The sequence below is a fragment of the Molossus molossus genome, unplaced genomic scaffold (assembly GCF_014108415.1).
Source record: "Molossus molossus isolate mMolMol1 unplaced genomic scaffold, mMolMol1.p scaffold_m16_p_3, whole genome shotgun sequence".
Classification (NCBI taxonomy): domain Eukaryota; kingdom Metazoa; phylum Chordata; class Mammalia; order Chiroptera; family Molossidae; genus Molossus; species Molossus molossus.
In genome coordinates, this window is record NW_023425366.1 from 93,981,961 (window position 1) to 94,109,691 (window position 127,731).

At 37.2% G+C, this 127,731-nt stretch overlaps 1 protein-coding gene and 1 pseudogene across 1 annotated transcript; one reads left to right on the forward strand and one right to left on the reverse strand.

The window, feature by feature from the left end:
* Positions 1-12,946: 12,946 nt before the first annotated feature.
* LOC118641927 lies at positions 12,947-13,304 on the reverse strand (annotated as a pseudogene).
* Positions 13,305-28,193: 14,889 nt separating this feature from the next.
* SLC12A2 (solute carrier family 12 member 2) lies at positions 28,194-121,521 on the forward strand. The gene is made up of 27 exons (XM_036279580.1): positions 28,194-29,087; positions 62,378-62,497; positions 63,953-64,028; positions 64,327-64,422; positions 71,553-71,692; positions 73,370-73,480; positions 75,248-75,356; positions 78,857-78,984; positions 79,100-79,184; positions 82,719-82,870; positions 85,737-85,844; positions 86,886-87,009; positions 88,282-88,383; positions 89,960-90,115; positions 91,677-91,776; positions 96,549-96,660; positions 98,798-98,938; positions 102,066-102,172; positions 104,620-104,699; positions 106,930-107,055; positions 109,999-110,046; positions 111,469-111,591; positions 113,120-113,231; positions 115,218-115,304; positions 117,241-117,376; positions 117,664-117,731; positions 118,932-121,521. Exons 1-27 carry the CDS (start codon positions 28,359-28,361, stop codon positions 119,065-119,067), a joined length of 3,612 nt encoding a protein of 1,203 aa, XP_036135473.1. The 5' UTR covers positions 28,194-28,358; the 3' UTR covers positions 119,068-121,521.
* Positions 121,522-127,731: the final 6,210 nt, after the last annotated feature.

A 127,731-nucleotide genomic window follows, 5' to 3' on the forward strand; every position in this document is an offset into this window, starting at 1 on the left:
CACTACATCATAGTCTTCATTACAATGGCTTTCTCATAAATCAAAATATCTATTTAAACGAGTCCTTCTACCTTGCTTCTCATGTGCATTTTGCCTATTCTTAACCTTTTGCATTTCCATATATATTTTAGAATCAGCTTGTCATTTGTGCTGTTCCCTCCCAAAGCCTCCCCTAAAACCTACTGGTGAGGATTCTTATTAGAATTATACTGAACCCTGGCCGGTTTGGCTTAGTGGTTAGAATGTTGACCCTCAGACCAAAGAATCTTGGGTTCGGTTCTGGCCAAGGGCATGTACCTCAGTTGTGGTACGTCCCCAGCCCTGGTTGGGTCCATGCAGGAGGTGACCAGTCTATGTGTCTCTCTCACATCGATGTTTCTCTCTCTCCCTCCCTCCCTCCCTTCCTCCCCTCCACTCTATCTAAAGATAACTGGAAAAAATATCCTCAGGTGAGGATTAAAAAAAAAAAAAGAATTATATTGAATCAATAGACCAATTCAGGAAGAATTATCTCTTTATAGCAGCATAGCCTTCCACACTATTAACATGGTATATACTTCTGTTTATTCAGGTCATCTTTAATGTCCCTTAAGTTAGATTTAGGCCATGAGATATATAGCTATAGCTATAGCTATAGCTATAGCTATAGATATAGATATGTATAGATATGTATATGTATATATATATATATGTTTTTAAATATGCTTTTATTGATTTTAGAGAGATAAGAAGGGTGAGGGACAGAGAGAGAAATAAGGATCAGCTGCCTCTTGCATGACCCCTACTGGGGATCAAGTCCACAATCCAGGCACGTGCCCTGACTAGGAATCAAACAGGTGACTTCTCCTTGCATGGAACGACACTCAACCAACTGAGCCACACCAGCCAGGGCCCATGTACTTTTTAATGCTATTTTAAACTGTATCATTTAAAATATATATATAGTTTCCTGATTTTTGTCAGTATTTAAATATGCAATTGATTTTTGCATTTGTGTATCTAGCAAACCTGCTTAATAATATATCTGTAGATCCTCTTGAGTTTCCTACAATTACATCCACATTGACTATGAACAATGATAGTTTTGTTGTTGTTATTGTTTTGTTTGTTTGATTTTTCTAGAAGAAGAAGAAGGGTTTGGGGTGGGGAGAGAAACATCAATTTGTTGTTCCACTTATTTATGCATTAATTTAATGACTCCTGATAAGGGATCAAATCTGCAACGTTGGCATATTGAAATGATGTTCTAACCAACTGAGCTACCTGACCAGGGCAAACAATGACAGATTTGGTTCTTGCTTTCAAATATTTACTCATTCATTCATTTAATTTATTGTTTTACTACACTGGCTAGGACTTCCAATACAATTTAAATAATAGCAGTGATATTCTTAACTTATTTCGTATTAAAAGAAAAACTTTCACTTTTTAAAGTAGGAATATAAGTATAATGTTTAATGTAGGTTTTCTACAAATGTTTTATCATGTGAAAGAAGTTCCTTCTATTCCTAGTTTACAAAGTATTCTACTCACAAATGAGTGGTAAACTTTATCAAACACCTTTTCTGCATCTCTTGAGATTATATAATTATTCTTCTTTATTCGGTTAATGTGGTTAGTTATGCTAATTGTTTCTAATATTAACTCAATGTCTAATTCATAAAATAAGCCCAAGTTGGTCATCATGCATATTCTTTTACATTAATTTTGCTATATTATGCATGTGTGAGACTAGCTTTTAATTTTTTTCTTATTATCTCCTTGTCAGGTATAAATATCAAGATTGTTCTGGCCACAGAAAACAAGTTGATGATCCCTCTTCTTCTCTTCTCTGAAAGAACTTATGTAAAATTGGTATATTACATCCTGAAATGTTTGGTAGAAACCTGGCCCTAGAGGTTTCCCTTGAAGGGTATAGTGATGTATACATGTTCATTAAGTCACTTACTAATCTTGTTCACATTTTCTACATTCTTGCTGATTCTACACATTAACATTTATTTATTTGTTTGTTTGTTTGTTTTGTTACGTGCCCCTAGCGGGAACTGAACCCGGGACTCTCAGGTCCATAGGCCAATGCGCCAACCACTGAGCCAAACCAGCCAGGGCTACACATACACATTTTTATTTATTTATTTATTTTTCCATCTTCACCTGAGGACATTTTTCCATTTTTTGTACAGATAGAGTGGGAGGGAGAGAGAGGAAGAAAGAGAGAGAGAGAGAGAGAGAGAGAGAGAGACATCAATGTGAAAGGGACACATTGAGTGGCTGCCACCCACACGACCAACCAGGGCCGGGGACAAACTGCAACCGAGGTACATGCCCTTAGCGGAAACCCAACCTGGGTCTCTCCAGACCGTAGGCCGACGCTCTTACCACTGAGCCAAACCGGCCAGGGCCACATACACATTTTTAAATCTGCTTGTGCCGTTACTGAGAGAGATGTGTTAAAATCTGCTATTATGATTTTGAATTCAATTATTTAGTTATATCAGTTTTGTTTTATATAATTTGATGCTATATAATTATACATGAATAAAAATTTGACATCTTCATGGTGGATTAAAATGTTTACTATTACGAAGCATACATTTTCTTTCTTTTTTTTTTTTGCATTTTTTGTTCAGACAGAGCGGGAGGGAGAGAGAGGAAGAGAGAGAGAGAGAAACATCGATGTGAAGGGACACATCGAGTGGTTGCCACCCGCACGACCAACCAGGGCCGGGGACAAACTGCAACCGAGGTACGTGCCCTTAGCAGGAACCGAACCCGGGTCTCTCTGTACCGCAGGCCGACGCTCTAACCGCTGAGCCAAACTGGCCAGGGCTACATTTTATTTCTAATAATGCTTTTTACTTTAAAGTTTGCTTTTCTGATATTAATATCACAACCTTAACATCCCTTTGGTGTTTGCATTTTTCTATCCTTTTACTTAGCATCTTCATATTTTAAATACAATGCTTGTAAACAGCACAACATTGAGTTTGTCTTTTAAGGAAGCATTTAGTTCTTTTCATTTGACATAATTAGTGATACATTTGTGTTTAAATCTACTTATTTTGTCTCTCAACTTTCATTTCACTGCTCTTGTCCTCGGTATTTACTTGGAGAATGCACAGCATTTACTATTCTTTTAATAATTTTTCTAAAGATTAGAACACTTACCATTGACTTATCAGTCTAATATTATTCAGTAGATTCACTCTTCCCAGACAAGACAAAGTCCTTAGAAAACCTTAACTCACTTAACACTTTTCTGATTTATATGCCATTCGTGTCAGGTATTTTATTTCTCTCTATATTTAAACCAAGGATATTATTATTATTATTATTACTTTATATTGCCAATATTCTTTTATATTATCCCCACCCCCAAATCCCCATATTTACCATTTTCATTTTTCTTTCCTTCCTACATCTTTGACTTTCTGAGACTATTTTATATTTGCCTAAAGAGCTCCCTTTAGTACTTCTTTTAGCACAGGTTTAATAGTGATGAATTCTCTTAATTTTAGTTTGTCTGAAAATGTCATTTTGAAAGGATATTTTTATTGGATATATAATTCTAGTTTGAAGTTATTTTCCTTTAGCATTTTGAAAATGGCATTCCATTGTACTCTGGCTTATTTTTATTAGAAATTCAGCTCTTGGAAAAGAGTTGAACATAGAATTACCATATGATAAATATAGAATTACCATATGACCCAGCAATTCAACTTCTTATTATATACCCACAGAATGAAAAGCAGAGGTTCAGCTCAGCCGGTGTGGCTCAGTGATTGAGTGTCGACCCATGCACCAAGGGGTCCTGGTGGTTTGATTCCCGGTCAGGACACGTGCCCAGGTTGTGGGCTCAATCCCCAGTCAGGGGTATGCAGGAGGCAGCCAATTGATGTTGATGTTTCTCTCTCATCGATGTTTCTATCTCTCCCTCTCCCTTCCTCTCTCTAAAAGTCAATAAAAATATATATATTAAAAACAAAAAAACAGAGGTTCAAACAGATCTTGCACACCAATGTTCAGAGGAACATAATTCATCCAATATTCAGAGAAGCATAATTCATAATAGTCAAAAGATAAAAACAAGCTAAGTATCCACCAAAAGATAAATGAATAAACAAAATATGGCATATACATACAATTAAATATTATTCAGCATAAAAGTAAAGTTCTGATACATGCTACAACATGAGTGGATCTTGGAAATATTATGCTAAGTAAAGTAAGCCAGTCACAAAACGACAAATATACTATGATTCCATATATAGGAAATATCTATAATAGGCAAATTCATAAAGACAGAATGTAGAATATATGTTATCAGGAATGGGGGGAGGAGACAATGGAAAGTTATTGTTTAATGAGTACAGTGTTGGTTTGGGATAATAAAGAGTTCTGGAAATATACAGTGGTGATGGTTGTGTAACCTTGTGAATGTAATTACTGCCACTGAATTGTACACTTAAAAATGGTTAAAATGGCCCTGGCCAATTTGGCTCAGCGGTTGGAGCTTTGACCTGCGGACCAGAGAGGCCCAGGTTCGGTTCCCACTAAGGGCACGTACACAGCTGCAGTTTGTCCCTGGCCCCGGTAGGGTTGTGCGAATGGCAGCCACTCACATCAATGTTTCTCTCTCTCTCTCTTTGTCCCTCTCTCCTTCCCGCTCTATCTGAAGATGAATGCAAAAATGTCCTCGGGTGAGGATTAAAAAAAAAAAGGTTAAAATGGCCAACTGTATGTTTAGGTGTATTTTACCACAATGAAAAAAATTCAGCTCTCACACTAATTGTTGCACTTTTGTGCATTACTTGTTTTTTTCTCCTGGCTGCTCTAAAACATTCTTGTTTTTGTTTTTCAGCATTTATACTTTTTAAAAAAAATTGATGTAGGCCTATTTGTTTATTTTTCCTACAGTTCTGAGGCACCTTGAAACTGGGCGTTTGTGACTTCATTAACTTTGAAAAACTCTTGGTCATTCTCTCTGCAAATGTTGCCCCGGCCCCCTCTTCCTCTCCTTGTCTTCTGGTTCTCTCCAAGGACCTTAGACCTTCTCACCAGATTTTGTAAGTCCCTTATATGTTCTATACTATTTCCCATCCTTTTATCTCTCTAAGCTTTATTTCAGATATTTTCTATTTTACCAATTTTTCCTTCAACTTTATCTGTTTTCCATGCTTCATTCTGCCTATTTTGTGTGAACTGTATTCCACTTCACAAATTCTCTCCGTGATGAATCTATTGAGCTCTTAACTTCGTTATATTTTCAATTCTATAATACCTACTAGCTTCTTTAAAATTTTTAATTTACACATTTTTAATCTTTTATCTTCCTGAAAAAATAGTAAGCACAATCTGATCAATGTAAGAGGTGCTTGGTAACTCTGATATGTAGAGCTCCCATGTGTCTGTTGCTACTGTTTTCATCACGTTTTTGTAATTCACATATATTGTTTTGGTCCATGTTGCCTTGCCTCCTCGTGCAACATTGTTTGTAGAAATAATTAGAGGCCCAGGGTGCTACTATTTCCTCAAGAGGGGATTAATCGCATTATTCCAAATTCCTGAAAGCACAAGCAGTCCAGGATCACCTTGAAACAATCAGACAAATCATTTCACGCTGTCAGTAGTCCCTAAAAATGCTTGTCTCCTCCTGCATCTCCTTTTCTTACCTTGTTGGACAAAGAGTTCACTGTGACCCATGGACGGTGGGCTCTGGATTCTCACACTGCCCCTCTAACTGCTTCTGCTAGGCCTAAAATCCATGTGCCAGACTTCATTTCTGCCCCCGGGGGAAAAGCAGCCCCAATGCCTAGCTATTTCCCTAGGTCTCTACTCTCCTCTCGATCCTGGCCTGGTAAATCTTTCTTATTTTGTTAACCTTGAGATGCCCTCGTGCTTTTTATTTATTTATTTTTAACAGCTTTTTAAGTTGTTCCAGACAGAAAGTTCATTAAAATTATCTAACATATCAATACTAATGACCAATCTAGACCCAATGTTTAATATTCTATGAGAATTTCGGTTCACACATAACTTAGAAAATCCTCATGAGTAAAAGTATGACTCATGAGTAAAATTATGACTATTTTTGGTGGAATAGAGATTTATGATAAATCCTCCCTAAAAACTCAATGTACATTCTTATTTATTTATTTGTTTGTTTGTTTATTTATTTTTAAATGTTTTTATTGCTTTTTTAGAGAGAGAGGAAGGGAGAGAGAGAAATATCCGTGAGAGAGAAACACAGATTGGCTGTCTCCTGCATGCCCCTCACCAGGGACCAAGTCCACAACCTGGGCATGTGTCCTGACCAGGAATCAAACTGGGACCTCACAGTTCATGGGATGACACTCAATCCACTGAGCCACACCAGCCGGGTTCAATGTAAATTTTTATTGTGAGCAGTGTTTTATAGAAGGGACAGGTTGCCTGTCACCAGCTGTTAGTATTGAATGAACCAGAGTTATCTGGCTCACAGATCAACTGATTTCCATGAGGATGAAAATTTTCCAGAAAAACCCCTCAGGAAGACACTACTTTTCCTTTGTATTAGCTCATTCATCTTGCAGGTAGTCACATTTTCTTTCCAAGCAGATGTGCTGCAGCACATGCTTCAGTCTATTAACAGCCACGAGAAAAGCATATGTGAAAAGCAGACAAAATAATTTTAAGAAAAGTTCTGGGGCCCTGGCCAGTTTGGCTCAGCAGTTAGAGCGTCAGCCCACGGACCATTGAGTCGCAGATTAGATTCCAGTCAAGGGCATGTACCTCAGTTGCGGTTCATCCCTGGCCCTGGTCGGGTTGTGAGGGAGGCAACCAGTCGATGTGTCTCTCTCACGTTGATGTTTCTCTCTCTCCCACTCTCTCTCTCTCCCTCTCTCCCACTCTATCTGATGATAAATGGAAAAATATCCTCGGGTGAGGATTAAAAAAAAAAAACAGAAAAGTTCTGGGGAAGCTGCTGGTGAAGCAAAATAGCCATTTTGTCCCATGCTCTACATCAGGGGCCTGTCAGGCTCTACCCCAGCAACCTATGGCCTGTGGGTCAGATGGAGCCCAAAGACTGTTTGGGTGTGGCCTGTAAGCTAAGAAAGGTTTTTATATTTTTTTAAGGGTCACCAAAGCCTTGGCTAGTGTTTTTCAGTGGTTAAAGCATCAGCCACATACCTAAGGGTAGTGGGTTTGATTCCTGGTCAAGGGCACATACCTGGGTTGAAAGTTCTATTTTCGTCCCTGTCTGGGTGCTTGTGGGAGGCAACCAATCGATGTGTCTCTCACACTGAGGTTTCTCTCTTTGTCTGTGCCCCCCCTCCACTCTCTCTAAAAATCAATGGAAAAAATATCCTCCGATGAGGATTAACAAACAAATAAATAAATAGCCCCCCCCCCCAAATCAAAGAAGTATACATAACAGAGATCATATATTGTCTATCTAGCTCTTCATGGATCCCTATTCTGTATCATCTTCTCAAGACTTGTGACAGTTCTAAGAATTTTACCCTACTTACAAGCTAACCAGGTAGCTTGCTATAGTTTCATAGATGTTGGCAGAAGACACGGGACTCCAGGGTCAGAAACAAAAGACTTAACAGCAATAACAGCAGAATGTTAGAATTAGCAACAGTTCCCTAAACCCCAGTTCCCACAGGGCAATGTGAGGGAGCCAGGTAACACCTGCACAACAGAAGAGTTTAGGGAACCTGAGCTTAGGGAACCTGAACCTTCTACAATGGGCAGTGAGCATAACTGTTCTTTGCTTCCAGAGAGAAGAGACATCTTCATCTTTCAAGGCTGTTTGCTGTACATTCAAGAAAAGATATTCTGGACCAAAGGCAGTCAATGTCTCTGCTTGAAAGACATGCACAAACACGAAAGACCCATGGGTAATTGTCTCCCAGTAAATCTAAACTGGTTTCTACAGCTACCACCTTTTAGCATGTTATAATAGCTATATCATTCCAAAAGCTGATCTGAACCAAGAAAGTATTGAAGCATTTTCAGTATTCTCTAAAAGAGTAAAGAATATAGCTATAGTGCCTCATAAATATTTCTAAAGGCAGTCTAAAATCCTAGCATTAAAAAAACAATTTTTCGCCCTGGCTGGTTTGGCTCAGCGGTTGGAGCGTCGGCCTGCGGTACAGAGAGACCCGGGTTCAGTTTCCGCTAAGGGCACGTACCTCAGTTGCAGTTTGTCCCCGGCCCTGGTTGGTCGTGAGGGTGGCAGCCACTCGATGTGTCCCTTCACATCGATGTTTCTCTCTCTCTCTCTTCCTCCCACTCTATCTGAACAAAAAAATGGAAAAATGTCCTCGGGTGAGGATAAAAAAACAACAACAAAAAAACAATTTTTCATCTATTTTGAAATTCCTATTATTCAGAAGGGTTTATTTTGATAGGGTCTAGGGAAACTATTAATTTATTCTATATTCATCTTCTAATTAGCTTTTTAAATGACTTTACATTTTCTTCAGTGGAGATACAACAGTATACCATGTTCAGTTCAACTTTTAATTCTACAATTAAAATGTTGTTTTTACATTATCCTAGAATTTAATGAGAAATACACATTTTAGAGAACAAATTTAAACCTTTCAAGAACATCTTTTAATGCATGATTTAACTGGTATTATAGTTTTATTTCATTTCTATAGAACTAGCTAAGCAGTTTTTTCACAGCATTGTGTGACAGTGTTTGAGTGAATATTAAGGCAGTTGATAGTTATTTTTTTAAACTCAGAAGACAAAGCTTTACAAGGCTACAAACTAAATATCATATAGTTAAATATTTAGAAGTTTTTACTGCAAACAATAAACTTTGTGAAATTGGGAATCTTTTAGAAAATCTGGATCCTTTTTAAACATCAAATATGAGGTAATAAATAGAATTCTCTTAGTCTAATATAAAACCTTCTTAATCCTGAAAACCAAAAGCATGAGGTCCAGTCTAAACTGGACTGATGCTGCTATCATATAGGCCTGCGTTGAACTCTGGAGATAATAAGATAGTTGGGGGACAATGTGAAATCTCATGTTTCCAACTGTTACTGGAAAGGGGACCTGGTCCCGAGCGGGTCTGCCTAGGACCAGCTAGTAGTGTGTGGGCTCTTGACCTTGTATAAGAAAAAGATCACAACAGGAGTTTGGGTGAATTTTAGAGGATGTTTAACAAAGCTGGGGACAATAAAACAAGAAAGGGCTGGGGAAAGGGGCCTAGGCTGGGCTGCTTTGGCTCACTAAGAGGTCAGAGAAAAGGGGGCCTTGAGGTTAGGTTCAGGGGGTTTGTCTGGGACAAACTGCTGCTGCCCATTGCTGCCCTGGTCGCAAGTCTCATGGAGTCCCATAGAGTTTAGAAGATGCCTGCCTGTGGGATGAGAAGGGGGAGGTGGGGGGAGTAGCTTGAGGGGTGATGGCACAGGCATGCTCCTGGGAGGAAGATCAAGCACTTGGGACCTTTTTTTTGAGGGGTTTTAAAAGGCTGGGCGTTTAGGAAAAGTCTTAGGGGAGGATCTCAATAGAATATTCATCAGTTTTATGCTGATGTACCAAAATGAGATTTATTCTCTTAACTTCATCTGACCTTGGGTTTAGCTGGCAAATGGCACTAATTGAATTCCTGCTATCTGTCTCCCTGATTAAGGTGATTTAAGCTATTTACCCTCTGGTTGGGGAGAAGTGCAAACCATTTACTCTTAATTGTCCCTGGTTTTGGGAAGATAGGATTTACTAGATGGCTGCAAACTGCTTGGCATCTAGATTTTCTAGATGGCTGCAAAGTGCTGTTTAACTGTGTGTCTGTTTCCTTCTTCAGCTGGTTCTGGCTTACTGGAACTAGGCATTATCTGGTGGCTTCCTGTTCCTAGCCTACTGAACACAAGTTAAAGATTAGATTTAATGTTACACTAGCTAATTTTACTTAATAATCTGTAAATAGCTTTAAAACATACAAGAAACAAAAATATCAACTAAAAAAATCTTGCATGATTGTTTGTTCTCCACTATTGATAAATGTTCGTATTTAGACGTATCCAGGCTATTAAAATTTGGGTTAAAGAAGTCATTTTAGCCCTGGCTGGTTTGGTTCAGTGGTTAGAGTGTCGGCCTGCGGTCCAGAGAGGCCCGGGTTCAGTTCCCGCTAAGGGCACGTACCTCGGTTGCAGTTTGTCCCCAGCCCTTGTTGGGTCATGTGGGTGGCAACCACTCAGTGTGTCCCTTTCACGTTAATGTTTCTCTCTCTCCCTCCCTCCCACTCGATCTGAACAAAAAACATAAAAATGTCCTTAGAAGAGGATTAAAAAAAAAAGTCATTTTAGCTGAGAAATAAGTATGAGCTATGTTCACATGGATTAATATTATTATTGTTTTTATTGATTTTTAGGGAGGGGGACAGATAGATGGAAACATCAATGAGAGAAACATTGACTGGTTGCCTCCTGCACGCCTCCTACTGGGGATCAAGCCCACAACCTAGGCATGTGCCCTGACCAGGAATCGAACCAGCGACCTCTCAGCACACAGGTCCCATGTTCAACCACTGACCCATACCAGCCGGCCCACATGGATTATTTGTATATATTCAAATACTAACTCATTTTGATATCCCTAAGTGTTTTGATAATCTTTGTATATTTATCATATTTTAATTATTCTATTAAAATATCTATTATAGATTTTTCTAGGGCAAACTTAGACTATAGAAAAAGCCCATATAAATCAATTTCATTTCATTTATTACAAGCCAAAATTTAACAATGGATAAATTGTTGTAAGAGATGTAACTTATGACAGCTTTTGATAGTATTTCAGGTGAAGTGAGAACCTGTAGTTTGAAGGAAGGTTGGAGAGAAAGTATTTTCTAACTTCTTAGAGAACATACTTTTGTTTGGTAAGATAATGTTCTTTCCCACCCATTGACTTTTAGAATGACTAAAGGAAGAAGGAAGTAGTAGTTATTTAAATGTACTTTTTTTTGACAACCAAAACTCATTAGATTTACCATATTCACCTAACTGCAGTCCTTCCTTCTAGGAATCTTCTCACAGACTTTTTTGCAAAAAAAAAAAAAAAAAAAAAAAAAATGGAGGTTGAGCCATATGTGAACTAAATTTAGCTATCTTTATAAATTTACAAAACAAATGGCAACAGAAAGAGTCTTCTAAACAATTTGAAAGTTACTTACAACCCAAAAATCATAAAAAAGATTAAAACTCATGCACAAAAGTTATAAAGTGTAAATAGGCAAAATATTTGCAGCACATAACTGACAAAATGTTAATTTCTTTAATTTATAATGAGTTTTCACATCACTATGAAAAAAATTCAATTACCCAAAAGAAAATAGGCAAAAGATATTAATAGAAAAGGCATTTGGCAGAAGAAGAAAAACAAATGGAATCATGCTTAACTTGACTCATAATTAAATACATGCAAACCAAAACAAATTATATTTTTCAACTATCAGAATGGAAAACATAAAATACTCTGATAATACACAATGTTGACAAACAGTTGATGGAAATATAAACTGATACAACTTTTTGGAGGGCAATTTTGCAATATATATCAGAACTTAAATGCTTGTACACTCTGAACTAAAATTTTACAGATAAGAATCTATCAAATGAATAAACTCTCAAAAAATATAAGATATAATGTTCCAATATATTTACTGATCCATCATTGTAATAACAAAAACCTGGAGATGACCAAAATATCTATCAATTAATATGACTGGTTAAGCCCTGGCTGGTTTGGCTCAGCAGTTAGAGCATCGGCCTGTGGACCAGAGAGACCCAGGTTCAGTTCCAGCTAAGGGCACGTACCTTGGTTGTGGTTCGTCCCCGACCCGTGTTGAGGTCGTGTGGGTGGCAACCAGTTGATGTGTCTCTCTCACGTTGATGCAAAAAAAAAAGTCCTCAGGTGAGGATTAAAAAAAAAAAAAAAGGACTGGTTAAATAAATTATTATATACTCAATCAAGTCAATATTTTTAGCCTTACAAAGAAAGAATTATATATGCTTTTAAAAGAATGGAATCAGCCCCAGCCAGTTTGACTCAGCAGTTAGAGTGTCGGCCCGAGGACTGAAGGGTTTCAGGTTTGATTCCTGGTCAATGTACCTGGGTTCAAGGTTCGATCCCAGCCCGTCAGTGTCATGTGGCAAGAAGCCAATCGATGTGTCTCTCTCACATCGATGTTCTTCTCTCTCTTTCTCTCTCTCTCCTTCCATCCTTGTCTCCCTTCCTTCCATTCTATCTAAAATATCAATGGAAAAACATCCTTGGGTGAAGATTAACAAACAAAAAAATGGAATCATACATGCTGCTAAAAAGTGAAAAAATACCATGTGCATTCTGATCTATTTATATATAGATAAACTTTTACAAGAAGCATACAAAAACTGTTAATTAGGCCATATTTAAGGCAGAACTTTAGGGAGAGAAATTAATTGAGACTTCATTTTTCACTTTATACCTTTTTGCCTGATATAAAATTTTACTTTACCATATATATTTATCAATTTATTATATATTTATAATATATTATGTATCTATTTTTTATTTATTTGTTTGATTAGGGCATCAGAAAAATAGCAATTCATTTTACACATAATAACTGAAAAGTATTTTTCTGTCTGATTGTTTAAGTGTTACAAATCCTGAGAATATTATATACTGAACAGACTACCTTATAATTAACTCTTGCTTGGAAATCATCCTTTAAAAAAAATGCTTTGAGGTATAAATCACCTATGTATTAAACATGAGTCTTTTACATTTAACAAAGAATTTAAACAAACATATCAAAGTTCAGTGGCTCTTAAAACAGCTATCAGGTTCAAGGACACACTGTTCCACGATTTCCCGTAAGTTGGCGTTCTCCATTGCAGCTGCCACTCGCTCTTTGTCACTCATCTGCTTGTTGTCTTTCTCTGCTGGGTGGGTTCCTTTAGAAATGTAGATTTCCAACTTATGTTTAAATGGTAAACACCGCTGAAGTTTTACTCTTAAGCACAGCCCAATAAGAGTCGCCAAAGAGCAATGAGGTACTGTTGGCATGAACCTGATAATAACCAAATAGTCCTCTTCATTTATCTCCTGAACCTCCACACAACTTTCTGTTACCACTGCAAGTTGTTCCAAAGTATTGGGCTTCTCTGGGTCCTGGATAGTTCGAATCAAATCATAAACCCCTAGCACTTTCTCTTCCATGATCGGGGCTGCTGGGCAGCTCCCTGCTCAAAGAGGCCCGAGAGCCACAGGACCCTGCTGAGCCTCCAGGAGAGCAACCCCGACACCCGCTCCATCCTCATACTCCGCCATCCCTGGTGACCCTATGTATCTATTATATTACATATTTGATGTATATTTATCTCTATATATCATATATAAATATATATCTATATCTATATTATATAAGTATATAATAAATTATCTATATATTACAATATAGTATATATTGTATAGTATATATTGTATAGCATATATTATATATAGCAATATAGTATATGTTATATGTTATAATATAGCCTAGCCGGTGTGGCTCAATGGATTGAGCGTTGTTCCATGGACTGAGAGGTACCTGTTCGATTCCCATGCCCAGGTTGGGGGTTCAATCCCTAGTAGGGGGCATGCAGGAGGCAGCTGATGGATGTATCTCTCTAACTTCGATGTTTCTATCTCTCTCTTCCTTCCTCTCTAAAAAAACACACACATTATAATATAGTATGTACTATATAGTATGTATATATTATCTATATATTATAATATAGTATATGTTGGATATTACATAATTTATAATATATAATTATTGTAAATATTAGTTATATGTAATATATTTCATATATTATATATATTAAATGTTATTCACACTGAGATACCTTTTTAAACCAATGACTGGAAAAGAATGGGTTTTTATCCTTTCTAGACAATATTTTAAAATTTAATTTGTAATAAAATACAATACGATAGTATGCCAAGTTTGTTTTACTCTCTCAGGAGACTTTTAGCAAATATTTGAGGACATGGTAAAGAACCTTAAAAATAACACCATTCTGATACAACGACTTGTAAAACAGTTTGTCATCTGTAGTTTGTCACTTTCTATTGACGATTTGTCACCATCTACTCAAAGTGAAGAACATATCCTATGAACCAGCAATGCCGTCCTAAATTTAGACCCTACAGAAACTTACACATATCCTATGACGTGTACTAAAATGTTCATAGCAGCCATGTTCACAACAGCAAAAATAAAAAGTAAACTGGAAAACCACTAAAATATTCATTAATAGTAGAATGGCCACATTAATGGTCGTATAACCACACAAGGTAATACTATGTAAAATGTAACAATAAATGTACTACAGCACATACAACATGGATCAAATGCACAAACATATGCTGAAAAGAAGTAGGACATAAACATGTCATGTGAATCCATTGATATTTTTTTTAGGATTATATATACAAAGAGTAAAACCAAAGAAATGACTAACAAACTATCTGGGAGTAGGATAAAAGGGGTGTTAGCTGAAAGGGGCACACTTGGGGGCTATTAAGGGGCTGGCAATGTTATGTTTTGTGACCTAGAAACTGATTTACAAATATTTGCTTTGTAGTTTTCATCAAAATGTAGATTTTAAACACTTCGATGTATGTATGTTATGCATAATAACAAAAACTACAAAAATAAAACAAAGCACCTGCTACCATTCTGCACCAAAAACGTGGTTCGCACAGACCAGTATTTTTTATTCTGAAGGATATCTTATGAGAGCTTCCAAGGAGTCATCTTTAGGCTTGCAGGTAAATTTTAAGATTTAGAGCCCCAAAAGAATGTACAGAGAGACTGGACCTGTGTCCAAACCATTACAATAAAAATTAGTATCAGAAATGAAAGTATATTCTGTATTTAGACGAGAAGACAGAACTTTGATTCTTCATTATTAGATATCTCATTTTCATTCCTGAATCAGATATAGGCAATTCCTCTTCAAGAATATTGTATTTCCTGATTAATTTAGTTCATAAATTACAAATCCTTTTAAACAATCATATTAACATATCCTTCTTATAATCATTGCTCACATTCACCTAGCTTACACAGAAAGAATCCGAGAGCTGAACAAAAGAAGTACATAAAGCATGTCCAGAGTCTTAAAATCATCTAGTTAAAAGAAAAATCTATTCTCAACTCATCTCCACATCCGAATATATGGTGGTGGTGATGGGGAAAGGAGAAAGAGGAGCTTTGAATTGCTATGGTATACACACATACCACTTTGTAAGGGAAAACGCCCTTTAAACGTTAGCTATATATTAATTTTCACTTAATATTTGTAGGTTCATTTTCAGTTCCATGTTCAACATAATTACCACTTTAATGCTACTAATAGAAAATTTTATAACGCTTTAAAATTCAGGTTTCTATCCACTGGCGGGACTCATCATCATAGGGAATTCCAGAACTCCATGGATTTTGGCTGTCTACAAGAATGCCCAGTAAGAGATTATATTTCCCATACTGCTACTTATAGCCAAGTGCCTAAATTTTGGCCAATAAGATGCAAGTGTGTGTGTGGGTGTGTGTACACGCGCGCATGCCCTCACACAGTGTTGTTGCTCTTTTCTACTCTCTAGTTCCTCCTTCCCACTGACCAGAACATAGCAAGAAATGAAACAGCTGCTTCTGACCCCTAAATGAGAGCCTCCCGGTGAGAATGGCAGAGCCGCCTGGCCAGTTTGAATCATATCATTTCTGGATTGTAAAAGATAAATGTCTGTCTTATTTAAGCATTGAAATTTGAGGATATTGATAAAGTGGTTTTGTTTTTTAAAAAATAAATGAATGAGAATGAATAAATAGTGCTCTCTAGGAAGAACCACTGTATTTATTTTTTCTAAATATGTTTTTACTGATTTTTAGAGAGAGAGGAAGGAATAGGGAGAGAGAAACAATGATGTGAGAAACATGGATCAACTGCCTCCTGCCCATCCTCTACTGGGGTCTGAACCCACCACCCAGGCATATGATCTGACCTGGAATTGAACTGGTGACCTTTTGGTGCATGGGACCATACCCAACCAACTGAGCCACACTTGCCAGGGCTAATAAAGTAGATTTTAACATAAAAGCTTAAATATTCAGTTAAATTATTTGAACAAAATTGTTAAATCATTGCCTCACACCAAAGCAAACACACACACACACAAATGTTAGAATAACTAGAGGATTAAAATAAAACCTTATACTATAAGTTTTATGTGTATGACCTTGGGATGGCCAAGGCCCCTAAGCATTATCACAAAGGTAAAATCCACAAAGAAAAAGATTGAGATACTTGATGGCAATACATTTTTTATTGATTTGAGGGACAGAGCGAGAAAAACATCAACTTGTTGTTCCACTTATTTATGCATTCACTGGTTGATTCTCTTTCTTGTATGTTCCCTGTACGCTCTAACCAACTGAGCTACCTGGCCATACATTTAAAAAATAGTAATTAAATGTCAACACTATGATGAAAAAGCTACAATGGAATTGAAAAACTGAAGAAAACCGATTCAGTTTAAGGTTTAAGTCTGTAATAAACAAAAAGCTCAAAAATGGTAAGTAAAAGACATCAGAAAAATTGCAAAGAACACTGTATTAATACTGATCCTTGGCTGCAAGCCATAGGAACCAAACTCTAATTAATTTAGAGTGAATTACTGAGAATATGGGAAAGCTAAAAGGAAGAACTGGGTGCAAGAAAGACAAGAGAAGTAGTTCCAGAGGGCGCTGGTAGCAGGAACTGCTTACTGTACAGTCTTCCTTGAGTGTTGAGTGCTGCCACTGGAATAAATGGACAGTTCCTTAGAAACAGCCAGAGGTGGAGGATGGCTTAGAGGGTTGCTGGGGAGTGCTCTCAGGAGACACACCTATAAGGAAATGAAGAAGGCAGCCTGTGCAGAGGGAGAACCAGACCCACAATGAGGATGCCGCTGAAGCCTCGGCTAATGCTACAAGGGTGCTTTTGGGAATAGTCCCCCAGTGGAGGCAAAGGCCTGTGTATCATCTGTCCCCTTAGCGAGTTGCCTTGGGCTACCCTAGACAAGGCAATTCTCTAGTGAGGTAGGTGGTGATATATGAGCAGTTAAAAGTCCCAGCAACTGGACTTATTTTCTGACTTTGCATCACACCACTCAAAATTCAAAACTCTAAGAGAGCCAGACTGACACATTGGTCAGGTGCTCACAATTTGGCTAGGGCAGGCAAGATCCTCTAATACTATGTCTTCCCAAAACTGCACCAAGAGGTCATTCCCACTCCCCACCAAAAAACAAACAAACAAACAAACAAACAAACAAACAAACAGTTGTATGCCATTACCAAAACAAGAAGAATGGAAGCCAGATTTCCAGGATACAGCAAATGTCTACTATCGCTATCAACAAGCAATTCAGAAATAACAATATATAAATGATTAAGAAACCTTAAAATGTTCACTCTCACTAGCAGTCAATGATCTAAAAATTAAACATCTTTTGCTAGTCAGATTGACAAAAATAAAGACGGAGCGTCCTCAGAATTTGTAAGGATAGTGTAAGACAGGCACTCAAGCACAATGCTGACAGAAGAATAAACTGACATTATCTTTCTGAAAATTTTGCAATGTAAGCCAAAAGTTTTAAAAATACACACCCCCTGTGATTTCTAGGAATTTATACTAAGGAAACAATCGATTATAAAGAAAAACACAATATGCATAAAGAAATTCAATGCAGAAATGCTTGCTGTAATATAAATAAAGAAAATAAAACTAAACATTCAAAAATAGGTAATAGGGACTGGTAAAAAAGGTGAAGGGATTAAGAAAAAAACAACTCACAGACAGAGACAACAGTATGGTGATTATCAGAGGAAAAGCGGGGTGGGGGAGGTAGAAGAGGGGATAGGGGGAATAAATAGTGATGGAAGGAGACTTGACTTGGGGCGGTGAACATACAATACAATATACACATAATCTACCATAAAATTGTACACCTGAAACCTATATAATTGTTTTAACCAGTCACCCCAATAAATTAAATTAAAAATAATAGGTCACAGATTCAACAAGCTACGATAAATACAAATGATGAAATATTATGAAGCCATTAGGAATCATGCAGTTTCAAGATATTTATATATACAGGAAGATGTTCATGTTATTGGTAAGTTTTAAAAATCACAAAACACACAATAAATCATTTTATATTATCATAAACCAAAAGTAAATGTTATTTTAGGGTGATGGCACTGTAAGCATTATTTCCCTTGATTTTTTCCTATGACTCTTCTATTAAACATGTATTTCTTTTATTAGAAAAATACTATCGATATCAAATTAATTGATCTCATAAATATGAAATTTTGGGTTTATAGTCTAGAATTTTATGTCTTTAGAAATTTGTTAAAATAGAAGAGGACTTTTAGTTCAAATTCCTTTAAAAAAAACAAAAAACTTTTTTGACTAATCAGAAGAGTTAATACCCAGGGTCATAGTCAGATGTGGTAGCCCAGTTTTAAGTAAAAACAATTACTTGACTGTAAAAAATCTGTCTTTACTTTTATAATCATCATTTGTGTTTTTTTTAAACTGGAATATTGAACCTAATAGTTTTGGCTCACATTTAAAAGAAGAATAAATTACTTGGAAAGAGCCCAGAGGAAAGTAATAAAAATAATTACGCACTTAGAAACTGGGCTCTATAATGACATGCAAAAGGAAATCATTTAAAAAGTAAAACCAAAAATAACCCTACATTTTATGGGTTACCATAACCTCTGAGAAATAAAACAAGCAGCAAAATAAAAACCCTGAATTGTTAGAATAATAATTTTGTTTAGCCATTACCCTATTCTTTGAGGGTGTTACATGTCTAACACATGGCTGTAAGGACTTGTAATCATTAGAATGTTACTGCCGTGCTCTCCCTCCTGGGAGCATGTCCACACTTTTCACTTCCCCTTCTACTTCCCCCACAGGTGTGCATCTCCTAAACTCTAAGGAACCCCACAAGTTTTACAACCAGGGGAGCACTGGGCAGCAGCAGCTCATCATGGGTTTACCTAACTCCCCTGACACCTGTCCCCAGAGCCCCCTTTTTTCTGACACTCCTGTGAGCTGACAGCAGCCCCGCCTGGGCTCATTTCTTTCCTATGACATTTTCAGGAATCAAAGCAGCCCCCACCTGCCTCCAAGCTCTTTCCTGTGGCTTCTTTTATCCCTAAACTCTTATGTGTTTCACTGTTTCCAGCTTTTTTTTTTTTTTTTTTTTGGTACGTGCCCCTAGCGAGAACCGAACCCGGGACTCTCTGGTCTGCAGGCCGATGCTCCAACCACTGAGCCAAACTGGCCAGGGCAGTTTCTAGCTGTAATAAGTGTACTCTCAAAATTAAAAATAAAAAAGTTTTTCTTTTCTTTAAGTGTCCAAGGCAGAATAATTAGTCTTTAAAGTAGGGATTTACTACATAATCCTTTAGGATCTCTTCCATGTTTATGAGTTTTTGGATTTCAGGCATTTTAAACAATTGTAAAAACATTTCTCAGTTATACTTATAGCTTTGTGAAAGTGAAAACATGGATTAATCATTAGGGAATGTAATAGAGGATAAAAATTAGGTATGTAATTTAGTTATGGGATACACTTTACAATATTTGACTCCATAAAGGGGGCAATTAAATTAATTATTAAGGTATGTGCATGGAAAGTAAATTGTGATACAGTGAATGCAGACAAAACAATCCTATAGCATACTTTAGTATATAACAGACATTTAGTATGTAATGGTTTTAGTAACAAACCATTGGTTTTTTTAATATGTTTTTATTGATTTTTTAGGGAGAAAGAGAAAGAAACATCGATATGAGAGAGATACATCTATCGGCTAACTCCTGCACAACCCCCACTGGGGATCCAACCCAACCTGGGCACGTGCCCTGACCAGGAATAGAACCGGTATCTCTCCGTCCATGGGACAACACTCAGGCCACACTGGCTAGGCCAAACCATTAATTTTAAAAAGTCCAGTAGAAGAAAAAATGGATTTAAGGTCAATAAAAAATAAATCCTCAGTCTGGGCTGTTGTTCCATCTCCCGAATAAATGGCAGCAAAGTGACATTAACAACTGCTTTAAAATTTTTTTTCCTCATTGATTCCAGAGAGAGAGGAAAGAAGAGGGAGAGACAGAAACATCAATGAGAGAGAACATCAGTCAGCTGCCTCCTGCATGCCCCTCACTGGAGATTTGGCCCACAACCTGGGCATGTGCCCCAACCAGGAATCGAACCGGCGACCTCTCGGTGCATGGGTCGACGCTCAACCGCGGAGCCACACCAGCCAGGCAACTGCTTTAAAACTCCAAAACCTGTAACAGAAAAAGATAGCTTACCTGGTACTCAAAAATGCACTCAAGCCCTGGCCAGTTTGGCTCAGCAGTTAGAGCACTGGCCTGCGGTCCAGAGAGACCCGGGTTCAGTTCCTGCTAAGGGCATGTACCTCGGTTGCAGTTTGTCCGTGGTTGGGCCCTGCGGGAGGCAGCCACTCGATGTGTCCCTTTCACGTCGATGTTTCTCTCTCTCTTTCTCTTCCTCTCTCTCCCTCTCCACTCTATCTGACAAAAAATGGAAAAATGTCCTCAGGTGAGGATAAAAGAAATAAAATAAAATAATGAAGGGTTCAGTAAAAAAAGAAAAAAAAAATGCACTCAAGTCCCTGGCCAGTTTTTCTCAGTGGTTAGAGCATCGGCCCTCAGACTGAAGGGTCATGGGTTTGGTTCCTGGTCAAGGCACATGCTGGGGTTGCAGGTTTGATCCCTGCCCTGTCAGGGTTGTGTGGGAGGCAACCAATTGACGTGTCTCTCTCACATCAATGTTTAGCGGTGTAAAGAAAAAAAAATTAAAAATCAATAGAAAAATATCCTGGGGAGAGGATTAACAACAACAAAAATGCCTCAAATGCCTCTCAAAAACAAAGCAAAAAGCACAATTTAAAAACTAAACTGGGTCCTTGAAAAAAATGGCAGTGGAGTGAATGGAAGGAAGCTAAAAACTAAACTGGACATTCACAAAAAAGAAAACAATTTTAAAGGTTTGTCTTAGCACAATTTCTTCTTTTGAATAAAATATTAAGTTTTAAATACTTGTTTAATGTTTATATATATTAGGGCTTACCATGGATCGGACACTGTTATAAGCACCTTACAGACAGTAATTCATGTAATCCTCATTACTTTTTGAGGCAGTGACATTATTCCACTATTTTTCAGACAAGGAAACTGAGGCACAGAGGTCACATTAGTCCATGTTCACATGAACAGTAACTACTGAAGCCTAGATTCAAATCCAGGCAGTCTGGCCATGGAGACCATGACTGTAACTACTAAACTATTTTGTAAAAGTGCTTACTTCATATATTGATATTTGATAACAATTTTGAAGTTTGCAAATGTTCACAGCCCACAGAGCCAGAAGTATAAAAGTAAATCAGTGGAGATAAAAGATAGCTTTTCAAATACAAAGTTTTACTAGCTTTATGACATCTATGCATAGGTAGAAGTGAGGAATGAGAAATGACAGATATTACATTTACTTTAAATACATCTGTCATGAACTTATTGCTTAGATAAAATTTAAATTCAATAAAACCTTAGGCTGTCTGTTTTGAAAGACATAATTCACAAATATGAACTTAAATATTATAGAAAACAGATAGTCAGATTTTGATTATTTAATTCTATGACTGACTTTAAAGTGTTTGTATTTTTAATTAAAGAATGTAATTGGGACTTAAGAAATCAAAATTATAACACAGTATAAACAAGCTTCTCTTGGTAATTTTTTTCTCATGATAATATAGTCACTTTATTTCTTAATGGAAATACCACTGACCTAATCTGTATGCTAGTGAAAAAGGAAATCCATAACCAGGTAGAATGTAAGCATAACATATTAAACTCACTGTTAAAAAAAAAAAAAAGAGCTGATTTTAAAGGTCCTACATAGTTCTCACATATTCTAATGCTAGTTATGAAAAGTTGTAGATCTAATATAATTTGTATCTCCTTTTAGCATTTGTGAAATTAAAGTCCCTTCTAGTTATAAAATTCTAGGTACATTCAATACATAGTACTAAGCACACTGAAGCATATATTGCCAAAGGCTGACTTTTTGGCAAGAGGAAAATGAGCAAAATGACCTGGGTATTTCATCACGGCACCGGCAATGAGTCTCTTCTCTTCAAGGTTAGTCTCTAAATCGACACGTGTTGAAACTAATAACCCAATGTTTGCTGCCAGTGAACTAAAGGGAGACCTCGCCTAAAGTGTTTCTATGAGTTTCACATGTGTATTTTTATTGTATCTCCTGGAACCCTTGCTCTCCCTCCCCTTACCCTTCTATCACATTGGCTAATACATGTTACTAATTCAATATGCTATATTAACCTCTCATTTTTTTTCCATCTCTTCGTCCAATTTAACATAGTTAACCCTACTTTGAAAATGCCTTCATCTGGTTTTCTTCTCATCCCTCAAGCTACTCCTCCTTTTATCTAGATATTAAATGTTGGAATTAAACAACACTGAGCTCTAGGCCTTCTTTTGAACTCTATACCTATGCTGCTCTACATGGTAGCCACTAGCCCATAGGACTTGTTAAGAAAATTAAAATAGCCCTGCGGTGTGGCTCAGTGGATTGACTGCAGGAGGCAGCCAATGAATATTTCTCTCTCATGTTGATGTTTCTATCTCTCTCTCTAAAAAAAGAAGTCAATAAAACATATTTAAAAAATAAACTTAAAATAATAAAGTCAAATTAAATTAAAAATTCATTTCCTTGGCCTGGCTGCTGTGGCTCACTGGTTGAGCATCGATCCATGCACCAAGAAGTCGCCGGTTCGATTCCTGGTTAGGGCATATGCCCAGGTTGTGGACCAAATCTCCAGTGGGGGGGCATGCAGGAGACGGCAATCAATGTTCTCGCTCATCGATGTTTCTATCTCTCCTTCCCTCTCCCTTCCTCTCTCTCTAAAATCAATAAAGAAAAAAAAAATCATTTTCTTGGTTGCAGCCACAAGTGGCTTGTGACTATCATATAGTGCAGGACTGTGCTAGAATATTTCCATCATCGGAGAAAGTTCTAGTGTACAGTGCTGCTCCATACCATCCCCGAATGCATGTTTGTGGATGAAAAAAGGGGTTCTGGCCTTGGTCCTGGCCAGTGTGGCCCAGCTGGCTGGGCACTGTCCTGTGCACCAAAAGGCTATGGGCTCCATTCTCAGACAAGGTACTTGCCTGGGTTGCAGGCTCAATTCCCAGTGGGAGGCATTCAGGAGGCAGCCTATACATGCTTTGCTCTCACACTGATGTCTTTCTCTCTTTTTCCCTCTCTCTAAAAAAGTAAAAAAATATATTTTTTAAAAAAGAAAAAAGGGGTTCTGTGGAAAGTAACCTCACAGGGTGATTTGATCATAAATCCTTAACTGGGCAGGTCATGGTGGGTCGTCAAGCCCCCGGCATATATCTTTTTAGCAAAAGGTTTATCATTGCCTTAACAGAGTCCTGCCCATTTTTTCTGTGTGTCTAGATTAACACACCTTTTAAATACACCACCCTCAAGAGAGCACTTAATCTTGTTAACTATCCTGCAATGCAATCCCTGCCTTGCTTTCTCCCACCTCCTTATACTCCCTCCTTAATTTCAAATGCATAAATAAACTGCAAAACTATAATTCTGTGGACTATTTGAGATCTTCCTCCTTGGCATATGCCATCAGTTTGGCTCAATAAACTCCTTAAAAAATTCTCTACATGTTTGGACTTTTCATATGTCGATATGTCCATGGTGTCAGTTACCATCTATTTGCGGCTTCCACATTTGTACTCTCTTATACACACTTCTCCTTTGAGCACAAAACCCATGTAGCCAAATACCTTTCTTCACTTTTCCACTTGAATGTCTCAAAGATACCTTAATCCAATATGCTCAAGAACAAGTTTCTCATATTTGTCTCCAATCCTAGTTTTAGAATGTTCTGTTTCACTAATGTCATCACTATCTAACCCCTGGTAAGTAAGTTAGAAAATTCATTTAGCCCTTATTCTCCCTCATTCTTTCAACCCATTTCCAAGTTCTTTGAGTTATCTCTCAAATTTTTCTCCTTCCTCATTTCCTCTGCAGACTCAATAATCCAAACTCATATAGCTTGATTAGTGGGGAAATCACCTGGATTCAAATCTTGGTTTTGGCTGAGAGACCTTGGACAAGTTACTGACCCTTTTTTTCTTAACCAAGTTTTTCATCTGTAAAATGGAAGAAATAGTATGGTTTTCTTCATAGTGTTCTAAGAATAAAATAAGATTATGAATGTAGGCAGGACATTAAGTTCCCTATAAATGTTAGCTACTATTATTACTATCATCTCATGTCTAGATTCCTGAAAGTGTATCCTGTCTTTCCATGCTTATTCTTTTTTTTTTTTTTTTTTTTGTTCAGGTAGAGTGGGAGGGAGAGAGGGGAACAGAGAGAGAGAGAGAAACATCGATGTGAAAGGAACACATCGAGTGGCTGCCACCCGCACAACCGACCAGGGCCGGGGACAAACTGCAACCGAGGTACGCGCCCTTAGCGGGAACCGAACCCGGGTCTCTCAGGACCGCAGGCCGACGCTCTAACCGCTGAGCCAAACCGGCCAGGGCTCCATGCTTATTCTTGCTCCTCTCCAATCTTCTCTCCACAAAATAACTAGAGACTTTTAATAAATGTAAATCTGGTCATGTGCCTCTCTATCTCCCTGGAAACCTATTAATGGTTTTATAGGTCTTTTAGAATAGACAGACTCATTCATCTCTCATCACTGTTGCCTCTTCATCATTATGCTTTAACCAAACTGGCTTCAAGTTCCTTAACAGGTCACATTCACTCCAAGAGGGCTTTTGCGTTTTTCGAAATATCCCTGCAAATTAGTTTAATCTTAATCAACCTTCAGACTTCAACTGAAAAGTCACTTCCTCTCTATTTTACATTCTCATTGTACCATGTTCCTCTCTGTCCCAGAACTTCTCAGTTTGCACTTAGACATTTTTATGAGTGACTATTAATTATTACTATAATTTATTTTTCTCCAACAGACATCTCAGACTGAACTCCTGGTATTCCTCCCACCCAAAGTTGCTCCATTCACTACCTCCTTATCTAAGAAAACATTTTTCTAGTTGCTCAGGCCCAAATCCTTGGATTCTCTTACTCCATACCCATCAGCAAATTCTATTGCCTACTCAGAATTCAACCATTTTCCAGACATTTCCACTGCTACCCATTGTGATCAAAGCCACATCATCACTTCCTGAATTTTTTGTATTACCTATTAACACATCTCCTTGCTTCTTTCGTCCCCACCACTTACCCCCTTGTATATTTACAAGGCAGCTAGACTGATCATTTAAATATGTGTCACATCATGTCATTCCTCTACTCAGACCCTCAAATAATTTGCCATCTGCTAGGAATGGAATGGTGCCTCCCCCCCCCCCCCCCAATTTGTTGAAGCTCTAACCTATATAACTGTATTGGAGATAGTGTCTTTAAGGAGGTAATTAAGATTAAATGAGGTCATAAGGGTGGAGCCCTGATCAGATAGAACAGGTGCCCTTATAAGAAGAGGTACCAGAGTTCTCTCTCTTCAGCATGTGACCACACAATGAGATGGTGGCATTCTCCAACCCCTCACCAAAACCTGGCCATGCTGGCCTCCTATTCTTTTCCAGCCTCCAAAACTGTAAGAAAATAAATTTCTGTTGAAGTCACCCAGTCTATGGTACTTTGTTAGGGCAACCCAAGTTGACTAATATACTATCCCACTCAGAGTCAAAGCCCTTCCATTAGCCTAAGAGGTCCTACACAATTTGGTCTGTCATATCCCCAGTCTGTGAACTCTGTGACCTAATCGCCTCTGATTCTCCCCATCCCTTAAGCAGCATCAGCCACACTGGCCTACATGAAATGTCGTGAACATATCAGCCCTGCTCTCACCTTTGGGCTTTTGTTTTTCCTGTGCTTGGAATATTCTTTCCCCAAATATTTGCATCTTCCACTTCCTCACTCAAATGGCACCTTCTCAGTGGGGCCATCCCATGAAATATTTTACCACCTCCATCTCTCATACATATCCTATTTCCCTTTCCTTAGCACTCCAAGCATGCTCTATATTTCTGTACTCCTACAGGACGCAATATACTTTATCTGTTTATTTATTGCCCCCCTCCCCCCCGCCAGACAATGGGCTCCATGAGAGAAGGAATTGTTTTTGTTCACTGCTACATCCCCAGAACACAGAGCACCTCATTAGTGCTTACTATTTGTGCAATTCAATGAATGCTGAATTCCAACAGCCATCTAATTAGCTTTGGAGGTAAGAGGTACCATACAGATCAGCTACCAAGGCAGCAATGCCCTAGCAGAAACAGCACTGCCTAAAGGACACCCTGATTGTTATGGCCTCTTCCGGTTTTTTGCTAATATTACTAACGTTCAAGAGAGGATTTAAAAACCATGGTTACATGATCCAAGGGCGGTTCCTTCCTCTCTCCATCTTTACATTAGAGATAATAAACTGAAATAAAAGTTGTGCAGGTCAAGTAAGATCACGGTTATGACAATTAAAAAAAAACAACAACAACAACTTGGTGGCAGCTTTCTTAACAGTACTGTATTTCCAAATAGTTCTGCAAGCTCTGCAGCTCTTTGACCACACTTCTGGGGTTCGGCAAAGGATGGTGTTTATCCCCATAAATAAAATTTAAAATATATAAATATAGATGACTAAAAGGCAAGTGATCAATGAAGCCATTCACTGTTCTCTGTTTTCATGTAGGGCTGTGGATAGAAGTTAGGTTAAAAATGGATTCTGTTAAGGAAGTTGCAAAATAATTATTTCCCTCTACATTCTACATTAGCCAAAACAGACCGGTAGAGGAGTACCTTTGTTTTATTAAAACAGGATTCTTCACAACCTATATAAACCTTGCTGAAACGTGCCGGTTAATGCCTGCTGTCATATTCATTTCCGAGCTTCCTATCATTTTTGGAAATGCCTCAAGTTAAAAGTCGCCAGGAAACAATAAGGTATCACAACTCAACTCCCTTCTCTCACCTTCAAACAGCACAGCTTTTAGAATAAACGTGTCGTCGGAAGTGTGGACACACCCACCGCATCACGACTGGAATCAGTCTCTGCTTATGCAAATCTAAGGCTGTCTGGCGGGAGAGTTCACAGCCTCAAAGGCGGCGGAGGAAATGCCGCTTCCCCTAGGCTCGGGCCTGGAGTGAGTGCGGGAGTCGCGGCGGGCTGGAGCTCCGAGCAGGCCGCGCCGAGGGGCGCTCCTCGCGCGCAACCCCGGAAGCACCTGCGGGCAGGACAGGAAAGCCCCCGGCATCACCCGGAGGAGCCCCAGGCGGGCGGCGGTCCAGCACCGCCGCGGGTACCACGCGCCTGAGGGGAAGCGGTCCGTAGCCCTGCAGCATCTCGCGAGATCTCGCCGGCTCAGCAGAAGTACTGCGAGTTCAGAACTTAAAAAAAAAAGGCCAGCGGGCTTGAACCACTGGAGCTGCCGCTGTGGTGGCAGCTGCCGCGGAGCATCAGCAAACGCGCGCGCCGACGCAAGGCCCGCGCGCCCCTTCGCCGCCGTCCGCAGCCTGGCCGGCCGTGACCCGAGCTGCCGGCCCGCAGACCGCAGCCCCAGAGGCGGGGAGAGGAGGCAGCCGGGGAGCCCGCTCCTCAGCACCGCAGAGCGGGGCGGGGGAAGGAGGTGGAGGGGTGGGAGGAGGGCGACGGAAGCGGAGGTAGCGGCGCGGAGATCTTCCCGGCGACGGCGGTCAGGCGGCGCGCTGCCGCTTCCCGATCGCGCTGCTCGTGCTCCCTGAAGCCCGGCGCGGACTGGCCCGACACGGTCCTTGCGCGGACCGCTCTCGCGTGGGGTCCTGCAGGACCCCAGGAGGACCGGGGCGCCCTGGGAGCGTCCGCCGGGCGTCACTGCGGGACCGCGGGTGGGCGGGCTGAGGGGTGGAGGAGCCTCCGGCCCCGCCTCCCGCGTGCTGCAGCGAGAGCCGCCACTGCCGCGGCCCCGCCGAGGCTTTAAACAGCCGGGCCCGCCCCGCGCCGGCTGCACTCTCGCGCTGACTCGGCTGCCGCGGCGTCCGTGCCGGTCCGGGCTAGCGGCGGAGAGCGGACTCCTCATTTGGCGTTGCGACCGCGGCCACCGCCGGCCGGGGGCGCGGAGGGCGTGCAGCCCGCGAAGACCGCCAGGCTCTCGGGGTCCGCCGAGGGTCGGGCGGCGATGGATCCGGGGCCTACGGCGCCCTCCTCCGGCGCCCCCAGGCTGGCCGGGGTCGGAGAGACGCCGCCAGCCGCCGCGCTGGCCGCCCCCGGGGTGGCCCTGCCTGGCACGGCCGTGTCCTTGGTGCCGGAGGATGCTGCGGCTGCTAGCCGGGGCGGCAGCGGGGTCCGCGGCGAGGGCGTCGCGGCGGCTGGGGACGGGCTGGGCAGACCCCTGGGGCCCACCCCGAGCCAGAGCCGCTTCCAGGTGGACCCGGTCTCCGAGAACGCGGGGCGGGCTGCCGCGGCGGCGGCGGCCGGTGTTGGGGCGGGGAGCAAGGAGTCCTCCGTGGACGGGAAAGCCAGCGGCGAAAGCGGGCCGGCGAAAGGCAGCGAGGAAGCCAAGGGCCGCTTCCGAGTGAACTTCGTGGACCCGGCTGCCTCCTCGTCGGCGGAGGAGAGCCTGTCGGATGCGGCGGGGGTTGGAGGCGACGGGCCCAACGTGAGTTTCCAGAACGGTGGGGACACAGTGCTGAGCGAGGGCAGCAGCCTGCACTCGGGCGGCGGCGGCAGTGGGCACCACCAGCACTACTACTATGACACCCACACCAACACCTACTACCAGCGCACCTTCGGCCACAACACCATGGACGCGGTGCCCAGGATCGACCACTACCGGCACACAGTCGCACAGCTGGGCGAGAAGTTGCTCCGGCCCAGCCTAGCGGAGCTTCACGACGAGCTGGAAAAGGTGAGCTTTCCCGGCCCTCCCCCTGCAGCCCCGTCGCCAGCCCTCCCCCCTTTCCCAGCCACTGGTCGGTGCTCACGGCGGGATGTGGCCTCCGGCTCTCCACCGGTGAGGTGGCGGGAATGGACGTGCACGACTCACTGGCATCTCTGGATTCAGCTGTCAAGGGTGGAATTGCAGCGGAATGTAACTTAATCTCTTAAAAGTTTGCAGCGGGTTAGGCTAGTTACGTGATACAGGAGAGGCTGCATTTAACAGCCTTCCCCATCCAGTTGTATATCTCATGTACGCTTGCTTTCTCGCCCGCGCTTAACAATTACCATCCTTCTGCATGACAGTTATGCTTGTGGACCCGGGGAAGGGAATGTGCGGGAGGTTTAGGTGAGGGTGTCTCGGGAGAGAGTGGAGAGCCTACCATCTGTCCTTTTTAAAGGTTGTATTGTATGGTTCCTGTACACCCATTAGGGGTCCCAAGGGTAGGAACTTTAGTGTTTGAGGGAAAAATCTTAATAGGGTGTGTTTGTGGTCCATGAATTATTAAAGCTCAATTCCTGCAATCTTGAATATGCAAAGATCATAAATCTTGGGACATGCTGTTCTGATAATGGCATAAATCCATTTTTAATGTAAATCTTTTGGGAGGGGGCTATAAAAAATAAGGTGGGGGAGAGCGCACAGAGGAGAGAGAGAAAGAAAATGAAAATGAGAGGTAGTTTATTTATTTATTTATTTTCTGTGGAGGAAGTCAAGAAAGACTTTCTGGGGTCTTGCATAGGTAGTTATACATTGTGAACAGAAAAATCATCCCTATACTGTTTCTGTAATTCTGCTTTATGGCCACGTACGACTTTTATTTCTTTATAATACAAAATTGTTATTTCAAGATAACATTGATGCTTTTGAAGTTCAATTAATATTTAACTTTTTAACGAGTTGGGATTACTTGAAGTTTGCTTTTACAATGTGTAATGACTACATTGATGAAATTTAGTGAATGCAAAGAGTTGGTACCATACAAGTTGAAAAGATAGTGTGGAAAAGTTTCAATACAGGAGTATGTAATTTTTTTTGATAAGATTATTTGATCTCATACGGTCATTTCATTCAGAACTGCACTTGTCCCAGTGTTTGATAATGTAACATTCACAGTTTGAAATAATTACAGAGGTCTCAAACCTCAGAGCTTATTGTTGAGAAGCCTGACATCATTTACCTTTGGGTAATACTACTCCTGTTATTCTATTGTGGTATTTTGTCATTTCAGAAGAAAAACAACTTTTATAACACTTATATTCCTGTAGTTTCTCTCAAATATGTTTGTTTTTCTTTTCAAAACTCAAAATCTTTGTAAAGTAGCTATGTAACAGGTAACTATCCTTTTTTTTTTAGAGAACTTTTGTTATTTAAAATATACAGGTACATTTCAGATTTATTTCACCAAAGCTGAGTAGTTTGGCAGTACTCTCTTTTTACCCACAAGTTTTAGACAGGCTTTTTAAATTAAAGGATGTTATATTCCTTGAACTTGTATGCTTCCTAGGAAAGTTTTTGTTACTTTAATTAAATTTCAGTAACAACACATTTGAAGTTTTCCAAAACTTCAGGGTTTTTTTGTTTGTTTATTTTGTCATTTTTGGGTCAGTTTACAGTGTTTAAAAAAGAACCCCTGTATTGTAAACTGTATAGTAGTTGAAGCCATCCAACTTTTCAGCTTCAGCTTTTTCAGCTTTCAGGGTTATTTGAAGACTAGAAAAAAAAAAATGCACAAAGAATCCCAGGTTAAATGCTTGAAAAATAATGGCTAGTGTAGTTATTATTTCGATCTTACATTGGTCCTTCAGAAAGTACAGAGTTAAACTCTAGGATTTCAATTTTAGATCCTCTTAATTCCTACATTATTAGGTGAATGTAGTAAGTAAAATGTTATGTTCAGAGTTTCATTTATGCAACAGGTGGTATAATGAATTCTTTGTAGTTTTTTATTTTCCACCACTCGGGTCCTTTATGGCCAAAAAAAGGGTTTATTAGGTTAACTAAGCATAGAATCTCATATTGAAGATACTTTTGTGTAGAATTCAACAAATGGGTTACAGAAACGTTTCCTGTTAAGGAGTATCAATCTGGCTATGCCACTGTGAAGGGGGGCAGGGGAGAGGTGATAGCATTAGGTTGGGCAGATCCCTAAAAGTTGTTCCTCACCCTGTCTAGATTGAGGGGTTCTGTCTTCTTAAAACCCTTTCTAATTCTTCGAGCCCTTAGTGAACCATTATATGTAGAATTTTATAACATTTAATTCTAACACTACTGGTTATCATGTAGTACTTTGATCACTAAATGCTTAAATACCATGGATCTGACTGTGTTCTAGGAACTATGGAAGAACCACAGAAGTAAAAAGACAAGCACTCTAGAAACTTGTTAGGGGAACTTTTCTTCCTTCTGCTTGGATTCCTTTCATTGCCCAGCACTGTGGGTTTTATTAAAAAGTATTTTGCCTAAAAATTCAACTGAAGGGAATTGTTAAATATCCATGCTGTATCTTGCTGTATTATTCAGCCAGTCTAGGGCCAGGCAGGACTCATGAGTTCTCTGTTTATCAAATATTTATTGGTGAGAGGATTTTTCTTAGGTTTTGGATACATGGCTGTGGCACTGCGGAATGATGCAGTGATTAGGGAAACAGATATCTACTCTGTTTAGACATACATTAACCAAATAGTTTTACCCATAACATAGTTATAAACATTTTTTTTCAATGCTATAGAAGAAACATATAGGTTGCTAGTGAGAATATAATAGGACCTAATTTTAGTTGGGGTTAGGGAGGCCTTTTTCAAGAAGTATGACATTGAAGTTAAAACCTGAAGGATAAGTTGATAGTAGGAAAATATTCCAGTCAAAGGAACAGCATATGTGAAGGTAGTGAGAGAGGGATATAGCCAAAAACTATAAGGAGGCCAGTGTACAATTTTACTATAAATGAGTCAAGTGATGAAAGAATTTTGTGTGAGTTAGCAACATGGTCTGTTTTAACATCGCTGGCTGCTGGGTAGAGAATGGATTGGCAGGGACAAAAATGGAAGCAGGGAGATCCAAGCTATTACTGTGGTCTGGGTTACAGATCATAAGGCTCGGTGGCCAACTGAATTGGATGTAGGTAGATTGGATGTGGGAGTGAGTGAAAGAGAAGCTGGTTCCCAGGTTTTGGACTTGAGCAACTGAATAGATGAGTTGAACAATACTGTTGCCTGAGTTGGGAAAGACTAGAGAAGGAATAGATTTGGGGAGTAAAGAAACAATTCTGTTTGAGCAGCTTGTAAGACTTCTTAGTCCATGAACCATTATGAGGGAGGGGTTATATATATATATATATATAGAGAGAGAGAGAGAGAGAGAGAGAGAACACGAACATACAGTGTCTAAGATTGTGGGTGAAATTACTTAAGGAAATCTACTTAAGTGCATAGATAAGAGAACAGGTGTAGGGTTTGGGATTGGGCCTAGAGAATGTCTAAAGGTCCCGTTAGAGATTTCGGAGACACTCGTGGAGGAAATTGAGGAGTTATTAGGCTGGTCAGAAATAGCTAGGAGAGCAGTGTCAGGGAAGCTGAGAGAAAGTTTTTAAGAAGGCAGAAACCTTTAAAAGCTGATGCCTGGAATTGATTCTTTAAAAAAGTGTTTCAAAAAATAAACCCAAAGTAGTGATTCCTGCCCCTACAAGAAGAAAAAAAGTGGAGGGAGGGTAAACAAATAAGATTGATGGACAACTTCAACATGCATCATGGAAAGCATGACTATCAGATGTGGAAAAGTAAGGCGTAGACAATCCATAATAGCTCCTACTAGATTTAAAGTATTATTGTTATTATTATTATTATCATTATTATTTGAAATCCACTGTTGTTTTCAAATTTTATTTATTGATTTTTTTTTTAGGGAGAGCGATGGAAAGAGAAACATCAATTTGTTGTTCCACTCATTATTATTTTATTTATTTATTTATTTATTTATCCTCACCAGAGGACACTCTTTTTGCATTTATCTTCAGATAGAGTGGGAGGGAGAGGAGGAGGAAGTGAGAGTGAGAAACATCGATGTGAGAGAGACACATCTAGTGGTTACCACCCATATGACCCCAGGGACAAACTGCAACCAAGGTACATGCCCTTAGTGGGAATCGAACTCGGGACTCTCTGATCCGTGGGCTGAAGCTCTAACCGTTGAGCCAAACTGGCCAGGTCCACTTACTATTATTTTTTTTGTTAATCCTCACTCGAAGATATTTTTCCATTGATTTTTAGATAGAGTTATGGAAGGGGGGTGAGAGAGAGAAAAGAGAAAGAGAAACAAATATCGATATGAGAGAGACACATTGATTGGTTGCCTCCTGCACAACCCCAGCAGGCGCCTGGCATTGAACTTGCAACCCAAGTACATGCCTTTAACTGGGGATCAAACCCAGGACCCTTCAGTCTGGGCTGGGTTGACTGAAGCCAAACAGGCCAGAGATGTTGTTCCACTAACTGATCCATTCATATATATGCAACCAGAGATCAAACCCACAACCTTGGCGTTTCGGAGTGATGCTGTAAACGACTGAGCTAACTGTCCAGGGTAAAGTATTATTAAAACAGTTTCAAAAGGTAGCATTACCTTGGCACAGTAGTCCTTAGGCCAAGCCTTGGGAGCCTTTTGCTGGTGGAATATCAAGTCTTTCTGTATGGCCTATTTTAGCCTTTTTCTGAATCAAAAGAGAGAGTTAGCCCTGGCCAAATTTGGAGCATTGGCCCGCAGCCCAAAGAGTTGCGGGTTCAATTCCCAAAGAGTTGGTTGTGGTTCAGTCCCTGGCTGGGGTCGTGCATGAGGCAACCAGTCGACATGAGACACATCAACGTTTCTCTCTTGCTGCCTCTCACTCTATCTGAAGATACATGGAAAAATATCCTCAGGTGAGGATTTAAAAAAAAGAGAGCAACTATATCAAGTGTCTTTTATGTCTTACTGAGCTTGTTGGATCTTTTATTTAATACCTAAGAAATAGGTTTTGTTTTGTTTTTTATCCTCACCCGAGGACATTTTTCATTCATTTTTTTTTGTTCAGGTAGAGTGGGAGAGGGAGAGAGAGAGAGAGAGAAACATCGACGTGAAAGGGACACATAGAGTGCCTGCCACCCGCACTCGCACGACCAGCCAGGGCCGGGGACAAACTGCAGCCGAGGTATGCGCCCCTAGCGGGGACTGCAGGCCGACGCTCTAACCGCTGAGCGGTTGGATAAAATGGATTCATAGAAACTGAAGAAATTGCTTAATGTCACTCTCATAGGAAGACATGCAGATAGAATTCACACTTAGGTTTTTCTGACTCAAATGCCAGGACATAGTATTTCCTCTTTTTATTATCTGTTCTTCCTGCTTGTCCCCCAGACCTTCTCTGAGATTGCGGGGATGTTGAGGGGTATACGTTGGGGATTACCACCATCACCTCTCTATCATGACCTCCTGAGAAATGAGGAGGACTTTTTGTGATGATGTATATAATATGACTGTCTCTTTCACTAGGATCTGAACTTGTATCTCATTCATCTTCATACAGAGAATTTGTTCATTGACTGTATCAGGTTGGACAATTCCTCCCACTTAACAAGGACTTTCTATAAAACATAAACAAGTATATTATCTCCTCTGAATCCTGTGGCTTCTTCCGAGTAGGCTGTGTTGATTCTTGAGCAACAAATTCCACGCACTACTAATTACTTCAGTACATAGCTTAAGTTCTTAGAGGTCACCCTGGGGGGAACAAGAATGGGCCATATTCCTGGGGTTAGGGAGTAGAGTAGTTCCAGGATTGAGTAAAGACGCTCTAACTGCTTTACTCAGTTTCCCGTCAGGGTCCCTGACAAGAAATATTTGCATGTAGCAAAGTCAAACTTGGACTATTTCACAATTTTGCCAGAGGCTTTATCCTGCTAAGCACATGCCACCAGAGCTGAAGTCTGGTTTATCCATAACACTGTATGCATGCCCCAAGTATACATCAACTGACTGCCTGGGTAGAAGAAAAGATACGTTGTAGGATTTAAAATGTGGAAAATAATTATGTTGCTATCATAAGTGATATCTTACACTATTCTAAGTGCTGGGGATACAGTAATGAACACAACAGAATTATGGGGCTTTCATTTAATGGTAGGAGACAGTGAACAAATAGGTCAGATGTAATTGCTGTGAAGAAAATTGAAGGTGGATAGATGACGATGGCTGGGGTGGTACAGTTTTAGAATTGTTAGAGAAAGCCTCTCTGATATGTGAGCAGACACTAGAAGGGAGTAAAGGGTCACTCAACGCAGAGTACCTGGAGGGAAGAACACTTTAGGCAGAGGAACTGCAAACACCAAGACCCTGAGATGGGAGGGTGCTTGGCGTGACTGAGAAACAAAGAGGCCGTCAAGACTGGAGTGACAAGAGGGAATAATAGGAGAGGAAGTCAAAGTAGTGGTGAGGAACAAATAGTGTAGAACCTTGTAGATCTTGATTAAGACTTAGGATTTTACTCTGAGTAATGTAGGGAGCCATGGAGTGTTTTATGCAGACTTGACATGATCTGACTTACGTTTTTAAAGTATCATTGATTGCTCTGTGGAGAATATTCTGACAAGATCGGGCGCGTTCAGGGTGGTATGGTTGTAGACTTGTGGAGAATATTCTGTAAGTGGGTAACGGTGGAAGCTGGGAGACCAGTTAGAAGCCTATTGCAGTATTTCAGTCAAGATGATTGGACTTTTATTAGGGTAATAGTGTTTGATATAGTGAAAGGTATTCAGATGCTGTATACGTTTAAAAGGTGGAATTGTTGGAATTTGCTGATGGTTTGGAGGAGGGGGTGTATGGAAAGATTAATGCTAGGGTTTCCCCTCGTTTAGAATGGAGTCTGTAGATACAGAGATGGGGAAGACTGTGGGAAGAGCAAGTTTGGGAGGTGGACTCAAGAGTTGGGTTTCATTCTACAAATTAGTTCTATAGTGGGGCAAACACAAATTACAGCTAATGATTAGTGAAAGAAAATAACTTAAAATGAGTTTTAAAATAGTCTTATAAAATGTACTTTTATGATACAAATTTAGGTAAAGCTTTGAAAAGCAGTAGTTTTTATAATAGAATACAAAGGGGTGGCGAACTAATGAGTAGATTCTGTAAAGTGAAAATGTTGAGGGATGGACAATAACGAAATTACTTAAAATACCAGAATTAAAAACATCAGTGGCTTCCTATTTAAAATATGAAAGCTGTCATCTGTCTTGGCATTATTTCTATTCCATTTTTTACTAGAACCAGTACCAGTGCTGTTTTAGAGCCATTATGCAAACCATGGAGCTGATAGAGAACTTGGGGGTTTCTAATTAGAGGGGAAATTTGAAAAGCAAGAATAGCTGAGTGGAATGTTGTCTTTGCAGAAGCTAATTATGGGCTGGTGTGTTTGTACTACCCTTGGGCTCAGAAATTTCTCTGCTTTAAATGTTCACTACGCTGTTCCTGAACATTCACAAATTAGATATTCATTTAGGTTTAGAATTCTAAAAACCACTGGCATGGCTCTTTGTTGGGTTGGTGTGAATTAGTTCTTTCATCAATGTAGTTTAGTATGCAAATCATTTTGGAGATTTTGTGGTTAGGTGGCTTGATAGGACAGGCTTGGTTACTCCAGTGGAGGAAGACTTAAAGATCCATAACTACCTGCTGTAGTATGACTTCTAGCCCATCATTTCACCTAAATAGTTGATAAAATCACCCATCACCTCCATCCTTATCACCAATTCCAGGACACTGTTTTTCCTCCCCAGCAGCATTCAATCTTCCAGTGGCATTTGATGTTCTTTTGAAGTCTTTTTATCACTTCCTTGGCTTCCATAATAGCATTCTTTTTTTTTTTTTTTTAACTTTTATTTATTGATTTTAGAGAGAGGGAGGGAGAGAAACATCAATTTGTTGTTCCACTTATTTATGCATTTATTGGTTGCTTCTGTATGTGCCCTGACCGGGGATGGAACCCGTGACAACACTCTAACCACTGACCTACCTGGTCAGGGCACCACTCTGTCTTTTCATCTTTCTTATCCCTCTCTGGCTCTTTCAGCCCAGTGTCTTGCAGTTTTCTTTATCTCTAAACTTAGCCAGCCTCAAGCCTTGATTCTGGCTTTTCACGTCTCTCCCTACAATATATTATCTATCTGTAGGCTAGATATTTTGTCTGCCAGCCATACCCCTTTTCTGAGTTCTAGGCATACAGTGCCTGCTGAACATTTTTGCTTTGTATCTCAAAGGCACCCCAGACTCACAAACTTAATGATTTCCTCCCTCCCCCTTCAGAAACAAAACAACCCAGGCCTTCTTTCAGTGTGCCCCATGTCTCCGTGCATGGTACCACTATGCATCATATTGCACAAGTGAGAAACTTATGAGTCATCCTTGATACTTTCTTTCATTCCTCCACATCTAATTCATCTGAGTCCTATAATCTTTATTTCCTAAATATTTTTATCTTCACTACTACCATCCTAGACCCAACTGCAGCATGTCTCTCCTACAGTAACCTTCTAACTGGGTTCCCCAAATTCACTATGCCCTCATCACAACTGTGCTCAGAATGATCTTTTCAAAACAAAATTGATTATGTCATCCCTTAGCTTAAAACTAGCCCTGCATTGTCTAGCTCTGGCCTACTTCTTGTTAAAGTTACTCAAGGGCACAATACCTTTGGCCACAGGAACTATTTGTGATACTATCCAAGAACTCTTCCTTCTTTCCCCGTTATACCACACAGTTAACTTTTCAGTTTAGAGATTTCACTTTAATCCTTATTTCCTCAGACAGGAAGCCTTATTGTCCTTCAGTCTAGGACAGTGGTTCTCAACCTTCCTAATGCCGCGACCCTTTAATACAGTTCCTCCATATGGTAGTGACCCTCAACCATAAAATTATTTTCATTGCTACTTCATAACTGTAATTTTGCTACTGTTATGTCTTAGGTGACCCTTTGACAGGGTCGTTTGACCCCCAAAGGGGTCGCGACCCACAGTTTGAGAACCACTGGTCTAGGACAAACCCCTTTTCCCTTAAAGCTCTTTTTTCATTTAGTGATGTATATTTATTAATGTGGTTGTTTGAATCGACTGGATTTGACTTCAGGCAGCATGAGAAGCAGATGATGTTTGTGGCTGTTTATCAATTATGTTCATAGTACCTTGTATATGGGCCTGACACAGCAGACCCTCAGTCAATATATGTTGAATAATAGAACTAGTTTGTTTTTTAAAAAAATAAATTAATATAGTACAAAAGAATCTTAAACTCTTTTATATACCTTATATTTGTTATCTAGATTCTCTATAGTTCATTTAACAGGCATACTGCCCCAGTTTGCACAGTTGGAGTTTAGGGTGCAAAAGAGCTAAGTAACCTGTACAGAATCATAGTGCAGAACCAGGGTTGAAACTTGTAGCAAACATTCTGACTCCCCCTTGGTGTACTTCCAAATATTTGTACTCCTCAGGTTTACTGTGTGGACATATCTTTTCCTAATAGAAAAATCTTCAAAAAGAAACAAGAAAATATCTTATAAATGGAATCTTCTTTAGTTTGTTTTTCTTCTGTTTTTCCTAATCTTTGTCTCCCAAAAGTTCACCCTAAATTTTTAAATGTTCTTGGGTTGTGTTTTTTGTTTTTTTTTATCCTCACCCGAGGATATTTTTCCATTTTTGTACAGATAGAGTGAGAGGGAGAGAGAGGAAGGGAGAGAGAGAGAGAAACATCGATGTGAAGGGACACATCGAGTGGCTGCCACCCGCACGACCAACGAGGGCCGGGGACAAACTGCAACTGAAGTACGTGCCCTTAGCGGGAACCGAACCCGGGTCTCTCCGGACCACAGGCCGACGCTCTAACCGCTGAGCCAAACTGGCCAGGGCTTGTTTTGTTTTTTTTAAATAATTTTTCTTTATTGATTTTTAGAGAGAGAGGAAGGGAGATAGAGACATAGATGAGAGAGAACTTCAATTGGCCGCCTCTTGCATGCCCCCCACTGGGGATCAGGCCCACAACTTGGGCATATGCCCTGACCAGGAATTGAACTGGTGACCTCTTGGTGCATGAGTCGATGCTTAACCACTGAAGCACACCTGTTGGGCTGGTTGTGTGGGTTTTTTTAAATACCGTAACCACTAATCACATGTGGCTGTTAAACTCAGTTTAAATTAAACTTAAAAGATTCAGTTCAGTTACTCAAGCCACATTTTAAGTGCTCAATATCCACATGTGGCTTATGGCTATTGTATTGGACAGTGGAGATGCAGAACATTTCCATCATCATAGAGGTTACCATTATACAGTACTATCAAGGGCACTTTTTTCCTTTTCTCATTCCTTCTTTCTTTTTCTTCTTTTCCTCCACATTAAATAGTCACTGTGAGTTTAAAATTATTAACATTCAAATTTTCTTTCAACTTTGTATGGAATTCTTCCCCAGAGATTTCTAGAACATATTAGGCCCTCAGTGAAGTGTTTGTTGAATCAGTAGAATTTATCTTTTTCTATGTCAGTATTGAGATCTGGTCTTTAATTGGAAAGGCTGTGTAGAATTTCTTAATATTGTATAAATTGTTAGAATTTCTAAAGCTCTCTTAAGCTACATATCTGTATTTGGTCTTGAAATATGTCTTTGGAGGAGATGGGTTTTCAGAAGGTCTTGGAGTAGCGATCTCATTTTGCCAGGTTGTGATTTGCCTAAAGACATATAACTAATACTTAATGAAGCTAATTTTTTTTTAAATTAGGTCTCTGTGTGTCTATCATTTCTTCTGGACCAGTGATTCCCAAATTTCTAAAAGAATCACTTGGAGAAAAATATAGACATCTCTCTTCCAAAGATTATATAGGTAGCTTTTGAAAAACTTTCCAGTGATTCCCTGAAAGTTAGGTTTGAGAACCTGTCCTAGACCATGTCAAGAGTTTTTACTTTGGTTGTCTCTGTGACCGTAGTACATAGTTATATTATTTGATGTGCTGATTCTCCTCTTTGAAATACCATTATGTAGACAAGTGCTAACAATCAAAGATCTGTCTTTAACCATTAGATAACTGTATATTGAATTGTATTAAGTTGTCCATTATTGAACATCTGCCATATTTCAGGAGCTCTCTGTTGGAAGGTAACAGTAACCTTCCAAACCAGGTTGTTTACAGATAGATAAGCTCAGAGGCTTATAGCAGCTTGCCCACAACTCACAGCCAGTAGTTGTAGATGCTGGAGTTAAACCTAGGCATGTTAATGAAAGCTCGTATGTGAGGTATAAACATATATGTTGTTTATTAAGTGGCCTGTTAAATTTTTATAGGGAATTCAGACACAAAAGTATTGTTACGTTTGAATCCTGATTAGTTTGTGTGGAAGAGTTGGGCCTAGATATTACCTCTGCTTGTAGATCCTAATGGTTTCAGACATAAATAGTCAGGCTTTAACATTTTAGAAATTAAGCTTTATGATAAATTACATAGTACTGGCTTACTTAGAAATTTCTAGAAATAGATCTGGTTTGTAGGCTTGGAGAAATTACTATACTGTCTCTTATTTCAGTCTCAATTATTTGGCAGATTTGCTGATCATAAATAAAGCTGATTCAGTAATTAAGCAGAGCAACAATGACAACAAAAAGGCTTTCACATAAAAGGGGTTCATCACACCTGCTCTTGGGGACTGTCCAGTTAACACTTTATACATAGTTATAACAAATATGGCTATCTGGTTTCCAGAACCAGAGCATGTTAGAAGGGAAAATGAACACTGGCAGATGGATCCAGAGATAGCCAGCATGTTGTAGAGGCAGAAAACAAGGAAAGCAGAAACAAAGTTCTTAGAAAATAACAGCTTATAATAATAACCCTGTAGAGTAGGTGCAAAGATAGGACCTGATTTTTTGGTTATCACAGCATCTCCAGTTAGCATAATGCTGCCACAAAGTAACAACAGTGTTTCAAATCTTATACAAAATAGAGTCAGTGAACTACACATTTTTGGAAAATTTCAGTCTCAAGTCATCAAAGGCTGAGAATTAATCCTTTTAAAAACCAACACTTTTAAGAATTTACAAGAGTTGCATTGTGCTTTGTTTATTTAAAATGCTTATTGTTACTTTATTATGAAGAGAAAATAATATAGAAGGGTTAGAAAATAGAGAAAGTAAGTTAAGTACTTTAAATTCTTAACACTTTTTCATTTTATTTACATCTTAAACTATAATTTTTTATTTCACTCTTCTCACCTACCATTAAATATGTTATCATTAGTAAGTTATCAAAGTTTTCTATGTCACCCATAGTAATCTTCCATTTAAGTGAATGTTTGTATGATACATGTACCATAGCTTCCATTTTCTCTTTGTAGACTGTTTAGTCCACTTACGTTTATTGTAATTTGGTAGTAATCAAGCCTGTTATTTTGCTATTTGTTTTCTTACCTGTTTTTCATTTCTCTAATTTTTTTTTTTTTTTTTTTAGTATTTCATTTAAACTATTTAATTGACTGTTTAGTTATGTATCTCTTTGCATTATTGTTTTAGTGGTTGCTCTACTTAGAATGTTTAACTATTTCAGCTAAAATATAGGAACCTAGAAACAGAATGCTTTCCTTTCCTAAGTGTTCTAGTTGTCATTTAAATTATAAACCCAACAATACAGTGTTGTATTTTTTTTAATCCTTACCCAAGGATATTTTTCTATTTATCTTCTGATAGAGTGGGAGGGACGAAGAGAGAGAGAAACATTGACATGAGAGGGACTGACTGGTTGCCTCCCATGTGATCCTGACTAGGGCCAGGGATGAACTGCAACCGAGGTGCATGCCCTTGACTAGAATCAAACTCTTGACCCATTGTTTTGCAGGCTGACACTCTAACCACTAAGCCAAACTGGCCAGGGCCAGTGCTGTATTTTTACTTTCAACAGTCATGTGGCTTTAAAAGAGAAGGAAAAAATACATAGATGTATGTATTTTTATTTTTTATTTCTTCTTGTAGATCTTTGTTACCATCTGATATTGTTTCCTTTCAATGAGTACTTCTTGTAATGGAGGTCAACTGGCAACAGAATTCTTTGTTTTTGATTATCTGAAGATGTCTTTATTTCACCTCACTTTTTCGTTGTTGTTAATCCTCACCTGAGGATATTTTTCCATTATTTTCTAGATGAGTGGAAGGGAGGGAGGGGGAGAGAGAGAGAAAGTAAGAAAAAAGAAAGAAAGAAACAAACATCGATGTGAGAGAGAGACATCGATTGGTTTCCTCCCACACAACCCTGACTGGGACTGGGGATTGAATTTGCAACCCAGGTACATGCCCGTGACCGGGAATTGAACCTGAGACACCTCTGTTCACTGGCCAACGCTCGAACCACTGAACCAAACTGGTCAGGGCTCATTTCACTTTAGAAAGATAATTTTATTGGATATAGACTTCTTGATTGACAGGGTTTTTTCAGCCCTTTCATATGCACTTCCATTGTCTTTTGGCCACCATTGTTTCTGATAAGAAGAGACCTCTTCTGTATATGTGTTGGTTTTCTCTGATTGTTCTCAAGATTTTTTCTTTACCTTTGGCTTTTAGCAGTTTGACTTGCATAGGGGTGTTTCTCCTTTTGTGTATTCTTTTTCGATCTGTTAAATTTCTTGAATTTGTAAGTTAATGCTTTTCACTACTTCCTCCTTCTGCAATCTCCATTCTGCTATTGAGTTCGTCCAGTGAATTTTTCATTTTAATTATTGTGATTTTCAGATCTACAATTTCTAGTTTTTAAAATGGAGCTTCCATTTTTCTGTTGAGATTACCTCTCTGTTATTCACTGGTACCATATTTACCTTTAATTTTTTAACATAATTTATTATACCTACTCTAAAATCTTTGTCTCCTAAATCTAACATCTGGAACTACTTGGAGTTAATTTCTAATACTTGTTGGTGGTTTTTTTGTTAGTTTGTTTTTCTGATAATGGGTTATATTTCCCTGTTTAGTAATATTTTTGGGTGAAAACTGGAAATGTAGGTAATACATTATAGTGACTTCAAGTTGTGGGGGTTGTTTATGTTTTTGTAAGGATTATTGTTATTTGTTCCTAAGGGTACTTAATTTTCCTGGGTTCAAACTTTGAAGTGGGTCCTTACCCTGCTTATGCAGTAGCAGATATCTCTGTTCTGTTGTTTTTTGTTTTTGTTTTTTTTTTAACCTCACTTGAGGATATTTTTCCATTTTTTTTGTACAGATAGAGTGGGAGGGAGAGAGGAAGGGAGAGAGAGAGAGAAACATCGAAGTGAAGGGACACATCGAGTGGCTGCCACCCACATGACCAACCAGGGCCGGGGACAAACTGCAACCGAAGTACGTGCCCTTAGCGGGAACCGAACCCGGGTCTCTCCAGACCGCAGGCTGACGCTCTAACTGCTGAGCCAAACTGGCCAGGGCTATCTCTGTTCTGTTTTTTTGGTTTCCAGCTGCTTTTTTTTTTTTTTTTTTAGCTTGGGTCTTGGGGGAAGGAGAAGTCTCCCTCATACCTGTGTAATTTAGTTGTCAGCTGAGATTTGGGGCTTACTCTTGCTATCATTCCATTTTTTCCTAGAGATTCTCACTTAATTTCCAACTCGTCTGCTGGCATTTGGGCTGCCTTTTCTGATTGTTCAAGCTAAGAAGGCCTCACTTACAGCCTTTCAAGTTCCACACATTTTGGGAATGCTCTCAGTTTAAAAAGTCAGTGAACTCGGGCATCTCACCCAGAGCAGCTCTCGCTATCGAGAGTATTTCTGCTCTGGTCTTTGCTTTTTGTCCATTTGCCCTAGGTTCTTTTCCATGGATATATTATATAGTTAAGCTGTTAGTCATGGTTTTGAATCTTGGTCTTCCCACTTAATACTTGTGTGACCTTCAGAAAAAGGATTTGCCATCTCTGATCCTCGGTTTCCTTCTTTAGAAAATGATACTTTATACTGAGAATTAATCATATGGTCATGTGAGAAATCCACAAAATACCAAGTGCATGCTATGTAGTAAATGTTATTTTTGTTATTACATGTTTCTCCATGTATATTGTTTTTATAATATTTTGCCCATTTATGATGCCACTAGTCATGTATTTGTATCCTTGACAACTGGTTCTTCTTAGTTTAAAAAATAAAACAATTTGAAATGTAGATCACAACATTATGTTATTAATTGATACTGACAGGTACACATTTTCTGGTAATTTGAATTAAAATGTTTGAAGTTATTAGTTAACATTAGCAAGTTGTATGGGATATGAAATGATACATAATTATGCTATTCTTTATGCATTCTGTTGTAACTCAGTCTTGAATGATTAATAAAGAATATGATGACCCTGGCCGGTTTGGCTCAGCGGTTAGAGCATCGGCCTGCGGTCCAGAGAGACCCGCGTTCGGCTCCTGCTAAGGGCACGTACCTTGGTTGCAGTTTGTCCCCGGCCCTGGTTGGGTCGTGTGGGTGGCAGCCACTCGATGTGTCCCTTTCACGTTGATGTCTCTTTCTCCCCCTCCCTCTCTCTCTCCCCCTCCCACTCTATCTGAACAAAATATCGAAAAGTGTCCTCGGGTGAGGATTAAAAAAAAAAATATGATGGGCTAGGTAGAGGATTGAATTCTTTGACTGCAATCAGCAGTTCTGACTTGGTTCATTGTAAAGTCATGTGGCCACACCATCCACTTTTATCTGTGGCACTTGAGTTTTGAGCTTTGCATTAATGCCACTGGATATTAATAGGCCATTGTTAACCAGAGAAGATTGGATTCCTGTAAAACAATACTTTGTTTTGAGTGAGTAGTCTGTATGGGGAGCATTATACTGAATACACCAATCACCGACGGCACGGATAGGAAATGTTGGTAGCGTTGGGATGAAATAATTGGCTAGTACTTGATGAACAAATTGTTAGAATAAACCAAGCCACTTTGGCATCTAAATTTGCATATATATACATATATATGTATGTATACACACACACACACACACACACACACACACACCATTTTTAGTTACTCATTTGGCTATGTTTCATGATATTAATTTAACACTTTGGCTTACCTTAATCTTAAGCAGATGCTATTAAACTGTATTAGAAATTTTTATCTTTAAAGTATCTTTATTACTACTTTATTTCAGAGGTGGGTTTTGGGGGTTCTTTTTAGGCTTTACATAGCATTTCTGGGAGAACTTTAACATTTTTGATGTGTAATTTGGGGTTTATTTAAATCAGTAATAAGATGCTTATACACAAACAGTAAAGTCATATATTAACAGGGCCCTTAAATAAAGATTCCCACCCCTTTGAGTGCATTAACAAATATTTAATTTGCTTAATTAAAGCTGGGTCCAGGAGTTTTGCTTATATTCTCAGACTATGCAGTCCAGCATGAACCTAAGCTAGCCCTGCTGTAAGGTGCTTATTAGTTGCCACTAAAAGAAATAGGGAAAGGAGGAAGCTATCATTTACTAAGCACGTTTTAGTTATAGAGAAGTTGCAACACATTTCTAGTAGTGCTGTAGCCGGTGTGACTCAGTTGGTTGATTGTTGTCCTGTGCACCGAAAGGTTGCCGGTTTGATTTCCCTGTCAGGGCACATGCCTGGATTGTGGGCTCGAAACCTGGTGGGCAGCATGCAGGAAGCGACCAATTGATGTTCCCCTCTCACATTGATGTTTCTCTCCCCCCTTCCTCTCTCTCAAAATCAATTAATCTTAAAAAAAACAAAAACAAACCATAGTTTACTCTTCAATCCTGTTAAAAAAAGACATTTCTAGTTGTGTGATCTTTGATCATCAAAACCATTCTTCACACTATACCCAATTGACTTGCCAATGGTATAGGTGATAAATCCTTTTCATCAGGCAGAATGGTGATGCCATGTTTGTATGTAAAGTTCATTGTTGTTTTATTCTTTCAGAGATAGTCTTTAACTCTGCCAATATCAAATAAGTTTTATCAAATAAACTATGTAGTAGAGTCTAGATGAATGATGTTTTGCAGTATTTATTTTTATGTGTTTGTTCAACATCCAGTTATTTAAACTCATGACATGGGCAGTTGCAATAATGGATCACTTATTTCTTGTTTATAATAATAACCAAAATTTACTTAGCACTTAGTCTATTAATGTCAAGCTGTATACCAAGCACTTAACACATTTTTTGTTTACCCTTTTAAAAGGCTTTCTTTTTATTGTGGAATATAAAGGAAAAAGACATAAATATATAACAATCAAAATATTCACCGCTCAGGTCAAGAAACAGAGCATTTCTGGCACCCCCAGCAGCCCTCAGTGCACTCTCTTCTGATCCCTTCATCAAAGTAGCTGTTCTCATGACTTAATGGTGATAATTTTCCTTGGGCCTTTGTCCTGATTACCCACCTCCAATCACCAAATGGCTTTTACTACCTTTATGTATTCCTGAAGCATATTACAGTTGACCCTTGAAATACACAGGTTTTGAACTGTGCTAGTTCACTTATATGTGGATTTTTATTGTTATTATTATTACTTTTCCAAATAAGAGCCGTTTATTAGCTGGCCGGCATCTGACTCTGAACACCCCTGTGACAGTCTTCAGAATCAGCCATGTGGATTTTTTTTAAATACATACTATAAATATATTTTACTCTTATGATTGTCTTAATATTCTTTTCTCGAGTTTATTGTAAGAATGTAGTATATAATGCATATAACATACAAAATATGTGTAATCAACATAGTCTGTGTTATTGGTAAGGCTCTGGGTCAATAGTAGGCCATTAGTAGTTAAGGTTTGGGGGAATCAAAAGTTACATGTATATTTTTGACTGTGTGTGGGTTGGTGCCCCCTAATTTCTGCATTGTTCAAGAGTCAACTGTAGTCTAGTTTTGCCTGCTTTAAAATTTTATATAAATGAAATTATACAGTACATTTTTTTCTTTTTTTATTAATTAATTTTTGTTACAGATGTTTCTCCTTTTTCCCCCCACTGATTCCCCCCTCCCCCCCCCTCCCTGCCCTGTCCCCAGGTTGTTGTCCATGTCCACTGTTCATGCATACCTGCATATAAGTTCTGTGGTTTATCTCTCCCCCCCGCCCTTTAGAGGATTGTCAGTCTGTACCTCACTTCCACGTCTCTGGGACTACCCCATTCCTCATTCATTATATTCCACAAATAAGTGAGATCATATGAAACTTGTCTTTCTCTGTTTGGCTTATTTCACTTAGGATGATACTTTCCAGGTCCCTCCGTGTAGTCTCAAAGGATAAGAGATCTTTCTTTCTTACAGCTGCGTAGTACTCCATTGTGTATATGTACCACAGCTTTTTTTATCCATTCGTCTACTGATGGACACTTGGGCTGTTTCCAGATCTTAGCTATTGTAAATAGTGCTGCTACACACATGGGGGTACATATATTCTTTCTGATTGGTGTTTCAGGCTTCTTAGGGTATATTCCTAGAAGTGGGATCACTGGGTCAAATGGAAGTTCAATTTTTAATTTTTTGAGGTAACACCATATTGTTTTCCATAGTGGCTGCACCAGTCTGCATTCCCACCAGCAGTGTACTAGAGTCCCCTTATCTCCACACCCACGCCAACACTTGTTGTTTGATAATTTGTTGATGGCGCCATCAACAAACCATCAAACATTTTTTTTCTTTATTAATTTTTAGAGGGAGAGGGAGAAAGAGTTAGAAACATCGATGAGAGAGAACATTGATTGACTGCCTCCTGCATGTCCCCCACTGGGGATTGGGCCCATAACCTGGGCATGTGCCCTGACCAGGAGCCAAACTAGCGACCTCTTGGTGCATGGGTTGATGCTGAATCACTGAGACACACCAGACGGGCTATACAGTGCATTTTAATCTGCCATCTTTTGCTCACTGTTTGTATTTTATTCATTTTCATTGCTATTCCATTTTTATTTCATTGTATTGAGATGCTACAATTTAGTTATTCTTAATGAGAAGAAACTATGATGGGTGGAAGGAAGAGGCTACTTTTAAGCCAAGACCTAAAGGATAAAAAGGAACCTAGCCATATTCATAGTGTGTTTTAGGCAGAAGGAATAGCAAGCAAAGAGTCCCCAGGAGAAAATACTTTAAAACCAGTATTTCAGCAATTAAACAATATTGTTATCTAATTAAATATTTTACTTGGAGCTCTTTTAGTAATTTCTGACTTAAAAGGATAGGAGTTTGAGGGTGTATTAAAAACTTTAAGGAAAATTAATAGAAATGGGAAAATGATCTATGATTGGAAAAATACAGACACATCACTACTAAAACAGACTAATATTTACTTTTATATATTTTATTTTATTTTTTAATTAAGAAACTTTTTTTATATGTTATACAAAGATTTAAAAAATATATGTTTTATTGATTTTTTAGAGATAGGTAAGGAGAGAGAGATAGAAATATCGATGTGCGAAACATCGATCGGCTGCCTTCTGCACACCCCCAGTGGGGATGGAGCCTGAAACCTGGGCATGTGCCCTGACCGGAAATCGAACCGGGACCTCTCAGTCCATGGGATGACACTCAATTCACTGAGCCACACCGACCAGGCTATTTTTTACTTTAATCATGTCAAATCTTACTGTGTGGTAACAGACCATTGATGACAAATCTCTGGAGTTCTGTGTGGATAATTTTATTTTTCAAGCCTTCCTAAAAGGGTATGGATGTGTATATGGGCTGAGATCAAGAGGTTGCAGTGGTAAAGCGTATAAGGGAAGAAAGAACCTAGTGTAACCTGGAACATTTGAATAAAAGGAATTGCTAGCTTGAGCAGCTTTTTTTTTTAAAGAGAAAAAAAGTTTTTATTGATTTTAGAGAGAGTAGGGTGGGGAGGAGACAGAGATAAACATTGATGTGAGAGAGAAACATTGATTGATTGCTTCCCATATGGTACGGGACTGAACCCACGACCTGGGCATGTGTCCTGACCGGGAATCAAACTGGTGAACTTTTGGTGCACACCACGCTCAACCAACTGAGCCAGACAGGACAGGGCCTAATGTGGTTTTGTTTTTTGTTTTTTTTATCCTCACTCGAGGATATTTTTCCATTTTTTGTTCAGGTAGAGTGGGATGGAGAGAGAGGAACAGAGAGAGAGAGAGAGAAACATCGACGTGAAGGGACACATCGAGTGGCTGCCACCCGCACAACCGACCAGGGCCGGGGACAAACTGCAACCGAGGCACGTGCCCTTAGCGGGAACCGAACCCAGGTCTGGACCGCAGGCCGACGCTCTAACCGCTGAGCCAAACCGGCCAGGGCTAATGTGGGTTTTTAATTAGAAAAAGAAAATCCTAGGTAACATAGAAACTGAATGACTGGCCTCTTTTGCCTGTCCTCTCTACCACAATAGCCTCCAAATAAACTTCTAAAGTTAAAACACACTATCTGGTGTGTAATATCATACTTAAACATTTGACGTGCCTTTCAGATGGATTATTTCTGGACACTAGCAATTCTTTCTCCTCCTTAGGTATTCCGGTGCAGCAGTCTGTAACAATCCCATGGAGCAGAGTGTCATAGACACTGTAGACCCTGGAGGGATTTCTACAAAGCACAGTAATTTAAAAAAAAAAAAAAAATCCTCTGGTGCCATCCAGTGCAGAAGTAACTTCGTTTTTATGAGGACTATGTCAGAAGCCGTTAGGTTTGAGATAGAGAAAGAAAGGAAAGATGAAGCAAAGCAGTGAAGGAAAATAGCTAGGGCGCTGGGAAGTTTGAGCAGGACAGTTGCCTGAGTTGGGTGATTTGTCTGTCTTTTGTCCTCTTGCCCAAAAATGATATCTAAAATAATTTTCCTTGGCTCACTGTAACATGTATGATTCTGTCATTTGGAGGATTCTCTGCACTGCCACATTAATGCATGTATGATTTGGGTAAGGTAACCTCTCAAAAGACTGTTTCTGCATTTGTTAAGTAGGGATTAAAATACCTACCTCTGTTGCCCTGGCCGGTTTAGCTCAGCGGTTAGAGCGTTGGCCTGCGGTACAGAGAGACCTGGGTTTCGGTTCCCACTAAGGGCACATATCTAGGTTGCACTTTGTCCCCAGCCCTGGTTGGGTCATGCGGTGACAGCCACTCGATGTGTACCTTTCACGTCGATGTTTCTCTCTCTCTCTCTCTCTCTCTCTCTCTCTTCCTCTCTCTCCCTCCCACTCTATCTGAACAAAAAATGGAAAAATGTCCTCGGGTGAGGAAAAAAAAAAAACCTTTCTCTCAGAGATGGGCCAATTCAGGAAAATAGGACACCTAAGCATTAGGGAAGTGTCTGACACACAGTAGGCTTTCAGTAAATGGCAGCTGTTATTAAAGTAAGCCCGGCAGATTATGAAGGTCTCACATACTAAGAATTCTTCATTTATTGCGTAGGTAATGAGTAACCAGAACTAAATGATATACAACCAGATTTTATAAGAAACTCTTGTTTCTTGAAGGCAGAAAAACTACTATTTTGTTATATCTTGCAATGTTACTTAGCAAAAAACAAAATCTGGTGTATATCACAGTAAACTTAAATTGTGTTGAATTCTATGCTGGGGTTCACTCACCCTCCCAGATATGCAAAACCAAATAATTTCCTACCCTACAAACCAGTTCTTACCCAGAATTAAACTGGAATGTTCCGTTGACATGGGGAGAGAAAGCATCCCTTCCCCTGTTGTATTCTCCAGTGTTTGTGTAGTTGTAGGAAATTGTAAGGGGACTACTCAGAAACACATGGAAATAAAGTAGATTTAACTACTAAGGCAGTTTGTTAAACTGTTAAATAGGCTTTTCCATTTTGTTTTTCATTTAGTGCAAGTGTTAATTTGGGGTAGAATTTAAAACTTCTGGAAGGGATTATTGTATTGGTTTTATTTATGTGTGAGCTTCCTTAATGTTGGACTTGTAACTTAGTTGTAGATACCAATTTTTTTTTTTAACATTTAAATGATATGGTCTTCCAGAACAGTTTGAGGTTGGGTACACTGAATGAGGGTAAACATTTTTGTATATCTTTAAATTTCTAAAGGTTGTACCATAGTTACTACCTTGTACATATACATAGCATCTTCTTCTGAATTAACAATTGTTAAATGCATTAAACTTTGTATCCCCCCCCCCTTTTTTCTTGTTCATGTTTTTTTCTGTCACTTTAGATTACTAAGGTTGATTTAGTAAGGTTGATTTACTATGTAAAAAGGTACATGAATTGTGATAGGGATCCAAATTGGATTTCCCAGATCAGCTTGCTAGACACAGTATAGTTTCCTAGTCTTCCTTTGGCAGGGTTAGTCATTGTTTGACCCATGTTTTGTGATAACATGAAAATGATTAGCTAATACACATAACTCTGTCTTTTTAAAAAAATTTTTATCCTCACCTGAGGACATTTTTCCACTTTTTGTTCAGATAGAGTGGGAGAGAGAGAGAGAGAAACATCGATGTAAAAGGGACACGTCGAGTGGCTGCCACCCGCACAACCAACCAGGGCCGGGGACAGACTGCAACCGAGGTACGTGCCCTTAGCGGGAACTGAACCCGGGTCTCTCTGGACTGCAGGCCGATGCTCTAACCGCTGAGCCAAGCCGGCCAGGGCTATAACTCTGTCTTAATGAAAAACCAAGATGATCTCATAATTTTTCTTTATTTCTTTGCAACTTTCTCCATCTTTAGTAAATAATCACCCTTGTCTATTTTTGTAAACACATATCTTATTTACATAATCTTTACATTAACTATGTAAGTTAGTGTATTAGTTTCTAAGAACTACTTTCTAGTTGCATAGGTGATGCTAAAAGCAAATTTTGTTCTTCTAAATAAATGGACCTTTACACAGAAGCATAGACTCACAATGGGTCCATAAAACATAATCAGGATTTGATGCAATATGTATTTCAGAGACGCAGTGAGGATTCAGGAGGAGGATCCCTAGTTGCAGGAACTGGCAAGGGCCTTTTTTTTTTTAATCCTCACCTGAGGACATTTTTTGATATTTTGTTCAGATAGAGTGGGAGGGGGAGAGAGAGAGAGAGAAACATCGATGTAAAAGGGACATGTCAACTGGCTGCCACCTCACGACCCAACCACGGCCGGGGACAAACTGCAACTGAGGTACATGCCCTTAGTGGGAACCAAACCCGGGCCTCTCTGGACCGCAGGCCGACGCTCTAACCGCTGAGCCAAACCAGCCAGGACCTGGCAAGGGCCTTGGTCCTCCCGTAATATGATAGGTCTGAGCTCAGCTTCTCAATGGATGCCACAGGAGCAGCACTGGCTGGGCACTGAGAGCGTGTGGAGTTCCAGGGACATGTGAGGGTCAATGGAGTGTGTAATCTTGTTTTTGTTGAAGAATGGCCAGGCATTAGCCACCTGGAAATAAGTTTCCTACTAATTCTTTCCAAATATATAACTATAAGTGAGTCACATTTTTAATGTAGCACTGGCATTTACTTTTAAATTGCTGTATTCTATGGATAAAAAAGTTGTGGTACATATACACAATGCAGTACTATGCAGCGGTAAGAAAGAAAGATCTCTTATCCTTTGAGACGACATGGAGGGACCTGGAAAGTATTATCCTAAGTGAAATAAGCCAAGCAGAAAAGACAAATACCACATGATCTCACTTATATACGGAATATAATGAACATAACAGTCTGAGGAATACAGTAGACCCAGAAACATGGAAGTAGGGCACAGACTGACATCCCTCGGAAGAGGGGGTGGGGGGTGGGAAGAGATAAACCACAGAACTTATATGCATGTATGCATGATCAATGGACTTGGACAACTAAGCCAGGGACGGGGCGGGGTGGGGATGGGGAGGGGGGTGCCAATGGGGTAAAAAAGGTAAAATATCTGTAACAAAAAAATAAATAAAAAATTAAAAAACAACAACAACAAAAAATAAATAAATAAATAAATTGCTGTATTCTAATCAAGTTGTATCACGCTAGAAGCCTCCGCTGCTTTACGTGGCTGTCTTAACAAACTGAACTTTATTTAGAGAGCCTCAAGACTCCAAGGGATGGCACAGATTAGGAAACTGATTTTCACAGAGAGGCTGACTTGAAAAGAGAGTATTATTGAAAAGACACCTAACTTTCCTTTGACTGGTTAAGTATTTCATTTAATAGATGCTACTTGATATAGTGGGAAATGCCCTGTGTTAAAGTTGGAAGACATACCTTTCATCTCTAGTCTCTACTATAAAAATGACAACTCTAGAATGGCTGGAAAGTACCTGGAATGGTACCTGATAAAATCGATGAGTAAGTATTTGTTTAATGAATGAGTAGAAGAATGTGATTATAGTTTATGCCCAGAAACTTTTTTTTAGCAAATTCAGAATCTGCAAGTAACAGAACATCAGTAGTTACTTGAGACTTTTTAAACATTAAGTATAGTTAAGGAAATGGAGCATTCCCCTTTCAAAGAGTGTCCATATTTGAACATCCTTAAGTCTACCTAGAAACAAAATTGTGGCATCCTTAAGACCTAGAGAGACACTGATACAGCTTAGCTCAATTATTCTTTATAACTGTTTAGTAAAATAAAATAACAACCCAAGCATTTCCCCCTCCTTTCAAATTAAAACAGAAAAATAGGTTATTGTCTTTTGCTCACTGGGACCTCAAAATGCCAAGAGACCCTTTGGCCCAGCCTTTACCAGTTAAACTGTGAAAATAGAATAAATTCATACAAAAAATGAATAGATTGGTAAATAACATTGCCAGAAATGTTTATTAGTATTTTCACTTCTTTAGAAGCTGTGCTGTTTAAATGATCTTGATTTCTCTTTGCACAGTGATAAATACTTTTATTAACTTTCTAGAAAGAACATGTGATCGTAAGTCAGTTGATTACTGCACAGTCATCTTTCATGGGTATTAAGCCCTTGACTAGTGACACTGCAAAGACCACCCATGCTATGTTACAGTGTATACTTGAGATAACAATTTTGTGAATTTACTAATTGGGATGTTCAAAGAAAGAGAAAAAACTATCTTATTTTATTTCTTTATTTGTTAATTCTTACCCGAGGATATATTTTTCCATTGACTTTTAGATAGAGTAGAAGGGAGGGAGGGAAAGAGAGAGAAACATCTATTGGTTGTCTCCTACACAACCTCCACCTGGGCCAGGAATCGAACCCGAGACCTTTAGGTCCACAGGCCTACTCTCTAACTACTGACCCAAACCAGCCAGGGAAATACTATCATATTTTAATGTAATGCATTTCATAATTAGACGCTCATTGGGAAATGAGAAGGAAGCTCATTTGGGAAATGAGAAGGATGTAATAATGTACACAGAAGATCATCCTGCACTCTAGGTTACAGAGCTAGCTAAAGCAGTGTTACACAGTTTTATTGTGCGTTTTTAAAAAACTTGGGTAAGTATTGGTTTTTGACCATTATTTTAAAAAGAAATCTGATTTCGTCATAGGTTGTCACTAAAATACTGAAGAAAATTCTAGTGTTAAGAAAGAAACAATAGTTTGATTTTCTAAGAATTTTTTACTGAAAAATCATCATTAAACCAAGTCAGTATGTCATAAGCAGTATTTTATCTTAGGTCAAGCAGAATTAAAATAATGATCTTTGCTACGTAAAAGAATTTAAATCTCTTAGTTAACAAGTTAATTTTCGAATATTGGAAACTGAGAAAACTCTAAATTTTTAAGACAAGTGCAATAAGGAATAAATCTAAAATACATTTTACATTATAAAGGCTTTTAATTATTAAGAACGTACTATCTTTCTGGTCAATTTTTTATTTTTTATAGTGAAATGTTCACTGAAAATTTTAGAAAATAAAAACCAATAAAAAAATAGTTTTCCTCTTTTTTTAAAATTCTCACTCAGTATTTTCCCATTGATTTTTTTTTTTTTTTCCTCAGATAGAATTGGGGGAGGAAAGGGGGAAGAGAAACAAACATCAATGTGAGAGACACACATCCATTGGTTGCTTCCTGCATAACCCCCCCAGGACCAGAGATCTAACCACAACCGAGGTACGTGCCCTTGACCAAAATCAAACCCACAACTCTGGTGTGTGGGCCAATCCTCTAACCACTGACAGCCAAACCCACCAGAGCGGTTTTCCTCTTTTTATTTAGAGAAAAGTTGCTGTTCAGCTCTCATAGACCATTACTTATTCTCATTTGGTAAGAATTAGAATAGTAAACATAATGAAATCTCTAAGTGGCAACATCAATATTTACACACAGGGTTGAAATTGAGAGAGGTCTGATCTGGAAATGAATGGGGGCCATCACTTATTACTTATCACATTTAGATGGTGCTTATAGCTACAGGTCTGGTAAGATGACCTTAAAAAGAAAATAACAGTGAGAAAAGTCTAGGACCAAGTGTTGAGGGGACTTTGACTATTTTAATTGCTGGGTAGAAGAGGCTGAGAGAAAGTATGGTATTTCAAGAAAGAGGAAGTGGTTAACAATATCATACATTGTTTCAAAAATCCAACAAGATGGACTGAAAAATGTACATTAGATTTGGCAGCAGAGAGATCTTTTTATGTCTTATAAAATGAGTTCAGTGTTGTGGTGGGATAAAGCTAGGTAGGTGTGCATAGAGGAATGTATTTCAGCAAGTTTGGCTGGGCATTTGGTGACAGGTAACGGGAGCAATGTGCAGTAAAATGTTAACCATAGTTAAAGGAAAGAATGATTAAGTTGAGGTGAAAAATTGAATATACAAGAGAGAAGACATCCACAGTGTAAAAGTTCTCCTTTTCTCTACTCCTTGCAAAGAAATAATGACCTTGGAGACCAAAGTTCCCTTTCATTTTTGTATTTTCTATATCCTCAGAAAAATGTTCAACTACTCCTGTTTTCAAAGTTTCTCTTTTCATTCTGTTTCCATAGCTTCATCCACTGGCTCATTATCCTGGCCCCTCTCCTAAGTTCCAGTCATGAATTTTTTAACTGCCTGGTAGAACTTGAATTGTCTCATGGCTCCTCAAATTCAACATGTCCAATTGAATTAATCATTTCCTTTTCAGGCTGATGTAATTTACTAGTTTTCTATTTCTTTCATTAAGAAATCCTTTTAGGTCCTGGCCGGTTTGGCTCAGCGGTGAGAGCGTCGGCCTGCGGTCCAGAGAGACCCGGGTTCGGTTCCTGCTAAGGGCACGTACCTCGGTTGCAGTTTGTCCCAGCCCTGGTTGGGTCATGTGGGAGGCAGCCACTTGACGTGTCCCTTTCACATCGATGTTTCTCTCTCTTCCTCTCTCTCCCTCCCACTCTATCTGAATAAAATATGTCCTCAAGTGAGGATAAAAAAATCCTCTTAGCTCTGGCCGGTGTGCCTCAGTGGTTTGAGTGTAGGGCTAAGCACTGACAGGGTCAAGGGTTCAATTCTTGGTCAAGGACATGTACCTTGGTTTGATCCCCTGCTAGGGTTGGGGCACATGAGCCTCATTTGGGAGGCAACCAATCCATTTGAAATCCACTCAGATAAGGATTAACCAAAAAAAAAAAGAGAAAAAAATTCTTTATTTCTTCCTAAGGGTCTTCCTATTTGGGTCTCCTGTTACCTCCTCTATCTTTTCCTCCCTTCCGCATTCTGTTCTCATCTCATTCACCCTTGATTTCTGCGTGGTAGATTCAGAATTACAGTGCTTCTTTTTTAAGGGCTATTTCCCCAAATAAATCCAAATTAATTTGTTTCACCTCATTTACTATGGTGTTATCCATATAATCATTATGTTGTTATATTTCTTTTCTTTTTTTTTATCCTCACCTGAGGACATTTTTGCATTTATCTGGAGATAGAGCAGGAGGGAGAGAAGGTGGAAGAGAGAGAGAGAAACATCGACGTGAGAGAGACACATCAAGTGGTTGCCACCCCACAACCCCAACCGGGGCTGGGGACAAACCACAACCGAGGTATGTGCCCTTAGTGGGAACCGAACCCAGGACTCTCTGGTCCTTGGGCCAATGCTCTAACCGCTAAGCCAAACTGGCCAGGGCTATGTTGTTATTTTTAACATTTTATCCATTATGTGAAAAATTGTGAAGAACACAAAACCATCATATCTGTGAAAGTGGCAGGTAGATTGAAGATTTGATTTATGTACTTATGTATCAGCATAACTTATAGTTCATAATTGAAAGTGTGAAATTTTCTCGATTGTAAGTTTTATGCTATTTTTTAATGGTAGACCAAAGGTCCTACCAGACAATTTGCTTACTTCTCCCAAACTGATGTTTAAGAAACAAAACACAAATATCCCCCACTTTTTGAAAGTTTGCTTTATGCCACTTTTCATTTACAAAAGTCCTGCATTAGCACCTGTTTCCACTAACCAAAAAAAAAACCCATCGAGCGATAGGCATGTGGTTTGCAGCGAGCCCATATGGAGGCGGGGCACAGTGAGAGTGGCACCACCAACCTGCGTCTCTGGGAACTGCGCTCAGCATCTCAGCTTCGAGCCAACATTAAGTTTCGAACTGTCTGTGAGCAAATGTGCTTTACCTCAGTTTATTTTGTGCATTTGTTAGTGAGATACGTCTTAAAGTAATTGCTTCTTTGCTTTAGCTTATGAAAGGTTTCATAGTCACACTCAATTTTCGATAGTGGAAGAAACCTGTATGTGTATTCTACTTTGGTTCCCTGTTACTTCAAGACATTAATACAAGTATAAACCTATTTCAATATATTTAAATCTATTGATTGAACTATAAACAATTACATACTTGTTAAATTTTTGAATTGTATATTAATGATTACTAACAAATACTTTTTGAAATAGAGCTGTCAGAACATGTTGAAGATAAACTTTATGTAGACCCATCTATATTTTAAAATACTATTTCATACACTATAGAAAAATTTTACTTTGTTTCTTAATATAGTTGTTCTCAATGGAGTAGAAACTAGAATAATTATTGCTAAATCTTCAACTTAGAAGTGGAATTCTGATAGACACCCACAGCAAAAATTTTAAGATGCCTGCATACTTTTGCATTGTAAGACGCCCACATCAATACTCAGTCTTGGAAAGAGTAGCCTATTACGTACACAAATCTTTAGTTTTCTTTTAACAGGGATGGAAAGAGAGATGCCTTTTTTGTTTGTACTATACATAACTATATTTTTTGGTAATATTTGGAGGTTATGTAACACTTTAAAGTCTTTCATAAATTAACTGAGCAGTATTAAATACTTAGAATGAAAACTGAGGAACTGCTGTCTACTTTAGGTTTAATTGCAGTAACAGGAAAACTTTTTTTTTTTTTAATCCTCACCTGAGGACATTTTTTCATTTTTTGTTCAGATAGAGTGGGAGGGAGAGAGAGGAAGAGAGAGAGAGAGAGAGAAACATTGACGTGAAAGGGACACATCGAGTGGTTGCCACCCACCCACACGACCCAACCAGAGCCAGGACAAACTGCAACTGAGGTACATGTCTTAGTGGGAACCGAACCCGGGTCTCTCTGGACCACAGGCTGATGCTCTAACTGCTGAGCCACACCGGCCAGGGCTCATAGGCAAACATTTTTGTTTTGGCTTTTATTTGAATAATTGAACAGTTAACTCATTGGTCCCTGTGATGACTTTTTTTTTTTTTTATCATTTGGGATCATCATTGATACTTGACCATCTAGAACACAGTGGAAGTAACCAAAAGTGGGTTGCTATTGTGATTGAACTACACAGATCCATGGTCACAATTTTCTTTTTATACATATTTCTAACAAGTTTAATGGTTACTGGTTTCTGTGTGCATAACAGAGTCTAGGTGAGGGAGAGAGATAACAGTAGGCGGACACATTGATTAAAATGAGGATGACAGTCTAGTCTGATACAAGAGATGAGAAAAATTACCACAAGTAGTCATTTCAAAAAGTATTCATGACTCCAAAATTCCATTCCTAGGTGTATACTCAAGGTAAATGAAGACATGTTCATAAAAAAACTTATATAGACACAGCATTATTCATAATAGCCAAAATGTGAAATTAGCCCAAATAATTAACTGATGGATAGAAAAACAAAATAAGGTAAATCTAATAAATGGAATATTATTTGGCAATAAAAAGGAGTGAAATACTGATATATACTATAACATAGAAATACCCTGAAAACGTTATGCTAAGTGAAAGAAGCCACACACAAAGGCCAACATTGTATGATTTCATTATTCCATTTATATGAATTGTCAGGATAGCAAATCCATAGAGACAGAAAATTGGTTAAGTGTTTGCAGTAGTTGGAGGAAAGGGGAAATGGTGGGGCGTGACTGTCATGGGTGTGGAACTCTTTTTTGGGATGATGAAAATTTTGATTGTGGTGGTAATGTGCAACTTTATGAATATACTAAAAATCATTAATTTGTGTACTTTAAATGGGTGAGTTGTGTGGTATGTGAATTATATCTTAAAGGTTTTTAAAAAGTATAGCAGATTAGGGTAATTAAAAAAAAATTTTATGTGAGTGGTTAGTTCTATATACAATAAGCCTGAGGCATCCCTTATAGAATAATATAGTAATCACTGATATAGTAGATAGTTTTAAAACTGTGTTTGTGGCAAAAGAATTATTATAATTAATTTCTCTTAGGATCTGTTTTAAAATTGTGAACTATCAGAGGTGGTTAACATTAAAGTTCATTTAACTTCTTAGTAACCTTTGAATTATTTATTTTCTCTGTATTTCAAATAAAGTTATAGCTCTGTTAATGCAAACGGGGGGATTAGTTGAAAATGTGGTTATTTTTCTCTTAACATCATTAAAAAGCCTAGGTAAAATAATTTTCAAAAGATACACTTAAAGATATTATTGCATCTAACTTACAATGTTTCTTTTATTACTTGAAGATCTAAATATTAGCAGTAGTTAAGATATATAAATTGGAAAAGCATATAGCAATTATGCATTAAATAGAATTAAATTAGCCTACTTGGCTAACAGCTTTAGGTCAAGGAAAATTGGGCAGTTTGGGTTATAACAGATTTTGCTCTGAGGTAACACAGAACGTGCAACAACTCATCTCTATGAAAAAATATATTCAGGATTTACTGAATATAAATTACGGATTTTTTTTTAGTGCAATAGGAAATCTGGATTCTGATGTTCAGGATTGAATAATAATTCTTTTAGCTGGCTCTTCTGCATTTAAGGAATGATGTTTGAAACAGCTACTTTTGCCCAGCAGGCGTGGCTCAGTGGTTGAGTGTCAACCCATGCACCAAGAGGGCGCCGGCCAGGGCCAGTTCGATTCCCAGTCAGGGCACATGCCCAGGTTCTGGGCTCCATCACTAGTAGGGGGCGTGCAGGAAGCAGCCAATCAATGTTTCTCTCTCATCGATGTTTCTATCTCTCCCTCTTCCTAACTCTGTAAAAATCAGTAAAACATTAAAAAAAAAGAAGAAGAAGCATAGTTGGGTTTTGTTCCCTGCTGTTGAGAATATGGGTAGAGGAAGAACTATAGGGATAGTGTTAGGGGCATGATTCTAGACCAGTGGGTCTCAACCTTCCTAATGCCGCGACCCTTTTAATACAGTTCCTCATGTTATATGTGGGCGTATCTGCATGTGGGCAGACCCGCCTGGAGTTGGATAGGGGAGCAGTATCTTGGTTCCCAAGACCATCAGAAATAAGTGTTTTCTGATGGTCTTAGGCGACCCCTGTGAAAGGGTCATTCGACCCCCAAAGGGGTTACGACCCACAGGTTGAGAACCGTTGTTCTAGACTTAGGACATTTTCTATCTCTCAACACCTTCCTCCACCCTTTATGACCTGTTCAAAGCACTGTTACTAGTTTGGAAATTTGTCATGACTTGAATGTGTTGGGATTGAACCAAAGTTAAGAACCAGGGAGAGAGGGACAGAGAGAAAATAGAACAAAAAATGAATTATAGAATTAGACATGAAATGTAAAAATCTAAGAAGGAAACACTGGTTGTAGAAATACATGGGTCAACTAGTTCATGTCTGAATCTGAGACAAATTACAAAGGGAAAAATGAAGAGGATTGAGGGACCGAATGCAGATAAGGTGTGAGTAGAGGGAGGAGTTGGGAGTGAGTGCTGGGATCCTTGGGAATCCTGCTGTCAAGGATTATAAAGATAAAACTGTTCATTAGTGATGAAGAGGAGTTTTACATTTTTTAAATTATTATTGATTTTAGAGAGAGGAAGGGAGAGAGAGAAACATTGATCTGTTGCTTCTTGCATGTGTCCCAACTAGGAATTGAACTCGCAACCTGGGTATGTGTCCTGACCAGGAATTGAACCTGCCACTTTTTGGTGTACAGGACAATTCTCTAACCAACTGAGCCACACCAGCCAGGACTAAATTGCTAATGTTGAAATTGCAGATGTGGGAAAGATGCCAAGTAGACAATGTGAGGTTGTAGCTGGAGAGACAAGGTCTGAATTGACTGACCTAGTCAGTCTGTACTTAGCAAACAGTATTCATTGTGTTGTCCAGATACCACCAAAGTGTAATTAAAGTTTGAAATGATTAAAATGGGATTACTGTCCTAAGATTTAAGTTTTTTGTTGTTTTTTTCCTAAACTTTTTTTGTTTAAATATGTTTTTATTGATTATTTTAGGGAGAGAGAGAGAGAAACATCAGTGTGAGAGAAAAACATTAGTCACTGCCTCCTGCACACCCCCTACTGGGGATGAAGCCCAAAACCCAGTCATGTGCCCTGACCTGGAATCCAACTAGGACCTCTCAGTCCGTGGAATGATGCTCAGTCTGCTGAGTCACACCAGCTGGGCAAGATTTAAGTTTTTTGTTTTTGTTTTTTAATCCTTACCCAAGGACATTTTTCCATTTATTGTTCAGATAGAGTGGGGGGTGGGGGGAGAGAGGAAGAGAGAGACAGAGAGAAACATCGAAGTGAAAGGGACACATTGAGTGGCTGCCTCCCGCACGACCCAACCAGGGCCGGGGACAAACTGCAACCGAGGTACGTGCCCTTAGTGGGAACCGAACCGGGTCTCTCTGGACCGCAGGCCGACACTCTAACCGATGAACCAAACCGGGCAGGGCGAGATTTAAGTTTTTAAAACTTAATAATTAAACTTTCTTTCACTTCATTGCTTTATATTTTCCTCAGATAAGATATTCAGAAACGCTGTACTGTGTCCTTCTAAACATGGTTACGTGTATTTAGTGATGTTTGTTTTTATCAGGTGATTTAAAATAATTCTTAAGCATATTCACATTTTTTCTTTTATCACCAGGAACCTTTTGAGGATGGCTTTGCAAATGGGGAAGAAAGTACTCCAACCAGAGATGCTGTGGTCACGTATACGGCGGAAAGTAAAGGAGTTGTGAAGTTTGGCTGGATCAAGGGTGTATTAGTATGTACACATAGACTTAATTTTATAGTTATAACATGTCTACTTATTATAAAGTCTTCCTAATACTTTCATCAGTTCTCAAGAGAACTTTTTTCTTTTTTTAAACTTTTTTGATCTGAGTATTATAGAAGACCAGATTAATAACTTGTACCTCCTTTCCTTGTGCATACTAATCCAGTCAAGGAAATATATTTTTAGTTTAATCATATTATACTTGATTACCTCTAAACTGTATTTTATTGCCTCTTATAAATTTCACAGATTGTCACCTTTCAGTAATTAAGTCTGAAGCTGTTAAATTTATGGGAGCATCAGAATTAAGAAAGCTAAGCAGACAGTAGAGCTGAAACATGCCTGTTTCCTTTTCTTCTACCTCATTATCTTTTGATGAGAGATGTATAGAAGTTATAGAATAAAGGAAAATCCTTTTCTTAATATATTTTTTTAATTGATATTTTAGAGAGAGAGGAAGGGAGAGAGAGCTAGAAGCATCGATGTGAGAGCAGAACATCATTCAGCTGCCTCCTGCACACCCCTTACTGGGGATCAAGCCTGCAACTCAGGCATGTGCCTGAAATCAACTGGGACCTCTCAGACCATGGGATGACACTCAATCCACTGAGCCACACCGGCTGGGCAGAAAATCCTTTTCTTAAGTATTGAGGTTGCTTTAATAGATAGTTTTAGGTGATTAGGGTTCATATTTACTTCTGTTTCCTCTTTGTTTGAATAGCACTAAGGATCTGACTAGAGTAAATAGGTTAAAATGTCCTCATCAGGACTTTGAAAGCATTGGAGTTGTGCTGTCATTTAAGGGAGAAGTAGAGGGAAAATCCCAGATCTAGTAGTAATTTTATTACCTAGTCAATAGAGTGAATGCGTAGCTCCAGATAGGTTAGTTTGCCTGTTCTTAGATGTTAGTGTTTTAGAAGACTATGTTCTATGTGTGAGCATAATAAACAAAAGTAAACTGGGGAAACCATCTCACAGATAGTTAGGATTTTTGAAAGATATGTGAACAGTTGACATTTTGTGTTGACAAATATTATGTAAGACTTAAACCTCTTGTAGAAATCATGAAATGAGGATGTTATTTAAAAAAAAAAAGGCAAAAATCAAGCTTACATGCATTGATAAAGGGGAACATGAACAACAACTTTTTTAAAGGGTTGAAGTCTACCTTCAGTTGCTTCTTCTTCACATAATTGTGATGGGTATGTGTATATATAGACATGTATACATACAGACACACATACTTATATTAGCTCACATTTAAGCTCTCATTAAGCTCTTTTTAAAAACTGTTAAAGAAATGGGTGGGATATGAGTTATGTTTAAAATGACTTTCTATAGTTTTAAATGTAGTTATCCTACATTTGGCTAGTTTAGCATTTATTGCTGTATTGTACTTGATCACTTTTTTCATGTGTGACTTGTCCTGTTTTCCTTCCCCAGGTACGTTGTATGTTAAACATTTGGGGTGTGATGCTCTTCATTAGACTGTCATGGATTGTAGGTCAAGCTGGAATAGGTAAGTCAAGTTACATACTGCTTGGTTCATTTGAGAACGAATAAACAAAAATAGCTTTGTGTACATGTCTAGGCTCTGAACCTCATAAAATGCAAGCAGTTGGAATAATTCTAAGCTTTGTTCTCTTGGTATGAGATTATTCTCACTTTTTTTCATAATTCTCATTTCATTTTTCCAAAATGGGATAAAAATAAGGTAATTATTATGAAATTCAGTATACTTGGACTAACCAGTTCTAAATATGGCAGATTTAGATGAGAGTGTAAGTATTCTCAGTCTCTCCTGTTTTTCTCCAAAGGTCTGTCGGTCCTTGTAATAATGATGGCCACTGTTGTGACAACTATCACAGGATTGTCTACTTCAGCAATAGCTACTAATGGATTTGTACGAGGAGGTAAATTTATTCTTTTCACATTGTTGTCATCAGATTAGTGTTACTAAAAAATGAGATTTAGCCCTGGTCAGTGTGGTTCTGTTGGTTGAGCATTGTCCCATGGACCAAAGAGTCACAGGTTTGATTCCCGGTTGGGGCACATGCCTAAGTCTCTGTTTTGATCCCCAGTTGGGACACATATGGGAGGCAACCAATTGATGTTTCAAATTCTCACATCGATGTTTTTCTCTCTCTTTCTCTCTCACTTTCCCTTTCTCTCTCAAAAAGAATTCAGTAAAATATTTTTAAAAATTAGATTTAAAATTTATTATTTTACCTTTAAAAAGCAACATATAGGTCTATAAAAACAAAGTTGCTACTAAGCTCTTTCAAACTAGTATATTTGAATATAAAATGTTATATTGATATGTATGCTTTAAGTTATTTAGGGAGTTCAGTGTATTTGGTAGCAAGAATGAAGCTGCCCCTTGTTGCCTCCTAGGCTTTAGCCCTTGGATCATTTGGTCTGTATTTTATAGGTGTAACCTCATTTCTTACCTTCGAGGTAAACTTAGGCCCAGTTCTTTCCCCACTATCTAATAACTTTTGTGATTTATATGTGGGACCCTGGATTCATACCCTCAACTCTAGCCATATTCTGGGCGGTACCAGAGGCCTCTTTCATTGGAGTTCACAAGATCTATCTAATAAGGTTTTACCTTCCCCTGGAAGAGCACCCAGGAGACCAGGAGAGTGGCCATGGGACCCCTATGGACAAGAAGAAAAGAATTCCATTTTTTAAACAAAAACTAATCATTCAGCTAGTCTAGAGAAAGAAGAAATGTGTACCAGCTTCTGTAAAGTCATCATAGTAGATCACCTGAGAAAAGTATCAACCTGTTCCCTCTGCCTCCACTATTTTTCAGATCTGTATTGGACATTATGTATATATAATTTCTGATTTATCTACATCAATTTTTTTTTGGAGAGAGTGAGACCCAGATTGAGCATTTTATTTCCCCATTATTTTCATATTTCTTATAAACCAGAGGATTCAGATCACTGTGGTTCTTGGGGAAGCTGGTAGCTCACATCAATATGATTATGACTATGCTGAACATGCGTTGTTGTTTGCTGAAGTTTCATGTGTACATGAGCCTGGAATGATCGATACTGGGGTGTGAGATGTGGATATGTCCAAAGAGTTATCAGACAACACTGAAAGTTGCTTTTTGGCTTCTTGTGTACTGGGTGTCTCATGCTTTGTTTCTTTCTGCTACTATTAGGAATAGAAGTGGAAGGAGAAAGGGAATGGGATATTACGTATTTTAGGGAATCAGGAAATCATCAAAGAATTTCTCCTTATCTTCAGCTCTTTGAATCTAGGTTGTGAGCCTCAAGGGGAATGAGGCATAAAGCCACTGGCAGCCTGAACCCCAGACTATTCTCCACATAAATCCAAACTTATGGAAAGTATAGATTTTCCTGCATTTTGACTAAAAACCAATTTCATCTTTCAATACTACCAATAGTTTTCATATATATTCACAAATATATCTCAGGAACTGTCTAGTCCTCTGTCCTGGGATACTAAGGAAATGTGAGAATGGAGTGCATGAAGACGTGTCTGACCAAATTACCATATCCTACAGTTTTGTCTGAGTTCCCTCAAAATGATAGAAGCAGCTCACAAAGGGAGAATCTACAGGGAAAAACCCATTGGATATACAATTCTGAATTCTTCTGTTATTATCAGATATTCATACAAATGAGAAAGTAAATATGTTCATTAAAATACTGAACCCAATAGAAGGAAAAAGGGAAAGGCATTAATTTAGAGAAATAACCAAATCTTGGAAGCTTTGCTAGAAGGTATTCATTTTTCACTTGTCATTTGGTGACTTTGGATACCTGGCTGATCTTTACAGAATATAAATGAGCTGCATCATCTATACTGAATGTTTCCTGGAGATTCTTTCAATGAATGTAAACCCTTTCTGTCTCTCTGTTATCTGCTTCATGGACTTGGAGACCCCTAACAGGATATATTGGTTTCCTGAGAAAACATTATTTTTCCACACGAGAGAAAGTAAGTACAGGCCTAAAACTGATGAGATAACATTGGATCCTGTATTCATGATTCTAAATTGAAAGTATCAGGTCAGTCTGACTCATAGATTTTTATCCCAAAAGTGCACGTTTCTTAGCTCTGCTTACAAAAATCACCTGCAGCAAATGATCAACCCAGTTGCAGTGAGCACCCCTAGTGCCCACATTGTATATTTCTATTCAAAGGAACTAGGGAACCTTGGAGAAAAGACTGATTCTAGATCTGGGCAGGAAATGTACTTAGAGGAGAGTCTAGACCTCTCTTCACATGGGAAAATAAAGAAGGTAACAAAGACTACTAATTTCATGTCACAGGACCCACGGGCCAACTCGAAGAAGCTAATATTGACTGAAGTTTTCATAATTTGAACAGCAGTAGTACTGCTAATAATACATAAAATCCCTAAGTTCACAGGCACAACAAAAAAAAAATTTCACTTTTTACCTTTGAAGAATGCTATGAAATCGATAAAGAATCTGATGTTGAATAAAGCTTTCATGAATGAGTTTCCTTACCTGAACTCAGTATAACCAAGAAATTAATAAAAGATCTTTTTTCTTTAATCTACATAAGTAAAGAAGGAAAGAGAATTAGAACATTCCAACTTTGTAAACCCTTCACTCAGAAAGAGGACCTGTGAAGTATATTGTTTCCCAACAAACAGAATCTGATTTGCATCTTGCCTGCAGCTCCAGGAGTCATTTTATAGAATATGTATGCAAGGGAGAGGAACTTATTAAATGGTGCTATAGGATGACAACACCAAATTTCAGACCGGGAATTTCCCTGGAACAAGAAATTTTTATTCAACAAAATTTCCCAAGGAGCAGAAGAGAGAGGGAGTTATGGTTGAAAACAAACTTTAAGATGCTCCTGTGTAGGTTTGACTTTGTTTGCTGTTCTTATCAATAAACTACTTTATGTTTTAGTAGGGTGGGACCAAAATGCCTGGCTTGAATCTCTTCTAGCCCAACCACTGAGGACTTGATTTGGATTGCTTCCTTATTGAAAGGGCTACACAGAGAGGGGAGTAATAGAACCAGAACCATGCAGAGGATCAGGGTGCCAAAGGCTTAGTTAGATAGGAGAAATGGAGGGCTACTATGGGAATAGTGATGTCTGGAGACCCCTTACAGGATTTATTTTGGTTTCCTGAGGCCTACCTTAATTTTCTAGGAACTGAAAGTGAATTAATAGGGAAATGTACCTAAAATTTTGCTTAAAGGTTGCAGTTGCTTTGTTTAGTAATTTAAATTTGAAGATCCCCTTTTAAACGTGTGTAGTTATTAATAGAACTGTTTTGAGGTAGAGCTTGATAATTTTATTTATCTAGATTCTTAACTGAATTATAACATTTATCTATATTTTATTAATTTTGAATAAAATTTTGAAGGTATGTGTTTCCAGCCCTGTGGAAGTATGTGGAAATGTGTACTTTTCCTAGTGTTATTTGATTTACCATTACTAAGTAACCTTAAATTGCTTTAACAGTATCTTTTAGAGATTAAACAGATACCAATCTAGAAAAATATAGGTTGATTTCCCGGATAGTGCAAGGACCTTTTTTTCCCCTTGCATCTGCAGTGGATGTAGTTTTTTAAAATATGAACTACTCGTAATCATGTAATAATGCCCAATTATGAAGTCTAGGATAAAAATAATATGGAAACATTCAGTGTTTAAAAAAAGAGTAAAAATTTAGAAAATATAAGATGCTTAATTTCAGGCTTGATTAGATTTTAGTAATGATTTTTTGGGTACTGCTTAAAGTTACTAGCTGCAGGTTAATGAATCACCCCCTGAGTTCTCTGTCTCCATAGAGTAAGAATAGCAGTGACAAGTGTCTGTGTCACACCTTACCTTTGTCTCTGGCATAGTCCCTGCCCTAACAGACAGTTATGTTCTACAGATTATTACTGGTAGGAGTCCAGAGCTCTTTCCTTTTCTGCAAATCCTGTCAGTCTTCTTGAGAGTTTGGATTTGACAGAATTTGCTTGGGCTGTGGACAACAGGTTCAATGATATGGGTGGTCCAGGCCAGCAACCACCTTCACTTAGCCCGGCATTTCCCAGATTCACAGACCAAAGTTCTCTCATCCTCAATTAACCTGTGATATGGATTCACTTGTGCAATAGAGGGCAACCATATTTTTATAAGATGAAAGTGTAAATTCTGGTTTTTGAATCATATTGTTATGAACTGAGCAATAGAAGGGAAAATGTTTCTCGACTACTTTTTGTTTTGGAGCATTACCTTAGGAGCAGAAGACAGTATACTTTCAAATAAAAACACAGGTATATCAAATTTCAGACAGGTAGTTCTGAGAATATAAATATAAATATAAATATAAATGTGCCTATTCTGTGACTAAGTTGAAGTTTTAAATTACTTGTATTTCAGTCAGTCAACAAATAACTAAACACTTTGTGACAGGCACTGAGTTTATAACAAATGAAAATCAGACAAGGTCCTACATTCTTGGAATTACTCCAGCACAATTTGTTAAAAGATTATCCCTTTTCCAGTTAATTGCTTTAGCACTTTTGTAAAAAATGAATTGACCCTAATTTCCAAAGTCATCTATAGATTCAATGCAATTCCTATCAAAATTCCAGTGTCATTTTTCACAGAAATAGAAAAAAAAAATTACTCTAAAAGTAATCTGGAACTACCAAAGACCCTGAAAAGTTAAAACATCTTGAGAAAGTACAAAGCTGGAGGCATCACACTTCCTGATTTCAGACAACTACATAGTAATCTAATATGTGACAAGGGAGCCAAGAATACTCAATGGGAAAAGGATAGTCTCTTCAGCAAAAGGTGTTAGGAAAACTGGAGATTCACATGTGAAAGAATGAAATTGGAACACTTTCTTACACCACTCATAAAAAATTAACTCAAAAAGCATCAAGGGCTTAAAGACCTGAAACCATAAAACTTCTAGAAAACACAAGGAAAGAGCTCCCTGCCATTGGTGTTGACTTGGATATGACCAAAAGCAGAAGAACAAAAGCAAAAATTGACAGACAGGACTACATCAAACCATAAAGTTTCTGCACAACAAAAGGAACAATAAAATGAATAGACCACCTAAAGAATGGAAGAAAATAATTGCAAATCACATATCTGATAAAGGATTAATATTTGAAATAGATAAGGGGCTCATATAAGTCAAGAGCAAAAAAAAAAAAAAAAAAAATCCAATCTAATTCAAAAGGGGTAAAGACCTGAATAGACATTTTCCCAAAGAAGACAGCAAGTTCATGAAAAGGTGTTCAGCATGGCTAATCATCAGGGAAATGCAAATTGAAACCACGGTGAGTTATCGCCTCATACCTGTTGAAATGGCTATTATCAAAAAGACTAGATAATAAGAGCCAGTGAGCATGTGGGAAAAATGGAACCCTTGTGCACTGTTGGAAATGTAATTTGGTACAGCCACTATGGACAACAATTTGGAAGTACCTCAAAAAATAGAACTATATGATCCAGTATTCCCATATCTGGTTATTTATTCAAAGGAAATGAAATCATTGTTTGGTAGAAATGTTTGCACCTCCATGTTCATTATGTTCATTGCAGCATTATTCACAATAGCCAAGACATGGAAACCTGAGTGTTCACTGATGAAGAAAATATGATATACGTACACACACACACACACACACACACACACACAAACACAAACACAATTATTCAGTCATAAAAAAGGTTTTGCCATTTGAAACAACATGGATGAACCTTGAGGAGGGTGTATGCAAAGTGAAATAACTCAGAGAAAGACAAATACTGTATAATCTCACTTATATGTGGAATCTAAAAAAGCAGAACTCATAGAAATAGAAATGAAAAGTGGTTACCAGGGGCTATGGGGTGAGAAAAACGAGATAGTGGTCAACGTATACAGACTTACATTTATAAGAAGAATAAATTCTGGGAATGTAATATGTAGCATAGAGACTATAGTAAACAATACTGTTATATACTTGAAAGTTGTTAAGAGAGTAGATCTTGAATGTTTTTACCATAACAACAGCAATAAAAAATGGTAATTGTGTGAGGTGAAGGGTGTGTTAACTAACCTTATTTTGGCAAACATTTTGCAATGTTTACATGAATCAAATCATCACATTGTACATCTTAAACTTCTATAATATATATCAATTATATATTAATAAAGCTTGGGAAAAAACTAATTGGCCCTACATGTGTGATTCTATTTCTGGATCTTCTGGTATATTATCTATAGATCATTCCTCAATCCAATATCATGATATCTTGGTACTCCATAGTAATTCTTGAAACTGGGTAGTTTGAGTCTTCCAACTTTGCTATTTTTCAAACTGTTTTGGCTATTTTACCTTTTCATGTACATTTCAGAATTACCTTGTCAGTTTCTGTGAAATATCCTGGTGGGATTTTGTTTGGAATTGTCTTCAATAGAGAGATCAATTTGGAGAGAATAAACATCTTAACTATGTCTTCCATTTCATAAATATGGTACATCTATTTAGTTTTCCTTTGGGTTTAAGTTGTCAGTACACAGGCCTTGCAAATACTTTTTTCGATTTAGACAAGTATTTCCTGTCTTAGAGTACTATTGTAGGTTGATTTTTTTCAAATTTCAATTTCTAATTGTTCATTGGTAATACATGGAAAAATGGTGGATTTTTATATATTTACCTTGTAACATGTCTGTATTAGCATTCTTCAGAGAAACAGAACCAATAGGTGTGTGTGTGTGTGTGTGTGTGTGTGTGTGTGAGAGAGAGAGAGAGAGAGAGGGAGGTTGATTGATATGAAGGAATTAATTCCCATGATTATAGAGGCTGGGAAGTTCAAAACCTGTACAGTGGGCTTGCAGTCTGTAGACCCAGAGAAGAGCTGATGATGTAGTTCAAATCTGAAGGTTGTCTATTATAGCATTCCTTCTTCCTTGGGAGAGGTCTGTCTTTGTCCTTTTCAAGCCTTCAGCTAATTATGGAGAAGGACATTTAAAATACTAACTTTTAAGTACTGTTGTCTTTCTTCCTTTTTTTAGGAGGAGCATATTATTTAATATCTAGAAGTCTAGGGCCAGAATTTGGTGGAGCAATTGGCCTGATCTTCGCTTTTGCCAATGCTGTTGCGGTTGCTATGTATGTGGTTGGATTTGCAGAAACTGTGGTGGAGTTGCTTAAGGTAATTCACCTTTCTTCTAGTCATTTGTTTTCCATAATCTCTATTGAGGGCTTATGTGCCACTCACCATATTAGATGCTAGGAAAGCAATAATGAACTCAAAACTCATCCTTTAAGAAGTTCAATGTGTGTAGTAGACAAAGAGGAAAATCATTATAGAATGTCGGAAGTGGGTAACTGTAGAATGTCGGAAGTGGGTAACTGTAGGAGACCTTGGCAGTGCAGAGGGGGATCACTTACCTTACCGTCCAGAAATGGGAGTGGCAGAGGAGCGTCAAGGCAGGCAGTCTAGACTTCAGGCAGATAGGAGAGGGGGGATGTGGTATGAGGCAAACATAGAAGAAAAGGAAACAGGCCTGGAAGGGATGGAATATGGTGTGTTAAAAAACTCTAAATATTTCTGTACAACTGGAGTCAAAAGTGGCAAGAGATTTAAGACAAGAGAGAGGAAAAAGTATCAAGTGAGGAAGGGTCTTGTTTACTATTAAAGTATCTTGATTGGAGTTGGGGACCAAGACATGACCTAAAGAAATATCTGACCAGAACAAAGAAATGTCTATAGAGAATGGATTGAGGGGTCACAACAGTATATGAAGACCATTTAAAAGGTTGTAGCTATCCTGGGAGAGGAGGTTTGGTTTATATTAAAAACAGTGATGAGTGGGGCTGGAGAGGTGTGGGTGAGTAAGTGAACTGATGATTAACGGGATGAGAGAAATTAGAGAGGGACTTCAAGTTTATACACAGATTTCTGAGTTGGAGATATAGATGGAAGTTAATCCATTTGAGATAGAGAACACAGGACAATTTAGTTATAGGTGTCTAATTTGAGGAACCAGAGGTGTATATAAGTAGAGCTGTCCAGAAAGTAGTTGATAATACTGCTCTGAAAGTGTGGAAGAGGACTTGTTTGAGAAGAGTCATTGGGATGGGTATGGTTAAAGCAGTAGAACAGAAATAGGATTCAATGTTATTAAATGAGTGGAACCTCAACTGACAGTTGTTCGTGTGAGGTTGTTGTAACTCTTCTTCTGCAGTAGTATGTGGTACACTATGAAGTATAAAATCTGAAAACTGACACTCACATTGGCTTTGCCCTCATCCGTGGGCCAAAAGGATGAAGGAAAGGAAGGGGCTATAACTAAGCAAGTAATATAATCAATAGGAATTCATGTTCTTTTATTGTTTAATTTAGTATATGTTTCTAATTTCAGTGATGCTAAACCACAAACCCTTTTTTGTTCATAGAATGGGAACAGTTTATTTTGGACAACTGCATGAAAGTATATTAATCCCTTTTTATGCAAACTAAAAGACCATTTAAAACATGAGTTCACTAATCACAATGAATGCACAATTTCTGCTATGTTACTTAAAATCCTAGCTATGAATACTATTTAGTCATATTATAATTCTTGTTAGAAATTCCCTTTTTAATTTACTGCATCTGATTAAATATAGCATTATTAATTTGGTATTTTTGATGTCATCAGATATTTGAATGACACATCAATAGTAAATATTATTCCTTTTTCATAGGTCTCTCTATTTGTTAAATAGGCATTTATTCAACTTCTACATGTAAGGCACTGTGATACCTCTAAACTATTTCAAAAGAATTAAAAACTATCTAAAATAACTAATATTGCTTATTACAGTTATAATTTTCTTTTTCTAGGAACATTCTATTCTTATGATAGATGAAATTAATGATATTCGAATAATTGGAGCCATTACAGTGGTGATCCTTTTAGGGATCTCAGTAGCTGGAATGGAGTGGGAAGCAAAAGTAAGTAATGACAGCACTGGAATATCAGTAAATATTTAATATATGGACTTTTACAGCTTTTGTTTTAGGAATGCTATAATGTGTAACTTTTTTAGATTTTGAAAGTTTCTAAGTAGTTATTTTCAGAGAAATTTATGTATAATGTTATTTTCTAATTGATAAGACGGGGAATATTTGGAGATAGCCCTATCAGTCTAGGATCCAGTTAAACACAGTACTTTTAAAATTGTTGACTTCCTGCCTCCCCTCCCACACCCTATTTTGTGATTTATATTATATAGAAATGCTCAGGTAGGTATATTAGGTGGCCCAAATTAACCTGTTGGCTTTGTGATTTATTTAAAAGTTCAATTTCAAAAATAAACATGAGGGCAATAAATTTCAAGTTAGTACTATGGTTAGAGAAGCTAATCTTGCTTGTTGCTGTTGAAGTCTCAGAAATCATGACTGCCTAAGCCAGTACCATTGCTTCTGGGAAAAATTGCTGAATTCACATGTTAATATGTCGGCAGAGAACCCAAATACATGTACTTTTGTGGGAATATACCACAGTATAGCTCTTGTTTCCTGAATAATGCATATCTGCAAAGATGCTGCTGAACAACTCATAGTTGCTTCAGGTTTCTTTGTGTTTACTTTATACACTGTATAAAATCACATATTTGTGCTGCATATGAGCTATGAGGTTATTTACCAGATCAGAAATAGGAAAGTCTGAAAGAATAATTTTTCCATGGTATGTAAGTCATTAGTATAAAGTTAAATCACTTAATTGTACATTTAACAAATTGGCTTTACTGAAAACAATTTCATACTACCTGGGATATTACCATATAAGTGGTCCTTATTCCCACAGATGAGTATCTGCTCAGTTTTATTAGGAGGTTAAGAGTGGAGGAGGAGAGGCAGGGGTGAGCAAAATGGGTGAAGGGGGTCAAAAGGTACAGACTTGCAGTGATAAATAAGTCATGGGTTGTAATGTTCAACCATGGTGACAATAGTTAATAACACTGCACTGTATATTTGAAAGTTGTTAAAAAGAGTATATATTAAAAGTTCTCATCACAGGGAAAAAATATGTAACTGTATAGTAATGAATATAACTAGACTTCTTGTAGTGAACATTTCACAACATATACAAATATTAGATCATTATGTTGTACTAATAATACAACTGAAACTAATATATTGTTATATGACAGTTATATCCAATAAAACCAGAAGAGAGATGGTAGTTCTCATAGATTGTTCCTTTCTTCCAGTCCCATTGCTACTTGAACTTCCCTTCTGGATGTTGTCTTTTGTTATACTTTTCCTTCTTTTCATGTAGCTGTCACATATTCAACATTGTGTTTGGACTTGGATTTGTAGCAAATATGTCATTCATGTCAGGTTGTACTGTATGGTGGAGGGGACAGGAAAGAATGGTATATAGAATGAAAAGCCTATGGTGATTTGGAATTTATAGTGCTTTATGATTTGTGGGAAGGCATGCACATCATTAATTCATTTCAAAAATATATGGCATCATCCTGCTTTTGCTATCCATTTTTTTCCCACTGTATTGAACATTCTAGGATAGTACTATAAAGATTGTTCATTCATTTAATAAAAGTTTATGGAGTTCCTACTCTGTACTTGGCATTGTTTGAGGCTCTGAGGAAACAAGACAGATACTTTTCCCCACGGAAGTTATATTCTACATGGAACTGAATCAATGTACAACGTAAGAGCTTTGATTCTGATTTTTAATGTTTAAAATTCCAGGCTCAGATTGTTCTTTTGGTGATTCTTCTACTTGCGATTGCTGATTTCATCATAGGAACATTTATCCCATTGGAGAGCAAGAAACCCAAAGGTTTCTTTGGTTATAAATGTAAGTAAAAAAGGATAGAATATTTTTGAAGGTGCATATTATACCATTCTATTAGTAAACAAATTTAGTACATTTTAGCTATTTTGTAATGTAATTGAGTTTGATGTAGTGACTCGCTAACTGACAATTCAGTTTAGTTTTGTATCTTTTATGTATGGTATAATTGGAGTAAAAAGTTATTTATATTTTTCCTTTTCATTAGCAACAAAAGGTAATAGAACATAAAAAAAAATCAGTGCTACTGAAAAAAGGTAACTTTAGTTCTGACATGGCTTTTTCATTCTTGTAGTTGTATTTCAGCACAACACAGTCTAAGTGTCTGAAACTGAAAGAAACTAGAAATATTAGTTTCTGTGTAACTTCAGTTTCTAAGTTTTTCTACAGTTTGTATTTTTAATTATGTGAGAATTTTTCACAGTTTTTATCTTCTGTAACACTTTTAATTCTGAATCTAATTGTCACTACTGGTGAAATTGACTCATTATTTCCTAAGGGGGTCTATCTGTATCTCTCCCCACTCCCCGCTTTATTGAGCAACTCTGAACCTATCTGCACAAAAATTAAACAGAAGTGGGAAAGAATAATTACAATATCATCAGAGAGGCTTGTCATTTAGGGTAATAGGTCTGTCTGTCTTCAGTTGACAAAAACTCCTAAAGGGAAAGGCTTTGTTCTCCTGACTCTGGTTGCTGACTGGTCACAACACGCAGTCCTTGGATCGTATGTGAACAGAACTGGTGGTCTAACCTGTGTCAGACCCTGGCTTAGTTGGCCGAGCAGCAGTTTTTTGGATATGAATTGTTTCAAGGTACTTAACCAAGGACACCTGCCTATTTATACCTACCAGTCCTGGGTTGATAGTGTGATTTTTGTTCAGACTACTGAAGTTCATGTCACCTTCTAAATTGGGCTTTAAATTTCTTTTTTCCTGGATTGGGGAAGAGGTGTCAACTGGGCATGCCAGAAGTAAAAGTTTGTAACATTAGTTAGGTACATAATTTTCTGTATTTTGTGCTATCATAAATTATATTTGTGACATTTTTTCTGATTATGAATGATCTTCAATTTTTTTACATTGTACATGTTTCTGAACATTTGTTTTTGTCATTTTTATTTCTAAAAGAAGTATTAAAAGTAATAGTGAATGATTACATCTAAAAATATTCCTAATAATTAATATATTTTCTGTTTATGATTTTAATTGATTTTAAAGTATCTGCAGATATCTGCTGGACCACAATTTTTATTTCCTTTTTTTTTCAGATCCTTGGCAACTTATGAAAGTATCACATAGTTAGCTAGAGTAGCAATAATTTATATTGTATTTAGTTAGCATTTCTGGGCCTGTCTCAGTCTGAGGTAAATAAATCTAAATATACTTTGCAATGTGACTTTTCTTTTTTGGTAGTTGATACTGCTTGGTTCTCCTCTCATTATACTAAGGCAGTGTCAGTATTAAATAGGTTATATTGATAAACTTGTCAGTTCAAATGACTACCTAATAGAGGGATTCACTTTTCCTCTTTGTTCTTTCTGATAAGAGAAGTATCTCTCTTTCACCAAAGACCTGTATCTGCTGTAGTCTGTCAAGGTGATGATCACATGCTGCTAGGTCCAGTGTGCAGTATTTTGTCCTCTGCTTCTCAGTAACATTATACCTAGTTGTCCCATTCTCCTTGAAATACTTTTCTTGTTTTGTTTGATGTCCCACTAGTCACTATGTCTGTTACTCCTATTACCCCTTCTCTTCTTCCTATCCTCTAAATGTCAGAATTGCACAGGTCTGGTGTCCTTGGCCTTTATATTCTTTCCTTTGGTGAAGTCTATTCTCATGGCGCTAAATGCTATTAAGAGGCTGACATGGAATATTCTGGATCTCTTTTAAACTCCAGACTGCCTATTTGATGTCTCTCCTCCTAATCCTTTGCAGACTTTTCCATTTGAGCACGGTATGTGGAAGAAGTCAGGATCTCAGTGTTCCCTACCTGCTCCTTTACTTTCTAATCCTTCTCTGATCAGTATATTATTCTCCCCTCATAGATCGAACAACTGGAATAACACCTTCAGTGGTCTTCCTGCTTCAGATGTTGATGCCTTTGCTTCACTGTCCACACAGCATCCACACAAGCCTTAGTCACATCATGTCATTTGCATGTTTCTAAGCCTACCTTGGCTTTTCGTTATATTTAGGATAAAATCTAAACTCCTTTAAAATATTGCATAGTCTCCCCCCGCTGATCTTACCAACCTGATTTTATTCTCCACCTTACTATGATAAGAGCTTTATATTCTTCCTTTCGCCTTTATAAATGTCATTTCTTATTCCTGGTATAATCTTTCCCCTAATCATCATCTGGCTGATTCTTGCTCAGTCAAGTCTCTTTTGATGTATTGTATCCTTAGTTACAGCTCTTTAGCCTTCTGTAACCACACTGAATTAGATTCTCTCATTTTTTAAAAATATATTTTTTTTTTTTAAGAGAGAGAGGGAGGGAGAGAGAGATAAAAATATCAATGAGAGAGAGAGACATCAATCTACTTCCTGCTGCACACTCCCTACTAAGGATTGAGCCCATGACCCAGGGCATGTGCCCTGACTGGGAGTCAAACTGGGAACTCTCAGTCCATGGGGCGACGCTCAATCAACTGAGCCACACTGGCTGGGCAATTATCATTCTTCATCACAACACCCTGTTTCCAGCATCAGTACATTTAGTGTTATTCGTAATCACCTGTTTCTTTACGTACAGTGTAGCTCCCAATTGGGACTCTTTAAGTTCCATAAAAGGAAAAATGTCTAGCTTCTTGCTATTGTATCTCTTGATATACTAGATGGCTTCAGGACAGGACCTGGCACATTTTAGATACTTGGGGATGGGTGGATGGACAAATAAATGACTCTTAATTGGTTTAGTGTCAGGACCTATCAGAATAGATGGAAATGGTAGGACTAGTTGAAGCTCTCGTTGTTGTTGAAATAGAAAGGACCTTTCCCTAATTTGCTTAAGCTAAAATCATCTGGAAGACCCAAAAATAGCCTCAAAAAATCAAACAAGTTACCACTAGGAAATATGGAACACTATACAGATTGTATTTAAGTTGGATGTAAACAAAAAAAGGTTCCAGATTTGTATCATGTTGCTTTTGTTTTCCTACCTCCTTTCTTATTTCTTTGACCTCTGAGATTGAGGGGTTTATCCATGCTTTGATTTACATTTGGACTAGCATTAACAATCAAGTTAGAGGTACTTAAAACTTGATTATTAAGGTATGCAAAATAGTAGGGAATGCCCCAGGTCAAATCATCATTTTGGTTGTAAAGTATTCCCTCATATAAGAAAAGAGGAATATCAATATGTGAATTAGGAAGTATTCAAGAGTTTTTTAGTTACTTGAACTGAAGAAATGTCGGGGATCATACATACCACTTACTGTTGACCTAAATTATTGTGATCTAATCTGCCGTCTATTAATTGCCAAAAATATTTTGCTCTTTACAGCTGAAATATTTAATGAGAACTTTGGACCAGATTTTCGAAATGAAGAGACTTTTTTTTCTGTCTTTGCCATTTTTTTTCCTGCTGCAACTGGTATTCTGGCTGGAGCAAATATCTCAGGTGATCTTGCAGTAAGTACTGTATTGATTTATATTAAAAAGCACTACATTTGATTATATATTAAAAATGATATACATATATTTATTTTTAAAGGTACACTTTAAAAAAAATCTTCTTGTCTTCTAGGATCCTCAGTCAGCCATACCCAAAGGAACACTCTTAGCCATTTTAATTACCACGATGGTTTACGTAGGAATTGCAGTATCTGTAGGTAAATAGCCTTATATTTCTTTATGTTTCAGAAATTTTGTTGTGTACATACTATAAATAGTTATTTCATAACATTTTTAAATTCAGAAATATCTCAATAAAGAGGTATGGTGTTGCATATTTTAATTTAAAAACAGTTTTAAGGCCCTGGCTGGTTTGGCTCAGAGGTTAGAGCATTGGCCTGCGGTCCAGAGAGACCAGGGTTCAGTTCCTGCTAAGGGCATGTGTCTCGGTTGCAGTTTGTCCCTGGCCTTGGTTGGGTCCTGTAGGAGGCAGCCACTCGATGTGTCCCTTTCACATAGATGTTTCTCTCTCTCTCTTCTTCCCACTCTATCTGAACATAAAATGGAAAAATGTTCTCAGGTAAGGATAAAAAAAAATAAAGAAAAGAAAAACAGTTTTAAGTAAACTAGTAGTGATTTTTATAGATATTATCTAAATCACCAAATACTCTATTGCTCCTTCTCCAAAATTTTAATTAATTATAGTAAGTTAGAAAATTATATAAAATCTTATCCGAAAACTCTTAAATTTCACTGAGGTATATTTATAGAAAATACTGTTTTTATGTGAAAAAAATGCATTTAACTCTCTAATCTTTACAAATTCTTGACTAGTTTGGTTTATGGTGGTTATTTAGTATTTTCTCATAATCTTACTAAACAGTGCCCAGCATTTTTTTTTACCATAAAAACTGATTTTGATGAACAGGGCATACTACATTGAATGAAAAATTTACTAAAGTTTTAATAAATTGAATGAAAATAGTGTTTATATTTTTACATTTATGGATTCATAGCATTTTAGAACTTGAAAGGACTTAAGTGGTCAACCAGACTCTAAAATCACTGTTTTATAGATAATGGAATTGAAGCTTAGAGATTTCACTACCAAGGATAACTGGTGCTTGCTTTAAAGAATTATTTTCATTGCAAAGTGGGTTTTGGTTTATTTGTTTTTTAAATAAAGTTTTTAAAGGCTGTTTCTAATCGCAGGTTCTTTAACTAGACATTCTAGTTCAGAAAAAAATTTAATTGTTAATTTACATATAATTTGCATGAAGTGATGAGGGGAATTGTCTCAAATTTATTACACTTTCATGAAACTATATACTTTACCCAGGAAACATATATTCTTGAAATGTAAGCATTGTTTTTAATGTATAAACTCCAATTCAAATTTTAAAGTTAAATGTTTTAAGCATATTGCAAGAGTCAGTCTTATTTTAATAGCAATTTAAAAAATCACAAACTCTAAATTCATAGACTATGAAGTACAAGCTTTCTGTAGTAAGTACTTCAGTAAGAAAATTTCATTGTTGCCATATATTCATTCATTTTGGGGAAGTAATGACAACTGTTTTTACAAACTCTGCTGCTAATTTGCGTAAACGTAATTTTGAAATTTTACTAAACAAGAGTTAGAAATGCTAATCAATATTATTATAGTGGGCTAAATTAAAATTTTAAAAAGGAATTGGATTTTATTTAGCCTTAAAATCCATACATATATCTCATTTTTTAAAAACAAATGAACTATATTTTATTTATAATCTTACCAAAATATTTTTGTTCCCTTAAAAGTTTCTACTTAGCATTCTTATATATTTCATACATAAACTAAAGCTAATTTAATTTTAATTAAATAAATGATATAACTAATTATATTTCAAATTGGAAAATACTGACTTGTTATAGCAGGTAAGTGTTTTCTATTTGTTTCTGACCCTCTAACACTACTGGTGCCTGCACTCATTTTGTTCTGTCCACATTATCCCTTGGAGCAATAGGAGTAGCCCTATCTCCCTGATGTTCAGTGGCTGAACCAGTAAAGACTGCCTCTTCACCAGTGGTTATGTAACTAGTTCAAAGCAATGGAGCCTTTTTCCCCCAAAACATATTTTGGAATATGAAACATAAAATCATAACTGCTTTAGACCTAGATTTAGGGCTTGATTCTCCCCTCACACCCACCCCCCTACCCTCACCCATGATTACAAACACTGCTCTGAAATTTAGAAGAAATTTAAGGGCTGTGTGTAGCCCTGGTCAGTGTGGCTCAGTTGGTTGAGCATTGTCATGTGTACCAAAAGGTCACAGGTTCAATTCCCGGTCACAGCACTTGCCTAGGTTGCAGATTCAGTCCCCCGTCAGGGTATGTATGGAGGCAACCAATCGATGTTTCTCTCTCATGTCAATGTTTCTCTTGTTCCCTCTCCTTTTTCCTCTCTCTAAAACAAAACAAAACAAAAAAAGGACTATGTGCAGTATGTCTGGTCATTAAAATATTCTCCCCTTCAGACTTAATTTTTCCTTTATTGTTCAGTCTTTGCTCTAAAATTTGCCTATTTTACCTCATATATGATGCGATAGTAGTGTTAAAATGCTTTAGAAGTAAAAATATATGAGCTCTAAGGAATGGTAATTACCTATTGCACATCATATGTTATTTCAAATAATGAATCACTTTCTTCAAGAAAACTTTTTAAATGTTTATTATGGGAGTTTTCAATTTTGCACAGAAGTAGAGAACATTTTCTAGTGAGCCTAGTATAACTATAACCCAGGCACAAAAAAGTTTTCAAGAATTATCACTACATGGTTAATCTTATTTCATCTATCCCCATTCACTCTGCCCCATAGGTTACTTTTAAGCAAATCTCAGATACCATATATTTTTTTAATATCAGGGTAGACTTATTTGAGACAAAGGTTTAAATGGAATTATGGTTCATTAATGTTCAAATAGTTTTCCTGTACAGAAGATATTACTGAAGTCTGATGTTTGGCAGGTTTCAAATATAAAATATTTGAAGTATAGGAAAAATACAGGTGTCTGTAGATTCTATTGCATTTTTTTTTTTTTTTTAATCCTCACCCAAGGACATTTTTGCATTTATCTTCAGATAGAGTGGGAGGGAGAGAGGGAGGAAGAGATAGAGAAACATATGTGAGAGAGAGACATCGAGTGGTTGCCACCCACACGACCGCAACCGGGGCCAGGGACAAACTGCAACTGAGGTACATGCCCTTAGTGGGAACTGGACCCAGGACTCTGGTTGGCAGGCCAATGCTCTAACCACTTAGCAAACCGGCCAGTGAAATTCTATTACATTTTGAAAATGAAATGTATTTTGATAAACACTGACTTTATAATTACACTTGTTTTGTTTATACATTTTTTGGGGGACACGCTATACTTCTGCCATTTGGAACTCTTTCAGCATAAGGTTTTTATGTTTGCTTATGGATGTCTTAACCAAAGAGGCCAGGAAATAGTTTTTCTAATATACCATTTATAAACAACTATATTTTCCAAGCTTGGTAAGTGTATATGTGTAAATACTACTCTTTATAAGATTCCGCTTCACTAAAATATTAGGGACAAGGATGCTTTCCAAATTCTGTTCCATGTAAATGTGCTAATATAAGCAAGTGTATATGTCAGTATCATAATTTCTTTATGGGTATAGATAATTTGAAATGAATGTAAGCTTTAGCTATACTATTTGTTCTCATTGTCACTTGTGCTTCAGGTTCTTGTGTTGTTCGGGATGCCACTGGGAACATTAATGACACTATTGTGACAGAGCTAACAAACTGTACTTCTGCAGCCTGCAAATTAAACTTTGACTTTTCTTATTGTGAAAACAATCCTTGTTCCTATGGCCTAATGAACAACTTCCAGGTGAGCATCAAATTTATGTTATGTACACATTTTATATTTATCTAGAGGTCAGACTGCTATTAAATCCAATCATTCAGAGTAGGCAGTAACTTAGAAAGGAGGACTGTTCTTATGTTATACCTAGATTTTTTTTTAAAGACTGTAGGTAACTAATTGGACAAACAGAAAAATATGAAAGGGTAAAATCTGAAGCCATGGCAAGAACTAAAGGACCCCCAAGGGTAACAGTATATATATACTGTTTCATGAAGGAGAGAAGCATCAGAAGATCGCACACATGGTCATGTTTTGTTGAATCTGTTCCTGGATTCTCTGTTCCACCGATCTGTGTGTCTATTCCTCCGAATGTACAGCATACGTTCTTGATTACTGTAGTTATATCATAAGTCTTAAAGTTAAGTTTATTCATTTTTCCCATTTTATCCTCTTTCAAAATTGTTTTAGCTATTTTAGTTACTTTGATTTTCCATGTAAATTTTAGAATAATCTTATGTTTTTATTCTATCTACAAAAAGTCTTGCTGGGATTTTTTTTAAAATGTTTTCTTTTTTTAATATGCTTTGATTTTTTTTTTTCTTTCATTTTTAAGAGAGAGGAAGGGAGAGAGAGACAGAAACATTGAATTAGCTGCCTCCTGCATGCCCCCTAATGGAAATCGAACTGGGGCCTCTCATTCCATGGGACAACACTTTATCCACTGAGCCACACCGGCTGGGCTAGGGATTGTAACAGAAACTGCTTTAAACTTGTATGTCAATTTGGGGAGAGTTGACATGTTTACTAGACTTAAACAAAATATTGCATGGTAAATTTATATAATAGATGATTCTATTAATTATATATAAAAAATAAAAATTGTGCTTCCTAGTGTCTCAATATTATGTAAACACAATAAGCAGAACAGTTGAGGATTTAATGTATTGCAGAACAGTATAAAATTTATGTAGAATATATACATTTCATAACAAATTTTTGGAACTTAAAATTTTAATGGCATTATTTTCTATTGTATAGTTTTAAGCCATTGACTGCGCTTTTAGTGGTTCTGAATATTGAACCCAATTATGTAACAGAAGTTTGTTTTTGCTGGTCACAAGACTAGGCAGAATCGTAGGAATGAAAGAAAGTATTCATGTCCAGCTAATGATTCAGGCCAATTCTGACATTGATATTGTGTATGGAAGCCACAAATGCTGGTCTCTTACTGAAATGCCAATCAGATTTCTGTGTTGCTGCCTTAAAATAGAATAGTGTGTTGTCTTTATCAAGTCTAGTATGGACTCATTCAGGCAAAGAGGAGTTTTGTATAAAGCTTTTTTTCTAATTTAAGTAAATTTTTAAAAACTGCTTTGTAAAGTGATACAAAATGGGAAAAAGTCCTTTTAAAATATAAAATGCATATCATTTAGAGAATGAAGAATGGAGGATAGCACATAACAGAGGAGTGCATAAGTTGAGGTCTCCGTCATGAAATATATACAAAGCTACATTTTATAATGCTGTCTTACATATAATTGACTTTTCTTATTTTTCATACTTCAGGAGGAAAAGTGATTTGGCCCAGCTTATTTGTCTTAAATTTTTAAGTTTCTCTCTATATTATATATATATATATATATTTATGTTTCTTATTCTAGTTCTACATTTTAATGTCCTTTGAAACCTTGACTCATCTTTGTTTAATAAACAAAATGTGAGCTTCTTTGTTCTCAGTCAGAGCACGTCATACTCAGACTTATATCCCACTGCCCTCCATTTGGATTGGAGTCTGGTCATGGTGTGTTTGTGTACGTCTACATGCATACATGCTGACCCTGCTCTGTCCTTGATTTTGCTGCTTCACTCTGCTTGGTATGCAACCTCCTTTTTTTAAATCTATGTTCAAGTCTGTGCCCCGAAGACGTTCTAGAACCCTAAATCAACACACACACACCTAACACACAGAATTTCACCATTCATTTCATTTGCCACGTTTTTACCTTTTTTTAGACTTTTGTCATTTTTCTTCTTTTTAGAGACAAAACCATCCTTCTTTGTTTCCACTATGTATTGTGGACAACACTGATGTTATCAATATTGATGCTCTTATTATTCTTGCTACTCATATTTTACCATAAAATGGTAGGAAATATAGAGGTTATTGGGTAAATATATAACTGGAAAACAGGAAACTGGCAAGTAGTGTTTTCAGATGCTAAACAGGGAGCATTATTTACCTCAATTTGAGGTGATAGAAGAGGAGAAAATGTAATTTTTTTCCTCAAAACATGAAAGATGAAAGGCTATGGTTGTAAGTAATGTTGCTGGTGTCAATTTTGCATCAAATGTAAAGTATAATTCTTTTGTGAACCCTGATTTGCACAAACCATTTTGAAAGCAAGAGGAGAGGAACAGTTTGGGAAATTTGCTGATTGACTACTTGGTGCTGCAAAGGAATTATTTAGTTTTTAAGCTGTGATAGTGACTTTGCAGTAAGTTTTTATAAATTCTTACCTATTAGAGGTAAATGCTGAAACATTTATACATGAAATGATATCTGTGGTTTGACTCACAATAATGTGGGGATTGGCGCTGAGTTGGTCATTGTTGAAACGGGGTGATGGATGCTTGGTGGTTTAATATGCTCTTCTGTCTGTCATTGTGTGCCTTTGAAATTTTACAACATAAAAATATTTTTTTAAAAAAAAGGGCTAGTGGTAGATCTGTTTTTGAATTTTCAATGCATGTAACAATTATTGTTTATTAGTATTATCATCAAATTTCCACCACTATCAGTCTTCTTTGTTAGAATAATAATGATACATAGTATTGTATTTTTTTTTTTTATTGTAAGACTTATTTTTCCATTTTTATCACTTTTTTTAAGGTGATGAGCATGGTGTCAGGATTTGCCCCATTAATTTCTGCAGGTATCTTTTCAGCCACTCTTTCTTCTGCATTAGCATCCCTTGTGAGTGCTCCCAAAATATTTCAGGTAAGTATTTTCACACTACAAGCTTTAATTAAAAGGGGAATTTAATGTTTATATTTTAATCTGAGATTGTTAATATTTTAAAATTATTTGCTTCTTTCAATCCCATATGTATATAATATACACACATATATCAAGACTGGTATATTTAATTTTATGCATATGAATATGAGTATGTATATTTATAAAAATATTTGTGCATTTACGTACTGTTAGAATGTAGTCATGTTTCTGGAAGTAGAGATGAATTTTTGTGTTTTTTTTTACATACTCTGTTGGCATCAATTTTCATAATGTCTCTTACCAAGGACAAAGAGTATGGTCCAAGACCATAAATCAGAAGAATTAAATAGCATGTTTCCAATAGTATGATGCTGGCCAAAATTTTTTATTTTACAAGTATTTGAATGCCTAATATGTGCTACACATTGTGTCAGGTATTCAGAGTATAATGATGAATAAGATAGACATTATCTCCCTTTGATAAGTATTAAATGAATAGCCAATACTGAATAGGAAATACTTTTTATTACTAAATCAAATGCAGAAGGTGTTGATTTTTGCAGTTTTCTTAATGTTGTAATTGTAGTCAGTTAGTACAGTAAAGATGTAGAATGTATTTCTTAAAACAGTTTTCAACATTGTTTAAAGAAAAATTATTAAGTTCTATAATTAGAATTTTTGCTTTAAGTCTTAACATTTGGACTTGCTGTAAAGTAGATCTCACCTCTGTCATACTTCTCAAGCTTCCAAATTTCTTCTGTTTGTATGCTGCTTTTCTGATTCCTTCTTCATAAAAGAATTTCAGCATGGGAGTGGAGTAAAGTAGATAAAAACTTGTGATATTCTATATCCTTCCTGATTCTCGAAATGTTTGGATCTCCCTTATAGTTTGTAGGTGAAGCAATGTGAGATGGGGGGAAAGAAAGAGGACCAAGAATTAGAAACATGGGTTCCATTCCTGATTAACCTGTTGTAACTGTAAGCAAATCTGTATGTCTGATTTCAGAATGTTTCATTTTATTGTTTACATTTCCTTATTAGGCTCTATGTAAGGACAACATCTACCCAGCTTTCCAGATGTTTGCTAAAGGTTATGGGAAAAATAATGAACCTCTTCGTGGTTACCTCTTAACATTCTTAATTGCACTTGGATTCATCTTAATTGGTTAGTCAAATAAATGGTTTGCTGATGTAGATTGTGGTACATTTATAATATTAACTCTAAACACTGATTTATTAAATAATAAGCAATGTTACTTTGCCTAATGTATACTAAGTTAGTTTCTTTCTGATCAAATGAAAGAGTGTTTAAAAATTACTGCAAATAATTTTCTAAATTTCTAATTTTCTAAAATTATTACTATCACTAAGTTTCCATTACAGGTAGAAAGAATTCTTAGGTTCTTGTCCCTAAAACAAATACAATAATAACATAAGGATTTTAGCGTCTTCCCTGAAAGTAGGACCTCTACTGATCTGCTCTTTGGCAGTTTGCCCCTGATTACCAGTGAGCTAATGGGTTTTACCTGCTAAAGAAGACATTCAACTTTTATTAAAAGTTTGATTATACCACCAGGTGTGGAAACTAACTCTCATGTAATGCTAGGGATGTATTTTGTATAGCTGGTTTTTGAGAACAAACTGGCAACATTTAGTAAAGTTTCCCACGATCTAGCAATTCTCTTTAGGGTTATGTACCCTACAGAAACTTGCATATATGCCCATATACAAGAATGTTTTTACTATTATTATAATGGCAAAAAATGGAAGCAACATGAATACCTATCAGTGGAAGAATGAAACTGCAGAATAATATTCAGCAGTAAAAAAGGAATGAACTTGGTTTTCATATATCATGTGGATAAACTTCAAATATAAAAAATGTAAAATCAAATTGCAAAATGATGCATATAGTATGATACTATTTATGTAACTTTTTTTTTTTTTTTTGTGGTACGTGCCCCTAGCGGGAACCAAACCCGAGACAGTCTTGTCCGCAGGCTGACACTCAACCGCTGAGCCAAACTGACCAGGGCTATGTAACTTTTTTTTTTTAATTGGAGATGTTCCTCCTTTTCCTCCCATTGACATTTCTTCTCCCCACCCCCCACCCCCCACCCCCATTGTGTAAGTTTTAAAATACCCAAAACAATACTACATAATGCTGATTGGCAATATACATATGTAGTAAAACTATATAGCATTTGAAAAAGAATATATCAGCTTTGGAAGAGTGATAATATACAAAGGTTTCAACTGTACATAAGGTTTGATTTCTGATAAGTAAAGTACATGAAGTATATATGGCAAAATGTATTTACTAAATCAGGATGGCCGATATGAGAGTAGCATTAGGCCATTATCTAAAGGTTTGAAATAATTTTGAAAAGTTAAAAATGTCTGGTATGTCAGTAAATATACCTTGTTTCTTTTGCAGCTGAACTGAATGTTATTGCTCCAATTATCTCTAACTTCTTCCTTGCGTCCTATGCATTGATCAATTTCTCAGTATTCCATGCATCACTTGCAAAATCTCCAGGTGATTTTATACTTTTTAAAGTTTTTTAAATGTAGTAACATCTTTGATTTTAGAGGAAATAAAACTATAACACATTTTAAAAGATAGTATGTGTGGGATTAGCTCATTAATGATTCAGTCTGCCTTTATAGTTGAGTCAAATTAAATGAGTCTTTAAAGATCTCATTATCATGAAGTTTACTGGTAATATGCTGTTTTTGTTTTCAAGTAATGCCATCTTAAATGATAGCATTACTCCCAGATACTGACCAGCACTGTGAAAGAATTATTTTGCTTTTTTTTGGTTTGTTTTTATTGTTTGTTTAGCTGCTTTTTCTTTCAGTTTTAAGAATATTATGATATAGTTAACCTGTCTGGAAATATTTTTTTAACACAATGAATTCTGTGAAGTTCTAATAAGGGGTCTTTATCAACTGAAAATACTTTTTGTTATGGGAGTTTTGTTATAAATCAGGACACCAGTTGGACATCAGGGAAGGGAACAAAAGCACTGTTCCCTTTAGGATCTAACAATCTCTCAGAACAGGAAAGAATCAAGGGCGGAAACTTAGGACATGATATCTTAGTTTCAGATTTTACTTGAAGAATATAAATTTTAGAAATGGGTGTGGATTTAAAAGGGCAACACAGAGATCTTTGTGTTGGACTCTTCTTTAATTTGATACCATGTAGTATCATTTTGAAAGATGTTATAATGGGGGGAAACAAGGTAAGGGTACCTGGAATCTCTCACTTTTCCTAGAATTTTGTGTGAATTTATAATTATCTCAACATTAAGTTTAATTTAAAAAATATTGTAAATTTGCCCTGGCCGGTTTAGCTCAATGGTAGAGCATCGGCCCACGAACAAATGAGTCTTGGGTTCAATTCCAGTCAAGGGCCATATATGTACCTTGGTTGAGGTTCGCCCCGGCCCTGGTCGAGTCATGCGGGAGGCAGCCAGTTAGTGTGTCCCTCTCGTGTCAATGTTTCTCTCTACCTCTCTCTCCTTCCCACTCTATCTGAAGATAAATAGAAAAATATCCTCAGGTGAGGAAACTTAACTCATAAATACTTCACCAAATGGAAAGATACGTTTCTATAATTAATTCTTAGCTGGTTTTTTGTTTTTGTTTTTTAGCAAGTAGATGCATTTTTAACAATTCTCAAGAAAATTTTGTTCGAAGTGTTTGGTATATTCATTAGAATATGGATATGTCTCATACTACAAATCAGGAAGGAAAGGCACCGCACTATTTAGGATTCAATTTAAACTTCTTTTTAAAAACCTTCTCTAGTTTTTAGTGTTCATTAGGGTAGGTTGATTTACACTTTTTTGGTAGAGTTGATTGGATACAGAACTAGTAAGATAGGACAGTGTATAAATAAATAGATGTACCCTTTTCATGGTCATCACGAATCGTGAAGTTATATCTATGACTTTACTGTTATGTATTAGCCTTATGCTTACTATTTAAAATCCTCTCTCTGTAGCAGCCACAAAGAAAGTTATTTTGTGTGTACATATGAATCATAGTCTAAAGCAAATGAGGTATGTGAGAGACTTGTATTTATCTCTTTTATCTGTTATTGATAGGATGGCGTCCTGCATTTAAATACTACAATATGTGGATATCACTTATTGGAGCAATTCTTTGTTGCATAGTGATGTTTGTCATTAATTGGTGGGCTGCACTGCTGACATACGTGATAGTCCTTGGGTTGTATATTTACGTTACCTACAAAAAACCAGGTCAGTACCTTTTCTATTTAATATTTCAAGCTAGAAACATCTAGAAGTTCTTTGTTGTTTTTCATATCTAAGCATCTTCTTTTATATATTTAAATGGTACTACTTTGCATAAAACTTCAAATATTTTATTTCCAATACATGTAGTTTTTATGAAACAATTACAACAAGGCATTTTATTCTATGGAATTCCATTCTTACCCATAAATTAAATTTAATCCTCCCTGGCCTATTTTCTCAGTGGTTAGAGCGCCGGCCTGTGGTCCAGAGAGACCCGGGTTCGGTTCCCGCTAAGGGCACAGCGTATCTCGGTTGCAGTTTGTCCCCGGCCCTGGTTGGTCATGAGGGTGGCAGCCACTCGATGTGTCCCTTCACGTCGATGTTGCTCTCTCTCTCTCTCTTCCTCTCTCTCCCTTTCTCTATATCTGAAAAAAAAAAAGAAAAAATGTCCTCGGGTGAGGATTAAAAAAATTTTTTTAAATCCTATTGGTGGAAAAATAATGAAGTCATATAGTTAACATTCCATTGCACTCAAAAGATTTTAAAGTTATTCTTTGAAAGGGTTAGATTTGTAGTACTGTAGTAGCAGTTAGCTTAATAAGCATGCATATGGTCTTAGTACCTACTGTAATACGTCCCATGGAATTCACACAATACCAGAAGACATAGTATCTTCCCACTAGCTTACTATGTGGCAGGGAAAATTGGACAAACATGTTTTTAGTTGGAAATAGTAAAAAATTACCTAGATTGTGTCTTATTGATAACTGTAGGTATATCTTCACATAGGAAGATGATGCTAAGATACATTAGGATTGGTCCACTATTCACTATGGTAACCTGTAATACAGGAGAAAGATCCAATGATATAGGTTTGAAAATTTTAGGCCCAATAGACTAGATTAAGAAGAGATAACAAGAGTAGCTGCCGTGTAGTCATTTAAAACCGCAGGGAAACGTGTTGTAATTCTGATACTACATGATGAGGTTTGGCTTAGAGTGGTGGCTTTAGAAATGAAAAGGACAAAGAAGGCATTATTTTAACCATCTTAGAAGTAATCATTGCTCCAATATGCCTGTTAAGTCTAAAATAACAAATACCTAAAATCATCATTTATGTGTAGGCTGTTTATTCAATAAGAAAATAATTTGCTTATTCAAATAACTTAAAACGGTTGAGTACTATTAAGTACTATTTATAGTACTTAACATTTAGAGAGCTGCCTCTTTCCCTTTTAACTTTTGGCTATATAAACAATAATTTTAAAATATTTTTTTTATTTATGAAAATCTTTTGAATTGCATGTATAGCATGTCTACAACCCTGTCAACTCAGTCTCTTCTAAATTGTACTTTTTCTTTAAATGCAATTATAGTTCAGATTAGCATTGTCTTAATGTCATGCTATGAACGTGAACTATTAAAAGTTCCAACTATAATAGTTTATTTTAGCAATCAACTTTTTAAATGTGAAAGCATTGTTTACTTCTCTGTGTATCTCAGGTTAGTTACTGATTGGTTGTTAATGTTGGTGTTCTGCGGCATGAACACTGTCTCCCCACAGATGTGAACTGGGGATCCTCCACGCAAGCCCTGACTTACCTGAGTGCACTGCAGCATTCCATTCGCCTTTCTGGAGTGGAAGACCACGTGAAGAACTTCAGGTAAGTGATAAGGCAAAATAGAAACATTTGCCTTAGGTGGCAATCAGTTATCCGCTTATTGTTCAGTAACGTTTTTATATGCTGATATTTCATGAAAAGTTCTCTAAAAGCATATATTTTTGTTTTTGTTTTTTTGTTTGGACTTGGGCAATTTATTTAAGAACAAGGTTGAGGTTCTTTAGTTATCAAATTTTACAAAGAGATAAATTATCTATTTTACAAAAATGTTGTGAAAGTTTTTAGAGTTCTCATTTGAAGACTTAAATGGTAGGTATCCTCTCTGTGGACATTGAAGTCATATCAGTGGTCTATAACTACTAAGTCTGAGAGCCATAGAGATTTTTGACATACCTTATTTAATAATTTTTTTAAGGCAGTAAATATGTTCATGTTAGTTGCATCTTTCTCATCCTTGACTAACTGGAAATCAGTGTTAACAATAGAGTCAATGCTTGAGAATATAGAGTATTTATTACTGTTTTTCTCTATAGATGACTTTATATTTTATCTTAATAATTTATTGATCAGTTATCCATTTAATAACTGTTCTGTAATTTAACATGTTTTTAATAATCGATGAGACTCAGTTACTAAAAGTAACTATTTATATATACTTCTCTAAATCCAGAAATATTACTTACTTATATATGTTCTTAGAAATTATAGATTATTATTTCTACTTAGTTAAAAGGAGGCTTGTCGCCCTGGCCAGTTTGGCTCAGCGGTTGGAGTGTTGGCCTGTGGATGAGAGAGTCCCAGGTTCGGTTCCTGCTAGGGGCACATACCAAAAAGAAATTAAAAAAAGCTTGTCATTAAAAACATTTTTTTAAATGTTTTTATTGATTTCTTTTTTTTTTTAGAGAGGGGGAGTGAGTGGTAGAAACATCAATGTGAGAAAGATTCATCAATTGGTTGCCTCCTACACGCCCCCCTACTGTGGATCGAGCCCACAACCTGGGCATGTGCCCTCACTGGGAATCGAACTTGGTCCTCTCAGTTCATGGGATGATGCTCAATCCACTGAGCCGCACCGGCTGGGCAGAGGCTTGTCATTTTTAAAATAGATCATTCGACAGTCATTCCCATACTGTTCACAAGCCTGGCTGTGAACAGGTGACTTTCTGTAGTCACGAGTAATCACCTCTTATTGGCTTCTGCACAATAAACACAGAAATCAGAAATGTATCCCATGTCTGTCACTAAACCAAAAGGGAAAATGTTTTTTAAAGGGGGGATAAGCAACAGAAAACACTTGCTCTACCAAATTTCTCCCAGTAAGCAAAGTGTTTGTATATTCTTTTTTTTTTGATCCTCACCTGAGAATATTTTTCTATTTATCTTCAGCTAGAGAGGGAGAAAAAGAGAGAGAGAGAACAACATCTATGTGATAGAGCCACATTGACTAGTTGCCTCCTGCACGACTCTGACCAGGGCCAGGGACGAACTGCAACCGAGGTATGTGCCCTTGGCTGGAATCAAACCCAGGACTCATTGGTCCATGGGCCAACACTCTACCGCTGAGCCAAACCGGCCAGGGCTGTTTTTATATTCTTTTTGTTACTTGTTTCCATCCACCTCCCCTCTTTTCTCAAATGAAAAGTTCCCAGAGACCACAGATCTTCAGCTTTGGATTAGAGAGAGATTGAGGAAAGCAAAAGGAATGAGAGCTCTGAGAAGAACACTATAATTTCAGTGCATGTTGGATAGTTGATGCCAAGTATGGCAGAAAATAGAAATCATTCCTTTATGTAAAAAGTTGTATCCCAGAACTGAGAGTATATATATCCATGAGTTACAGTTAATTTGCCATCAATAAAAACCTGTTGTTTTGGTTTATTTTAGTGATGGGAAAAAAATGTTTTTAAATATTATATTCCAATAAGGCTTTTCAAATTTTCATTAGAATGATATATGAACATAGTTTAAAGAGGAAAGACAGGTTTGTCATTTACATCAGTATTTCCCCCACTTCTCGCATTCCTATTTCTCTCACACCACAGGCAACTGTTAGCTTATGGAGTGTTCACTTCATATTCTTAAGCAACATGCTTGTCTTGCTATACTGTTTGATTTTTAATTCGAGGTGTACCTATTGATGTCTTGTATCTACACACACTCACCACGCGCACACACCCTTCCTTTGTCTCATCCTCCCAGAATATTTTAATGCTGTTGTTTTAATTAGATCATACTTGGTATTTTTATTACTTTTGAGACATGATTCAGAGCTAAGCCACCTGGTAAATTATGACTACTTTTTCTTTCCTGTATGGCTTTTTTTGTGTTCTCTGGAGTCAATAATTTTTTTTTTCTTGGTTAACGCTTTATCACTATCTGAGCCTTCACCAAATTTGCTGAAAGATTTTGTTATCTTGACTTTGTAGTTTCTATTTCCTTGAAATGTCTTTTTCACTGTTTCCTGTTTCTTTAATTTGGGTTCTTAGATTTAGCCCTGTCCTAAGTGTCTGTGATCCTTGCCAGGGAATCTTCTGCATTGGTGGGCGGGGTTTGTCAGTGACGTCCTTAACGTAGATTAATGTGGCCTTGCCTGATCTTTGAGAAATTTAAGTCCTCTTAAAAGCTTTCTTTTTTGATATTATTAGATTTCCCAGAAAAGAATCTTTTACTCTTCTGCTTGTTGATAAATTCCTGGGTACCAGAGTTCTGAGAGTCCAGTGGGAAAGGAGTTGGGGCATCTCTGCATACAGCTAATAAATGTTCTCCTAACTCCCCTATTTCAAGTAACTGTCTTTGCCCTCAGCTTTTGCTGGTGTCTCCCAGACCAGAGACCCTCTCGAGCAATTTGGCCCCAGCCTGAAGGGAATGAAGAGGGGCAGGGACATTTGACCATCACAGAGATGGAAATAATTTGGGTTTGTCTAGTTGCTTCTTAGGACAACTTGAAACCAGTCCTTATTTCAGTTTCTTCAGCATATTGCCCCCACCACTTCCAGATGCATCTGGTGCCTCTAACTCCTAGGCATTTGGGTGATTTTTTTAAGACATAAAATCAGGTAGCTTCACCGATTTCTGCTATGCTAATTTAGGATTTAGCCTTTTCCTGATTTGTAAAATCCTTTATTGTTCTTCCATCTATTTTCTAGCTTTTAATATTTCAGTACTATTGTATCCTATTGTAAATATTCTTCATATTTTTATGGTTTTGTGCCTTGAAGATCCCATTATATCATGGACATTTTTGAGGAAGGAGTTAAAATGATGTTCATACTCTGTCATTGTTACTCAAAGTCATCCCTAATATATTTGCACCACACCTTTTTTGGTATGATAAAACTGTAATAAATTATGTATGCCTTTATTATTTAGTTAAGGTAGGGAATACAGATTAATTTCCCATGGTAATAGGCTACACTGAGTTTAAGTTCAAGTACCCTAACAAAAAGCTGAAAAAACACAGTGGCTAAATTAGATAGACATCACTGTTATGTGATATTCTAGAGATGGATGGTTCGTGGTCAGTAGGCAGATTTGTTGCACTTGGTCATTCAGGTCCCACATTCCTTATATCTTCTCAGTCTGCCATTCCCTAGGAGGTGTTTTTGTCCATGTGGTCAGTATCATTACCACATCCATGGTCTAGCTTATAGGAAAGGGAAATATGGAGGGTGGCCAACTTCCTTATTAAAGGACATGACCTGGAAATAGGAATATCATGTGGGCTGTTAAATCTGTCATAGGGCTATTTTTAGCTGCTAGGAAGACAAGGAAATGTAATCTGTAGCTGGGAGCCAATATAACCTGCTAAAACTCATATGGGGACAGTGGGCTCTATTAGCAGTCTGGGCTATAGAGGATGATTTCACGTTTGATTGCCCCAAAGCTATTCTCCAAGACAGAACTGGTTTTTCAGATAGCTTGCTAAAATTAGGAATGTTAGTGTATTTACAGTCTTTTTTCAGATTTTAATGCATATTTTATGAATATAGTTAGTAACTAGCCTAGTAATTTAGTGAGCAAAGCAAAATTTTTAGTCTATTGGCTTCTTGTTATTTTAATTACATAAATTCTTATTCTAAAGAATTTTTACTTATTTGGTTGAACTTATAAAATAGATACCTAAATATTTTTTCATTAAAATATTGATTCCCATATTGGGAATTGGGGAAAATAAATATGCAAGTCATGCCACTGTCTTGTTTGCAAAGACATTTTAATTCAATTTTGGCTGTCACCATAATTAATTAGATTCAAAACTTTACTTCAAATAGAAGCCTTAGAAGCCTTTTCTTCACCATAGGTGGTTTTGCTCATATGGCAACAGTCATAAAAATTAAGCTAGAATAGAGAGGGTAAAGGGATTACCAAGTAGAAGTAATTATGATGCGATCAAGCCAAGGACAGTGACCTGTCTTTATACATGAAGGTAAGGCCATGCTCTCAAGATTTGTGAATTCTGTGAAAGAATTGTAATATTCATTACCTTTAGAAGATGAAAAATTGTTATATATTTTTTATTAGGGTCATTTTTTCTGTAATACCTTCCAGAATCTTGATGTGTAATATTACCTATTACTTTCGAAGACCACTTGCCATAATGTTTGTTCCAAGAAGGTTCTGTTTCTGCATTTTTCATATATCAAGAAACCATGGCTAAAAGTCATCCTTTATAAGAATTCTGTAGCCTGTGTCTTGAGGACAATTGCATAAATGATATTCTGGTGTAATAATATATTCTTAGAGAAACAACTTAAAATAATATTCATGTTACCAAAAACCTAAACTCTAATTTTTTCTTTTTAATCTTAAATTAGGCCACAGTGTCTTGTTATGACAGGTGCTCCAAACTCACGCCCCGCTTTACTCCATCTTGTTCATGATTTCACAAAAAATGTTGGTTTGATGATCTGTGGTCATGTACATATGGTAAGTGTTTGTTTTGTTTTCTATATTAAAATATTTTTCACTCTGTGTATATAATTTATAATTTGTGGGGCTTCCTAGATCTGAAATAATTTGACAAGATAAACAAATCTGTTGGGTTTTTGTTTTGTTTTTTTTTTTAGTCCTCATTCGAGGATATTTTTCTATTTATCTTCAAGTAGAGACTTGGGGGGAGAGAGAAATATCAATGTGAGAGGGACACATCGACCGGTTGCCCCTGCACAACCCTGACCAGGGCCAGGGACAAACCACAATTGAGGTACGTGCCCTTGGCTGGAATCGAACCCAGAACTCTTTGGTCCGAGGGCTGACGCTTTGCCACTGAGCCAAACTGGCCAGGGCCTGTTGGGTGTTTTAAAGGTAGTTTTTTGTTTTTTTAAAGGTAGTTATTTTTGTCAAAGTATTTTTGTTGTTAAAGTGTCTTAAAACCTCATTTCTAAAAAGATGCTGGAATTTGAAAACTTGTTTTTCTTATTTAATTTGAGTAGATTTTAGCAAACTAATTGCCCTTATAGAATGGTTTGGCTAAGAAGAATAGCTTCTTGATAACGAAGGAGGCTAAATGAAATTTTATATGTGTTTTTTCCTTACTGTATTTCTCAAAAAGTCCTGAGAACACTGGGAACATTTACTTACCAGAAAAGGAAGTTGGAGGAGGTAGACAAATCATGGTAAATATCTAGTATCCAGTATATAAGAACAGTGGAGTAAATGCTGAATTTCCCAGTTCAGACACTTTTAATTACCTATTAATTTTTGTTTTAACCATGAGTAAAAACTTTTTTTTTTTTTTTAAATAGTGGTAAATTTTCGTCCAGAAGTAGTTTTCTGTTTTTTGGCATCTTGACTATTGAAACAGTCACTAGGTGATGGGTCACCTGTTCTGCATAAGAAACTGGAGTCCTGATTTGTCAGATTAGCTTTTCTCCCAAGCGCTATTGTTCGTTTTGTTTTGGTGCTAGAAATGTGTGTTGTATGCCCACGTCCCAGCCCCTGCTAGAGTTGCTCTTCTATTTAAACAGTAGCAAAGTCAAAGCTGTGTTATGTGTGTGTGTGTAGGGTGGTGTAAAGACACACTGAGACACTGATCCTACTTGGGACCTTTGGAGTTTTCTAGTTTGTCTTCAAATTCATCAATTCAAGTTGAGATCTTGAGCACAAGAAATTATAAATGGGGCAATTTTTCTACTAAGAAAGATAGATTGTATTTTCCCTTTACTTATTCATGTATAGTTAGGAAGTACTCTTAAACTTAATTTTAGATTTTTGCTTTATATATTTGTGTATAACACACTTATGTGTTGCATGCAAGGATCAAATGGAATTGTAAGTTTAAAAAGCTCATTTCCTTTACTCTGTTACTTTATTGTTTAACAGAAGTAGGAAGAAAAAAATGCATTTATATTGTATAGCTCCCTTTGATTTTTAAGTGCTATTTCTAGGCTACTGAAAATTAATATCTCAGACATTTGGATCACACATGGAACAACCTGGGAAACTTTCTTTGGAAAGACATAAGACTCTTTTTTTCTGTATAATCTCTTCTCCAGATTCAACAATTTCTAATTGCATTTACTTGATATCTAAAACTTTTTGTTTTCAGTCTGTGTTTCTTTCTCTTCTCTTCTCCCTTCTGTGGGCACTCCCTGTGTACCTTAACTATTCATCAATTCTATCCTGTTGTTTTTTTTAATTCTTACTCGAGGATACTTTTTTTTCCCATTTATCTTCAGATAGGGTGGGAGGGAAGGGGAGAGAAAGAGAAACATCAGTGTGAGGGGAACACATTGATTGGTTGCCTCCCACACAACCCCGACCAGGGCTGGGGACTGAACCGCAACTGAGGTACATGCCCTTGACCGGAATCAAATTCAAGACTCTGGTCCGAGGGCCGACACTCTAACTGCTGAGCCAGACCAGCCAGGGTTCAGTTCCATCTTTTCATAATCTTAAGTATTGGGAAGAATTCACTGACATGAAAGTGAAATGCCGTTATTATACCTCTCTGCCTGACCCCTAATGTTTAGGCACCTTGGTTAAGCCAATATAATAGGAAGATTTTTATAAACATGGGATAGATTACCTTTCAGTTAAAGATATTAATATTTTTACTTTAAAGGGGCCTCGAAGACAAGCCATGAAAGAGATGTCCATTGATCAAGCTAAATATCAGCGATGGCTTATTAAAAACAAAATGAAAGCCTTTTATGCTCCAGTTCATGCAGATGACTTAAGAGAAGGAGCCCAGTATTTGATGCAGGTAAATTTCTTATGCCTTTCAAATGACACTATTTTAGTTTGTTGTAAGCTTTTACAAACTTTTATTCTAGATTTCATTCTTCATATTAATATAAATGGTAAATTTAAAAAAAACATCTTTATTAAAGTAAACTACTGAGATTTGTATAATTTGATAGTTAAAAGGACTATGGAAACAATGTGCTTTTGGTAACTGGAGACCTGTTATCTTACCCTCTTTCTCTAACCTCATTGGTTTTTTTTTATTATTATTATTTTTCTTCTTTATTGATTTTAGAGAGAGAGGAAGTGAGAAGGAGAGAGAGATAGAAACACCGATGAGAGAGAACATCAATTTGCCGCCTCCTGCATGCCCCCAATGGGGATCGGGCCCGCAACCTGGGCAAGTGTCCTGACCGGGAATCAAATCTTGGTGCATGGGTCGATGCTCTACCACTAAGCCACACTAGCTGGACCTCATTGGGTTTGGTTTTGTTTTGTTTTGTTTTGTTTTGTTTTGTTTTGTTTTGTTTCGTAGGAGTGTGAAGTAATGGCAATCCTTATTTAGTTTTTTAAAAAATTCTAATTATTTATTGTATTTCTCACTATTTATTTACTAGTACTAAACTTAGACTTCTTTTTCAGTTTTGTGTGTGGCGTAGTAGCCAGATTTCAGGATTTGGAACCCGTTGTAGGTTTAAAGGCTAGCACTGCCACTTCCTTATTATGGATTTTAGACTGAGCAAGTTAAAACTTCTCTGAAACTCAGTTTCTTCAGCCCTAAAGATTGTGGGGAGAAAAAAAATGGGTTGATACAGTGTTTGCAAACAGATTTTTATAGGAACCCCCTTCTTCCAAAGACACGCTCTCACTGTGTTAACTGTGGAGCTGCTTTGGTTAAAGTAGAGGTGGGGGGCTCAGAGCACTGTCACCTGAGTCCTTTCTGCGTTGTGTTTCCTCAAACTTGACAAACACAGGGTTAAGAGTAGCCTAGGCAATCCTCAGGAATAATAAGGGGTAAAGAGTGGGGTTGCTTTGACAGATATAAAGTCTTATCCTAACACTATAGCAATTAAGACATTGTGGTATTGAAGTAGCAACGTAACAAAACAGAGAAGAAACAGAGCCACCCATTGAAGATTTTAATATCTGATCCAGGTGGCATTGAAAGAATGAACTGGGGCAATTGTTATCCATGGGAAAGAATCATGTAACATACCCTTACAAAGGCCATGCAGAAACGATTCAAGACTTGTATGAAAGGCAATTTTTTAAAACTTTAAGAAGAAAATATAGGAAAGAATTTTTTTTTTTAAGTGAAACAAAAAGTTGAACTATGAAAAAGATCAGTTAATTTTTAGGTAAAATTTAATGCTTTTGTGCTTATAAAGAAAACATGAAAACAAAAATGGAAGCCACGCACCAAAGAAGAAGATAGCATGTTACCAGCAAAAGAATATAGTTCAGAATATATAAAGAAAAACTATAATAAGAGAAAAAGAAGCAAAAGATATAAGGTGAAGAGGAAACCTAAATGACAACAGTAAAAATTAAAACTGTAATATAGTTTTATTCCATACCCTGCAGAGTGACCAACATTAAGCCTTCCAGTAAGGGTTAAAATTGTACACAGCAATTGGCAACCTTTGAACTGTGTAGTAATACAGATTGGACAGTCACTTTGGACAGCATCTTGGCAACGTCCTGCAAATTTGAAAGTATCCTAGGACATGGGGACATTCCATTCTTAAGTGTATAAATTTGACTCCTGAAAAAAGGCCATCTGAAACTTCATACCAACATCATTTGTTGTGATGGTGAAGAAAAGTGTAAGAAACTTCAACAATCATCAATCACAAAATTGAAAATTGTGGTATAATAATGTAGTGGAATTCTATATAGTGGTAAAAAGAGTTACCTATATATATCAATAGGAATAAACTTCCAAAAGTGTTAAGGAAAAATTACAAGTTAAGACAAGAATATGAACAATTTAAAGATACAAATTTTTAAAATATGTAACTTTAAAATGTATACTTAGGTGTGTCTAAATAGTAGACTACATAGTAAGGATACAAAGGAGGCATGAGAAGGATACATGGGGCTTAATGAGTGTAATGTTTATGTTCTTAAGCTAGGTGGTGGGTACATGATTTTTATTACTTTATTCACTTTTGTGTGTGAAATATTTAAATATTTCAAGTAGAATGTGACTCCTTGATCGTAAGGTTGGTTCTAGTGGGTGAATCTTGCCTTTGTACAGTTTATAGGAACATTTTGATAACTATATATATTTAATAAATGTTAAGAAGGAAAATATTTTCTTATAGCAATGGTTCTTAAACTTTGATATGCATAAGAATCACCTAGTAGACTTGTTAAAATACAGGCTGCTAGGCCCCACCTTTGAAATGATTTCTGTAGGCCTGGGGTAAGGCCCAAGAATTAGCATTTCTAACAAGTTTCCATGTGATACTCTTGCTGTATAGTCCAGGCACTATACATTGATATTTCCACTTGTAGGAAATACCCAGGGTAAGCAAATTCGTAGACTGAAGGCAGTGTTACCAGGGTCTGGAGGGAGGTGAGAACGAATCATTCTTACTTAATGCTTACAGAATTCCTGATGTGACAGTTTTGAAAATAGGTAATGGGGTTAGTTGTACAACATTGTGAATATAATTATGTCAATTAATTGTACATTTAAAAATTATTAAAATGGCAAAATGTTGTTTTTTTTGTTTTTACTACCACCACAACAACAAAAAATGAAAACACACACACACACACACACAGCCTTGGGAATAGAATTTTAAAATCTTACAAAAGAAATGGTTCATTGGCTTTTGGGGCATTTTTATTGAGCATATTAAATTGCAACTCCTGGTGTAGTTGCAAGAAAAACTGATTGATGGAAAAGTTGAGGAAGGAAATTGGCCAGATTTCAGCAGAAACTTTTTCATGATTGGTAGAAAGAATTCAAAATTTAGTGTTGATGTAATTCAGAACTGTAACCAACCAAGCATTTGGACTTTTGCTTCTAGGTTTTAATGGCTGTTATCAAAATATATAACTGAGAATACCACTGTATTATGATTTTTACAAAAGATTAAGTATGTCTCTAAAGTTGTATTTTTCCTATATTTTAGGCTGCTGGTCTTGGGCGTATGAAACCAAACACACTTGTCCTTGGATTTAAGAAAGATTGGTTGCAAGCAGATATGAGGGAAGTGGATATGTATATAAACTTATTCCAGTAAGTATCCTTTTAATTCAATAACTTGGTTCAGAAAAATGTTAATTCTGAAAGCTTGTACTGATTTTTGAAGCCTGCTTTTCATCTAGTCTCCACTAGTAAAAGCATAAGAATGAAGAATCTCACACAGTTATCTAGGTTTTGAATTGATCTATTAATAAAAAATTTTGACCAGTCTTTTGTCTTTTTTACACGTGAATATTCACACACATATATGCATGTACACATTCATATCATCGCTTCCCATTTAATAAGTCAGTAAGCTTTTTCACATCCCTACAGCTATCGCTGAGCAGAGTTCCTGAATGTTGTCGGACCCATCACCTTCTAAGTTATGTCATTATAATAACATCAGGTGCTGAGGGAGGCATTTCATCACTGATATCAGCCTCAGAGTTTAGGTTTGTTCCCTTCTCAAACTAATTTTGCAGTTTGTTATTTGATTCATGTATTAAGTTATTTACATCTTTTTTTGTTATCTTTTTAAAAAACTTATTGGGGTGACACTGGTTAACGAAATTACACATTTTTCAGGTGCACAGTTCTACAGCACATCCCCTGTACACTCTATTGTGCGTTCACTGCCCCAAGTCAAGTCTCCTTCCTTCACCACTTATCCCCCCACATCTTCCTCCTCCTCCCAACCCTCCCCCCAGCAATCACCACATTGTTGTTCATGTCCATGGGTATTTTTTAAAAAATATTTATGTTTTGCTTTTCCACCCCTTGAAGAACAAGTTCTGAGTTTACTATTCACTTTCAGTGCTGTTTCCAGTGATCTTGACCAGACGGCTGAGTTTTGATTTACATCACTTTAACTTCCCTCTTATGTGTTTTCTAGTGGGTTTTTTCATCTTTTGTTACTTTGTCTTTCTGATTTTACTCTGTTCATGTTATTATTTATTTCTCTTACTGGAACTCCTCTTGTATCTACAGATAAAAGTACATAATTACTTGCCTGTGTCACGTGATAGTTTTGTCTTCATAGCCGCCTTAAACCAATTTGAGGAAGTAGCCAGATCTCATACTTTACTTTAAAATTTTCTTTCTATTGATTATTAAAGTATATGATGAATAAGATTTCCCAAGTAATTGTTAATTGCTTTTAGTAAAATTAAAGCTTTGCTAGGTAGTCACATGTGTGACTGCTCTTTGGCTTTGGGTTTATTACTTTTTTTGTAAGCCAGGGTTCAGCCTACCTTGAGCCTATCGCCCCTCAGTAGAACAACCTAAAGTTTTGCAGTTTGAAATTTTTTTAGTAGATTTGAGGAGAACTTGGGTTTACGTGATTTGTGGTCTTAACGAAGTTTACAGAATTGAAGTCTGGTTTTAGAGTTGTGTACTAGGGTTTAATGTAATATGTATGTATGGGATGCTTCCATTTGTGTTTTTTAAAAATTAAAAGGACTTTTGAATACATGTCTGCAAATGCATATAAAATCTTAGGACTACTTTTTAAACTAGTTTTGTAAAAATTCTTTAACTTCTTAAATACCATTTCTTTCATAAACGATCTCTTCATACTCTACAATCTGCTTTCATTTGCAGTAAAATCCATCTTTTTCGTCTTCATGTATTTCTCTTGACTTTAGGGGTATAAGCTTAAATTAAACATGGCTGGATTCCTGAAAGTTGTTTTTCCATCATTTTAGCTTCTTTTTGATAGGATAAAAATAGTTACTGCTTTAAACAGCTGCTGTAGGTAGACTATCAGTACTATAAAGACCCACATGTAAGTAGTTTTAACAGGTATCACCCCAAAAGGGGAAAGGAATGGTGTAGGATTTTAAACTAACATGGCTCTCCCCATAATTTTTAAAGCATATTAAAGAATCCTACATTTAGCCCTGGCCAGTTTGACTCAGCAGTTAGTGTGTCAGCCTCAGGGACCAAAGAGTCGCGGGTTCGATTCCGGTCAAGGGCATGTACCTCAGTTATAGTTTGTTCCCGGCCCTGGTTGGGGTCGTGTGGGAGGCAGTCACTCGATGTGTCCCTCTCGTGTCGATGTTTCTCTCTCTCTCTCTCTCTCTCTCTCTCTCTCTCTCTCTCTCTCCTTCCCACTCTAAAGATAAATGGAAAAATAGCCTCAGGTGAAGATTAAAAAAAAAAAAAAAGAATCAGACATTTAAAGCTGAAAGTAATTTTATTTATTTATTTTTAATCTTCACCTGAGGATATTTTTCTTTTTATCTTCAGATAGAGTGGGAAGCGGGGGCTCGGGGGGGGACACATCCAGTTGCCTCCCGCAGGGGCCAGGGACCAACCGCAACCAAGGTATGTGCCCTTGACCAGAATCGAACCAGCGACATTTTGGTCTGAGGGTCGACGCTCTAACTGCTGAGCAAAACTGGGCAGGGCTTGCTGAAAGTAATTTCAGAGATCATCAGTTATTGCCTTTATTATACAGAGAAGGGGATAAATTTTCTACTTTCTTTTTCCTATTCTAGTGATGCCTTTGACATACAGTATGGAGTAGTGGTTATTCGCCTAAAAGAGGGTCTGGATATATCTCATCTTCAAGGACAAGGTAAATCTTTTTTGAAATAAGTTTTTTATTTTAAAAATATAAATTATTTTGTTAGAAAATTATATGTAATTCTTACAACTCCGTCAGTAATTTTAATATTTACCATCTATTGTGTTTTATAGTTATTGAATGGCATTTTAAGGTCATACCTGTTTGGCTGTACCAAAGTTAGCACTAACCTGGATGATGGCTAGTGATTAGAGAATATAATTCAATCCACATCATAAGTTTAAGAGAAACAAACATTAGTAATGATTATAAATTGGCCAAATTTGTAGAAATATATAATAAAACGGAGAAGAAAATTTTAAATGACTATTTTATTAGACATTTTCATGTTTATGGAAGTCATGCTTTGTATATATATAGAGGCATATTAATAGTAAAAACTAAACTTTGTGTTTATTCTCTCTCCAGAAAAGACCCTATAAATAATTTTTAAACCATTATATTCTGAAATAATTATAGATTCACAAGAAGTTGTAAAATATAGTAGAGAGGTCCTATGTACCCTTCATTCAGTTTCCCCCAGTGATCAAATCTTGCATGTCTGTAGTTCTGTACATGCACACATGTGTGTACTTCTGTGCTATTTATCACATGTGTTGATTCATGTAACCAGCACCACAATCAAGGTACAAAACTGTTCCATCACCGCTGTATAGCTTTCACCATACTCATCCCCAACCCCCATCATTAAACTCTGACACCCACCAGTCTCTTCTCCAACAATATAATTTTCAAAGCATTTAAAAAATAAACCAACCATTTTTTTTTAACGCAAAGATTAAAATCAGTTAAGATATATGTACAGCTTTTGCAAACTTTTTTAAAACTATGGTGAATTCCATAGCCTTGATTGCTTTCCTATGTTAAACCAAAATTATAAGCTTAAGAAAATTTGCATACCTAATATTTTACCCTTATCAGTTTAATCAAATTAACCAAATCATCCAAACTCTAAGAGACATGCAATGAACTTTTGTCATCTATTTAAGTATTTAAACTGTTTTGATGCCCCTCCCCCATTTTAAGGATCTTGTGCATTCCAGAAAGGGATGCTTTTAAGTCTTTATCCATATAACACAAAAGGACGGCTTGCTGAAAATGCTTTCTCACTATGGAGTCGGGCTTGCAGAATACTACGTATTTTAATTCTCACTTGCGCTAACAGTAATTTAGGTTTAGGGTTCCTTTTAACTCTGCATAATCATTTGTATTGTTCCCTTTCACTTAGAAATACCACAATTTGGTTAATAAAGTAGATAGTTCTGTCATTTACTGAGATTTTGAATGTGATTGGAAGTTGAGAATATTTTCATGTGTCTATAATCATTATGAAAATTGTTTTGAAATCCTTGTTATTCATCATTAGGATTTGAAGACAGGGATATGGTTTATTTGGTTTAGCACAGGGATTAAAAGCACAGGCTTTGGAGTCAGATCTGCTTTAGAAATCCCAGCTTTTTCTCTGAGTAGTTTTGTAGTCTGGGAAAATGTACTGACATCCAAGCCTTAGTTTCCTCATCCGTTAAAACATCACTACTTCCCAGGGTCATGTTGTAGATTGAAAAGGAGGTACGGCCTGTGCAGCCTCAGCAGTGTCTGCGAAGCTCACGCAGTTTCTGTTGTCATTCCTCTTGATGCAGTCAGTGATCAGGGTCATGGGCGGATGGTCAATTCATATTGTCTGTCTTCATTATAAATGTTTTTATGGTGGAAGTTAAATGTTTACTTACTCTTTCCCAAAAGACAGAAAAGAAATGGTACTTTTACCATGAGCTTAGGAAAGGACTCTCTCCCCTGGTTTCGGTTCATAGTTATGGGTATAATTTTTCAGTGTTGTCTGTTGTCTTACATCATTAGAACTTGAGAATATTTGTCACACTTTACATGTTTTCCATGTATAAATGATTTTGAGAGTAGCGTTGATTCATATTTCATACATCATTCTTTTGTGTACTAGATTCTTGTGTTCCATGAATCTCACTCATTACTGATTCCCCAGCACCTAACTGAAATGTCTGACACTTAGTTGTGGCTCAAGATTTTGAAGTGAACAGTCATTTCAGAACAGATCATCACATTTGTTTATGTCAGAGGTCATTTATTATAAACTTATTTTATAATAAACTTTGCTTGAAATTGTCATTTGATATTATACCACGATGCTTTCTTCAATGGTTAAAATAAGTTTTAGATAATATTTTAAATACTTTAATATCTACAGAAGAATTATTGTCATCACAAGAGAAATCTCCTGGTGTCAAGGATGTGGTACTAAGTATGGAGTATAGTAAGAAATCAGATTTAGACACTTCTAAACCATCTGGTGAAAAAACTGTTACACATAAAGGTAATTTTTATTCAAAGAAGCATTTTACTAATGGTAATGTTTTAATTTGGGGAGAAATGTTTTTTATTATATAACATAGCTAATAAAGTATCCTGTTCTCAAATTTGTACATCTTATTTCTAGTTGCTCAGGTAAAATTTATGGCTTTCAAAAATATCTACAAAATAAGTAATTTTTAATGTATTAAAATAGATCACAGAACAGAAGCTATGCCAATTATCTACTAATATGCTCTTGTATGTTATTTATACTTTCTTTAAAGAAAACATTTTAATTTGAAACAAGTTAAATCTGAACTTGGAAAGAAACATAATTTTAGACTAATGTGTGTATTATAGCACATAATATTGAAAGAAATGAAGTTTATATAATCAATTAACCTTTTATTTGGTAAATAAAGATATTTAAATGCCATCAGTTTTGTTTATGTGCTGAGATACTCAGAATATTTTTACATCTACTGAGATACTCAGAATAGTTTTACATTTACGTTGTTTAGGTAAAACAGTGTAATAATAAATCAAGTGCAATTTTATTTCTTAATTTAGTCTCTCTGAAGAAACAAGCTATTGATATTTGAGTGTTGAACTATTCGGCCATAATGACAGACATAACACCCCTGGTAGCTCATGTGTTTTAAACCACAGAAAGATTTCCAGATCACATGAGACTTTAGGATAATTTCACTTACAAATCTATACGTCATGTTTATGAGATGGGATGACTTCCAAATCTTACTCTCCCACCCTCACTCTCCTACCTCTGTTCGGTCTAGTATCTCCGTCTGTCCTGTTCCCAGTTCACATGCAACAAGGAAAAAAATCTGCACTGTAAATCATCAAACCATATTGCATTTTCGATTCTTATAAAATAACTACCATTCTTTTTCTGAAATTGATAACATTGGACAGTGCCTGTCTCTGAAAACTGATCTTTTCTAGATTATTTAGAAGCATTAATGTTGCTTTTTATTTTCTTTCCTCCTTATTTATTGTTTCGCTTAGAGTAATGGTAGTTGAGAGCTTAGTTGAGACCCATTTTCCCTTTCAGTTCTTTGCTGGCTGATTATTATTTTTTTGTTGTTTCATCTCAAAACTCTATAAACTGATTACAACAACACTGTTCTTATGTTCCTGCATTTATGTCTAGTTTATGGTATATGTTCTTTCATTCCCTCTTACTTTTCTTTTGTCCTTTTCTCTTGCCTAAAACAAATCCTTTTATCTATAGAATCTGTTAGGAATTAACAGATAAAACTACATATAATGGGAGGGGAAGAAGTACTATTAAGCATGTACTTTTTTTTTTCTTAATTGACTTTAGAGAGAGAGGAAGGGAGAGGGAGAGAGAAACATCGATGAGAGAGAATATCGATTGGCTGCCTCCTGTGTTCCTGTGCACTGGGGATGGGCCCACAACCTGGGCCTGGGCCCTGACCGGGAATCGAACTGGCGACCTCGTGGTGCATGGGTCAGTGCTCAACCACTGAGCCACCAGCTAGTCTCAACCACGTACTTTTTGCCTCTCACAATTTAGTAGATGTTATCCATACATTAGCTCATTAATGTGTGTCACAATCTTGTGAATCATTATTTTTATGAAGTAGGAAACTGGGTCAGTACATTTCTATTTATCTTTTTATTGTAAAAATGTAAATACTTTCAATTTAGTTTAAATCAAAGTATCAATATATTCTTGACATTTCTGAGCTCTTGAAATGAATGCAGAATGTCCATAATTATATTTATAAATTTTATCTTCGAAGACAGATAATATCAAATATTATAGGAACAGTAATATTTAATGCTAAAAATAAAATGTAATAATTGAAATGTTTCTTATTCCATAACAGGCATAAGAAATTAGCACTCAAAAAATAGCATTAATATTTTTTGTGTTTACTTTTCTGTTTTGCCAATTATTTTCAAAATTAGCATAGAAACCATAGAAAAGTTTATACAATTTTAACAGTCTTCAGAGTTATAAACATTCCAGTATAGTTATTATATAGTCATAGATATCTGTTCCTGTCTTTGATAATTGAGACATATAGGAACAAAAAGAGCACCCTTTTAATACTTACTTTGTTAAGCACTGAGCTAAGTGCATTAATGTTTGCATTATAACAATCTTAAGAGGTGTAGGTATTGTTCATCCTTTTTACAGCTGAGGAAGTGAGGTGTTAGTCACACAGCCAGAAAAGGGGTCAGTGGTAACACTGGAATGCTGGGAGTCTGGCTCAAGCCACTGCAATGTCCTCTTTTCTGTCCAATTTGGAAGTTTCACGTGCCTTAAGCAAATAGAAGTTTTGTAAAAGTCGAGAGAACTGTTAACTCCAGGAAAACATTTATATTTGAATGTAAATGGACCAGTATATGCAGACATACTAGCATAGGCACATATACAACTTTATGTATTTGAAAAAAATTACTCCTGTATAACCTGGCATTTTACATAAACCAAGAGACTATGATCAAATTCCTTAATATTTCAAGTGGTGATTAATTTTTACAAATACCAAATATCTCAAGTGTTTCCAAAATTACTCTTCAGTCATTTGCATAGTGATGCAGTGGCATATTTAAAGCTTGTGTGTTGTCTGCAACGTCAGTTTTTTTAATGTCATCTCTACTCTGTTAGCCATAGATCAACATCTTGTCAACTGATTTCAAGTATGAAAGTTTAAAATTTTTAAATTCTGCTAAAGTTTTGGTCAGTTGTACAGGAACAAAATTTAGGGCTGAGTCAGCCCTATCTGAGAAGTCTAAAATGTTTGCTTTTTAAAATCCTGAACTCTCAGTGTAGAAAATATTCAGTCTCAATTATTTTTTACTGTTTCTTCATACTAGGTTTTGTTCATAAATGTGCTCTATTTACATTTTTCTTATTTTGTTAATATAAAGGCAATTAACTTATATTTTGTGTTTTTTAAACATAATCTAGATGAGGAAGAGGATGGCAAGACTCCAACTCAACCACTCTTGAAAAAAGGCAGGCATTTTTCATCATTTTATTTTAATCCCTTTTTCATACTGTTAACTCTTTAACTCCAACCTTATTATTTTCTTTTTTTTTTTTTTACCTTAGTTTTTATTTTCATGGTGAGGTGATGTTACAGTTATTTAGTAAATGCAGATTAGAAAAATTATTCTTTGTCCAATTAAAGAGTTAAATCATCCCAGGAAAAGGTGATATATCAAAGACAAATTCTTTTAAATCATCCTAGAATTTCTGAAATATTCAAACCCTAAAAGTCAGTATTAATTTTTTAATTTGAACTGCACGGTTTAGACGATGAGTAGAGACACTGAAATAAGTATATTGACAGTGTCACTGCATTCTTTACCATCAGTGGTACCCAGCTGAGTCCTTAATTTTGATACTAATATATTTTTCATTTCAAAAATTACAATATTTCTCACAGTCCTGCTGCGTTTGGGAGATACACAGTCATGTCAACGTACATGAATTTTATGAGAAGGAGATAGAGGTGAGAGTTATGGAGCAGTGTGGTTTGGTAGCCATATTACTTCATCATGCAAAATCATTCGTCATGTTTGCGTACATCGTGGCAGCATGAAAAGTGAATGATAGACATTCTGCCAAAGTGATCAGATTTCCTTCTATGAATTTCTGCTTTAAAAATTGGGTGTAGGAGTTTCATAATAGTCATTTGCTTACACACAGAACTAGTGTTGATTTTATTTTTAATTTCCTGGAAATATAAATGGGAACTTCCTTGGAATATTACTCTTTTGACTTGTAGTAGATGGATGCCCTTCCAGGGAGTTCCCACCATCTTTCTGTGGTTTGAAGAAAGATGTGGTAGTTATATGGCTTTGTAATTGGGTGCCACATATTAAGGGGATAAATGCTAGGTGAATAAGGGAGTTTTTCCTTAGACTAAGATTTCGCTGTGATAACTGTAAGATTGTACTGGTATGTCTTCCACTTCCTTCTGTCTTTCATATTACAGATAACAACATTTTATTTAAAAAAAATTATTTTTGAGCTTTAAATTATTGGGAAACCAGATTACAAAGAAATATATTCATAGAATAGGCACAAACTTAATTTGTCCAGTAAGCCTAAAACAGTTTTTTAAAAATAAAAATCCAGCAATTATAATCTTGATTGGTGTTTATGATTCTCTTTCATTCACAATGCTTCAAAAGATTGGAAATTAGGCAAGATAATTTGGATGAGTTTAGCTATTGTGAAGATGTATTTATCTGTAACCATCTTAAAGTATGTTTAAATTATAAACATTGTGAAATCTTGTGATGAATGCCATATACTACTATCTGCATTATAAACATTTGAATATATAAAATTAGGAAACTATAGGTATTCAGCGAAAAGGACTTTATTATAAAGCTCCCTTACATCTTATTTTTCTGCTTACTCCTTTAGACTCCAAAGGCCCTTCTGTGCCTTTAAATCTAGCTGACCAAAAGCTTCTTGAAGCTAGTGTACAGTTTCGGAAAAAACAAGGAAAGAATACTATTGATGTCTGGTGGCTTTTTGATGATGGAGGTAAGGTTCTTAATATATTTTTTAAGTTTTAAATTTACTGAAATGGTGGGAATATTGCTAAGAATTTTCATATAGCCCTCACTCAGACCCCATTCCAGTTTTGCCAACATTCTCAAAGCAACAGGATCAATTTCAGAGTCAGGTGTCACACTTAGTTGTCATATCCCTTCATTGTCCTTCAATTTGGGAGTTGCTAGGTCCTTCCTTGAGCTTCATGACCCTAACATTTAAAAAAAAAAAATATCGCAGACCAACTATTTTGTAGAATGGCACTTAATTTGGAGTGCTGTTTGATGTTTCATCGTGATTACTTTCAAGTTACGTGTTTTGGTAGAAATCTCACAGGTGATGCTGTGCTCATCTGTCTGTATCTCATGAGGTGGCACATGATGCTGCTTTGTCTCATCACCGGTGATGTTACTTTTGACTATGGAATGAGGTGGTTTTCACCAGAGTTACGCACTGAAGAGTTACTGTTTTCCCCTTTTATAATTACAGGTATTTGGGGGTTGAGAAATTACTTTGAGACTATGTAAATATACCATTGTTACTACAACTTTTACCACCGTCTTTAGCATCCACTGATATTTCTGCCTGAATTAATTATTGTTACGGTGTGTTTTGGTTGCCAGATGATGATTTTCCAGTCCTATATTTTCTTCCTCATTTATTAGTTGGCATTTTACTATAAGGAAGAGTTTTCTCTTTTTTTATTTTTATCTGTGTAGACACATGGATTCCTATTATATTCAGGGGGATATGATTTGCATTCTCATTATTTGCTTTGATACTCAAATTGTCCCAGATTTCCCAGTTAGTCTGATTTCTTTGTCCATGTGTCATGACCCAACCATTCTTTATTTCTAATACAACAAGATGTACGGGCTCATTTTTGTTCTTTCCTACACTGGCCAATAACCACCCTTTATCTGAGGAACCCTGATTCCTTTTAGTGGAGAGAGGTATTGAGAAACAAAGAACGGCCCTGGCCTGTTTGGCTCAGCGGTTAGAGCGTCGGCCTGCGGTCCAGAGAAACAAAGAACGGGCGTTAGGTATGCCCACTGGTACTAGGGCGTCACTGCTCCCAGGCCTCTTAGTGGACAGATCTAGGAAATACACACATTCGTGTGTGTGTGTGTACGTGTGCCTACAGATTACAGACCAATTCCAGTCCAACACTGCAGGGTCCAGTCAGCTTCTCCTGCTCTTCCTCATTTCAGTGAGAAATGTTGCTCCCATTAGCTTCAGTGAATATTCTCATTTCCTCCCTCTTCCTGTATGTGACTGAGCTCCCAGCTCTGCCGGGCTCCCATCCCCTTTCACTGGCTTCCTCCCCGGGCCCCTCCGGGTTCAGCCTGCCTGTGACCATGACTGAACCAAGGAGAAAGACAAAGGAAAATATATAGCAGGCACTTAATAGATTTATATTAGTTATTGTAAACATGTTTTTAGAGAGTAAATTTAATTTAAAGTTTTTAATTAAGAAATTAGCATTTAGTATGTGATTTCTTATATTTTTATGATTCAGGTTTGACCTTATTGATACCTTACCTCCTGACTACCAAGAAAAAGTGGAAAGATTGTAAGATCAGAGTATTCATTGGTGGAAAAATAAACAGAATAGACCATGACCGGAGAGCGTAAGTCTACTTTAAATCGAAGGGCATTAACTAGTAGTACTTTATTATCACTAGACAGATTGAATAGGATAAGTGTTGGGCAGTCCATAAACTGTCAGTCACGTTGCTCTGTTCTATACTAAAGCTGAAAATTCTCAAATAAAACCTCTTTAATTTTAATCTAGACTTTAAGTTGTAGATACTTAGTTTTACTGATATGTAATATTTTTAACATTGACATTTTAGAAAGCCTTTATTAATATTTATGATATTAAAACAGTCTTTTTTTCAGTCGGGAGAGTGTGCACAACATTTACATATTCTTACATGGGCTGTGTGTCATAGGCTGTAGCAGCAGTGCAGGATGCCATGGTCACCCGTTCGTTTGTCTGTGTTGTCACCGTTCTGGTCCTGGTTTCAGCGCTTCTCTGAGTGCCTCTGTGGTATCTCTGACCTAGTCAGCGTATATTTTGCACACTGCCCCCTGTTTCAGGCTTGGAAAGCAGAGCTTTGATCTTATGGGTCCTCTGCCCAAAATACTTTATAACTTTTTCTCTATTACATACCATAGAAGGTCTGTGCTAAATGTGGCAGTCAGGGTCCTTTACGATCCATTCTCCTGTTCACTGTTTTTATCTCCTAGTCCCCCAAATATGCCTTACACTTCAGTCTGCATTTCTGCACCTGTCCTAAAGCATGCCTGTGATTTCAGACTTTTACTCCTTTGCCTACGCTCATCTCTCTACTATAAATAGCTCTTTACTTTTCTGTTAAAATATTCCATCCCTTAAAGCTCACCTTCTTCATAATGCCTTCCCTGATTTTTCCCCTTGTCCTTCACTAGTTGTTAACATTTCCTTCCTTAATCACGATATATTTGACACCACTCATCACATTCTGGGCTTGTGTTATGTTTATTATCTTAGGTTTGAAGTTTGTGGGACCTATAACAAATATATAGCAGGCACTTAATAGATTTATACCAGAATTCAATGAGGTGTTTATTCATTTCAAATAGTGAATTATGCAAGAGGTAGTAGGAATCATTTAGAAGTTAAACCTGTTGCTCCTCTGTTTTCTAATATCTTAATTTAGAAAACTTACTTTATTAAAAATAAAATCCACCCAGCGGGTATGGCTCAGTGGTTGAGCATTGACCCATGCACCAAGAGGTCACCTGTTTGATTCCCGGTCAGGGCACATGCCCAGGTTGTGGGCCCGATCCCCAGTGGGGGGCATGCAGGAGGCGGCCAGTCGATTTTCTCTTTCATCAGTGTTTCTGTCTGTCTCCCTCTCACTTCCTCTCTCACTAAAATCAATAAAGAAAAAATATTAAAAAATAATTTAAAAAAAAAGAAAATCCCTTTTTAAAAAATCCTGTTTTGTTCATTGCTTTTCCTTTTGTGGGTTTCAACTTTTTTATTGATGCCACCAACGTTTTATTGCCAACTATGCCTCCAAAACGGTATTTACTGGAATCAGAGGCTTGTTGGAGCTCCTTTTCCAGGCCTGTCCAGGTCTGTCCCCTCGCCCTGCACCCCCCCCCAGAGTACTGCGAACTTAATCTACTATTATAGCTTCAGTTTGGTCCAAGAAGTCATATTTGGGCCTTTTGAGGTATGCATTTGGCATGGACAGAAGAATAATCCAAAAATAATTAAATAACTATTAGTTTTTACTGAAAACTATATACTTAATATAGTTTGACCAAAATTAAGTTTAAAAAATACTGATTGTACTCAAATTTCATTATTAATCCCTTTCACTGTCCATTACTGGATACTAAGGAGAGATTCAGAGAAAGTAAAAGAATATAGCAGAAGTCTCGACTCAGAATTTTTGATGTCTACTTTGTTGAATGTACAGTGCGAATTAATTCAGTTGGGCTTGTTTAGCATGTGATAGATATTTTCCTATAAATCATGCTTTTCAGATATACAGATTCAGCCCTAAATACAACAGAAATACTTATATATAAAGCCTTCACGTATTTCATCTTTGTTTTAGGATGGCTACTTTGCTTAGCAAGTTCCGGATAGACTTCTCCGATATAATGGTCCTAGGAGATATTAATACTAAACCAAAGAAAGAAAAGTAAGTTACTGAATAAATTACTTTGTACACATTTCTTATACTTTTGGATAACCTACTCACATACTCTAGTAACAGATCATTCAACTTAAACTAATGTGTGGGCTTTTTGCCTGCTGTTAGTTACATGTGAAATCAACTTTTTAATTTAGCACTGATAGTTGGCATATTTATAGAAGATATCAAAATAAGTGAAAAGGGCCTTCAGTTTTCAGAGAATTCAGTTACCACTTTATAAGTAATTTCTGAAAATCATTAATGCCACAGAAGTTCCACATGGTTCTTTAAATATCCATTCTTTATGCCCACATTCATTATGACCACTCAATTCCTACTCCACACAGAAATTACTTCACAGTTTTATTACTAAAGTAGGAGAAGCTAAGAATTTGCCTGTATTAGTTGCATTCACAATTCTCAAGACTCAAAAGTAGATTTGTGGAATATTCTATCTGAAAATGGTATATAGTGGTTGTTATAATTATATGTATATTACTGGACAGAACTTTAATTATTCTCAGATAAATGTTGAATAAACAATGAAGCTGGTGTAAAAAGTTCCTTTCAAATAAAAAACAGTAAGGTTATTCCTTGTAAAGTTGTAAGCAGGAGAGATTTGTTTCCTATTATAAAACAGTTAAAACCAGGAGCTTTGCATGAGACATGATGCTTGAAAAGGGATATTCCAGGACTCACTTCCCATGTGTGTGGAGGCTTCCCACACCCAGCAGTTCTCCAGCACAAGCACGGTGACAGTTCAACTCCATTAGGACACTGTCTACCCAGAGATCGAATCAAATTACACAGGTAACGGCTCAGCCTCCCAGGACTTCCCTCCACTTTAGATTCCAGTCACAAGCCTAGATTGTCCCCTGCACCTCTGACAAACTGGCTGTTACTCAGAGGTTTGCATGATCCCTCTTCACTTCCCGTTTGCTAGAATGGCTCACAGAGCCCAAGAAAACCCTTTTGCTCACTAGATTACTGATTTATTACAAAAAATAGTAAAGGATATGAATCAACAGTCAGATGAAGGGATGCATAGAGCAGGGTCCCCAACAAAGGAGCTTCTGGCCTTGTGGAGCTTGGGCCTGATAAGGTGGCACCTGGAAACATTCTGGTCTCCAGAAAAGAGGGAAAAGACCAATGAGCTGCCCTCCAGCTTTTATGGAGGCTTCATTACATAGTCATGACTGACTGAGTCCCTGGTCATTGGCAGTTATACTCAGTATCTAGCCTCTTCCTTTTTCCAGGAGTTTGGGGGTGGGTGGGGAGAAACAACTGAAAGTTCCAAACCCCTAATCACAAGGTGGGTTCTCCTGGCAGCTAGCCCCCACCCTTCAGTGGGGTCCACAAGTCATCTCATTAACTTGAAAAACCCCTTTTGCTCACAGCACTTAGGGAATTTTAAGGGTTTCGGGAGCTGTGAGCCAGGAGCTGTAGATGAAGACCAAATAGCTCATGAGTCACAGTATCACAATACTGAAACTGCTTTTCACATTCCTAGAGTAGAATGCTCTTCATGTTCTTTTAATATTTGTGTCCTATTAAGTATATTTGGATCTAGAGATTAATTCTGCACCTTCTTAAATACTTAGTATCTGCCCTTCCCTCCTTTCAAAATGCTCTGGTATCTTTTTTATATTACTCTCATTTAGTGGTACTTGAACTAGGAAAGCCTTTGAGTGGCCTGAGGAAAGGAATAACACAATTTGACTTACTGTCCACAGGGTCATGCTGGCACTGCGGTGAGCACTTCCTTAGCTTCAAGGGGCTGGGTGGACGCAGGAGCAGGCGTAGGTCAGAGGAGCTAGGAGTCCAGAGACGGAGCACAACAGATGGGAAGCAGCAACTTCTGAAGTTATAATACTTGTTTAAGATCTTACTGTTAAGTAATTCAAAATGAGGTTAATTGTCAGTATTTTTTCAATTTTTTAAGTATTATAGCTTTTGATGAAATGATTGAGCCATACAGACTTCATGAAGATGATAAAGAACAAGATATTGCAGATAAAATGAAAGAAGATGAACCATGGCGAATAACAGACAACGAGCTTGAGCTTTATAAGACCAAGGTATTCTTTCTCTTCTTACTTGTCATCAATCTTCCATGTGATTTAAAAAAACATAAAAGTAAGTACTAAGAACTGAAGTTTGTTATGGGGAAGCAGTTGTGTAAATTCTATGTTAAGTTGGATTTATATGTGGGCATTGTAAAGAATTATTATTTTTTAATTATGGAACCTATTTTTATATACCAAAATTGATTTTGGTTTCTTTTTGTCTACTTACAGTTTTATGACCCATGATAGATTCCAGTTTTCACATAGTCTGGGAATGACTTTGTCTTGTTTCATTTCAGACATACCGGCAGATTAGGTTAAATGAATTATTAAAGGAGCATTCCAGCACAGCTAATATCATTGTCATGTAAGTAACACCTGTACAAAGATTTTCCTAGGCATTCATTTTTATGATAATGCAATTAGGATTAATTTCTATACCAAGTATATATCTATTTAATTCCCATAATGACTTAATAGTTATAAAGAGGAAAAAAACAAACTTTTGAAAATACACTTTAAGCATATGGAGAAATCATTTAAGGTAGGAGGAAATAAATCTTAAGCTTATATGAATAAGTAATTCTTCATCATAGTTTATTTTGGAATTTTTCCTTTATTCTTTTTCCCACCTTTTAAATGTTTGAGCTTTGGAAACACTGTAGTGTAGCCACCAAGCATGTGTGGGCGTTGTGATGGCCTGAAGTGGAGGTCTGTACCCCAGGCATCTTCCCCGTAGAAATAATAAAGCTGCTTAGAGGGTTAAATTTAGAAAGTGCTTCCTGCCTAACTCTCGCCCCAAGTTCCCACACACAGATTTTACCTACAGACACACTGTTCGTGCAGTGAGCAGCTCACTGGCCTTCCCCCCACTAAACCAGGTTCGCTGATATCACTCGAACCCACATTTCTCAGTCCTGCCGCCTGGGTCCTTAAATAGGTAAGGAAAGCTCAGGCCTTCAGAAACCTGTCAAATGATTGAGTAAATTAACACCAAAGGATTGTGCTTTTGATTAACAATAAACATTGAATACACCAGATTTTAAGTTTTGCTGATGATGATCAAATATCTATAATGGAAGATGCTAAAACAGAAATCTAGAAACACTCTGTAGAGCAATTGGTCACTACTACCACTACCTGCAGACAGAAGTGAAACACGAGACAAGAGAAGATAGAAATTAATATCTAGAAATAATTATGTTTGCATTTTATTTATCTATGTACAGTTTCCACTTTCTAAATTCAGATGGAAACATCTTTTCTCTTGCAGTAATCCTCTACTTATTAAAGAAGGGGAAATTTGGGGTTTGATGCTAGATACCAAATGTGTTATGCTATTCTTAGGAAGAAATTTTTTAAAATACTTTGTTCAAACTTTTAAAAAAATAGGAGTGTTATGATAGTAGAGAAGTTGCTGTACTATATGAAGAATGTCCCCACACTCAAACATATTCTGTAACTACAGTAATTTTTAGTTATCATATTGTGACATCTAATTTTTATTACTTTTTATTCTTCTCAACTTAAATGCACTACTGAATTTCCTTTCTCTTTTTGATACCAGGAGTCTCCCAGTTGCACGAAAAGGTGCGGTGTCCAGTGCTCTCTACATGGCGTGGTTAGAAGCTCTGTCTGAGGACCTACCACCAATTCTCCTCGTCCGTGGGAATCATCAGAGTGTCCTTACATTCTATTCGTAACCTTCTAGACAGTGGACAGCCCTTCAGATGGTACTTCATTGCCTAGTGAAGTAACTGAAATCTTCAGTGACACGTCAACATCACAATGGCGAACTGTGACTTTTCTTTCGCTATTTCATTAATTTGAAAGCACACGGGGAAGTTGTTCCATTGATGTGTATGGAGACTTCAGTTTTATTCAGTAATGTATCTCAGTTATAATGATGATTCCTTGTTGTTGGACTAAAGCTCGTGATAGTAAAGTTTTCCTTTGCTACTTGAATAGCAATAAAAGTGTGTTATTTTTTGATTGATGAAAGGAATACAAAAAGCCTTTAGCCTTGAGGTGCCTTCTGAAAATAACCAAATTTCACCCATATATCCTCTTTTATAAATTTATAGAATGTCAAACTTTGCCTTCAGCTATTATTTTTATTTCTAGTCTCTGTCACCTTAAAATAAAATGGACACTACTTTTCTTCTTCCATTGACCAGTTAGTGTTGAGTACTGTATGTTTTCTGTTATTTTTGTAAAGGTGTATGTTAGACATAAAAGGTGAGAGTTATGGCAAGTTAATGAAAAATGCAAAAAAAAAAGTGGGAACCACAAAGTACTCCAAATTTAGGTTTGTATGAGTATGTATAAATGTAGACCTAGGGGGGAAAGGCCCAATACCGCGCCCCCCACTTCTAAGTGGCTCTTACTTGTATCTTTATTCAATTATTATTGAAATCTTAGGGAAGGTTGAAGATTTATCCAGTACTTCTATGTACCACTGAAAATTATATATTGTCATTTTTTAGACAAAAACTCAAGATCATTTGTATTTAATAGAAGAGAGATTACTCCTAATTTAGAGTTTTCTTCAAATCTGAGGGACTTTTAAGAAATGCTAAAAAATTTTTCTGGAGGAAAATAATCGCCATTTCATAGAATATTTCAATAAACTACATGGAATTTCATTATACCACCCTTTATAAGTCATTAAAATAACGTTTCATCAAATGGTTAAATGGACCACTGGTTTCTTAGTGAAATGTTTTTAGGCTTAATTCATTCAGTTGTCAAGTACACTTAGTCTTAATTAATATACTCAGGTTTGAACAGATTATTCTGAACATTTAAATTTAATCCATTCTTAATACTTTAAAACTTTTGTGTTAAGAAAAACTGCCAGTTTGTGCTTTTGAAATGTCCGTTTTGACATCATCATAGTCTACTAGTGCAAATACGACAGTGCATGTGCACTGTTACTAAAAGCTTTATATACAATTATTAATGTGAAATTTCTCATTTTTTATTCAAGGAAGGATTTCCTAAAAACATTTCAAGGGATCTATATCTACATATCTGTATGTGTGTGTGTGCATACACAGATGCATATGTGTACATATCATGACATGTTGCTGGCTTTTTGCATTTTACGTGATCAAGGTTCATTAGATGAAAAATTTTTGTTTTAGTCAACATAAGTTCAAAATTAGATAGAGACGGGGCTCCTGGAGGACAAGGGTGACCATTTGAAGGGCATGTAATTCAGTTAGCATTCAACTAGAAAATGGAGAACATTTCATCTAAAGTACTGTTCAGTAGGTTCGCTGGTATAAGTTTCAATGGTGAAGAATTTGTGCAGGTTTTAATGAATCTTGATAGAAAGTTATAGAATTACTACTGTTGTCAAGAGTGCAGTAATTTTGCTGCATGAGTATGAACTAAGTTAATATTAAAATGGAGATCTGATAATTTTGGATTCAGAATGTTAAGAAAATGAAATAATTTTTTCCAAAATATCTTTCCCTATGTTATAACTCACAGCATTGTCGCATTTATTGAAGGTTTTGTAGTGTTTGGGGGTAAAGGTGGTAGAAATGTCATATTATTCAGTAAATAGTATTTATGTTTGAATTTTTAAAATGGGTAATACGGCATGAACTGAGTGCTGCTATCTTGAAATGTGCACAGGTACACTTACTTTTTTTTTTTTTTTTCTTCAAGTTTTTCCCATTCAGGAAAACATTGTGATCTGTACTGCAGGAACCAAATGTCACGCATCATACATATGTGTATAAAGTACATTAAATATATCTAAATATGCCTAATGGGGGAAGGGTATTATTGTCTGTGAAATAATGTAAGAAGCTTTTCACTTTTAAAAAAAAAATGCATTACTTTTACTTAACACTAGACACCAGGTCAAAATTTTCCAGGTTATTATAGTGCTCTGATAAAGTTCAATAATTAATTCTTAGAGATGCTAGGTAGTGTTGAAGCTATTCTACTCTATTTTATTTATATTGAATTTGATTATTTTAATGCCAAATTGTTTTTTTAGTTCTAATCATTGGTGATAACTTGGAAACAAATAATTATGTAATGGCATTTGACCGTTCATTATTCCTATAGGTAAAAATTCAGTGGGTTTAGAGTGGTGGTGTTAAGCTGATTATTAATGGTTAGTTAAATCAAATATTTATTTGTTACATTATTTCATTTGTATTTTAGGTTTTCTTTTACATTCTTTTTATATGCTTTCTGATATTACATATTTTTGAAGACAATGGAAATAATTTAAAGATTTGAGCTCTGGTGGATGTTTACTAAGTTTGAAAATGTAATATTTTGATAATACTGTATTATAATTGTCACACAAATGCTTTTCTAATGTTTTAACATTGAGTATTGCAGTTGCTGCTTTGTACAGAGGTCACTGCAATAAAGGAAGTGGATTCATTAAAACAATTTAATGTCTCCTCATGTTTATATTTTATAAATCTGTCAACTTTGTGACTTAACCTCATTTATATAACTATTATTGATGTCTGAGTTTTTTTAATGGCTTTTTACCTTAATATTCATGCCTTGGAAAAGTTTTTTGAAATTCTTCACTATCCCTAAGCCCTTGGCATGATCACTATTGATACTGATGGTGTGTTTGAGCCATATAAGATGAAGCTCATTTTGATTTAAAAAAAATGATTTAGCTTTTTAAATTCTGCTTTATTTATCTTTGGGCCAAATTATACATTTATGAATGAGGAAACTAGAAGATTAAATGGATTCATAGTTCCTGAATATAATCTGATTCTTTTCTTCCTAAGATATTTGGCTAAGCTGATTTACAGTTTTAAAAGCATTTTCACTTTGAACATTACAGTAGGTGTGTGATATATGCAGAACAGCTATTTATCCCTCTTTTTTCTTTATTGATTTTTAGAGAGAGAGGGAGGGAGAGAGAGAGAAACATCGATGAGCGAGAACATCGACTGGCCGCCTCCCACATATTCCCCACTGGGGATCAGGCCCACAACCTGGGCATGTGCCCTGACCAGGAATTGAACCGGTGACCTCTTGGTGCATGGGTTAACACTCAACCACTGAGCCTCATTGGCTGGGCTGTTTCTCTCTCTCACACCTTTGAAAAAGCAGCTTGAAGCAATGTAGGGAGTTTCCCATGGTCATGTGGTAAATCAAGGAAGGATGTTGGACTAGAGTCCAGGTCTTTCATCTCCAGGGATGTCTCTGTTGAGCATTTACTGGTGTCTTATCCATAACTGAGAGGGCTGTGTCAGATTGGTAATTTCCAGACTTCTATCCAGTTAAACTACTGGCTATAGGCTGCCTTAACAGGTCTAAAATGAAATGTATCTGTCCATTGTATGATCTTTGCTTCTTGCTTATTCTCCAGTTACTCTCTGCTTTGGGGAGTTAAAAGAGAATTCAAAGGCAACTATGAATGTGGCATTTCCTAATATGAGGAATGTAATTCCTAAAACAGGAATATTATTCATCTTTGATCTAGCAGGTTTTTTGTGCATTCACCAGGAAGAAAGATAAATGCATTTGATACAGTTCTCTCCTTATGTATCAACAGATGTTTGTAGGGTTTGAGCAAATAGTTGGTAGTTTAATGTTTAACCGTTTGAGTAAATATGGCACAAGTCCCAGGATACATTCATTAGAAAGGACTGGTTTAGCTAGTTCACATAGTGGATACACAAAATGTGTTGGTGGTTAACTAATTTGACTATGTATATATTGGACTACTAAAATACCTGAAGAGCTAAGTCTCAATACTCTTCATAGAATTTGAAGGCAGTGGTCATAGATGTTTTAGTCATGTGTGATAGGCATTTCAGATAGGCCATTAAATGGAAGCATTAAGAACTTCAGTCCATTTTTCCCCCTTGAATCCACCACTGAATTTTGTGTTAGGCCTCGGAATTTGTCACCTGCTGTGCAGCCACATTTGTGACTGCTGTCCTCACACAGATCAGGAACTCATTCCCAAAAGGATGGTGTCTGGTCAACACGTATCCTTTGTTCCACTATTCTAGGATATGAACAGAAATCACAAAGATCTTCTGCCCATGGCTACAAATGAAAATAGACTTTTTTTTTTTTTTTTGACCCATAGAATAGGATCAGTGATCAACAGATATGCAAAAGCAGAGGACCCTAACTCAGTATTCATCAAATTTTATTAGAATACTGCTGACGCCTTTGGGGTGGAGAACTGTGGAGATGTCGTGGAAGTATTAACTTATCCAGTGTAAGAAGGGAAGTAGCCCTGGCTGGGTGGCTTTTGGTTGCACCATTGTCTGGTACACCGAAAGGTCTCGAGTTCCCCTCCCAGTCAGGGCACACACCCAGGTTGCAGGTTCGATCCCCAGTCGGGGCATGTGCGGGAGACAACCAATCAATGTTTCACTCTCACATCGATGTTTCTCCCTCTCCTTCCCTCTCTAAAATCAATAAAAGCATGTCCTTGGGTGAGGATTTAAAAAATATTTTTTTAAAAAGGAAGGGAAGTAGTTTGCAGGGTCATTTTATATTCAGCTCTTATATCTCTAATAACAGATATACCAAGAAGAAATTTTAAAATTAAAATGGCAGTGCTTTTTATTTACATATGGTACACTAAAGGCATATAAGAACTACTGTAAGACAAATGATTTTACTTGCTCTTATAATTAATAAATTCTATTCACATTTTTTTAATCCTCACCCGAGGACATTTTTGCATTTCAGAAAGAGCGAGAGGGAGAGAGGGAGGAAGAGAGACATCAACTGGTTGCCACTCATACAACCCCAACCAGGGCTGGGGACAAACTGCAACCGAGGTACATGCCCTTAGTGGGAACCAAACCTGGGTCTCTCTGGTCTGCAGGCCAACGCTCTAACCGCTGAACCAAACCGGCCAGGGCTTTCACTTTATACATATATAATTAATATAATTCTAAATACAATTAAGCCCCAATTTAAGTCTTTTTGTTGTTAATCCTCACCTGAGGATATTTTTTCCATTGATATTTAGAGAGAGTGGAAGGTCGGCAGGGGGGAGAGAGACATCAATGTGAGACACATCAACTGGTTGCCTCCCACATGACCCTGACCTGCAGGGAATTGAACCTGCAACCCAGGTGCGTGCGCTTGACCGGGGATAGAGCCTGAGGGCCGACACTCTAACCACTGAGCAACATTGGCCAGGGCTCAATTTAAGTCATTTTTAAAGGAGACAGTCACAATTTGAAAAGCATTGAGCTTTAGGGGTTTATCTGAATGACCTATAAGCCACGGGTTATTTTTACTTTAAGCCCACATTTTTGCTTAAGCAATGAAAAACTTGAGTTCCTAAGAAATGTTACTAGTTAAGAAATTTAAAAGACGACAAAGACAATTTGGGAGAGTTGGCAGTAAGAGGGAAGGTTATGCTCCGAGAAAAGAGGTTCACAGATGCAAAGATTTGCCTCTTCATTGCTAAAAGTCCTGCTGTCATACTTCCTTTGGGGAGACAGTAAATTGTGAAAAATGGAAGTCAGGTATTTTGTTTTTTTCTTTCTGAATTTTTACATTTGTGAATCCGCATCTCCCATCAGCTACATGGTAGCGATCTCAGGCATAACAGCTCTCAGGGAGTCTGGCTTCTCCTTCAGCAAAGGTAATCTTTTGTTTGCTGTCAGAGCACCTGTGAGTTTAGCACTGTTGACATAAATTTCCCACTCAGATTTGTTTTTTAAATTGATGGTAAGGAAGCACAGGTGTATTATGTATTAAAACAATAACTAGAAAAGTGGTTTTCAAACTTCAATGTGTGTTGGAATTGCCTGGAGACTTGTTAAAACATCCTGGGTCCCTGCCAAATGATCTCTTCTGAGTGCGCGTCTCCCCGTCACCTGCGCTGCTTCTGGGCACGACCCTCCCTTCCCCGTGTTTGCCTCGTCCTCGCCTGTGCTTCTGCTGCTGCGTTCCTCCCACAAGGTACACATGCGTTCGGATCTCCTCACATCAGCTGTGAATTCAAATAATGACCTCCCAAATCCATCAGCTTTTTCCTTTTATGTGCGTTAGATCTTGGTCAGTGGCAGGAACAGAACCCAAAGAAGCCCAACAGGAAAAGAAAATCCAGAAAGACAACTGAGTTCAGAGACTCAAGTTGGTGTCATTGGAGAGTCAGGACAATGTCATGAGGGCTCTGTCCCTACCTTTCTGAACCTCTGGTTTGCTTCTCAAGCTTGACTTGATTCTTCAGGTAAGCTGTCACCACGTAGTGTCCTCGATGGCTTCGGAAAAAGCCATACTCAATCCCAGCGGTTCAGCAACCACTGCACTTCAAAGGAAAAGGTGTGGTATGTTGGCAGCAGAATAACATTATTTGTCAGGAGCCATATCTTCTCCCTTGGGTTTGCCCTTGGAGTCGGGGTTTATATAGCCCAAGAAATTAGGGAAGGGCCTCAGATCTCCAGTCCACCATGGCTGGGTTGCCCAGGTTCCAGCTGTTGATCCAAAGGTGAACAGCTCTGTAGGCCAAAGCAGGGCTACTTGACACCATTACTGGGTTCCCAAATCCCTGCAGCTGAATGCGGAATAGCCACTCCCTTCCCCAGCCTCCACCCCAGCCCAGCAGCCACACAGCCATCCCCAAGTCCGGTTTGTGCTCGGAGGGCACCAGGCCGAGGATTCCCGATCCCCTTGTCTGCAGCAGCTCCTGTCCTTTCTCTTCAGGGCAGTGTCTCAGGAACTGCCTCCCACCCAATCCCCACCCACACCAGGGGGCAGCCTCTCCTTTATTTTCCTTCCCTTTTCCTTGTCTTCATGACCCATGGGGAAATGCGGAGAAGCTCAGCTAGCAGGCTCTAGATCCAGAAGTGTCTGCTTTTCTTGCAGCACCTAGAAATGCAATAACCATTTAGCGATGGTCTCTAGAAATGCAACGGCAGGCAGAGTATACTTTTTCTAAAGCAACTGAAAACAATCTGGTTGATTTTTCCTATCATGTTGCATTAAATTGTTAGCAGCTCACCCTGTTGCCCTTGAACACATGCCCAAGCAATCATAACCCAGCAAAAGCTTTTAAAAGCATAGTGCAGAATCAACTTTAGAATTCATTAGGACCCAGACTACAGAGGGAGGGACTGGTGGTCTCGGTACTGGACAGGAGGTCCTGACAGCAGTTTAAGTGAGAGATGACGGGAGGGAGGGATTGAACCAAGTGAGGAACAGAAAGAGTAGAGGAGAGTTCAGATTCAGAAAACACTGAGGAAGAATGAAAAAGGCAATAACTTATACCACTCACAAAAATTAAGACTTAAATGTGAAACTCGAAACCACGACACTAGAAGAAAATACAGGAATAAAGCTCCTTGACATGGGTGTTGGAAATTATTATTTTTTTTTATATGACACCTAAGCACAAGCAAGAAAATAAATAAACAAGTCGACTACATTAATCTAAACAGCTTCTGCACAGCAAAAGAAACCATCTACAAAGTAAAAAGACAACCTTTAGAATGGGAAAAATATTTGCCAACCATATATCTGACAAGGATTTAATATCTAAAATATATAAATTCATACAACTCAATAGCAAAAAAAAAAAAAATAGCCCAATGAAAACATAGGCAAAGGACCTGAATAGACATTTCTCCAAAGAAGATATACAAATGGCCAACAGGTACATGCAAAGATGTTTGACAACGCTATTATTAGGGAAATACAAATTAAAACCACAACTGAGATATTTCACACCTGTTAGAATGGCCATCATCAAGAAGATATGACATAATAAATGCTGTCATGGATGTGAAAAAGAAAAAAAAGAACCCTTGTATCCTGTTACTGGGATTGTAAATTGGTACTGCTACTATGGAAAACAATATGGAGATGCTCAAAACAAAAATAAGACTACCATATAGTCAGTTCTACTTCTGGGAATATATATATCCAAAGAAAATAAAAACATTAACTTGAAAAGCTATTTGTACTCCTATGTTCATAGTATTATTCACAATAGCTGAGACGTGGAAACAATCTAAGTGTCCATTGATGGATGAATGAATAAAGAAGTGTGGTATGTTACCCTGGACAGTTTGGTTCAGCAGTTAAAGCGTCAGCCCACTGAATGAAGTTGTGCATTTGATTCCTGGTCAACGGTATGCACCTGGGTTTCAGGTATGATCCCCGGTCCCAGGAGGGTGGTGTGGGAAGCAACCAATCAATGTGTCTCTCTCACACTGATGTTTCTCTCTCTCCCTCTCCCTCCCTTCCACTCTATCTAAAAAAATCTGTAGAAAAATATCCTCAGGTTAGGATTAACAAAACAAAAAAGTTGTGGTATGTTGTGTATACACACACACACAATAGAATGTTATTAGCCATAAAAAGGAAATCCTATGATTTTCGACAAC

Coding starts and splice junctions, on each gene's coding strand:
- SLC12A2 (XM_036279580.1), top strand. CDS start 28,359: ATGGATCCGGGGCCTACGGCGCCCTCCTCCGGCGCCCCCAGGCTGGCC. Junction 88,384..89,959: donor ATCACTTGCAAAATCTCCAG/GTGATTTTATAC, acceptor TGTTATTGATAG/GATGGCGTCCTGCATTTAAA. Junction 107,056..109,998: donor AAAAACTGTTACACATAAAG/GTAATTTTTATT, acceptor AACATAATCTAG/ATGAGGAAGAGGATGGCAAG.